This window comes from Chamaea fasciata, unplaced genomic scaffold (assembly GCF_029207755.1).
Source record: "Chamaea fasciata isolate MVZ Bird 193981 ecotype frontalis unplaced genomic scaffold, bChaFas1.0.hap1 SCAF_1, whole genome shotgun sequence".
Taxonomy (NCBI): Eukaryota; Metazoa; Chordata; class Aves; order Passeriformes; family Sylviidae; genus Chamaea; species Chamaea fasciata.
In genome coordinates this window covers 84,784,490-84,916,034 of record NW_027094086.1, presented here as the reverse complement: position 1 = coordinate 84,916,034, position 131,545 = coordinate 84,784,490, and the positions used below count along the sequence as shown (strand labels likewise).

At 43.1% G+C, this 131,545-nt stretch overlaps 6 protein-coding genes and 1 long non-coding RNA gene across 13 annotated transcripts; 3 read left to right on the top strand and 4 right to left on the bottom strand.

The window, feature by feature from the left end:
- Positions 1-13,332: 13,332 nt before the first annotated feature.
- On the top strand, positions 13,333-15,966 carry LOC136292118 (tubulin beta-2 chain). The gene is made up of 4 exons (XM_066187403.1): positions 13,333-13,461; positions 13,970-14,078; positions 14,345-14,455; positions 14,674-15,966. Exons 1-4 carry the CDS (start codon positions 13,405-13,407, stop codon positions 15,732-15,734), a joined length of 1,338 nt encoding a protein of 445 aa, XP_066043500.1. The 5' UTR covers positions 13,333-13,404; the 3' UTR covers positions 15,735-15,966.
- Positions 15,967-27,384: 11,418 nt separating this feature from the next.
- Positions 27,385-30,155, top strand: LOC136292105 (tubulin beta-1 chain). The gene is made up of 4 exons (XM_066187375.1): positions 27,385-27,499; positions 28,172-28,280; positions 28,552-28,662; positions 28,881-30,155. The coding sequence occupies exons 1-4, from the start codon at positions 27,443-27,445 to the stop codon at positions 29,939-29,941; spliced, it is 1,338 nt and encodes a 445-aa protein (XP_066043472.1). The 5' UTR covers positions 27,385-27,442; the 3' UTR covers positions 29,942-30,155.
- Positions 30,156-30,308: 153 nt separating this feature from the next.
- BPHL (biphenyl hydrolase like) lies at positions 30,309-49,542 on the bottom strand. The gene is made up of 7 exons (XM_066187387.1): positions 49,341-49,542; positions 46,312-46,415; positions 44,158-44,324; positions 39,703-39,856; positions 37,303-37,434; positions 33,575-33,698; positions 30,309-30,529 (listed from the first exon to the last, which is right to left on the bottom strand). The coding sequence occupies exons 1-7, from the start codon at positions 49,448-49,450 to the stop codon at positions 30,442-30,444; spliced, it is 879 nt and encodes a 292-aa protein (XP_066043484.1). The 5' UTR covers positions 49,451-49,542; the 3' UTR covers positions 30,309-30,441.
- A 3,536-nt stretch (positions 49,543-53,078) lies between these two features.
- LOC136292098 (uncharacterized) lies at positions 53,079-76,730 on the top strand. 2 transcript variants are annotated; one of them, XR_010721832.1, is made up of 5 exons: positions 53,079-53,136; positions 72,265-72,357; positions 73,908-73,990; positions 74,867-74,954; positions 75,043-76,730. It is a non-coding gene; the product is annotated as an uncharacterized lncRNA (long non-coding RNA). The 2 variants fall into 2 exon arrangements; XR_010721831.1 differs by lacking the exon at positions 53,079-53,136 and adding an exon at positions 70,668-70,740.
- RIPK1 (receptor interacting serine/threonine kinase 1) lies at positions 56,379-82,463 on the bottom strand. Its single transcript, XM_066187351.1, has 12 exons — positions 82,298-82,463; positions 76,718-76,929; positions 74,905-75,058; positions 73,863-74,000; positions 70,960-71,188; positions 69,983-70,132; positions 68,806-68,882; positions 65,673-65,763; positions 62,616-63,182; positions 61,020-61,091; positions 59,032-59,196; positions 56,379-58,401 (listed from the first exon to the last, which is right to left on the bottom strand). Exons 2-12 carry the CDS (start codon positions 76,867-76,869, stop codon positions 58,115-58,117), a joined length of 2,082 nt encoding a protein of 693 aa, XP_066043448.1. The 5' UTR covers positions 76,870-76,929; positions 82,298-82,463; the 3' UTR covers positions 56,379-58,114.
- Positions 82,464-87,604: 5,141 nt separating this feature from the next.
- On the bottom strand, positions 87,605-94,394 carry LOC136292071 (ribosyldihydronicotinamide dehydrogenase [quinone]-like). Of its 3 annotated transcripts, none has more exons than XM_066187329.1 (7): positions 94,296-94,394; positions 93,880-93,932; positions 92,657-92,858; positions 91,650-91,780; positions 90,023-90,136; positions 89,546-89,647; positions 87,605-88,394 (listed from the first exon to the last, which is right to left on the bottom strand). In XM_066187329.1, the coding sequence occupies exons 3-7, from the start codon at positions 92,694-92,696 to the stop codon at positions 88,221-88,223; spliced, it is 561 nt and encodes a 186-aa protein (XP_066043426.1). In that variant the 5' UTR covers positions 92,697-92,858; positions 93,880-93,932; positions 94,296-94,394; the 3' UTR covers positions 87,605-88,220. The 3 variants fall into 3 exon arrangements, with proteins under 3 accessions (XP_066043426.1, XP_066043435.1, XP_066043417.1); XM_066187338.1 differs by having other exon boundaries at positions 92,657-92,821; positions 93,880-93,939; positions 94,296-94,390; XM_066187320.1 differs by having other exon boundaries at positions 92,657-92,821; positions 94,296-94,320.
- A 3,730-nt stretch (positions 94,395-98,124) lies between these two features.
- Positions 98,125-105,199, bottom strand: LOC136292047 (ribosyldihydronicotinamide dehydrogenase [quinone]-like). Of its 4 annotated transcripts, none has more exons than XM_066187286.1 (7): positions 105,075-105,199; positions 104,659-104,718; positions 103,436-103,637; positions 102,429-102,559; positions 101,362-101,475; positions 99,919-100,011; positions 98,125-98,974 (listed from the first exon to the last, which is right to left on the bottom strand). In XM_066187286.1, exons 1-7 carry the CDS (start codon positions 105,171-105,173, stop codon positions 98,801-98,803), a joined length of 873 nt encoding a protein of 290 aa, XP_066043383.1. In that variant the 5' UTR covers positions 105,174-105,199; the 3' UTR covers positions 98,125-98,800. The 4 variants fall into 4 exon arrangements, with proteins under 4 accessions (XP_066043383.1, XP_066043390.1, XP_066043407.1 ...); XM_066187293.1 differs by having other exon boundaries at positions 103,436-103,600; positions 104,659-104,711; positions 105,075-105,162; XM_066187310.1 differs by having other exon boundaries at positions 104,659-104,711; positions 105,075-105,104.
- Between the last annotated feature and the right edge of the window lie 26,346 nt (positions 105,200-131,545).

Below are 131,545 nucleotides of genomic sequence, written 5' to 3'. Positions count from 1 at the left end.
GGATGGGGAAACCCCACTAGGTGGCAGGTGAGCCCCTGCGTGGGGACGGCGCTCCTGGCACACCGGTGGCTCCGGGGAGTCACCCGAGAGGAGCCCCGCGGTTTCAGACTAAAGGGAAAGGGACAGCGTGGTGCACTGCAGCCTCGGGTAGGGGGAGGAAGGTCACGACGACCTTGGCTTCATTCAGCTGTGGAGGTTTTCAGCATTGGGGATCTACGAAGGGAGTGATTCGGGTTCGCATAGCTCTGGATAATATGGAGCAGTGAATAATTAAAAGCCCTACTTTGAGTGTGAATTTTGTGCTCATCGCTCTTTCCACCGGAGCACAGCAAAGTCGGTCATTACTGGGGAGGATTTTCAGTAACTGTGCCGTCTGTTGCTGATAAGAATATTGTCGGCTCCCTGAGGGCCGTGGGCCCTTTACAATTTGAGACACGTATCTTCACACCACCGGCAGGGCAGTCATCGCTGCACAAAGAACAAGCACTTTAAGGGTACAGATTGGCTTTTTAATCAGCATTTCTTCTGCTTCCAGTTTCCTACACACCACTGGAAATCAAAATTTTCATTTCTAAATGGTAAGATTTCATTTTCCCACTGAAAAAATGGGTAGAGGAAATGGAGCCCTTCATCACTTTTCTTCCCTGAGCCACTCCAGTTCTCCTGGCATCTGCCGAAAGAAAATCCTCAGCCCTGCTAATTTCTGCCCATGCTGCCGCACTGACACTAAATCCCAGGACGCAGCTAAGCCCGGTTAAGCTGCCATACCCCGACATCCCATGGCACAGAATCAGCTTGGAGAGAGGGGGGGTCGCACGCCATCTTCCCTGCCCTACATTTGTCACTTGCTTCTTGTACAAAGCATTATGGGATCTATGGTGTCAGCCCTCCACTATGTCTGTCCCCTGCCTCGCTGCTGAAAAAGCATCAGACTTGTGCTGGTCCTCCCGTACCCCCCACTCTACTACCAGTCCCAGCTCTTTCCCCAGCATGGGTTGGCCTCCCACGACGTGAGGTACTGCAGAAGCTGAGTCTTGTGCTGGTGCTCAAAAATCAGCCTTTCCCTGTCCCCACAGCCTGTTGCAAACTGACGCTTTGCCTGTGGCAGCTGTGAAAACAGGCAGGCAAACAGGTGACAAAAGCCACCTTGGAAGGGAGAGAGAGTTGGCTGCACGCACCAAACACTTCCCTCTCTCTGCTTGTTGCAGCTGCAGGTTTACTCTGCAGCTGGGTAGGTAGGCCTGCCAGCTAAAACAGCCAGGAGCCAGGAGAACTGCAGGAATAAAAATCTAGGAACAGGATAAAATGTCTGCTGGGAGCCACACAGGTGGTGGTGGTGAGATTCCTGTGGTTAGACGCCTGCAGGTGATGGAGGAATTTGCACCAGGCTTGCTTGATCAATGGAGAGAAGAGGAAATATTAGGTCACAGTTCACCTGAGCTACTTTTGGTCTCTCTTTTGAGAGAGAAAGAATCACTCTTGGCTGGTTTCCATTGACTTGAAAGGAGGTGAGGGTGAACGGTAAGGCATTGCACAGCTTTGCAGACAGATTTTTTCATGCAGGCAAATCCTTGTCTAAGTGTTCAGAGCCAGTTTCTTTGCTATGGTGGGTCAGAGTTGGCTTCTGCAATGGAGTTCTAGTGGAGGATCTGTTCTAACAAAGTTCTAGCTCAGTGTGTCTTCCCACAAAGTAGAAGTTTGGGCCTTCTTGTGTGCTAAACCTCTGTTAAAGTCATCTGCTGGACTGCAGTAAGAGTCACTGGTTCACTGGTCATTCCACATCAAGTGCAAATGTCTGGTGCTGCTTCTGAGGCTGCCTCCAGGCTTGCTTCTCCCTACAGGGAACGGCCCCTATTTCATCACTCTGTGATCTGTTCCTCTTCTCACCAGGAGTCTTCTCCAAAGTAACTTCCCTTATCCTAAACCCTGCAGACCTCTAAAAGTGAGTCACGGGACTCCTCTGCACATTAGCAGCTCTGTGTATTCAATGCTTTTCTGTGAAATGCAGCTGCTCTCTGTAAATCGTGCTAAATCCTTGTTTAAGCTCAGAAAAGAAAAAACATTCATCCAGCGACTAAAATGCTGGTTAGGCATTTTTATTTGCAGTGCAGGTGTGCAAATAGAGCTGTGCAGAACCAGAACATCAAGTGTGAAATGAATTTCTTGATTTCAGCACTGCAAGGTCATGAGAATCCCTACAAAATGAGAGGGGAAAGCACTCTATATGTGTATGGATCCTCTTGTATTTCCTTTAAAATGCCCATCTTTCTGTGGCCTTGAAAGCAGCATCCATAAGTCTGCCTTGTTTGTCAGGTGTGAGTCTGGAATGAGCTGTAGTGAGACAATGGAGAGAAAAATAATGATAAAGCAAACATACCTTAGCAAAAGCACTGCGTGTTTATATGGATGTGTATGTATTGCTGCTTAGGTGAGATCCAAGCTCCAGGAGAGGTGATTTAAAGGTATGTACTTCTATCTACCTTGTTCTTCTCCAAAAGTTAGGTTCTCCATAAGAGTCAGTAGAACCTAAACCTTGATTTTTACTGATCATCATCTCCCTTCCAGCACAGTGTTAAGTGAGGAATAAATCTTCTTCCTGGTAACTGTGGAGTCAAGAACCATAAAGCACATTTATGAACTAGGATATCACTGAGAGCAGCAATTTTTTTCTGATTCCAAAATGTATTCTGTGCTTTGGCTCCTGCATGAATAATGAGTGAATTTGACGTGTGAGAAGGCAGGTAACCATTAGTGTATGTCAATGAACCACCTGTTGATGCCTAGGATGTTATAACTTTCTTGATTTATCATCCTTCTGCAGAGGAGTAAATGACTCTTGATAAAGCCAAACAAAACCTTCCAGCTGTTCTGCTCAGGCTCCATGACACCAGACTACTGCTGCAGTAGCTGTGCTGCAGTCCCAGGCTTCCAGGCATCTATTTTGTTTGAAACTTGGATGCTCATTGTATGTAAATTTCCATCAGGCTGAGGGGGCCCTTTTCTCTCCCTCTATATCAAGGCACCTGAGGATCTGGAAAAAATACTTTTTTCGTTTTCTTTTTTTCCATCATTGAATGGTTTTTCTCATCTGGATCCATCCTCTGATGTAGATTGTTGTGCCACTGCTCAAAAATTTGTGCTGGCATCATGGAGGGCAGGATCAGGTGAGCAAGAAAGGGAGAAGTGCCTCTGCTTACACTTTACAGTTACCATGGTTGTGTTGTTGTGGCTATCTAAACCAGTTTAAGGTGGGGCTGGCCCAATCCTTCTTTCTCGTGCTCATCTAATGTGATGATAAGTCAGTCTGGGGAATCAAACTGGACAAAACCTTTTCCTAGGGTCCTGGCATGGGTTTTTGGTTAGATGTGAAAGGAAGTTGCTCCTGAATCATCTAACCATGGCCATAGGGGTAACCTGAAGACTCAAAACACTTCATCAAGTGTTGATTAGCCTGAACTGTGGTCTCAGAAAAAGGGATGGAAAGAGAATCCAGGCTGGAACATCTGAAAAAGTCGTGGAGGGCTTTTGGAATGGAGGAATCAGACTTGTGAACTTGTATGAAAATCAGTTTAAGAGATCTGCAAGGGGACTGGACCATGTTCATGCTATGAATCTTGCAATCCAAAGCAATGTCAAAGCCAGCCCTCTCTGAAAAAAGAAGTCTGAAAACCACTAATAAGCAAATGCAAAATATAGATGTACAAGCAATTCCACATCTGCAGTAGCTGCTACAACAAGTGTTAGCAAAACTGCTGCGACACCTCCTCAACATACATGTTGGTACCTAGGCAGGTAGTGCTACAAGGAAATTCAGTTCCTGATTTCCAAAAGACTTAAGATGACAGGTTTTTTGTTTTGGTTGGTTGTTTTTTTTGTTTTAGTTTTTGGTTTTGTTTGGGTTTGGGTTTTTTTTAGCGGGGGGGGGGGGGGGGGGGCGGGGCGGGGGCGGGGGAGTGGGTTTTGTAACCTCAGCTGTTAGGATTTCTGTACAGGTGGGTTGAAGCCTGGAATACAGGTGGCACAACAATTCTCTGTCAGCTGTGATCCTCTGCACAGTCTGTTTAATTAGAAATCATGTCTGTTAGGTTTTGTGCCCGACTGACCCAGTGGCCTCCTGCAAATCCCTTCTACCCTGCTTTATTTCACTCCTCTGCAGACTGGAAGAATAACTGTTGCCTATCTCCTTGCAGCTGAGCACAACTCTGTGTGACACACAGCTTGTAAGGACCTTTGTGAGCCCAGCCTAAATTTCTGCTGTTATCAAATCAGACAGTTTCCTTTCATTGTCATATGAGTCATTGGAGGACCTTGTCTCAGGTCTGTTGGAGCATTTGAGACGTGTGGTTTCGTAGCTGCTGGATGAGAGGCACTAACACGGAGTGACTCATTGCTCCCCTCAGGGACAGGAGGTTTATTCAGTCAACTGGAAATCATATTTTGTATGCAGATAGATCACTTCATGGTAGAGAATCCCAAAGCATCTTACCAACACCAACTCTCCTACACAAATGTCAGGAGTGCAGTAAGATCTACAGGAGCAATGGGTTATTACACAGCTATGACCTGACAGGGAAGGGCACAGGTGTGAAAGCCTAATGGAACTGACTTTTTGAAAGGCTGAGACGGGAAGGGAAAAAACCCCATGAGATAGTATTGAAAAATGTTTTCCTTTATATTGATCAATTCAATTCCTAGATCTTATGTGACATACAACGTGCCTGGTGGACCCTGACATTTTTCTGTCCCTGGGTCACCTAGCACGGTGCAAGGCCAGGGAACTGAACATGCAGAGGATATGTGGTGTCCTTGAACCAGAGGGAACATCAGTCTGCTGCAGACTCAGGGGCTCACTTGTCTGCTCAGGCTGCAGAGAGTCACGTTCATAGCCATGGAAATTACGGATTCAACATGCAGCACTGGCAGCCACATAAACAAAGGTTTGACCAAGATTCAGGCTGCCTTTGGAGTGGAATGAAATTCCTTTTTTTGACAGATAGTTTGCTGTTGCCATGGTCATGGAACTTGCTGCACTTCTGGTCTCTTCCCCACCCCTCTGGGTACTTTTCTTCTGCTGATGCCAGGATTTCCATGAATCTTCTTTTGCTCTTTACAAAAGCAAAAGCCTTTGAGCCTTGGACTTATTAGTCTCTGTCACAAGACCCTTAACCTGCAGGTCCAACTGGACGTGCCTGCATATGGCTTGTCCCATTCTCCAGCATGCGAGCAAGGGTATGCTTCTTAGTCTGGTTCTCCAAACAGCCACTCTCTTTCATTACTTTTTAAAGTGATGCCATGGCCTTTTCATTTTTCCATTTGCAAGCAAAACTAGCCGTACAAAATCAGCTTTGATTGTTTTGCATCCTCTTCCCTGGGCAAGGAAGGAAGCTAACAAGCCTGGCATTGTCCCTTAGCAGCCTCCCAGTTTTCACTCAGAAGTTCCTCAGCTCAATCCAGTTTTTTCTCTTGGCTTTTCCTTCCAGCTCTGTTGAACACAGTGGTTTAGCAGAAAGATTGAATATCTCAAACAATAGCTGGTACATTCCTAGAGAGCAGCAAATGTCACCTGATCCATAAGGATAGGGCTTCTTTGGCCAGGATCTCCAAGTTTCTAGTACAGTTCTTGAAAAGCATGATATAGGTCTGGTGTGTATTTTATTTCCTAGCACAAGTATGTCAAGCAGCTACTGTTTGACACCTCATCAGTGTATCTGATGTTATTGGTGAATACACAGAATTTAACTTTTGCAAACATCACTTCAGTGATCTGTTTCCACATTCCTGAGTTAACATTTAAAATAAAATTCACACTAGTAGCCAAAAGTGGGGGTGTTCCCTATTTGCATGACAACAGAACAGACAGAATAGTTTTGCTGTCAGAACATACCACCCTAGGAAAATGTTACCAGTCCCTTTACTGCATTTTCAAAATATGATCCCAAGAGGCTGAAACTGCATCTTCAAAAAGTCTGTGTCCTGCCCTTGAACAGCAGCTGAAAAATATCCTTCTCTGCTCCCTCTCAGAAAGCATGAGAGATTATCCCCCTTTTCTGCTTTTGTGTTTGAAAAAGCTGGTGCCAGGCACTGTTTCTGCTATTACAGTGTCCTGGGGTGGATGATGGGCTTCCTCAGGATTGAAAGATTTGTGTGTATGAAGTTATATGTTTCTCGTGAGGCAAACACAAATCAGTGAAAAGTGTCCCTAAATCCTGTGAAGACTCATAAATGGGAAAATGGGAGGAGAGAGCAGGACAAAGGAATTCATGCCATTTGGAAGTGATATATTTTTTAATTCAAGAATTTGAGCCAGCCTCTACACAAATCAATTGAAAAAATACCTGCTCCTGTGAGCAGAAGATAACCCTTGTAATGATGAGCCTCACCTTGTCATTGTGTAAAATGCTGCGGTGTGTGCTCAGAGCTAGTGCTGGATGGATTTCTTACCTACCTGCATCCCCACCTGTGCCACGGTGAGGCCTCAGCCCATAAAACCTGAGCAAATCTGCAGGCACAGGTCGACTCTCTCCCCTGGTCCCCTACAAGCGCCTATCAATCGCCTACACTGATGTCCCCAAGTGACAGTGTCAGCGCTGGCGCAGTGGTCGTCTGCCACCACACCCCAATTTTGCTGCCTTTTCCTCATCACTGCGACTCCAGCGCGGGAATTCCTTAAAGCACAAGGGAAGGAAGGGGTGGAAATGGTGCTTTCAGCTGTGCTCTTAGTTCTGTCTTGGTGAGGATGCTTCTAGCTTTAATAAGCCAGACGATCAAAGTCTTTGTGTAAATCCTGCCATCAGGAGAACGGGTGTGCTGCTGCACTGACAGCACGGCACAGCCCTGCACAGCTCCCCCAAACCCTGCTTTTCTCAGCTGCAAGCTCCTGACACCCAAATCATCTCGCTCCAGCCCAACACGGGCCGGCAACTGGTGCCGAGGAGAGAGAAATCTCTCCGTCATTTTCTTTCCCAGTAAGACAGATATTTAATATACATCTGAGTGATCTGGGACCGGCTTTTTTCAGCCTTCAAAATCATTTTTCTTTTCTTTCCGCTCTTCTGAAAATGCGTATTAGAGGCACCTGAGAGGCCAACGCAGCTGCTTGATAAGGTCTTTACAATTAATTTGCACGATCATGCCTTTAGCAATGGGAAAAAGAAAGTGTTAAAGAGTTGACAAGCACACTCTTTCTTACAGCAAGCAGCGTTGCCAGCCGCAGTGTAACTGCAGGGAGGAAAGAGCAGGGTGGTGGCAGAAGACCTTGGAAAAAAATTCTTTGTTCAAACCGGTTACAAAGACTCCTGCCTCCCTAACATACCAAATCCGAGCTGGTCGAGGGAGGCAACGGATTCAGTAGAAATTAGATTTAGTCCTGATGCAGGGCAGCGTGTTGCTATCGGGGTTTCAAGGATGAGCCGCTGATGTGTAAAGAATTTTTTTTTAAGGAGAATCGAAACAAAAAGGGAGTATTTGCTGAGCATGTGGCTCCTGTAGCGCTGCGGTTCCAGATTCTGACCTGACGGCTGCAAATGAGGGTCTTGCCAGCGTTTCAACCCTCTGACACGGCCATTTGCAACTAGATCCTCAAACTGTGCAGATTTGTCCCATTGTACTTGCCCGAACATACACACACACACTCGTCCCCAAAAAAATCCTGCTTATGAAAGGAAAGGAGCAAGACCAGATTTCAAGAATAACTCAGACAAGCAAGTGAACATTTTCTTTCATGCCTTGCTCTTTTGCATTTACTGAATTTGTTCCACATGAATGTAGAAACAGCTGCATCAGCAACAGTACTGAGGCTGGAACCTTATTAATATTTATGCCTGGCAAGCAGAGCACACAGGAATCAAAATGCTTTCCCATCATTGGTTCAGGGACCCCAGTGTCCATTCAACGTCTTGCCACGTTTGGTGGCCAGGCAAGTGAATTTATTAGAGAGCAGATCAATTTCTCATCAACGCTCTCAGCCGGTAGTAGGCAAACTGCCCTTTGCCTCTTCTCACCCGCTCTTTGCTTCTCGTAATTTAGTAATTTCCTAATTAGAGAAACCATTTTTCATCTTTCTTTTGTGCTTCTGTGGTTTATATTCCCACGTATTATATATACTTAAAGACTTTATAGATGCTTGAACTATTATTATTATTATATGCTTATATGGGGGCATGCCCATCAGCCTTAGTGTGAACGAGATGAACCAGGAAATAACACTATCACAGATCCATTATGTGCTATGGGAAACCAAGTGCACGATGTGTGGTACTATGCACATGAAAGGGGTCATGTGGTCCTGGGTTGTCCTTTAGAGCCTCCTTTGGGGCTTCTTACTGCCGTAATTTTTGCTGACAAAGTACTGCAGTGAGAGTCCTTAAGCTGAGGGCTGAGGGTTTCCTTTCTGAGAGTACCGAGTGGGATTCTGGCTGACAGCCTTGCTCCAGCTTTTGTTTAGTGAAAGAAGTCCTTACCTTGTGTAATAAAGAGGAATTGGTGAGCAGGCAGGTGCTCTCAAAAAAGAGATAAACAGTCACAGAGTTTTAACTATTCATTAGAAACAATGACTTATAGCAGCAGTATAGGAGAAAAAAAAAATCTGTGGTCTGGCTGAAGCTCATTGTGGGGAGGATGCACCAGAAGCTCCTGGCCTAAGCAGGGATAAGGCCAGGGATGGCCCAGGATGGGCAGCACTGTCAGGGGCTACAGGGCAGCTGTCCTGGTCCTGGGCCCCGCTGGCAGGTGTGGCAGCACTGTAGGGGTGACACTGCTCCCCTGGGGTGCTGCCTGGGAGGTCGTGGGGCTGTGAATACAGCAGGTCCATGGCCCAGACCTCACCCACTGGAGCTTGTTGGGTGACCAGAGCCCGCCCAGCAGACAGGATGGTGTGGAGCCACTACTGACAGTGTAACCACCCCTCACTGCCCAGCCCTGGATCACCCTGTGCGTGTCTCATGCCATTAACCCTGGGTACTGTGGCCTGAAGGCAACTTGGCCTTCATGAGCTGTGGGGTTTAACTATTGCACTGATGGGCAGAGACAGACACTGGTGTGCTGGCCAGGCAGCTGCAGGCAGAGGGAGGAGGGCTGGATTTTGCTGCTCCCATGAACGCACCCTCAGTGCTGATGCATTGCAGTTTTCTGCTGCCTCCCTATTTTCTTCCTTTAGGACCTCACAGCTTTCCATGCTGGTGTTGATTCTACCCTGCCCTTCAGCCACTGATGATCATGTTCCTATAATCTTCTCTCTGCCTGCATTTTTTTACATATTCTCATTAGGCAGGGGGCTGTGCTGCTGGCTTTCCCACAGCTTAGTAATTTTCTCAGTAGTCTGGGTCCGGGCGGTGCAGTTGGGCTATGTTACAGCCAGGGCTTTTGTTGGGAGCAAGGGCATTGAGGATCACAGCACACAGCTGCGGCTACTACCAGCCTTGTCCTTCCCCAGCAGCTGGCACAGGTGGCTCCAGCCACTGACACAGACTGCAAGCAACCTGTATGTAAAACCATGAAGGCAGATGGAAATGGAGATACTCAACAAATTTTTGTTTGCAAAATGTTCCTTCTCCACCTGCACCACCCTGAGTTCCTCTCAAATGTACACAGGGTCCTCCCAGCCCACCCCTCACTGACCCTCTGCTGAGTTACAATGATTGACGATGAGGAGCAAAATATTGGGGGGTTTTTATTAGTTTTTTTATTGGTTTCCCCTAACTGACCTAATGAGCCACCCTGGATGTCCGGCTTGGTCTATGACCTCAATTCTTGAGGGCCCAAACTTCTTTCTAATTTTTGTATTATGCAGCGTCCTTTCTCCCAACATACAGAAGGTTTAGGTGCCTCTCTTGGGGGTTTGGGCATACCTTCAAGGTCTGTAAGGAATTTCCATCCTTCTGAGAGGAGCCACAGACAAGGAGTGGGATCTCCATGAAATGTGATGCTAAGTCATGGGATGGGTGCAAGTTTCTTTTTAGAAAAAAAACATTCTAATGACCCACAAACTATGCTGCAGTACATCCCACAAAAGCACATATTTTCTATTATAAATTAAAATGACTGAGTCTTTCCCTTGGGCTTTTGTTAGCTGGCTTTTGCAACCTTCAGCATCTAGCAAGGAAACCAGGACTTTCTTTCATCAGTGCCCACTTCAATAGCATAAGACAGAGGCTCTGACAGTGATCACACCCAACCTTGCAGTGGGAGGATGGAAACCACAAAAGCGAGTCAGATAAAACTGGGTTGATCCTCTGAGCTTCATTAAATAAACTCTTGACTGTAATTGTGCTATTCCTCCTCTGTAATATTGCGAACAACTGCGAACAACCTTGCAAGCTGGCATTTCACCCGCCCTGCCGCCGTTTCCGCAGTCCCCTACCCACAGTGCATTTACACCCTGGGAAATCAGCCTGGCGAGTGAAAACGTTGCAGGCAGGCTTTTTTTGTTGTTGTTCCTTTCTCTCTCTCTCTCCCTCTTTTTTTTTTTTTCTTTTTTTTTTTTTTTTTACTCCAGCTCGTTTCTACCGGGCGGGGGGGCGGTTGCCGGGGAGATGGGGATGGAGGAGCCCAGCCAGGGCCGGCCCCGGGGCTGGGGCAGGGGCTGCGCTGACAGACACAGCAGTGTGAGGCAGATCCAGAGAGGGGGGAGAGAGGCACGGGCAGCCAACAGCTGAACACTTCATTTCCCTGCGAGTAATTCACTACAAGCTGTGCCGAACCTTTGAGGAACCCTCTGTCCCAAACACTTACCTTCGAATTGAAATGGACTTAGTCTGAAGTCTCCTGAAGTGATTTGAACGGCTGCCATTCACCTCTAAGGAGTCTGGTCTAAGGGCTGCAGAAAAACCAAACCTGGGTTTCCTCTCTCATCCCTTTGAAAAGCAGCTGTTTGTTTTAAAAATAAACATTTCATCTATTTTATTTTTCTTACAGTCTCAACAACTTCTATACAGCAGATATACTTGAATCTCCCCAGCTTCAAAAATGTGTAATAGTTTATTTTAAGGCAAAGCAGTTAGGGTGGGCTTCTTTCTTCCACTGTTAATAATCTGTTTTCCATGAATTGGATTTTAAAATGGCTTCCTTTGAAGCCTCAAGCTGTTAGGAATGAGCTTAGCGTAGGTATGGAGGATGTGTAAAATCAGCTACTCCCCTTCACATCAAAATGTCAGTTATTCTCCTCGTAAAAAAAACGAATATGCAATGTACAACACGCAGGATACTTGGAAATAATAGTAGCAAACAGTCACAGTACCAGTATTTTGCACCAGCTCTGCTGTCACCGAGTTTTGCTGTGACAGGGTTTTCAGGGGCACACCCGCCGCAGCCATGGGAAAGACTGGCATTACTTTGAATCATTACCTGGAGCGGTCAGTGGTCCCCTGGAGCTACTAATCTGCAAGCTATTCTTGAACAAATAATTGTGGATGAGGATGTTGATTATGCAGTTAGCATGCCACAAAAAAATGTTCGCTTGGAATTACAGCAACATATTGTTTGCGAAGAGTAGTCAACCAAATAATTAAATTGCTCTTGGCTTAGGCCAGTAAAAACAGATTTCACAGGGACTGCAAATGATCGGATTAATTTTTCTCAAATTCACTACTGAAGAGACAAACGTGAGGGTGTATTCTCTAGCATGTCTTTTTGAGATGGGATGCCTTCTCACTATAAGGCAAACAAAAGAAAGGTGTGGATGCGTTGGCATATCAATCAGAGGAAACCGGGTTGTGCTGAGGATTGCCTCGGAAGAAGGCAAAATCAGTTCTGGAGTAATCCATAGGTAAGGTTATCGATCTGCATGAGCCAGGTTAGAGAGATTAGGGACATCGGCACGTGGATAGAACAAAGGAAGGAGAAAGGAGAAGAAATATATTGAAGAGATATGCGTTGAAAATGGTGATGTGCTTTAATCTGCACCTCTAGAGTAGCTGAAGTGTAGAATAGATGAAGTAGCCTTCATCTAGCGGGTCGCTAAAACGGGGTGTAGTAGAGTCCCTCCCGGCGCTGGCTACGGGGAGCCTGCCTGTGCTATGCGGGGCTCGGAGCAGCCTCCCGAGGGAGCCGCACCCTTCCTCCTCTGCACACGCACACCGAGACCGTGGTGAGAAATGGGCGATGCCGAGGAGAAGCCGCCACGGCGGGCTGACCGCACCGAAGGGCACCGGGCACGGCGGGAACCGTGCCGCCCTGCCCGTGCTCTTCCTCCCCGCGACCTCCTCCTCTTCCTCCGGCGGCGTGGGCAAGTGCCGTGCCCTGCCTGCCGCCGAGGGCCCCTCCTGCCCACCCTGCCACCGCTGAAATGCCCACGGTGACATACGGGGCTGCTCGAAAATAAAGTGGGACACCTGAAATCGTTTCTGGGGGCCACATGTTCAACCCTCTCCTGCTCCTCCCCCTCCTTTCCTTTCTTCATCCCTCAGCATCTGTAAATCCGCAACGAGGCGACGAAGAGCAAGACCGGCTTGCTGCAGAGCTGAGGGAACCACCCCCCTCAAGCCCCTGGCCCTGTGCAGCAGCACCCGCGCCATTGTCTGGTGGCTGCGGCGGGACGAGGGGACAGCGCGGAGCAGGGCTCTTGGCTGGAGAGCGGCTCCTGGCTCAGCTTTGGGGACCAAATCCGACCTTTTTAGGCATAGAAAGAGAAGCCGAGCTCGGCACCGAGGAGAGACAGGCGGGGACCGCTCGAGGGCAGGGCTGGCGGACAGGATCACCGCACAGCCCGTGCTGAAGGGAAGCCCACCCGCGTCGTGCCGGGGATAGATAAACCCGGTGCGGGCTTGTGCGGGCAGACGGGCGGCAACCACGGGCGCCTGGTGATGCCGGCGGGTGAGCGGAGCCCCCACGGGGGCGGGAGTCTCCCGCCGGCACCGTGTGAACGGAGACACCGGCGGGAGGCGGGGGCAGCCGCGGGGTTCCCCCTCCCACCCTCCCCCCCCCCGACGGCAACACCCGCTGCTGCGGCAGGGAAGGCTGCGCTTCACGAGGAACAAAAGGCTGCGGCGGCGGCGGCCGCGGGAGGGCCAAGGGTGGGCCGGCAGCCGCAGGGAGGTTCCGCGGTTCACACGTGGGCGGCCCGGCCCGGCTCGGCCGCCTCATCGCGGCTCGGCGCCTTTGTCCCCGCTGTCAGCGCCGAGCCGGGGCGGCAGCGGCGCGCCCCAACCGCTCCCGTCGGCCACGCCCTGGGACACGCCCCCCAGCGCCTGGCCACGCCCCCGCGGGACACAATGCCGCGGCTCCGCCCAACCCCCGCACGCTCATTGGCTCTTCTCCGTTCCCGCATGACGTCACCATCGGGGCGGGGCGCGGCGCTCAATTTAAGGGGTGGCGAGGGGCGCGGCCGCCGCAGCAGCGAGTGCGGGAGCGGGCGGAGCGGGAGGTGAAGGCGGCAGGAGCAGCGGGGCGGCACCTTCGGACACCGGCACCATGCGTGAAATCGTGCACATCCAAGCCGGGCAATGCGGCAACCAGATTGGCGCCAAGGTACGGACCGGAGATCCGCTTGTCTGCCCAAAACTCCGCGCGTGGGGCGGTGCCCGCTAGGCTGGGCTCCGCGTGTGCCGGGAAGAGCGGTGTGGGGGAGAGAACGATCCCGGCTTCCCGCTATGGGGCATCGTCGGGCTCGCCCGTCCCTGAGAGGGTCCGCGCGGGACGATTCCCGGCTGTCCTGTCTTAGGGGGAAATGCGGTGGGGCTTCCGCGCCGTGGGTGCGGCACGCCTTGGGGAAGAGGGGTAGGGCGGGGGCATCAGCTGCTGTCCATCAGCCCCTGGTGGGCTGCAGGGGTCCCGGGAGGGCGGGGGAAGGGGCACCGCGGTGGTGCCACACCCCTCCCGTCGGTGGGGGGGGGGGGGGTGCAGGGCGCGGCAGCGGCTCCGTCTGGCCGGGGGGCCGCACCCACGCGCCGCGAATCCCCGCGCGCCACGTGGCGGGGATTTGGCCAGGGGGCGAGAGAGGGGCGTGGCGGCACTGACCACGCTTCGGTCCCCTCAGTTCTGGGAGGTCATCAGCGATGAGCACGGCATCGACCCCACGGGCAGCTACCACGGAGACAGCGACTTGCAGCTGGAGAGGATCAACGTCTACTACAATGAAGCCACCGGTAACGCCCCTCTATAATGAGACTCCTGTGGGAGGGGGCTTGGGGTGTGCAGGCAGGGGTCCCCCAGCCCTCCCTGCAGTGGGTGACGCCCCAGCGTAGCTTAAATGGCTGCTTTGTTTTCCTATCCCTGGATCTTTCCGAATTCCCACACCCTCCATGCCCTCAGCAGCAAATCGTGGGGAAGCGGAAGGGAGCACAGCAGGGGTCCTGTGACACTGGCTGCCGACTGCCAGGGGGAGTAACGCTGCTGCTGGTTCCTCCCACAGGTAACAAGTATGTTCCCCGTGCCATCCTTGTGGACCTGGAACCCGGCACCATGGACTCCGTGCGCTCCGGCCCCTTTGGACAGATCTTTCGTCCTGACAACTTTGTCTTTGGTGAGTGACAGCGGGATGGAGGAGTTCCCAGAGTAGGAACTCTGCACACAGAAAAAACTTGGAGCAAGCATGCAAGTGGCCCTGGGGAACCTGAGTCCCCATAGCAGAGTGGGGATGGAAGAGAAGGGAGGAGCCACTAGGGAAGGGGCAGCAGCATCATCGTGTGTGTTTGTCCCTGGGGCGCTAATGTGGCACGTGGCTTGTGGTCTGCCCCGCAGGTCAGAGCGGGGCTGGCAACAACTGGGCCAAGGGGCACTACACGGAAGGCGCTGAGCTGGTGGACTCCGTGCTGGACGTGGTGAGGAAGGAGTCGGAGAGCTGCGACTGCCTCCAGGGCTTCCAGCTGACCCACTCTCTGGGCGGAGGCACGGGCTCCGGCATGGGCACCCTCCTGATCAGCAAGATCCGTGAGGAGTACCCCGACCGCATCATGAACACCTTCAGCGTCATGCCCTCGCCCAAGGTGTCGGACACGGTGGTGGAGCCCTACAATGCCACCCTCTCTGTGCACCAGCTGGTGGAGAACACGGACGAGACCTACTGCATTGACAACGAGGCCCTGTATGACATTTGCTTCCGCACCCTGAAGCTGACCACTCCCACCTACGGGGACCTCAACCACCTGGTGTCGGCCACCATGAGCGGCGTGACCACCTGCCTTCGCTTCCCCGGCCAGCTGAACGCCGACCTGCGCAAGCTGGCGGTCAACATGGTGCCTTTCCCGCGGCTGCACTTCTTCATGCCGGGCTTTGCTCCGCTGACCAGCCGCGGCAGCCAGCAGTACCGCGCCCTGACGGTGCCTGAGCTGACGCAGCAGATGTTCGACTCCAAGAACATGATGGCCGCCTGCGACCCCCGCCACGGCCGCTACCTGACGGTGGCCGCCATCTTCCGGGGCCGCATGTCCATGAAGGAGGTGGACGAGCAGATGCTCAACGTGCAGAACAAGAACAGCAGCTACTTTGTGGAGTGGATCCCCAACAACGTCAAGACGGCCGTCTGCGACATCCCCCCGCGCGGCCTCAAGATGTCGGCCACCTTCATCGGCAACAGCACGGCCATCCAGGAGCTCTTCAAGAGGATCTCGGAGCAGTTCACGGCCATGTTCCGGCGCAAGGCTTTCTTGCACTGGTACACCGGCGAGGGCATGGATGAGATGGAGTTCACCGAGGCCGAGAGCAACATGAACGACCTGGTCTCTGAATACCAGCAATACCAGGACGCCACTGCTGATGAGCAGGGCGAGTTTGAAGAGGAAGGAGAGGAGGATGAGGCGTAAAGTTGAGATGGGTAGGAGTTAAGTATAGTCTGAGCAGGCAAGTATTCATTGAGAGAAGGAATCTGTGCAGTTGTGCTGAAGCATGCATTTTTTAATTTGGTGCTCTCCACTGTTGCTTCTGTCAGCAGTTTTGTATCCTTGACTGTCCAATGTAACAGTAGTTGCAAAATACTTCAGAGTCTTCTGTTGAAATGGTTAACTTCTCAAACATAAAGGCTTTTTGTGTCCTAAACTGTCTCCTCTACTTTATTTCTCTCTAGATTAAGCAAATAATTTTTGTGTAGTTTTCTGCAGCTTCACTTCTCAGTTTATTCCTGAACCTCAGTGTAAGCTTAAGCTCAATAAAACAAGGATTTTCATGCTGTGAATTTAGCAGCATGTGGAAACTGTAGTAGCTCAGCTAAAGATGCCAGGTAATATATGGAAACCTCTGTGTTTAAGAGCTTAGCTAATTGAGGCAAAAGCTGCTTTAGCTGATAAAAACAAGACCCTGCACTTGAATCGTGCAATTGCTCTTTATGGACATACATGGTAGAGAGGTCAAAGAGAAGCTATTGAATTCCACATTATAGGCTGTCAAAATTGATTTGACAGGATAGCTGCAGGCTTCCCTACTGCTGTTCAGCCGCTTATTTAACTTGTTCCAGGGTCTATAGTACAGGCATATGGGTATTGAATGTGATTTGACTTGATGCTGAGCTCACTTATCTTCCCTTCAACTCTCCTCTCTATATGCAAAAATTCCATGCAAAGAAGCATAAGCCTGTACTGGCAGGCAATTTGAGAGTTCAGGTAAAAACCCAGCCTTTTTCTCTTCAGGAATAAAATTTATGTTTTCCAGAATTAGCCACTAACCTGCCTTTAACTGTAAAGGAACTGATTCTATGGGGCAGTCAATTCCCTTTAGGAGATATGAGGTGGTGAGCAGATTTCTAGGCTCAGAAGGCTGTCCAGAGCGTAACATACAATCTTAGTCACCTGTAGATACCCTGGCAATGGCTGTCTCCAAGATACATGTTTACAGGGCAATTGTTTGCTCCCGGTCCCTGCAGCAGGACCTGAACCTCTGCCCAGGCAGGGGAGAGCAGTGCAGCTGCACCCTGCTGTGCATCTTTGAAAAGGTAAGTGTCGTTTCTTTACAGTGAGAGAGGGGGAATTGATGTCTCTATGTTCATATAGGATGCAAGAATCCTGAATGAATCTACAATGTTGTTGACAGTAGTTAGCAAAGTTTCATACATCCTAATCCTCCTACAAAGCAAGAGTGAAATTCTTCATGGAGTTTAGCAGTTACCCAATAAGTAAGCTTAGTCCTTAGTTCATCCAAACACCCCTTAGGGGAGTGGTCCTGCACAAAAAAAAGTGTTGCTAAGAGAACTGCTACCAATGCTACAATTCCTGCAGTCCTTACTGCTCTGAAAGAGCTGGTATTCGCATGTGTGCAGCCTCTATTGTGATCCTTTACTAAAATGCTTGCAAGGCATTACTGGAATAAAGAATTAAAAGGGAGCTGCTGTGCATAACTAATATCTTGCGTGTTTTGAGTCCTCTGCCTGTGGACACTGCTTTGAATGCACGCTGTTCTCTGCTGATGGGCACAGCTGAGCTGGTTTGTGCGGGGCAACAGGCACTTGCTGAAGCTTTTCTCTCATCTGTAGGTTTGGTTTCTGGTGTGCAGAGGAGTGAGAAGCTCTTAAACTGCCTGGACTGTCAGTAAACAGATACAGCTGTGTATACCCACAACAGCACTTGTATTTCTTAACACTTGAACAGTTCTAGGATTAAACATTAGACAAATTGAGGTTGTTTTACTGAGTTAATACATGCTTCCTCAGGTCCTTTGGGGAAATAACACTGTATCTGGTTGCCAGAGTAACCTTGCCTTGAAATTAGCTTGCTGGGTTGCACTTGAAGCTGTTGATCACATAGCTTTGAGTCAGCAGACTAATCTAAACAGTTTCACTAAAAGAGGAGACCTTGGTCTTTGATAGTAAAGGTCTTCCCTTTCAGCTGTGACACTGTAGCAGGTTTCACTAGTATTCAACATGTCTAGCATCTAATTCTTAGTGTAATTACACTCTGTCTCTAGCTAATCCTTAAATATAGCCACTCAAGTGACACATTTCACTACAGCTTCCTTACTAGAAAGTAGGACACCATCCTACATATCTTGCTGTTGTTTGTAGTCTGGCTTTTTTTTTTTTTTTTGTTCTAGAGGAAGAAAACCCAGAAATAGAAATACTCTAGAAAGAAATGTGTTTCATAAATCCCACATGCTTTAATCATTATTTATTTTTAATTCAACCATATTTCAGTAGGAATTGAGAAATATAGAAAAAGGGGATACTGAAAGATTTGAAGGGAAGCTTCAAAGCTTGATAGGAACAGTAAGTCAAATATAAGGGAGGTTGAGTGTCATCCTGGGCCTGGGACTGCAGTACCTATTTTTGTCCATCTTTGATCTTCAGCTGTATTTATTGCCCAGGAGACCTTTCATTATAAAAACTGGAGCTGACTCCTATATGCCAAACAGCAAAGAGGTGTCTTCACAGGTCTTCACGATTGCAATTTTTCTGTTTTGCAAAGAAAGCAGAACCACTGGAAGGATTTCAGATTAGGTTATCTGACTTCCTTAACCTCTCCTGGGTGTAAATTTATATTTGTCCATTTGATGAATAGTACATTTAGGGCGAAAGGTCTTGCATGAGACATCCTGTTTGGAAGAAATGGGGATAGATAATACAAATTTAGTGGTCTGCAGATTAAGCCACTTAGAATGACTGATTTGTGTTGAGACATAAGTTAATGATATAAAGCGATCTATTTTCATTTCAATAGATCAGCTGTGGCCTGAAGGGAAGCATTCTCCTCTGTTGACAATTAGAGCTGATGGTGTTAGGGAAGGGAATAATCACTTTATTTATTTATTTAAATTCCCTTTGTTACATGTGTGGCATTTTTAAAGCATATTAGTAGAGTGTCTTGACCAAGGCAAACAATCAGTGCTTGACTGCTGTTAAGTGCAAGAGGGTAAAGATAAATAAGGTAAAAACAACGAGGCAGCAAGCAGGTTTAATTTAAATAGAAATGGCATGAGTCGTGGTAGCACTGGGACACCCTCTCTCCTAATTTCTCTTCCTGTTTATTTCTCAAACTTCAGTCTAAACCATTGTAGCAACAGTGTTGTGGAAATATAATCCAGCATGTGGTCTGATATTTCAAAACTCTTAATGGGACTGTAAGCTTACATCTGTTTTCCAACAGATGTTTTCCAGTCTTTCAAGTGGGAGCAATAATGATTCTTCTGTTCCCAAGATACATGAAGTACCTATATAAATCAGAAATTGGGTTGCATTCAGCATACGGTGGTCCTGGTGACATGGTATCTAAGAATCAAACCTGAGCTCCATCCTGTTGACAGGTGTATCCTTCTAGAAGGTGTGAGGTGAAGAACAGAGGAAACCAATAGGATTTATAACCTGAAGAAAGAAGATAATCCAGATGCTTGTGTCTCCTGTCCGGTGAATTCCCTAAAAAAATAGGACAAACCTCTAATCTGTGCAGGGAAATCTGCTCATGGATGATGATATCATGTGCTACATAGCTCAAAAGCGTGTGGTGTTAGTAGGTTTTTCCATATATGCAAGTTCTATGTGCTTAAAGAAACTGTGATGGACTGACAGAGTCCTTATGGGATGGTGCTGCAATGCACTACTGCAGAGCACAACTCTGGCGCCCAGAGCAACTCTGGCAAAGTGGTGCAAGAGGGACAAGTTTTCTTGCCTCACTTAAAAAAGTTGGGGCCTCTAACAATAACCCCTGCATTAGAAAGAGTTCTCCTCTTGTTTCCTTTGCCTTCCCTGTAATCCCCATAGCCAAGTTATGTGTAAGATCAGGATGAAACCCAGTAATGGCTTTCAGTAGGGCAAGTTTCATGGTTGTTCCACTGAAATCACTTTCCACACACGCCCTCTCTCCCACCCAAAAGAACCTGAATCCAACCCCCACATCTCATTTTTTATTACTTTTTTTTTTTAAATTAAGAAGGGCTGTTAATCTATGCTAGATTCTGCCTCACAGTGGGAGGTGCTTTAACTACTGCTTTCTGTTTAATGAAGCCTAATATTTTTGTTTGCTATAGCTCTGAGGAGGTAAAATCTTCTCTGGAGAAATCATGTGACTATCCCCTATTATCATACACAAGTTTTCTCCCAAAGGATGTTATTCTACTTTTCCTCTCCACATTAAAGCATAATGAACAAATCCTTTTAGGGACTGTTCAGAAATGGTAGCCTGCACATGAGTTATAAGTAACATTATTCCTCCAAGCCTGTTCATTGTAGGGAAGGCACTGTTTTCATTTCCCATTTGTTTTTTCAGCTGCTTCTACATTTCCATAGAACAAAGCTTGTGACACTTTCGATGCTTAATATGTTCCTGGGGTAATCTGAGTAAGGTTATTTTCCCCCTGCCCTCTTTCTTTGGCTAAAAATAAACCTCTATAGAGAAGGAGCTGATTTTGCATGTGACTTTAAAAAAAGGTTTTTTTTGAGAATTTTTCACCTTTCAATCTAAAATCCATTCATACTAAGCACTGCCTTTTGATAGTTCAGCAATCACCTGTCCTGGTGTGTTTGTTATTTATTAAAATGGGAAAGAACAGACTATTTGTTCTCAGATATTCCCATTTAAATGGGTCTTCTCTTTAGCTTGCCTACAAGAAAATTCAAAATGGAAGCATTTGGTCACAGGAAAGTGCCTCAGGACATGATGCATTTTGGAAAAACTCCTTTCTTGGCCCTGAGTCTCCTGGACACTTGTCCAGCTGGAGCCCTCTGAGCATTGGAAACCGAGGCAGAGGGAGGGTGTGGGGGACGCTGTGAAACCCTGCCCATCCCCAGACATTCTGCCAGCAAAGGACACAGTGCAGGCGATAACTCCTCTCCCTGGGAAGTTTAAGAAGAAGTGAACTGTTTCCTTGCTCCTAGCTTCGCTCCTATTTGAAGTATTTTATTTGTGAATCTGCCAGAAAGAAAAATTATGTCTCTTTGAAATGTGCGTATAAGAAGGCTATCTATTTACAGTATCTAGGTAAAAAAGAAATAATTTAAGAGTAGGTCATTCCTTCCTCCCCACTCAAAGTCATTTTTCCCTTACGGGCAGAATTCCACTTGTAAGGGAAGAAATCAAGTTAGCTCTGTTAAATTCTTGTTTATTAACATTTGGTTCTGGTAGTGCAGAGATTTTCCAACTGGTCTCAATTTATCGATATGTCATCCTTTATAATCAGGTTATTTTTCTCACTTACTTGGCTTCCTTAGAAATCTTAAGGCATAGGGGTTTTGGTTTTTGTTTGGTGGGGTTTTTTTGGTGGTTTTGGTTGGTTGGTTGGATTTTTTGGTGGTTGTTTTTGTGGGTTTTTTTGTTGTTGATGATGTTTTTGGTTTTGGTGGGTTTTTTCCCTTTCTGGCAAGAATGCCTCTATCATTGGAGAAAAAAAAAGAAAAGAAAAAAAAAAAGTTATTAATAGTTCCATTTAAGCAGAATGTGAAAAAAACACTCTTATTCCAGAGGATGAAGTGGCTACCCTGGCAGAGGTTGTGTAGCTTATTCAGTAAAAGGTTCTGTGTTGTTTTACAGTGAAAAATGTTTCCACATTTTCCATGAATGTCATAGAAAGATACTGCCTGCCTCCACAGTGAATAATTAAACAAGGGTTTCAAGCAGAATTCAAATGGTCTCACAACAGCCTATACACACGTTTAATGGAATTCAAGCACTGACTCACTGACTTCTTACAACATGCTTCCCTGCATCCAGCGTAATGCTTGTTTCGTAATTAATATATTAATAGTGTGGCAGTTGTGTTTTGGGTTTTTTTTTTTTATTTTATTTTTATTTCAGGGAAGAAATTTCCAGCTCCACCCTAGCAGGCAGGGATTAGAGATTTTATTGGCATTGAGAAAACTGCCAGTTCCATAGGCAGGGCTGATTGAGTATCCTCCAGCTGCTAGAAAGGGTGGTCCTATTCCCCTTGCCCCACTTCAGGTGTTACCTTTGTGTCATTTCCTCTGCCATGTCTGACTCTTTCACCAGTCTTTTCCTCTTTCTTAACTCCAAGTTAAGGACAGAAAACTGAGGGGGTGGAAGAAGGTTTTTCTTCAAATAGGTGGTGTGCCAGAGGGAGAACTTGTGCAAAGAAGGAGAGAAACGTGGGCAGCTGGAAGCAGGAGAGAGCAAAACAAGGTATTTGGCTGATTTAGCCACCCAGTGCAACATCACCCTGAACTCTCCTGCAGAGAACCCAAGCAACTTGAGAAATGTACATTGAATCCCACCAGAAACTACTGCATCTCTTAGCAGACCTTACAAGATGTAGTTCACTGTGCCCAGTATCAGTTTGAGTTACAAGTAACTATCGGATTGCAAGAAAGCAAGGAGGCTAAGGAACAAAAGAAACAGTAACTAGTAGATCAAAGTCTCTATCTGTACCTTGTTCTGGATGACGTGCAGGAAATTAACTGCCCTGGAAAACATGATATCAGCATTTCATTTATATTGATGCTGGAATCTTAACCATCTTTTGACTGGAGGACCCAGTTTTAGGATATCAGATGTGTTTCCTCTACTGAGCAAACTAAAAAGGTGGCTGCAGCCTGGATGGGGGCAGGAGCCATCTGGCTGCTACCCCATCACATCTGGTGTGCCAAGAGGAAATAATAAGAGGCTGGATTGTTTTGCTTTTCTTCTCAGTAAATCGCTGCCTGATGATGATGACCACATTTTCCCCTTTTTGGAATCATTTTGTGACATGTGATCGTGTTTATTATGGTAACTTTGGAAGCCAGAGAAGCGGGGTTCTGTTTGCTGTGTCCTGTAGAAGCATATTCACAGAAATGCATGACTCTCAGAGGTTATAATCTAAATTCACAAGAGGAACCATATGGTGTGGAAGAAACATTAGATTCATTGAGAAACAGTTCTCCCCTCTAAAGGTGCATGGGTTATTTTAGGATTGACAGTGTCCCAAATTGCCCTGTAATGTGATTTTCTCTCACATGCTTATTCTCTCTCCTCTTTTGTTCTTGGCCAAACACACAGACCCTCAGGTATAATAAGCACAAGTTCAGAGGGCTCTACAATGAAACTGCATTTGCTGATTCATAAAAATACGCTCAGCATTGTTGAATTTAAAATCTTCCAGTGCCTGCACTGAGTTGTAATATTGAAATAAAAATAGATTCCCATTTTAGGTATTCTATTACTAGCATTGAAATCACTTTCACAATTATTCCATCCTCTTGCTGGTAGAATATTCTTCTATCTTAATGCATATTGGAAATGATTAAGCATCATGTTCCAAAGGTGACCTCATAGAGTCCTCATCAGGTGGGAACGTCATAGTTACCAGGTAGAAGGTGAACAATGAGGTAACGAACAGAGCCTGCTCATTTGAGTACCAACAGAAAGACTCAAAAAGCCATGTAGTCTCTGATATACATGCCTGAGCAACACATGGTATCACCCATCACAAATGGCTGAGCATAAAGCCTTGGACAGACATTTTGTGTGCTTGAGAAGCTTTCCTATTTGTACACTTGTGATTCTTTCTCAAACAATGGGAAATCACAGACAGACATGAAAATGTTGTGGGATCCCTGTTGCCTCCCTTGTGCATCCATCGCCAGGCTCCACTGTTGCCGTGGAAACTGGGTAGGCAGGGTTTGATGCAGGCAAGGAGGAGGCTGTGGCAGAGTCTCAATTGCCGAGGGGCCCATGGGTGTTCCTGGGCACATGCCCTGCCTTTGTATGAATGGGAGAATTGTGGCTTTTCTTTGCAATTCTGACAATTTAGCATTTACAGAGCTATATTAAAAAACAACAACAACAACAACAACAACAACAACAACAAAAAACCCAAAACCAAACAATAGGGAACTCCCATATCTATTTAAGTATCCTTGATGGCTAAGATTTGTTAAAGTGTTTACCGTAATGAAAGGTTTTGAACTGACATTCAAGTAGTTGACATTTAGTTTGGTTCACTGTGTGTTCATGGATATTCAGCACTGCTGAAGATGAAGGAACTTGTACACATAAACATGTACTTCCCTTTAAGTAAGCTGAATAAAACCTGGAGCTACACCCCCACCCTGGAAAAAAAAAAAAAAAAAAAGAAAAAAAAAAAAAAAAAAAAGTGGGAATCTACAAAGAGACCAGTACTACAGTATCTAAGAATTACTTTCCTAATAAAAACTCAGAATTCTTAGTGGAGTAACTCTAAAGGAGGTCACTGTGTGCATGTGGGAAGACAACATCTCAGGTGTGCCCAGGTATCTTCAAAAGAAGAATCATAATGCTTCAAGCCAGGCCTTTGTGGATTGCCAGGAATATTCTGGCACCCGAAAAGCTTTTCAGTGTCTGTGTGGATCCCTCAGAGATGCCAGAGATGCAGTTGTGTTGCAGTTCCACCAGTGGTTAGAAAAATGTAACTGCCTGCTGCTGCCCAAAAAAGTGGGTTATGCCTAGAGCAAGTACAAATGTATATGCATAAGTGGTGTGACCAATAAAAAAGGCTGCCTGTGATTAAGTGTTGCTGAAATATGTCAAAGGAAAATACTGTCGACAGCTGGGATATAGAGAACACAAACTCCTAAAGGATTTGGTGAAAAGATCTCAGTGCCAGCACAGTCCTGGATATCTTGTGATTGCAAAAGCCACATGGAATAGCACCACACTTAATTCCCTGTGTTGCAAAGCTTAAGCCAGTCTGTGCTCATGACATTTCACAGCAGCTGAGGTTTCTGCATTAGGGAAGAAAACGAGCTACAGTTGATAAGAAAGTCAATTCACTGGAGCAAAATGAGAGCCACTTTTGAAAATACAGCCAAAGCACTTTTTCAAGGTCACAGCAGCCAGATTCCAGGCAAAGACATGGTACTTCTTTAGCCAGCAGTATTTCCTGCTGTAGATGATGAAAAAAAAAAAAAAAGTGAAACTGGTGACATTATGGATTGATTTATATAGTGTTAAGCATAGCTAACCTGAGTATTATGTAAACAATTATAATCATTCTGACTTTATTCTTGACAGTGGTAATGATTTCCCACATTAATTATTACCTCACCTTTGCAAAAATCTTCTTGTTTTGAAGGTGTTAAAATTGCAATATAATGTTATAGTGTAGTGTGAAACTGAGATGAATCAACTATCAGTCTGATGTCGCTGGTCACACAACCTCCCACTCCTTCCTTTCCCTTTCATACAACCACACAATTGTGGAGGTTGGACAGAACCTCTGGGATCACCTAGTCTAGTCCTTCACTTTACCTGACAAGGCCAGCTAGAACGGGTTAATCAGGGTCGTTCACCCTAGAGTTGTGACTGTCTCTGAGACTGGACACACCACAATCTCTCTGGGCAACCTGTACCAGAGCAAAGTGGTTTTGTTTTTTATTATGTTCAGATTTCTGTATTTCAGTCTGTGTCCATTGCCTCTCCTGTCACTGTGCACCTCTGAGAGGAGCCTGGCTTCAACCTTTTTACTGCTTCCCATCAAGTATTCATACACACTGATAAGAATCCCCTGAGCCTTCTCCAGGAAAACTGGTCCCAGCTCTCAGCCACTCCTTGTATGACAGATGCTCCACTTCCTTAACTGCCTTCATGGCCTTTTGTTGGACTCACTCCAAAATGCCCATCTCTCTCTCACATTGGGGAGCCCAGAATTGAATGTAAAACTCCAGATGCATCTCACCACATCTTGTCCCCTTCCTTGACCTGCTGGTAACAACCTTCCTTAAACAAGGATGTTGCTGGACAACCCTTGCTGTTAGGGCACACTGCTCACTCATGTTTAACTTAGTGTCCACAAGGATCTCCAGGTCATTTTTGGCCAAGCTCCTTTCCATCTGGGTGGTCCCTGCCATGTACTGGTTCAGTAGGTTGTTCCTTTCCAGGTACAGGACTTTGTACGTCCCTTTGTTAAACTGCATAAGGTTCCTGTCAGCCTGCTTCTCCAGCCTACTAAGGTCACTTTGGATTGGCAGCACAACCCCCTGGTGTATCAGTCTCTCCTCCCAGTTTTATACCATCAGCAGACATGCTGAGGGTGCACTCTCTTGCCATTTAACTCACTAACGGAGCAGTTAAATGGTGTTGGCCAAGGATCAGTCACTGGAATACAGCACCAGTGGCTGGCTTCTGAATTTCATGTTGCTGATGTCAAGCCCTTCAGCTTGGCAGTTCAGCCAGTTTTCACTCCATCTCACTGTCCATTTCTCTCAGCAACTGGCCTACAGAGATGTTACAGTTCAAAAGCCTTCAAAAAATAAAAATGTTAACTATGCTAAGACTGTTGATTCTTGGCGATATTTTAGAGCTTGCATTACCATGCTGTCCTCCTAGTGCTTTAATGTTGTGCTTAAAATGAACTCTCTCCTGTTCCATTATGCTGAACACAGGGTACATTGTTTTCTATCCTCTTTACCCGTCTGTTCCTTGCTTCACTGTGGGCTGTCATCTCCCTTCCCTGGTGCTGGTGTACAGCTGTCCTTAACAGGGTAGTCAGATGGGTGGCAAAGCTACTTTCACTTCTGAAAAAAAAAACCAAAAACCTAGAGCTGTAAATCAAGTACTTTTTTACAATCAAGTTCAATAATTTCTGCACAATCTGTTATAGACTCTGCTGAAATTTGTTTCAGATGTTCTCCTTGGCAGTAGTACAGATACAGGTGTGTGTTGCAGCTGGTTCAGTTATATTCTCCTTGTTGTCCTTCCTCCCCTTGGTCATCCACCATGTGCTTATCTCAGTTTTTTTCTATGAGAGATCAAGCAGAGAGACTACTGGCAGGATTCAAAGTTTTCCAAAATGAGGTGTGTGGCAGGTGTCTGGTAATACAGAACATATCTTCACTTACAGAAAAGAAACATATCCCATTCCTTGGTGTGTTAAACCTCTATTACTGCTGGATAACTCCCGAAAAATGCCATTCTTTAGCAACAGCATATAATCTCATGCCAGCCCTGTGTGTTCCTGAAATTAGAGCCTCACGTATACACATTTAGCAACACTACCTAAAACAGACTTTTATGCTTGAAAGCGGCTGTGAGCTTTAACATCACCACCCAATCTCTGCTTGCTTCAGATGCCTGAGCTATGGAAAAAATATGCCTGTGCTTCAAACATATTGAAACACAATTAAGCAGGCCTGAGCTAGAAACAAGGGCTTGAAGGTGCTAATAAAACATAATAAAACATAATAAAGCATGCGCTTTGCTGCTGTGACATAGTAGAGGCAAAGGAAGCAAGGGGAAGAGTTCCAACAGGTGAGCAAAGACGAGTGACATGGTTTTGTTTTCTTTTTCACCCCAAGATAAGCCATGTCGTATCCGATTCCAGCCTTTTCCCCGACGGCTGAAGGCGAAGTTCCCCCGGCGCCCCAAGACAACAGCGTTCAGCCTGCAGTGGAGCCCGCAGCCCGCCTCGACCTGACCTGACCGGACCGGGACACGGATCCCGACCGGGGCGCGGGAGACAATGCCCGGGCCCGCCCCGCCCCGCGCCAGTCCCGCCGTACGTCACCGGCGGGGCGGAGCGCGGCGCCCGATTTAAGGGGCAGCGAGGGGCGCGGCCGCCGCCGCAGCTGCGAGTGCGGGAGGCGAAGGAGGCGGCGACAGCAGCAGGGACAGCTTCGGAGACTGGCACCATGCGTGAGATTGTGCACATCCAGGCCGGGCAGTGCGGCAACCAGATCGGCGCCAAGGTATGGACGGGCGCGGAAGCGGGGCGCTCCCGTAGGTCGTACCCCGCGGGTGGAGCGCAGCCCGTCCCGAAATGAAAAGCGAAAACCCGGGGTTTGCTGAGGCGTCTGTGCGCTGTGCCCCGCGTCCCTGGCGCTCTGAGCTGCCGCGGGGCTGGGTGGGGCAGGGATATGCCCGCGCTGCCGTCCGGCGTGCCCGGCCTCCCCGCAGGCAGCCGCGGCCATCCCGCGCTGCCTCGCCCCTCTGCGGCCGCGGCGCCAGCTCCCGAGGGAGGGAGCGGGAGGTGTTTCAGTGCCACACACCGTCACCGCTGAACGTGTGCAGGTGTTGCCATCTTGTAGTGGCTACAGGGTCTTGAGATAATGCTAGACAATGGGTGGACACCAAATTGTTAGAGCCAGAGATGGTCACCCTTTGGATACAAGCTACAAAGGAATTAACTTGCACTTCAATGCTCTGGCTGTTCGTCAGCCTCCTGCTAGTTCAGCTGCTGCGGCCAGCGAAGCCCTTGTGCACTGACTCACCTTCCCACCCGGCAGCTGCTCTGCCATGCAAGGGAGTGGTCAGGGCCGCGGAATGCATGGGCTGCACTGGGGGTGTGTGATTGGCACTGGCCAGCTGTTTCCACTGGCACTGGAAACGGCTAATTGCCATTTTTCAAAAATTTCCTCTAGTTCTGGGAAGTCATCAGCGATGAGCATGGCATTGATCCCACGGGCAGCTACCATGGGGACAGTGAGCTGCAGCTGGAGAGGATCAACGTATACTACAATGAAGCTGCTGGTAAGTGCCTGCTTCCTCAGATGTCCTCAAATAAACAGGGCAGGCATAACAGTTCATTGAGGCTGGAAAAATCCCTGAACAAGAGCTGTCATATGCCAGTGACTCCTTTAAGAGACCTTTGTTCTCAGAAAGGTTCTGATAACACGGTAGTCTTGATTGTGACAGTGCCTCTCCAGAGAAATGCAGGAAGGTGGAGGGGAGCGCAGCAGGGCTCCTGTGACACTGGCTGCTGACAGCAGGACTGTAACGCTGCTGCTGGTTCCTCCCACAGGTAACAAGTATGTTCCCCGTGCCATCCTTGTGGACCTGGAACCCGGCACCATGGACTCCGTGCGCTCCGGCCCCTTTGGACAGATCTTCCGTCCTGACAACTTTGTCTTTGGTGAGTGACAGTGGGATGCAGGAGTTCCCAGAGTAGGAACTCTGCACACAGAAAAGACTTGGAGCGAGCATGCAAGTGGCCCTGGGGAACCTGAGTCCCCATAGCAGAGTGGGGATGGAAGAGAAGGGAGGAGCCAGTAGGGAAGGGGCAGCAGCATCATCGTGTGTGTTTGTCCCTGGGGCGCTAATGTGGCACGTGGCTTGTGGTCTGCCCCGCAGGTCAGAGCGGGGCCGGCAACAACTGGGCCAAGGGGCACTACACGGAAGGCGCTGAGCTGGTGGACTCCGTGCTGGACGTGGTGAGGAAGGAGTCGGAGAGCTGCGACTGCCTCCAGGGCTTCCAGCTGACCCACTCTCTGGGCGGAGGCACGGGCTCCGGCATGGGCACCCTCCTGATCAGCAAGATCCGTGAGGAGTACCCCGACCGCATCATGAACACCTTCAGCGTCATGCCCTCGCCCAAGGTGTCGGACACGGTGGTGGAGCCCTACAATGCCACCCTCTCTGTGCACCAGCTGGTGGAGAACACGGACGAGACCTACTGCATTGACAACGAGGCCCTGTATGACATTTGCTTCCGCACCCTGAAGCTGACCACTCCCACCTACGGGGACCTCAACCACCTGGTGTCGGCCACCATGAGCGGCGTGACCACCTGCCTTCGCTTCCCCGGCCAGCTGAACGCCGACCTGCGCAAGCTGGCGGTCAACATGGTGCCTTTCCCGCGGCTGCACTTCTTCATGCCGGGCTTTGCTCCGCTGACCAGCCGCGGCAGCCAGCAGTACCGCGCCCTGACGGTGCCTGAGCTGACGCAGCAGATGTTCGACTCCAAGAACATGATGGCCGCCTGCGACCCCCGCCACGGCCGCTACCTGACGGTGGCCGCCATCTTCCGGGGCCGCATGTCCATGAAGGAGGTGGACGAGCAGATGCTCAACGTGCAGAACAAGAACAGCAGCTACTTTGTGGAGTGGATCCCCAACAACGTCAAGACGGCCGTCTGCGACATCCCCCCGCGCGGCCTCAAGATGTCGGCCACCTTCATCGGCAACAGCACGGCCATCCAGGAGCTCTTCAAGAGGATCTCGGAGCAGTTCACGGCCATGTTCCGGCGCAAGGCTTTCTTGCACTGGTACACCGGCGAGGGCATGGATGAGATGGAGTTCACCGAGGCCGAGAGCAACATGAACGACCTGGTCTCTGAATACCAGCAATACCAGGACGCCACTGCTGATGAGCAGGGCGAGTTTGAAGAGGAAGGAGAGGAGGATGAGGCTTAAGCCATCTGGTATCAAAGGAACTTCTGTAAAGCAGGCATGCATCTGAATGACTTCTGATAGTGGTGGTGAAGCATGTTTTCTAGAAGCTATGTACCCAATTATCCTCTCAGCATTTGTGACTTTGCCAGATTTCTCCATGTAACAGTTCTGAATCCTAATTCTTATGATGTTTTTTGTCTTTTAATATTAAGAGCATATAAAGGCATGTATTCAAGATCATGGTTTCTGTCTTTCTTAACATCTCTGTTGGACAAAGAACAGCTGTTCAGCCTGGGTGGCAACAAGTAAGTTTCAAGGCATGTCAGAAATCTTGCACTACGTTGGTATGCTCTGATCACTGAGGCATATGTGTTCTTAAGACGTATGCTTGTCATGCAAATATGTTTAATGTTTTTCTTACAGGACTCAAACCTACTATAACTGCATTGAAAATGGAAAGCTAACCTAAATTCCTAAACAAGGCAAAGGCTAAGCACCTCTGACTTGTTTTACAGTTCATGTCAGCGTAGGAAATTTTCCACTTCTCTGTTGAAGTCCTTTGCAAAACGCAAGTGTAAGTTATGCTTTCCTTCTGGCATCAGCAGCAACCTTAAAAGAGAAAAAAAACCCCAAACACTCATTATACATTTTATTCTGTGAGTATAGGTAATTAAAATGCTTGTTGAGTTTTTCTTGCTCTTGGTTGCCCAGTAAGGAATTGTAGTGACTCTTATTTTATGTACTGTCCCTATGTATGTGGCTGGAATGGAAACCACAGCAACAGCTGGAATGAGCATACTACTTGTCCCACTCTGGGGAGGATAAAATAAGCCTAAATGAAATTTTTGTGTCCTAGACCCAGTTTCTAGAAAACCTTCTGGTGATCTTCAGAGAAGATAAGATTCCAAAACTTATGTGAGATGCATCTTTGAAAGGTATGTGAAGTATCTGAGCACTTTTGTCTCCTTCAGAGAACAGTAATTGTGCTGGGCAGTGAAATGTAGAGTTCTTGTCATTACCCAAACTTGGTTAGTATTTGTACTTTGTCTAATCTTTCTGCAAAAAGACAATCCAAAACTAAAACCATTCATTAAAATAAAAAGGGAAGTCAGAACTTCTCTGGCTATATCAAATGCCTAGAAGTAGTACCTGTGAATAAGGTTAAATCTTTATAATACAAATATGAGTTTGACATGCCTAAAATTCAACTTTTTCTTCAAAAAAAAAAATTCTTTTGCTTTCTATCTGAGACAACTTTTTACATCAGAGATGTACTCTTCTTTGTATGGGATGGAAAATTCTTTAAATTATTTTGCTCCACGATATACTAAGCAGTTTCAACAGAGCTAAAACCATTTTGACTGATACTTTGTTGCCTTCATGTCAAAGACCCACTAGAGCAAGAGGAGTCAACCTCCTCTTGGTGACAAGTGCTGTTTTGTTTTGGGAAAAGAGCAGCAGCACGTGAACATATCCAGCTTTTCTTGTGAATTATGTCTGAATTTTATTAAGTCTGTTTCTTCAAAACTACGCAGCACACAAATGCACAAACTAAAGCACTGTGCATGCTATTTCCTATTGCCATTAATGTTTCCTACTACTGTAATGCTACGAAACTCCAGCCATACCGAGCAAATGCAGAATGATGGCACACTCTTTTACCATGACAGAAACCAGCAATGTATCTGCCCTATAATCAGAAAAAGCTTTTTCTACTTTACTACTAGATAAAAATCAAGGCAAGAAAAACTGATGGTAGAAGCATGTGCTACTAAAAATGTACTGAATTTAAGCTTTTCCTTCTGCTTCGCAATGCAAAATGTAATTTCCAATGCAACCAGGGAAGAATAGGACCATGGACCCAAGCATTAATTTCTGAGAACACCATTAGTCTCAAATGTGCATATAGCAGAGCCCTTCAGCATAAAGACATGAAAAGAATCACTGTTTTACATTTTATTGGATGGCAATTTCTAAGAGTGTTTCCTCTTTGACTTGTCTTCCAAAGAGAACCTATCAGATTCTTGTCTATTTTCTTGCGATAATTTCCCTTAGTCAGCATCTGGAGTATTTTGGAGCTCAGTGAAACCAAGCAGGATGATAGGTGTTCTGAACAGGGCACGTAGGAGTGATGAACCAGCAGACATGAAATAAAACACCCGCATGTGATTGTTAGGAAGATCTCTTGTTCTCATCTTTCCTGTAGCAGAATGCATTACTACGATCAGCAGGGCTGACTTGGAGATATCATTCATTTTTCTGTTGAGGTGACAGCAGTGAAACAATTCCCCACTACTTTGCATGCATAAAAATGCTTTTTTTTTTTTTTTTTTGCTCCCCCCACTACTTCTGTTCTCCAGTGCTTATCCTCACAGACTGTTATTAAGTAGTAATAGAATGCTTTGCATTTGTGTGAAAATTCATGAAGAAAATTCGGGTGATAAAATCCCATCTTTTTATAGGAAGCACTTCCAGAATTTTCAAGTTATGCTGGTTTTGGCTGGGATAGAGTCTATTTTCTTCACAGTAGCTGTTATGGGGTTGTGTTTTAGATTTGTGCTGAAAACAGTGTTGATAATACAGATATGTTTCTGTTATTGCTAAGCAGGGCTTGCACAGCATCGAGGCCTTCTCTGCTTCTTGTACTGCTCTGCTAGGAAGGAGGCTGGGGGTACACAAGGAGTTGGGAGGGGACACAGCTGGGACAGCTGACCCCAAGTGACCAAAGGGATATTCCATACCATATTGGCATCATGCTGAGCATACAAAGCTGGGAAAAGAAGAAAGGGGGATGTTTGGAGGGATGACATTTGTCTTCCCAAGTAACTGCTATGTGTGATGGAGCCTGGCTTTCCTGGGGATGGCTGAACACCAGCCTGCTTGTGGGAGGAGTGAGTTAAGTCCTTGTTTTATTTTGCTTGCATGTGTGGCTTTTGCTTTAGCTATTAAACTGTCTTTATCTCAACACATGAGGGTTTTTTTTTCCATTTTTACTCATCTGATTCTGTCCCTGATCCCATGAGTGGGGGAGTGAGTGGTACTGAGTTGCCATCTGGGGTTAAACCACCACACACATGAAGCAGATTTTTTCTTGGTATTTTTCTTGCTTATATTGTAATGTTTCTGAGCACACCAGTACATTTTTTTTTCTCAAAAAACATTGAAAATTCATGGGACAGGTGGAAACAATCTTTGAGGTTGTTCACATCAGTAGGGCAGAGCAAACAGAAGTAAACTGTGTTTCTCTAATAACTGGGAATCTGTCTCTATTCATAGCATCTAAATTCCCTGTTTTACTGAATGGAACAGAAATGAGATCTCTTACAGCAAAAGGAATGCAATGGTCATAACAAACAACTTTGCTTGCTTTGATAAAGCTTAGGGAGTAGTGGTTCTGTTTGTGCAGTGGAAAGAGGAAAAGGAACTTACTTGGTTCCTCTCATAGGGCTTTCAGAAGGAGCTTATTAAAATACTGTATTTTTTATTCTGCAAGAAAAGTTCAGCTACCCTATTTGCATTTTAACTTGGTAGAAAAGTTTAGAATAGCCCTCTGTGTGGCAGAGACAACTTGTCCAAATACATTTTTTTAACACTGGGTTCGAGCTACTTCATTTCTCCAACAATGGTTTATAAAAATTCCATCATTTAACTTACCGAGAGCCTTTGATGTGCTTATGGATGTATTCTGCATGAGCTTGTGGGACCAAAGGGTCTTTCTCACCATGAATTATAAATGTGGGACATTTAATATCTGGCAGCAACTGTTGGCAGATATTACCTAGGGAGAAAACAGATGAAGGTCACACTTTGGTTCAAAATTGTATGAAAGATGAAACTGCTTCCGTAAAGGACTCTGAACTCCACTGGGTTCTAGCTATTGCCTCTCCTTGTGGATTGTGTGTGATTAATCTATAGAAATATGTAAGCAGGACTATAATTAACATTTCTTTCTCCAAAATCTTCACTGCAATTTGTTCCATTAATGGATACTAGCACAAAAGGATACAGAGAATGAAGAACTTTTGTTCCACATTTCCCCCAGGCTCCCTTTCACTCTTCAAAGCCAATACATGCATCTCAATGCCAGCTTTGTTCTTTTCAGCCTTAGAGTTTTATGGCCCTCACATTAAGCTGCATTTTGTTACAGCACTTGTCAGGTTACAAGATTTGCTTTTTTTGGGGAACAAATTAACTTAGGCTGTACTCATACCTGTGGCACCTCCCAGGCCTTTTGCTGTCTGCAATGTTCTAATGGATTGACCCTGGCTGGATGCCAAGCTCCTACCTAAGCCTCTCCATCACTCCCCTCCACAAGTGGACAGGGAAGAGAAAACAGAATGAAAGGTTCCTGAGTTGAGACAAGGACCAGGAGGAAGCACTCATTGAGTAACATCATAGGCAATATGGACTCAGCTCAGGGATATTAATTGAATTGATTACTAACAAAATTGGAGCAGGATAATGAGAAGTAAAATAAATCTTAGAACCTTTTTCCTGGGTTCTACTTCCTGTCCCTCTGTGGTGCAGGGAGATGGGGAGTGGGGGTTGTGGTCAGTTCATCACAGGTTGTTCCTGCTCCCGCTCAGGGAGTCCTTCCACTGCTCCAGTGTTGGGTTCCTCCCACAGGAAACAGTTCTCCATTAACTTCTCCAACATGAATCTGTCCCACAAGCAATGGTTCCCCGCAAACTGCTGCAAGGTGAGTCATCTTTCCACAGGGAGCAGTGTTTCAGGCACAGCCTGCTCCAGCATGGGCCCCCACTGGCGCACAAGTCCTACCGTGTGGGCTCCTCTCTCCATAGGTCTGCAGGTCCCAGCAGGAGCCTGCTCCAGCATGGATTTCCCACAGGCAAAAAGCCCTCTCTTGGGCATATCTGCTCTGGCATGGGCTCTTCCAAGAGCTGCAGGTAGATCTCTGCATCCCTGTGGACCTCCATGGGCTGCAGGGGCACAGCTGCCTCACCAGGACCTACACCAATGCCTGCAGGGAAATCTCAGCTCGAGCACCTGGAACACCTCCTTCCCTTCCTTTTTCACTGACCTTGGTGGTTGCATAGTTGTTTCTTTCACATATTCTCACTCTGTTCTTCTCTGGCTGCAGTAACTTTTTTTTCCTTCTTAAATATGTTTTCACAGAGGTGTTACTGCCATCACTGATTGGCTTGGCCTTGGCCAGTGGCATGTCCGTCTTGGAGCAGGCTGGCATTGGCTCTGCTGGACAAGGAGGAAGCTTCTAGGCACCCTGCAACATCTCTAGTACCAAAACCTGGCCATGCAAACCCAGTACAAATGTATAACTATTTGATAAGAATTGTACTAAAGCTATTCAAAGGTTATTTTCCCTGCTCATTCATAATTTTATGCTTACTAGTCATTAATCTCATTAGAAGTAATTTTAATGGTTTTGCTTAAAGACTTTCCTGAATTTTCTCCCCCTTTTTTCCCTCATTCCTTAGTAACCCAGTTTCCAAACTCACTGCCTAACTTCCCACATTCTTGCAAGGGAATCTTTGGGCAAAATGTCCTCAATGGGCTTTATGTTCCATTTTTCTTTGAGATAACTTTGTCTATTTGTAGTTGACACCTTGCAGCTACCAACAGCTATAAGATTAATGCTCATACATGTACACTTTCCTCAGCTCTAAAGTCAGAGGCCTTTTCACAGCTTATCCAATTGCTTGGTTATTTATGCAGCCTTTGTTTGCAGTTCTACTGGTTAAATATTTTCATTTAGAACATTTTACCCATAGTCCTCTAACACCTGCAAAAATGTTGACTGTTTTTCAGAACAAGCACCAAGTAAATTTAGGTTATCTAGGAACATAGTTGGCAGTCAAACTATTATTTCCTAGCTTTCAGTCCTAAAACTGTACTATAACCACTAAATTGTATTTTCTCTAAAAGCATGGAACAGCAAGAAGAATCCTGGATGTTGTGACTTTATGCACCTTACTCAGTTTCATTAAGTGTTGGCTCCTTCTAACAGTTCAGTTCTTATGGTATTTCACAATAAAAGCTGTCTCATTCAGGGAAGAATAGTCTAGTTTTAAAAAAGAGCTTGAGTTTTTTTGAGCCAACACTGGCTTTGCTATCCTTGTTTTATCTCCAGTGGGTTTTATTAACACCTTTTCTGTATCTGTGCCTTTGCTGCAGTGTCTTAACTTTAATTGCAAAGTGGCTGTTTGTAATCTAAGTTGGAAAACTGGCTTTCTCCTGGAAAAAACCTGCAGTCTGACAGCTGCTCGTCTCTTGCAGCAAACATTAGCTTCTCCTAATATCTGGCCCAGTTTCAGCACCTAGGTAGTTCAGCTCCTTGTTACATGTTTCTTGGTGGCTTCTTTTCCACAGTCACTTTATTTCAGTGTCTGAGGCATGTGCAGGCAGTGAAGGGATGTCACAGACACAGATTCACCAGCCTGGGCTTTGCACTTCAGAAAAAAAATAGTTTTAAGGAGATTCCAGAAAGGCTAAAATAAAATTGGAACTTAATTTGTTATATCACTTTACTGGGAGAAATCCTAGTCCTGTATTGATGCTACATTAAAATTTAGGGAAAAAATATTACATGAAGGAATATTTTCCTTGTAGGACCTGCTGCCTGTTAATGTGTTAATTTTTCATTATGAGAGCTACAGGAAAATATGTATAAGAATTAATGTTTTTTAATACATTATGTATTACTGCCTTAGGCAAATTAAAAGCAAATTCCCTCTGAATCAAAATAGAACTGCAGATTATTATTCATAATATCCTTGGCTGAAAAGGTCTATTTAGAGTAATTGCAGAAATCTTCACGGATAAATAATTATATTGTCTAGTTTAACTTGTTTTATTTTTAAACACCTGAGCTGCTTCAAGAGTGTTTTTCAAATGTGGGTTTTAATTCTGAGTTCTCAAAATCTGAAGTCCCTTCTTTTTTAAGAACAACTTTGCCCTTTCACATGCCACAAGGTTTGAAAGAGTTCTTCAGCTCTGTTTTGCAAAAAGTGGAAAGACCATGCCTTACTTTTGTTACATCTTAACTATGACACCAAGAGATAATCCTTTGACACAGAGACAGAAGAGGAGAAAAGATTCTGCCTGAGCAGGATACTTCTGTTTAATCTGCACAAAAGCAACTACTTAATAATGCAGTTTAGTGGTGGAACAAGAGGAGAGCCTCATCAGCTAATGTTTTCCATAAATGTTTTCCTCCCGTACCTTTCTGGTTCTTTGAACCATCTACAGAGTAATTGTGTTATTCCAGAGCGTGAGTCAGACCCAGCTTTTAATGGCATATGCAGAGTCTTTCCTTTACTGGCTGCTAGAAGTACTGCTAGATTTATTTTATCCAGACTGCCAGCTACTGTAATTGCCCCAGTTCAACACTGTGAAAGTCTTACCATCAGAATTTTCAGCAAAGCGAGATATTCCATCTACCCAAGCCTCACAGGTTTCTGCAAAGTACTTATGTCCATATAGCTCTTCCAGTGGTTTCTTGACCTTTTCACTCCATTTTGAAACATCTCGGATGCCTACATAAAATAATGTTGAAATATGTTATGTCCTTTCTAGCAAAAAAGTACAAACCATACCTAATATGGGGAAGTTTTCAAACCAGACTGCAAATAGGTATTTCAGAATTGAAACTGCTACCTCTGCTGTGGTCTTCTGAGTTGTAGAAGAACATCTTGGTATTATGGTCACAAGGGAAAACAGGAAAACCATAATATTCAAAGGATTTAGTCCTTTGAAACTTCTGATGGTTCTTTCTGGAAGGCTTTCACAAGAGAAGTTCAAGGGCTACCTTGTGTATGAAAATGGGACTGTTTCATACCAGTGTGCTCGACCTGGCTGTTCTTTTTTATATCCTTTAGCTTTTTGCATCGACTCTTCCATGGCTCCTACCAGCTTTCAGAGGAAGGAAGCTCTTACTAAGACATTCCACCAGGCTGATATCATGGTACGTTTGCCATAGTTTTACACAAAAAACAAGTGACTCAGTAGAGATCTGTGACTCACACCAGGCTGGCTAAAACTGTACAAATAATCTGACATTTTAGTTATTTATCAGATCTTTCTATTTTTTTTTTCCCCTCTGAAATTTTCAGTACTGCTAACAACCTAAGTATTCAAAAGGGTTATTTTCACTAAACTATATTTTAGCTTTCCAGCTTTGTACTGACAAAGTCTGAAACAAAGTTGGCACAGCAGAGACCAGGACAGTACTGAATCATCAAACTGCAATATATGCCACTAGCAAAGGTTTTAATTGGTTTCAAAAGGGAATTAAGGGAAGAAAGGAGTGAGGCATTAATTAACAAAGAGTACCTGTCAAGCCAAATAACAAAAGTAGCAGTGACTGAAAGTATTTTATAACAGCATCTGATTGGAAGTGAGTCTGCTCACCCCAGGCTAGGTGCTCCTAAACAACTGTATCCCATACAGAACCTACTGTTTTATCCTTGTGGCTGGCATTAATTTAAAAAGAGAAGGGAGAAGCCAATGTTGAAAGGACATAAATACCAAATCAACAACTTTCTCTCCTGCCAAACCCTTCACTGCAGCTGAGATGCACTGATGAGCCACTTGTAGAAGACTTGTACTGATACTTTCTGAGTTCTACCAGCCAGGGAGAGATGTTGAAAGCAACAATCCACAAAGGGCAAAGGCCAATATTGCAGCGGGTGCTCCATGTAAATAGGACTTATTTTTTGTTGTTGTTTTGGTTATTTTTTAAAATTTTTCTTTTACATTTTAGTCTGTTGTGCAAGATGATGTGCATTTCATAGTTATATAACAAAAATTTCCTAAGTATAAAAGCATGTAAAGAAATAAATCATTTTACAGCGCTAAAAAACACTTTGCTTTCTGAACTAAAAATAGATATTACTACTACCACTTTTAGTTTTAGTGTAGGTGAGGTAAATACAGATATGCAATATATACACTTGGAATTTTGCTGAAGCCAGAGAGATTTAATAGCTGGTATAAATCAAACTCCAGTCACTAAAATGAAACTATACTGGGTTACATTTGTTGAGTGCCAACATGGTTAACTCTTTTCATTTCTATGTTCAAAAGGAAATATGGCCCCTTTCTGAGTTCACCGGCCGTTTCTTCCTATTTTTCTTTATAGTAAGAATGATCTCAGATTCTATTTCATGTGAGTGAAATAACGACCAGAAATCCCATGTTTCTTTACTTTGCAAAGGTTTTCTAATGATAATTAACTCTGAAGGAATGCAAATGGTAAAGACACCTTGGGATATTTACTTGAATGATTAATTTGCTTCCTGAACTTAAAAGGTAAGTTATGAACTTGTTTTCTTACTGTCTATATTATATAGGCCCTAGAGGCAAAAGCTGTAATGAGTTAGCCCAGTCATTATCTGTGGACCTGGTTTAAAAATGTTGTGCAAGATGTGAGATAAGAAATCAAACCTGGTGTTTGATATAATTATTTGGGACTTATTTTTATGAATTTGTTGTTATAACAACAAATATTTGACTTTCTGAAAACTACTGATAAGCTACTGTGATTTCTGCTTTTCATCAGGGTAGGTTGGTAAGGGCTTGTTAAGAAATCTGTTATATTGCTCCTAGAGTAATTGTTAGAGAGTTTCTTACTATAACTTTAATCTATCCCTGTTCCTAGCAATGTAGTGAATTTTGTGTCCTGTCTCTTTAGGTTTGTTGGGTCCTCAGCTCTGTCTCCATTTAGCTGTTACGCGACTAAGATTCTTGGGTCAAGTAGAAATGAAAATAATTCATTTAGAATACAGTGTGCAGTTCGTACATACCATTGTAAATTCTCACATCCTCTTGAGTAACGCTGGCATTTGCTCCCCAGACAACCAGCTTGTGGATAAGATTTGGGTACCTTGCAGCAGCAATGAGTGCTGTAATTCCACCATCACTCCACCCCAGCAAGGAGAACTTCTTAAACTTTAGTGCCTTGATTCATACAAGAAAGTTATATGCAAATTATCAGCTGGCTTAACAGCCAAATGTCAAATATTTCTTGAAAATTAGCTCTAGGTACAACACTTTGGCTTTTATAATTAGAAAATGTAATTTTCTTGCTTGTAGTGGTTTCATGTATAGTGAAACTACACTTCTTCCTTCCCCCCCTTTGCTCTCAGAACCAGTCTTAAAGGTGTAGAACTTAATATACAGCATAAAACAGAACAGACAATGGTTGATACAATATTAAAAAGTCACCCCAGGACATTGCTATATATAAAAATGCTAAAAAAGTCAAATATTTAGAAAAAAAGAAATTATACCTGCCATTTCAATTTTCTATAACTCTTTAACAAAACAGGCAGTAGTCCTATTAGATTCTTTTTGCGTTTTAAAAAGCTCTCCAAAAAAAGAAAAGTTGATTTAAAATGGAGAGTAAAAACCTTTTCAAAGAGTCTGATGATATGAAGAATCCATGGATTCTCTTGGTGTGAGGTTGGGAAAGACTATCACAGTGTGGCTGGTAAGCAATCCAAGAGTAAGTTAAACTTAAGAAAAAGAAAAGCGATAGACTTGAAAAATGGAAGCCAGTGATCTGGTTTACTGATGCTAGCTGAGCTAGAAAAAAAGAAATCTGCTCTGTAATAACCAAAAAAATGCTTAAAGTATTTTTGAAGGATTGTATCAAATTTTAATTGCTAACTCACGTTTTCTGAAGCTTGTAATTGTGTATTTTAAACATTACTTCATGGTCAGTTGTGATTCAAAACATTAATAAGTAAATTCCTCCTTCTTCAAAAGGAAAGCTTAGGGCCAAAAATACACAACCAAGACCTTAATTCATTCTGACCAGTGACAGGACCCCAGGGAACGGCATGAAGCCGAGTTGGGGGAGGTTTAGGCTGGATATCAGGAAAAGGTTTTTCACCCAGAGGGTGGCTGGGGACTGGAACAGGATCCACAGGCCAATGGTCACAGCACCAACCCTGACAGAGTACAAGAAGCATTCGGACAATGCTCTCAGGCACATGGTGCGACTCTTCGGGTGTCCTGTACAGGACCAGGAGTTGGACTCGATGAACCTGATGGGTCACTTCCAACTCAGCATGTTCTGTGATTCTATGATAATGCTTTCTACTAGAATTTGAAACTCTTGTTTCCTCATAAATCACGGTATGTGGTAGGGAGTATTGGCAGTCACAGGAGAGAGGATTTTGTGTGTGTTATGTTCAGTGGGGAAGGTAAAGGCACTCATGAGAAAATACATCTGAAGGTTGTAGAGGGATAATATTCAATGGTTAAGCAATACTTGAAGTTTTGCATATAGGAACTGCAGTTCGTGAACTCATTCACAAGAAAATATATTTCAGTGGTTTTTTTGCTTTTGTTCTGCAGAAGTAACAGCATTTTAGATGTATTTAAGGAGGATATTGTACTTCCGGAGGAGAAAGAGCAAGTTAGTCAAATGAGTTGCTTTGGTGCTTGGTGGTGTCGGAAGTCCAGGCCTGCTTTGTTGTGACAGAAGAAAGCAAAAATGGAGGCAATGAGAGAAACAACTACAGAGGGAGAAAAAGAAGTTTCTACTTTTCTTGTAAACTTGAGGCTCAGGTGAGGCACAGCTTTACTAATCAACTATATTAGCAGATATTTAGCAGACTTCTATCCCTATAAGGCTTTTCTGGTTTTGGCTTCACCCTCAATATTCTGCTCACTGTAGTTTTGACAAATTTTAGATTTCACTCTGCAAAGCTATAATTACTAAACAGAAAAGAAATAAGGTAGGGGAAAGAAAGGGACATGTAAAGTAAGAGCTGATAGCAAGAAAGGAGAACTTTGAATTTTTGCAGATGGTCAGAAGTTGGCCCTGGTCTGATGAAGACATAGGTAATTTGTGTTCAACTTTCACTACTGTGCCGCTGAAGGGTTCCTGGTATCTTGGCAGATTTGGGGGATTGGCAGCAGTGCTTGTAAAGGTTAAGTTTTTGATGTTGCTAGTGCTCCCCTACTGCCAATAGCAGATGATGGAGCTCAAAGTTGGCTGATGGATGGAATAGCTGATTAGATTTTTTGTTCTTCATGCCAGGTTATTTGAGACCTATTTGCCTCCAGTATTTCTCATGTTTACTAGCCTTTATCTTGATGCATTCTTCAGGGTATCTCAGGATGCCTTTCCAGGAGGAGGAATTTATTTTATCCTTTGCAGCCTTCAGAAAAACAATGTGATGCAACAGATGTGCAGGATAAGGTGTGCATGTTTGCTTGCTTTAATTTTTAACTACTTACAGTACAAGTCACTAACCTGACATGGGCAATAACCTGAAAGCTGGTTGCACAGCACAGTTTTGTGGGTGATTTTGTGCTGCCTTTACTCAGTGAGCGGACAAAATTTCTTTTGAAGCCACCTCTTCCATTCAGGCCTATGTGAAATGTAATGCAAAGACCACATGTAATAGTGAGCTGCAACACAACATCACTCTGCACTGCATGTATGTTTTCACCGCATCACAAGCAAAAAAGGTTGATCTACAAAACATAGAGAAGCCGAAGTCCATCCTTTTGCTAGGACAGTGTCTCTGAAGAGTAAGGACTCCTTAAATATCAGCACTAATTATTTCCCTAATGATTGTTTTAATGCTATTGACTTTGCTATCATCAGACATTGGGGTGGAGGGCAGCAAAGTGGACTTAGGTGCATCATACTCCTTTTATTGCAAGCAAACTCCTTCACAGACCACAAACGGAGATACAGAACAGTGTCTTCTGCAAAAAGGTGGTAAATACTCTGCAGAATTTCAGCTATTGTTATTTCACAGAAACCTTACATCATTCACAGCTCCAGCAGAGACAACATAATCTGAAGGAGACTAGAACAAAGGTTCGGAAGGCTCACTCATATGGACGTGTTTTTTGGCTGATTGTAGGCTGGATGATGTATATAAAACATTATATTCTGGAAATCATAGTTGGAATGATTCATTGGGATTTATGCTATCCTTTATAACACCCTAAAATAGAAGCAAGTCACCCACGCTTGGTAACATTTTAGGAAGTTGTTATTATATGCTTATATTGAGAAACATCTTCAAAAAAACAGGATGCTATGCTTCATTTGCTTTGGCAGCTCTAGAGATTGGTAGGCTGCTGTCCTGTTTGGCTGGAAGGCATGTGGTTACATTCCCTTTGGGGAAAACTCTGTTTAATATTTTGCTTTTTTTGGTGTTTGAACAGATACAACAAAGGGGGTTACAACCATTTAGACTGCAAGTGTGTCACCTATTCATGACAGAATCTTTATTTTCTTTGCTAGTGTAGCAAAGAAATTGAAGATTTACAGTACAGAGAGAGCTTCTATGGTTAGAGGGCAAAACTGTCTTAATCTCGATTCTGCTGTCAGATTTACTTTGTTTCACTACACAGAATACACCTGGAAGGCCACATTTCCAGCTTCAGATGGGTTTTCAGCAAGGTTATTGTTTATTGCAGAAATACAGTTGGACTGACTGTCTGAATCTTGCCTCATATTTTTTGAATTTTAATGCTCTGCCAACTTTCTTAACAAGATCAAAGAGACTGTTTATCCTAATATAAAAAAGCCAGAATATTAGTTAAAGCTAAACCAGAAAATAATGTCAGCAGTTATAGGACAGAATAAAAGAGGAACACAGAAACACAGATTTGAATAAAAAATTCTGCAAGAAGAAAAAATAATAACAGCTTTAGGCCATATTCTTTATAATCACAATAGTTGTATTAATTAGTAAGATTTGGTATGGTCACAGGAAGCCTTTGATTTCCCACAAAAACTGTTTCAGTAATATGCTGTAAAGTGCAAAGCATCAAGTTAATTTTTAGAACCAAATGTTTCTTAATATGGGCTGCTCAAGGCAAAATGCCAAGATTCTATTTGATAGAAAATTTTCTAAGAGCCCTTCAGTGTGGCAATCCCTTCAATTAAATTACTTTGCACAGACTTTGTTTCATATACACATATTTAACTAAACTGATATGGTTCTTGGCTGCAAAACTCTTAGGGAAGGGTCTTAGAATAAAAGCATATTGCTTTATATTAATTCCCAATGCTGAACCTCTTTGCATCTTGCAGAAGAGGTGGAAGAAGAGAATATTTTTCTGGAATAGTGTGCATATGCTCACTTTCAAGCCTTCATTTGTGTGGTCTTTTCATAGTCTGCTGTCTGCTGGAAACAACCTTCCTCCTTATCAAAATTTAAGGAAAACAGCTTTAAAAACAAACAAACAAAAAAGGAAATAATAAAATCTCATAATAGATTTACCTGCATAAGATCCACAGCATCTTTTGCATCCCTCTCAAAGAAGTCTGGAGGAAAGTCTCGAGATGGAGGAATAGACTTTCCATATCCCCGAGGATCCCAAGCAACAACTGTGAAAAGTTGTTTATTCATCGATTTAAGCTGAGGTCCAAAATCAGTTTGACCACTCCCTGAAACATTACAATTTTTCAATTTTATTAACCACCATACTGCATACATAATATACACACTCTAAAGGGAAAATGGGGAAAACTTGTAACCTCATTCCAAATAAGAGATTATCCAAGTGAAGTACTCTTTAATTGTAACTATCCATTGCAACTCTTAGACAGGAAGTGCCACAACTAAAACCTTTAGAAGCATCTGCAGTACGTTCAGGGCATACCATTTCTGGTAGGTAAGAAAGGTTATCAAGAACAGTGCTCTCACATATGATCAAACACTGTATCTTGAACTGAGTTACCTGAGTAGGGATTTATCTTTGACAGATTTAAAGCACTAGAATGGTCATTGCTGTTTACCTGGGCAATACAGGTGAAACTGAGAGGGCAGGAATATTTTGCGAAAAATATGTAAGTGGAAAGCACTGTGCCAGGCAGTTATGATTTGATAAAGCACTTCTAAGAGAATATTGGTGCTTAAAGCTGACCTTTAAATACTTTGTTGCCTGAGGAGACTCTGGTGACACAGAAGAATAAAATAGTATGTTTTTTATTTTTCTGATATGTAAAAATAAGCCAAATACAGCCATTTTTTCTGATGCAGAACCATTTCTATTATTAATGACTGACTCAGACCTTCAAGGGATTGAAAAATGAAGTACATCCATCTATTGTGTAAGCCATCTATGAATGAAGGTAACCTAGCATGAAGGTAAGACTGCAGTTTATGTCGTCTTTGTGTAGTGGTCATGTGGTAACAGTATCAAATGCTATTTGATTTAAAATTGTTCAAATTCAATGTGTTGAAATATAAAATTTGCTATCCATTGCTGTATTTAAAAGGTCATTTAAAGGCATTCAAGAGGTTTTTTTCCTGTTTACAGATTGGAAAAATCTGTCCTTAGATGCCATCAACAGGTCTAAGTTATAAAATAGGCTTTATATAGCCTGCTATGATGATAGCGATGTATGCACAAAACCAATAATCATAAATAATCATCAATGATAATAATACTGTTCACAACTGAAGAAATAGTTATTTCAGTTAAAAGAGTTTGCATTGGCAACAGAATTGCTAGCTTAAAAAGCTGTTAAAAATCAATAGGTTGAAACATGTGACTGCTTGAAGGATGACTAGCATTAATTTTTTTCCATCCTCCCCTTGAGAATTCTTTGAAAGAAAGGATCACTTTGTGAAGACTTGAAGACACTGCTGCCAAGAACAAATGTTTCCTGCTCTTCAGTTCTTGACATTTTATCATCTCATCCAGCAATTCATTTAAGTATTTGCCCAGCTCTGAGCACAGTAACAGTCCTACTGACAGCCTGCCATGAACTGTTGGTAAGTCTGATGGATCCTTTAGAACTGCAAAAACCCAGAAAAAATAGGCTGTGTTAATTTTAAAAGGTTGTTATCAAAAACAGCAGTTTCGATGGACAGACACCACTGAGCTAACAGAACCTGTCGTCCATCTCAAAAAACCACTGAGAATCTTAATGATGTTGCCCTGAATAAACAAAATGTGAAAATACATCTTTAAGAAAAAAAAAAGTGACTTTTTTGCAATAAAAGGGTCATATTATGTTTATTAATTCTGTTGGAATTCATCCCGCTTCTAAAGAGGAATGCATAATTCAGTCTGTGTAACAAATATAACTGACCTGATTTTTCCCCCTGCTTTTTTCCACCTTGTGTAGCTATTTGCCACCTGTCCTGGACACTGCCTTTGCACAGTTAAATCCAAAAGTGCAAAGGTAAGTCAAGACATTGTATAAAAGGTGCCTAGTAAGATAAATGAAATCTTCTAAAAACTGTTAACTGACGGCAACAACTCTGCATTTTCCCTTCTGTTTTAAGTGTAGCAATTTTTTTTTAAATTACAATGCCCCATAATCAGGTGTTGAATACATTACAAAATAGTTTTGTTCATTCTTGCTTGAGACCAGATGGATAAAGGGGTGGTTGCTCTACAAAGACAAGATAAAACCTCCAAACCTAGCATTCCTGGAAGCAGAAGAACTGCATGGCTTCCTTCTCCTGTTTGCTGATAATGCAGGTGGACTCCATTCACTTGGATTTTGGCAGATGTTACTGAAGTACTAGGAATAGGGAAAGAGAAGAGAAATAGGAAAACATTCAGACAGTTAATTTTCTTTACTACCTGGTCACTCCAGGAACACAGAATAATAACATTTCCTAGATATTAATGACAGCACTGTGAGATTTTAATGGGTCATTTGCCTTTCATGGGTGCACAGAAAATTAAAAAAGCTTCTCAGGAGCAGAGAAGTATTCAGTTGTGACCACTATGTAGCATTCATACCTAGGCTAAAGGGTTGGGGGGGAAAAACAGTCTTGACGGTACAAACAGAAAAATATAGAGGCAGCTTTAAATGGCGGCAAAAACATTGAAATAAATACATTACAGAGGAGAAACCTCATTGTGTAACAGCATAACTTTTGAAACGGCTGGTGTTCACCTTGCTATTACTAAACTGAGCCTCTTCACCTGTCAGAGAAACCACAATCTATTGTTGCTGCTCCTCATGAGCCACAGGGCCTGCAGTGAAAACCACTTTGCACTGAGATGAAAGCAGAGAAGAAGAATGTGATAATATTTCTGTCAGTGTAACCTCACCAGGAGATAACGCTTAATTGGAAAATACCACACGAGCAATAAATCCACCCACTAAAAAATCACCGCAGAAACCACTGCACAGGCCATCCCTCAGCCCCAACACTTAAACCCTTACACTAATCTTCAGTACAAACACATATGTGTAAACGCAATTAAGTGACCTGAGAAACCACGTTCAGGTACAAACCCCTAGAGAGAAGGCAGAAGTAGCACAGATTCAAAGTATCTTCTTAACAGTATAAACCATTGCATCTGTTCTTCCAGACAAATTTGTGCCCTAATGGTTGCAAAACATCTTTTCAACAGCCTAACTAATTTGATTTAAGGCTAATACGATAAAAATCATGCCATTTGGTTACCTATTGATTAACCATAGTTTTACCTAGATTAAATATTCATGCCTTATGAATTCAGTCACTGTGAATTTCATATGCAAAGAGACATACGGTTTTCTAGTCTTAGATATAATAACAATCTCTATTGTATGATGTGCATGGGGCAATTCATGAACAGTTCAATTTTAATACATAAAGTCTGAACTACTTACAGTATGTATAGAGTTGAAAGTGGTGGATTACAGATAAAAACAACCTCACTAATTTAAACCCTTTTCATAAGAAAAATGAACAACAACTAACAAACTCAGGTTCCCAATACATAAGTGGCAGCAAAACCACAGAACCTCTTCAACACAAAGGCAATTTATATTTTACATAAAATCTTGAGTCTATGTAACCCATCATGCCACATGCCTGAATAAAAGCTGTGACTGTGCAGCATAGTATCAGCTCCTTATGTGCACATCCAATTTGAGAACTGGAGTACAAATGCAGATCCATGGCAAGAATACAGCTCAAAGAAATTCATTCTGTAATTATAACTATAGTGAGCTTTGCTGAATTGCTATGCTAATGTGATCCAAATGATAGTTTGATTGTAATGCTAAACCTCCTTAAAGTCCTTATATCACATTTGATGTGGTTTATACACCTCACAATTCAAATTCTGCACGTAGCACCCATATGGCTGCCTTACCCCCTTTTTGAATACTGACTTTCACCTTTTTCTTCATAAGGGGTTTTTTTTATTCTTCATATGCCATCTTTTGGTTTGTCATTAATATCAACAGGTATTTTATTGTAGTTCTCACCACAGTATATCAGCACATTGCTCTTATTGTATTTTAAGAATTATGTGATGGATGTTTTGCTTATGATTAATAATCGCCAAAACCACTTTCAGTTCCTAACAAAAGAGAAATAATCAACATCTTGTTACCTTTTTAAAAACAGGTTAGCAATGTACAGTTTAATAGACAGTTATATATTCTGCTTTCCTGACTCAGATTTTTTTTTTTTCACATAGCTCTGTGTAATTTTAGGATTAATTATTAACATCAGGGGCTTGAGAATTCTGCTGAGTCTGTGATGCTTTTCCATTCTTGGATTATGCCTCAGTGTGAAGTCCACTGAAATCCAGGAGTTTCACCCAGAGGGTACTTGCAATACATTTTGGACTAACAACAAATGAGTTGGGTTTTTTATGCACTGAGAAATTGTATTGGAACTGGCAACACCTAAGGCATACTTGGTCCTCCCAGTACCAAATTTCTGTGAGCCTGAAATCACTTCATCAGTGTGCTTGTCAGCAGGATGCCCTCACTTCCGTTAAGTTTTCATAAACAATGTTTTTTCCGTTGGTTAACAGAATTGGAAAGCCTGGTAAAACAAAAAACCCACCCTGGTATTTTGAATTAGTAATGTTAAGGTACAAAATTCCTTGAGAAGCATTGGATACCTACTGCCTGTGTTTACCAAGGCAGCACAGATGTAGAGTGGGCAGATCTTGTGCTTCACCTCGTAGTCTGTAGGAGTGCAGCTTAATCTGAGAACTACCTCTGTTCCAGCTGTGCTACAATATGACCTACTCTTTATCTGTGTAGGGGGAAAGAAATTCCGGTATTATGTCAATCTCCCTCAACAGGATCTGCGGAATAAGCAGCATGATATAGATTAGATACATGTGTTCTGTTGGCGACCTCGGCGACCTCCAAGGGAGCCCCTTACCAGCAGCGGTGGCCGAGGGGCCGGCGGTCAGCGGCACGTCCTGCCCTGCGGGGCAGGGGAGGGTGACGGGCACTGAACAGACGGGGCTCCAGAGCCTGCCTGGGACAGATCCTTGCCGCGCAGGGAAAGCAGGAGCAGGCTCCTCAGGCACTGTCCTGAGTCCCGCTTTGTCACCTCCGCCCTCCCGATCCAACGCACACCCCCTCTGCTAGCACGCTTCGTCTAACCCGCCGCCTGCCTGACAAATATCCCTTTCCCCAAGCCGCGGGAAGGGAGGAGGGAGCCGGGGAAAGGGAGAAGGAGGCGGCTGTGGATTTTACCCGTAGCAGGCAGCCGGTCCCCGGGCCGTGAGCAGCGCTGCCCGGGTGGGCGGCTGCAACTGCAGCAGCATCAGAGCCCGGAGGGCCCGGCCCGCGCCACGGCAACACATCGCACCCAGGGAGGGCGGCCCGACGGACAGGGAAAGAGACGTGAGGCCTCCCCGCCTCTCCTCCTGTGTCCTGCCGGGGCGGGAAGCAAGGCCGGCCCGCCTCCCTCTCCGTGTCCTGCCCCCGCCGGGGCGGGAAGCGGGGCCGGCCCGCCTCCCCTCCCGTGTCCTGCCCCTCCGAGAGGGATGCGAGGCCACCTCCGGGGTGCGCCGGGAGAGGGGCGGTGCGCTGTCCGCGCTCTGATTGGTGTCTGCAGCTGTCACTCAGGGCAGAACGGGAAAGGTTTGGCTTCTGGGCTGTGAGCCCGCCTCCCCACGGCGCTGATTGGTCACCCGGCGGGTCTGTCGGTCCCTCCTCCCTGGCCATTTTCCCGATTCCAGGTCCTGCCGTGGAGCCGTCGAAGGGGTAGTGCTGCCCCCGCTTGAGGGAACTAGCGAGGGTTGAGGGCTTTGCCCTGTCCAGCCGCCTCCAAGAGTAGAGCAGCGCCCAGCGCTGCGCAGGTGCTTGGCTGCACCGTCGGCCGTGGCGGGGAGCGGGGCACTGTGAGCGCCTCCTTCCTCTCCAAGAGCCGGAGACAGACTGAGGCACGGCAGCACCCGGGTGTCTGCAGGGAGCGAAGATCCCAGTCCTGGGAGATCCATGGGAACCGAAGCCATGAACTGCCCCTCCAGCAGTGCCCGTCGTGCAGAAGCTCCATGGACTGTGAGAACACAGAGGACGGGGTCATCTGTGGCTCCAGCTCTGCTTGGAGAACGGTTCCCTGGGCAGCTCTGGATAGTGCAGCCTCCCCTGTGGCAGTGCTTTCAGCGTCTTAGAGTCCTGGCATTCCCAGGCCCTTGGCAGGAATCATTAACTCTGCCTCACCAATGTTATTTGTAGGGCCTGCTTGTGGGGAGCATCTGGCCAAGGGCTTTGCCCTGGCAAGTGCCCGTACTGATCAGGGCCGGCCACCTCTGGAGCAGCCTGAGTGCTTTGGTTTAACACAACACTTGGCCTGGCTTTCCTCTGCACCTTCTCACAATTTGCACATAAAACACCAAGGAGACCAACTAGTTTCCTTGGTGTCCAGCTGTGTTCCTTGGCGTCTGTTTTCCAAGCGCGGAGGAGAATGGATGAGTGAGTCGCAGCCAGCCAAGGTGATGGTGGAGAAGGTAGTGAGGAAAATAGCAGAAAGCTACAGAGCTGGTACAAAGCTTGAAATAGACCTAGGGTTAAAGGTCTCCTGCCTTATACCTGGATGAGAGGAATTTCCTCAGGATAGGGCAGTGTTACATATTCCAGCCCAGCAGAAGCTCAGCGACTGCTGTGAGAGTGAATAGTTGTCAGCCTTCCCATCCCGTTGCCATATGTGTGCATGGGACTAAAAAGTCTTAGAGACGAATGACAGTCATAATAAATCCCAGTGCATAAAGAGATTAACTCCACTGTGTAAGCATAGTGGTTCAGTTTATCCCCTGAGCAGATCAAACCATTTAAGATTAAGGTCTTTAGTATGGATAATTGCAAGCAATCCTTCATCAGGACAAGCTGCCTTTGCTCTTGTCTGGTGACGTTTACAAGCACCTGCAATTTCCTTGGTTCTTAGGCTACTTTCAGAGGCTCGTCTTTGTTTTGAGTCTCACTGTCTTAAGTTTCTTTCTGGTGGAAGATGACTGGAGGAGATGGCTGACTATTCTGTGTTTAGGACAAAGAAGTAGCTCGGTCTACTGCTCTAAAAGTGTGATTTTTTTTTTTCTGAATTCTGCATTTTCTGTACATCAAAAGGGGCTCCGATCTCATGTACCAGTATGAGCTTTCAGAGGGAAAGGTCTCCTAATTTGTATCCAATTTCCTGCTGGTTAAAATGCCTTTCAGTCTATTCTAATTCCATATCAACTACTTACTAAGGCTGAAGAAAACATAAATACTCAGAATGTGTGCTGAAGGATGAGGTTAAAAGGATGTGTCATACAGTGTAGGGGTGGGGGAAGAGGTAAGTATAAAGGTAAATCCAAATGCCCTTCCTAGATGAGAGAAAAGGGAGATGGGAAGATTTATGTACAACCTAGATCTGGGAAAGTTTCAGGTGGGTTAACTGCATTGTCAGTGTGACTGGAACTGGGAGGTCCCTCTGTAGAAAAGGCTGTCACTTTCGAGCTGCTGCACCCTGTGTCATCTCCAGCTGCAGTCACAGCTCTGGAGCATAGGAGGCCTGTAAAGTGCCCATTCCTCTCCCAAGTGCCTGGACCATGCAACCCCTTCCACAGGCAGTGTCCTGACTCCTTTGGCCTAAAGAGAGAAAAATAGTGTGGCTGTTGGGCAGAAATGGCATTGGCAAAAGCCCCTTTTCTCTGTGTGTGTTGAATGACTGGCATTGTGATGGGAGAAACTCAAGGAGAGTTGCTGTCTGGGCCCACTGGGAAATGGCCCCAGGTACAGCTGTGAAAGCAGGACTCTGCCAAGGCTGAATGCAGGTGGTGGATGATCTGAGGACAGAGTGTAAACTTGCAGATTCAAACTGTGTTCAACCTACTCAGTTCACCAGAACATCCAGTCTTGTTAGTAAAGCAGATTTGAACATAATGGGCACCTGGGAGAATACAGTATTTCAGTTCAACTATTTCCTCAAATATGTTTTCATAAATTACTGGCTGAAAGGAGAGAAAAAGCTTTGAGCAACCCAGACACAGGCTGCGCGAAGTTTTTAGCTTTTTGGCTTGCTTTTACACACATGAAAGAGTTGAGAACAACTGGAGCACTAGTTCTTCCGACCACTCCCATAAAATACTTTTATTTGTCCGATTATTTCTGATGGTTCAGGCTGGAAACTACCTGTTTCTGGCCATTGCATAGAGAAGAAAAGAAAAAGAAAAAAAGGAAAAGGCAATGTTTAGAAGAGGTAGCACTGGTCTGCTGGTGATGTGTCCCTGAGATTAGATTTTCCTTTTAACTGTCCCTGTTATTTTTTGGCCCCCTTGGTGTTGCACTATCTCTTCCCTGTGGTCATCTACTACTGGCAGCATTTCCCTCATACCCAGGTAATGCTCTGCAGGGCATCACTGCTGCACAGTGGGACTTTGTCACATCTGACAAACCATCACAGTCCCTGCAGCCAGGCTGCACTGTTGGTGCTGCATGGATTTGTTCCTTATAGAACTGAACACCAGGGGAAATGTTTTCCAAAATTTCTTGTAAGGGGTGAAACTGCAGAACAGTGAGATTTTCAATATGCCTATTAAATTGCAAGAAGGAGTTTTCTGGCTCATGGTTGGGTAGAAAATATGTATCTACTATTTTTCTACTTCTGCAGGTTGTAGAAAATCTAGAAAAGACCTAGTCAGTTATTGACATAGTGGGTCCCTTGAGATCTGCTAGATCATCAGGCAGAAAGACTAATTCCAGTTCTCAAGAGGCATTATTTTCACCCACACATGAGATTCTTTTATCAGGAGCTTCGATCCCATACAAAACACAAGAATCATTAGCCTTAGCAGGGATTTAACTCTGGAGTTTTCAAGAAAGAACTCATTTGTCAGGTCCATTGGGGCACTATTAGGCTTTAATGGCCACAATCAGCCTCAGCTGGGATCTCCCCACACCCTGGCTAATAGAGCCTGATCTCAGCTCAGCACAGTGCCATCAGTCCTTGCCCCTGAGCCGGCTCTGTTACAGCCCTGTCTTTGACTTGTTGGCGTCTCCAGTGATCCAGGTACTGTTGTAGACATTGCTTCCTGAGTCTGTGAACACGCTGACTGATTATTTCTGCCTCATTTATTTTAGCTGCTTCTATGAGGTGAAATGTCCTGCTATTTCAGGACTCTTCTGTTGCTTGGGCTCTTGTGCCTCTTGGATATTGATTGTTATGTTTTCACCTTAGGACAAAAATTTTGTTGCTTCAGCTCCACAAAGCAGCAAGATTTAGGTAGTGGGGAATTGCCAAATTCAAAGAACAAAGATGTGAAAATACTGATATTTCTGTGATTTGGTATTGACCTTCCAAATAAGAAAGACTGAATATGGCATGACTTTTGAAGCTGTGAAGTGTGGGGAGTAGCCATATGCAGTTTTGTAGCAGGAGGCCTGTTTAGTTAGAATATTAGCCAAGCTGTGAACGCTCAGACTTACATCACAAAGGAAAGGATGCTTTGTCATAAGCAGAACAGATCGTAGAAAAAGATCCCGGATACCGTGGCTCAAAGAACATTTCAGACTGATGAAGAAACTAAAACACAGACACATATGTAATGATTTTCTTTGCTTGCCTGCAGTTTTCTTACACTAGCAAAGGATAGTGTCTGTCAACTTAAGCAGTGTCTGCGTATCTTTTGTACATTCATGAATAACTGCATTATAAATCTGACACACCTGCCCTCGGGCACTTCAATGGCAGGTGTTCTCTTAATTTTAAAGTTGAATATAATCTCCATTTTGTAAATCCAAGCATAGTCTTGGTACACTTTCTGACCATATTTAGGACATTCTAGACACAGTGATGTGAAATGACTCCAAATACTCTGGTATGAAGGAAGAAACAGCTTGTCCCTTGAAGAAGGCAAGAGTAACATTTAGAAGATGGTTCTTGATTTGTTTATGGAAGGGGTTGTGCAAATCTGTTTTGATGAACTCAGTGACCAAGACATCCTTTCCAGTGCTGCCTTTAGTTCTCTCAGCTAATGAGAGAGGGGGTGTGTGTGTGGGGGGGTGTGCAACAGGAGTTGAAACCCGTCATTCAAAATGCAGCAGTATTACTGGTTTGTTAAGGAAATTAGTGTGGGGTTTTTGTTTTAAGCAGCTCTTAACAAGCATCTCTCTGAGCTCTGTAGGCTACAATGGTTATTATCAGATCACATCTTAGTTCTGGCAGAAGTCAGTGTCTGTACCAAAAAGAAAGGAAGTGACCTACTTAATAGTTGTAGAGGAGGGGAAAGCCCAGCAGAACTCTGGTTGCCTTTGTTTCACTCATAGGCAATACTTCCTCCAGGACAAAATCACTTCTAGTCTTGACAACCTAGAGCCTGTTCTGATCCTACCTTCCCCGTTCCTTTTTCCCAGGGGCTGTATTAAGGAGCTGCACTTTCACTAGCTGCTCCTGTGTGTTGAGGAACAAATGGTCGGCTGACTCCTAGTGCTAATCGGTATGCTAGGAGGGAAACCGAGCATGCTGCAAGGAGCACTTTCTGTAGCCTGTAGGGGCTGCGATGGGGAAGGGGTAGGAAAAAATGCCTGGAGGGCACTAGGATCCAGTGAAGAAAGCTCTCCCAAGTGCTACTTAGCTCTAATGTGTCCCTGCTTGTACTGGATGATTCTGCCTACTTTGTTTCACTGTAGCTCCTTCTCACTGTGTTCATGGCTGAGCATGTTTCAAAGGCTTAGGGATTCTTACTCAATTTCCTATGTGCCTCCATGCTGAAAGATGGTGTTCATTTGTTATCAAACAGTGCTGGAAAAATCTATCAGAGAAAAGTGACATAGTTTCCTTAAAGCTCCTTGATCAGTCAGAGGCCAAGTGTTGAGTGTTGCCTCTCCTTGGAAACTGGCGTCTGAGGAAGAGGAGCTGTATGTTGCCAGCACAGTTCAGAGGTCACTTATCAAATACTTGCAATAATGTCCTCTCTGAATTTTTAATTCAGCATTATTAATTGGTATTATTTAGCAACTATTTTGGAATGAGTAAAATTTCCTCAGCTGCTTGTACGCTGTTAGTGGGGGTGTAGTAACAAAATTAAATTAATTGCTCTGAAATACACGGACTCAGTCCTATCTGCATTTAAGAGTTTCAGCACAGACTGGCTGCTGTGATGATGGCAGCTACTGGGCAGGGGTTGTACTTGAGTTGTACTTTTGATCTAAAGTCTCCAAGCACTTACTCTCTTAAAACTGGAAAACATAATGTCCTTGGGCAGAACTAGATGAGTTCACCTCCTGTTCACAAGGAAGTCTGCTGCTGCAACCCACAGCCTTTTCCTCCCTGTCTTGCACCTCACCAATCTCATGAAAAAATCTCTGTAAGGCTGCTGCATTACTGCTGCCTCTGCCCTTAAGGCTGATGTCTTGCCAGTTTGATGTGAAATTATTCTTCTGTCCTTTCTTGCCTTTGTTTTGCCATGAAAGGTATCAGATCTATGTCATAATACATCAATCTCATCCTTGCCCCCATTATTTTTCTGCATTTTTGATTTGTTATAAAAGGTTGCTTTTCAAAAATCAGCTCCTTATTTTTTTTTTTTTTGTGAGCAGGGGGAGAGAGGTATGGGGGTCGTAGATGAAATGAGCAATCTAGCAAGTTAGTATTAGCTTATCTCTCTTCCATATTTAATGTTTCTGAAAATTTTTAGGTTGGGGAGAGCACTAACTCTTTTCCTTGGACCTCTTGTACACCATTTGCTTTTACATTTCACCTAGTTAACCTTGTATTGAGACTTTTAGCTTTGATTGCAATTACAGCCATCTTAAGAAACAAGACCAGTCCTAATTAAGAGATAATAAGATGATCCATAGACTCCCTAGGTGGTTTACTCCAGTAGTTCATCATCCTTATTATTAAATATGTATTATAATTGGACATACCTAGCTGCTGCTTCCAGGCATTGTGTCCTATTATGTTGTTTTCCACGATATGCTAGAGGACTTGCAGTACTTTGGCCCTTCTACCCAGGAAGCTGAATCCTCTCTGATTGAGTTCTGTGAGGGCTGTAGTGAAGGAGTTTGTCTCTGGGTGAGTTCAGTTGTTTGTGTTCTGTACGACCTTCAGTGTCACATGAACTCTGAGCACTAGTCTAGAATTGACCTTGACAAGCACCAAAGGTAAAATTATCTTCGTCTCCCCTGTCCTGCATTAAAGATCTAGGATTGTCCCCTACCTACGTCTTGTTCTAAAATGCTTCATGTTTGTGTTCTACATCTTTGTTCTTGTTGTTTCAGAAAGTAAGGTCCAGACTTGCTTTAATAAAGAGCAAATTAAGCATTTAATGTATGTTCATTAAATGATCACCATTCATTCCGTACCAAATAAGACGAAGATCTTATGATTGAAAAATTGCATATTTTTAAAATAAAGACTGCAGATATGGAAGACTTTAAAAACCAATGGGGGCTCGGGAATTGATGTAGCAATACAGTGCAACCAGTGTTAACAGAACATAAATGGACTTTGTGATCTGTCCAGGGATCTGTTTCATGAACTAACACAGTAGCTGCTAGCTCTAGCCCTGTGAACTGACATAGAGAAGATACCACTTATCCTGTCTCTCTGTCTGCTTAAGGAATATTAGACAGATAAATCACATCATTCTATTGCACTCAAGAGTTTATAGAAGATTTAGCATGTTGCTAAGTCAAAACTGTAAGGCAATACAGTAAATTTTAGGTTGGTTTAAAGATGACAAATATGTTGATTCTTGCTTTGAGTAGTTTCATTTTGCTTCCACTGAAATGGTAGGTGCTGTATCAAGGAGCACAAATCCATTCCAACTGCACTCCATTAGTTATTAGCTTTTTTTGACAATTTAAATGAATAGTTAAGAACAATAACGAACACCTAGTGCTCTATGTACAGCTAAAAACAATTTCCCACTTCAAAACATCTGCTTGAAATATCTGTAAATCTGATGGAACAGGAGGTGTTGTCCATCATAAGAACAGTTTTGCATAATTCTTCAGTCAGAAAATTTCCAATAATTCTTCTTTTATATATATTGCACACTGAGATTATGTCAACTTTAGGAAGTCAGAGTGACAAGGAACATTTCCAGGCACTGGGATACCATCACCTACATTTACAGAGCTGTTCCAGTGTTCCTCAGAAACAACCTGAGTGCTGTGAAATAGTCTTTGCACAACATTTTGGAGGTTTAAAGAATTTGCTATTCTGGCAGCAGGCTGCAGCTTGCCAGTTTAATCTCAGCATCCAGTAATATTTCCAGGCACATTTAACCCACTAATATAAATACAGCCTAAGAGATTCAGAATGTAGTGACACTGAGCCCCCCAGAGCAAGTAGGAGAATGGGTCTTCAGTCAGGAGATAATAAGGCACCTTTCCCTTCTCAAACCTCTTGTATTCTTGAGATTTTAATTGGGATTGCATACTGATTGAACTTATTTTTTCATTATTTCCTAAAGCAGATGAGACTCTTACCCTGTAAAATCTTTTCTACCAAACAATGTAAAAATCTAATGCAACGTTATAACTAAAAGATATTACTTAGAGACTTTTAAAGCCAGAAGTAGGTTTTGCTTTTACTTATGCAGCTGTTCTGCATAATTCCAGACATCTATATTTAATAAAAATTATAAAAATATTTGAAATGTATTATTGACTTAGACCAGTCAAATACTGGCATAAGTATTGGCACTTGTGGCAAAATATAAGGGTTGATTTTGGTTTCTATGCAAGTTTTTCAAGCAGTAGGTCAATATTCGAAACTGAACACTACCAACATGTTTCAAGATTAGAATGCATAAATTTTGTGCAACACATTCTCCTTGAATTGATTATTGCCTTGTGTTTTGTTGTTGTTATCTTTGGACAATCATTTTATTTGGAAGGAAGATGCTTTTTTTTTTTTTTTAATCCTTTGGAAGACCAAATATTGTGGAGGTATTCAGTGAGAATTGCTTGGTGAAAAAAATATGTTCCAAAAAGTCTGTGCAAAAAGGACAGCTCTAGAAAGTCTGTTCTCAGTAAACTTATTCTTCTTGGATTTGCATCAAACTACTAAGGAGATCGAGTCTTTGGCAGCCAAAGAGGGCCTTGGCGAGTTTTCCAACTGTAGCACCTTTGGAGCCTTCCCTCATTTCCCACTTGAGCAGCATTTGGTAAACTTTTTCTTTTAGTCCATCTCGTTCATAGTCATGATCAATTTCATCAATCTCAGGATCACTGAAGCCCAGTTTCCGAGCACAGTGCTTCCACTGCTTGGCCAGCTTCTCTCTCACTAGATTCAAATGCTTTTCTGTCAGGACAGTAGTATTGTCTGCAAAAAGAAGAGTGTAAGAAAATTGCATCATTCAACAGTTCGTCTGCTCATGTCACTCTCTCTCTCCTGTCCTTCTCCAACTATTTATTGGTAATATCTGAAGACAGAATTTTCGTGATGCAATCAGAAGTGGATTTCATGGAGGCAGCATAACCCAGTGATGGCAGGCAAGAAGTGTCCAGACAGAATATATGTATTCATGGGTCAGTTGCTGGGCTTGCTCTTTGATCTGAAGCTATCATAGGTTGTCACTTAAATCTATGAGATTGAAAAACCCCTTTTCAGAGTTTTTAAAGAGTTGTATATATTTTATATTCTGAGACACACGTTACTTAGCAATACACAGGGAGCATTTAATTCAGTATTGACCAATGAAATTAAATTACATTTCAAAATTGTCCAACTTCTATCTGAATGAAGTTGTTGAGGCTCTTGAATATATGGTTTAATTTTTAGTTTTCCCTGTGTCAGGTCAGGCACTGGGCTCTGTGATGTGCATGGGTCCATTGAGGATCTCCAATCCTAGCCTTGCTTCTACCAGTTTGAGTGTGTTATACATTCCAAACCAAATGGTTCTCAGAATTATATGGGGTGAATACATGAAAACTAGGTAGATATTTCTCTTACCAAATATACCCCTTGCTTCATATTGTGTATAAATTTCTTCCATAGCAACAGAACAAGTGCTGACATGTGGATTCTGCTCTTCAATCTTCATGTGATTGTAGGATCCAATTTGAATTCCAGAGCTGTTATTTATGTGGTACTTGATTGAATCGTCTGTATAAGGAACTTTAACACAAATTTACAAACAACAGCATAAGGTTCACATGTCAAGAAGTAACATAAAGAGAAAGAAGCTCCACTAGTGAGGGGAGTGATATTCATTGCACTTGATGTAGAAATAGCCATTTACCGGCAAGTGTGCTGTGAGCGTATTTTCACTATGCAGGGTGACACAAACGTACTTTAGTGAAAGCCCAGTCTATTTTATGACAGAGTGCCACAACCAAGCTGATAGTTACTAGACTGTAAATAATGTTCTCTGTGCCTTGGGAATGCATAGTAGCAGTCTTGCTTTCTGCTGCCTAACAGCTTCAGGAGGTCAGCCTTGACTTGAATGCTCTTTTTGTTTAAATCTTAAAGCCTCACTTCTGCCTCTCAGCTTTACTATCATAGATGTAAGTTCAGGTTTACAGTTATGACTTCTGAGTTCTATGGGACTACAGCAAATCATTTCATGTTGCTCAGAAGATAAGATTAGTAAAACACACAATTTGATCTCTTGTTTACTGTTGTGTGATTTCCACACGCAGCATGATGCTAAGTCACTATTTGTGTTAGGTGATGTCAGTTTTCTGTTCTCTTGACTGTTTTCTGAACTGTGCTTGGGTAATCATCCACTGAACATTCTAATTCTAGCTAAAATGGCGAATCTCACAACCTGGGTCTAAAATTGAAGTACGGATACTTAAAATGATACACCAAGCCCTGTATTTAATCACTTGAAATAATAGTTACATTCTTGTTACACACTCAATTGCAATGTGAAGTGTGAAAATCTATAGTTCGGTATGAAAATCTGACTAAGTGCACTTAATATATGCTAACCTGAGACTGTGAGTCTGAAATATTAGGTGTATGCATGACTAGATTGATGAAGTTGCAAAAAAGGAATGCATTTTATCATGTCTCATAACATCATTACTTTTACTCATAACATTATCATTCCTATATCTTTTTTTTTAAGAGCCAGAGGACTCAGAAAATGCATCATATTTGTAGTTAAAAATATAAAGAAATCTCATGTTGGCTATGTTCTTATCTGGCAGCAAAATGAATTTAGCATATTAAAATGTATACAAATATTTTGTTAATGTTACACTATTAACAGTAAAAAATAGTGTGCTTATAAATCTCCTTTCCCAAGCCTTTACACTTTGCAGCTTCTCAGGTCTGGGTCATCATTTAAGGGGTGCAGAGTTAAGAAGACAGAAACCTGCTTTTTCAAGTTTTCTTTGTAGTGTAGACCACTTAGAAACTGGACAAACCTTTGAAAGAGTTAATTAAAGAATTCAGAGTGCCCCAAGCAACACAACTTGAAAGGAGCATATATTAATAACTCCTGAAGGATATTACATGATTTTAGGGGTTCAAGCCAGTAGAACTGCAGAAACCTATGCCCCAGTGAAGGCTGAGCAGCATGAAGCTTGTAGATAGAAATTTGTATTAAAATCCAGAGCAAGATAGGACAAAGTGTCCCAAATGTGTGTGTGGTTCCAGAGCTGAGCAGAGTGACAGCAACTTGAAGTTTAATCTAAGGAAGTGACTAGTTTAGGTGTACAGGAGGTCTTGCAATACTTTCATATTTTTCAAGTTCTTACACAGAAGAGTATGTTGTTATTGATTTACCAAATACACATTTAATGGTGTGTTTAGGTCCTGCTAGAGACAGGAATTAGTTTTATCTACTGATACTGAAAACTTCAGCTATGGGTAGAGGTATTAAGCAATAAGAGAAATTATTTCAAGTTCTTGAAGTTTTTTGCTTTACTGGTCAGGATGCAATGCACAGCCTCTTGGCTGCCAGGGCAGATGAAGGCCACAGCACTTACCTGGGCTTACTATAGGTGCACTAGGATAGTATCCAAATGTTCCCCTAGGGAAAGAAGTGGAATCCCTGTAACCTGTAGAAAGAGAAAAAAAAAAAAAACAAAGAAATGCCAAAAGCGTTATGTAAATAGAAAAGTAGATACACATAATGATTTCCATATTTGTAACAATGTGAGTATACAGTGCTCTTAAATACAGAGATGAGATGCTTTTTAATTAGCAGGATTGCATCTCCTTGAATAACTCTAGTTTAAGCAATGATCTTTTTGTGGTTTTGGTGAGTTGCTAATAACTTTAGCCATCCTTGGATCTCAGTGAGGACAATGGGCCTCCACGTGGGTGTAGGAATATCTGGCAGTGTGGGATCACAGCACACTGCAGTTACAGACTGAGCTGCCTTATATGAGGTATTCAAACTGACAAATTCCAAACTCCTAAGTGTGAGGTTTTGAATGCTCACAGATGAGCTCTGCAACTCATACTGGGGCAGCAAGAGCAGATAGGTTACAGTCACCCAAAAAGTCAGTGAGAAGCTGAAATGCAGCTCTTGTGCACCTCAGTCTAGTATCTGCTACACTATTTCACACAGCCTTTCTATAATAACTTTCTTTCAAACAGAAGGTTTTCCTTTATTAGTGATGTTGAAAATTCTAATGCCTGCCTTCTGACATGACAGCCCCCAGATTCATTTCAGTAAATAAACTCACATAAACAACTAATCACAGCCTCTGCATAAATAATTTAACAGAATAACACCTTTGTGGCATTCTGCTTGTAAAAACCTAGGCATTCTTCATTTTCCTGTGAGATGACCTGGAAAATAACATCATGCTAAAAATATCCAAGATTAGGAGCAGGCATCTCATGCTGTCTCTAGTTCCCTTAAGTTATATCTTGTAGGTATCCAGTTACCACTTATTTATACGTTTTGTTAATGCTCAATATTGTCTTCCTACTTTGTCTTCATACCTTTCTACTCCATGGCTTACCAGCAAACACCAACAAAAGCTTTCCTTCAGCACCAGACAGAGCTCTCTGGAGAAACCAGTTACAAGCCTTAGCTCCTTGCTGGCTCCCTAAGTTCAGGAGTCTCTCAGCTTGCAGCAAGTCAGGTTGAAAAATACCCATCTATTTTCTGAAATTCTACAAGTGTTGTTCCTGCACAAGCAGAACCTATGGTATGAATGTTATAGCTCTGAGAGTCACAGTTCTCCTCAGCTTTCCTAGAATGACTGGTAGCATCTCCTGGTTTTGGGAGCTGCTTTAGCAGTACTTGCGGTCTGCTCTTCCTTGGCTGGTAGCTGAAGAGTCAGGTGTTGGGTCTCATGCTCTTCTGTTACACTGATGCTTTAGAAATGGTTTGTTTGGAACTGGCAGCCTGACATCAGTGAAAGCAGCATAATGAAGTCAAAGCTGGAGTGTTTTAACTTTGAGTAAACAAAGAGAACTTCATGAAATAAATTCACCCTTGCTATATTACAGATCAGCCTGCAATAAGCAGGTTGTTCCATGAGCTACAAAACCCTCCTGACTACTTCACTGAATAGAGGAAAAGGGTGTTTTCAGAAACACAGGTGTCGAAGAAGGATAAATCTCACCTGTATCTGTGTCTGAATTTTTTGAATACCAGTTTACATTGGTCTGTGACTGCTGGTTTTGTCCAGATTCTGGCACAGGAGGTTTACTTAGGCTTAGGTTACCGACGGCTGAATACGCATAGGCATCCACCACTGCGTTTCCTATTGGAAGACTGTTGGGATTGGGCCCGTAAAAAACATCTACATTCCCCCATTTTGGTGTTGTTGCAGCTGGCTGTGGCCAGAAATGTGGATTAGTGTTTGATCCTGGCTTTTCAGCTCTTGGATACAGTTCACTTCGTTGAGAAGCAGGAGATGGCTTTGCAAAGGGATCGCAGGAAACTCTCCGTCTCCTTTCCTCCTCTAGCATCTCAGGGCTGTAGACTCCAGGTGGAACTGCTTTATCCATCCGGCTCCCAAATGCGTGGTAGTTGTATTCATGCTGAAGTTTTCTTTCCAGGTGATCAGGAGATGCAAATGAAGTCTCACAGCTCTCAATGGGCTGGTTCTTAAGGGAGGCAGCAAACAGGACTTCATTAACCTCGCTGGTCATGGGACCTTGGGAGCTGTGTAGAGAATTAGGCTGATCTGAAAGGGAAGAACATTAAACGTTTGAAAACATTTGAAAACTGCAAGTATTTAACTTGTTGCAATGATACTAAAATCTATTACCCTACTTTATTATTACTGCATACATAAAAAGTTTCAATAAAACATTATATATATATACACACACACACACACACACATATATATATATATATATATATAATATATATATTATATATACTTCCAGCATAAGACATTCTATAAAATAAAACACAGCTTTTACTGACAAGTAGAACAGATTTTTATCGGAGAAGTACAGGTTTGCTTTAGCTATCAATATTAAAATCTCACTGTCTCGAGGAGTGTGACAATTCACTGCATATTCTGCTTATATTGATATCAAGTTTTCAGCCATTGAAACAAACATTCCTGTGGGCATTTGAAGGGTCTGATTTCCTGGTGTGTCTCCTCTTAACTGGAGTTTGATCAGTGCAAAACTGAAGTGTAACAGGATGGAAAATAATGCCACTATAATAACTGGTGTAATTTCATACTGCACAAATAATTTGTCATTAAAATCTTACTTAAAAATTATTTAATGGGTATTTAATGACAAATACTCTGGTCCCAAAGAATACATTTTTGTGAGTAATGTCTACCACATAAAATAGTCTTTGTTATCTCCATCTTTCAAACTAATTCTCAGTATCAAAGGAAGCTCTACTTCAGAATTGAACTAGATGGAGTTATAATCAGTATGATGCTGTAGCATTCCAAGACTAGATAAGAAACACAAAAATCTGTTTGTTACTACTTGTACTTATATTTTTAAGGGTAGGACTACAGATGCTTTCTTTAAGTTCTGAAAGCTTCACACTTTTCTAGAAAATATCATACATTGCTTGAAGTAAGGGACACTTACAGAGCACTGTAAAAGTGAAATACAGTGTATGATTGTGCTTCTATTTAGCTCAGATAATGCCAGTGAACTTTTTTTCCCCCCCAAACTACATTATTTCAGGCCATATTAGGCAGGACCAAAACAAGCTCCTTTGGATGGCTGTATATTAGTACACCTTCAGTCAGACTTGCTCTGCCTGTTTTGCTGTCACTGCTAGAGAGGGAGTGGAGAAATGATTAATACAGAAATAACCCCACTCTAAGTGACAGTTCTTAGCAATTCAGTATTAGCAAAAACTATATGGCATCTGTTCTCCAGGGCAAGCTTGAGATGTATGAACAGATCCTGTGGGACGCCTTTCACTACCACTGTCTGAGTGATGCCCATTGACTAGAGAAAAACCCCTGCCTTTGGCTGACAGGCTGGCAAGATGGCATCGTTTTGCAGTGGAGATTCACAACAAAGTCTTTTGTACTTAAAACATGAGAGCATCTGCAATCTGCAGCAGTCATACATGATTCCTTCTGCTCAGGAAATGTAACTACACTGACTTAAAAATAGAGCAGTGGGACTGCCCTAAGTCCATCAGTTCTACTGAGGAACAGTTGTGGCAAACCTAGCTTTGGGGAAGATTTTTAGTTGCATGTTATAGTTTAACATTATTAACTTAATCATGTCTTAGATAAGTCAGCAGAATTTTATTTCTACTGGATTTTTTATTACTTCTTGTAAATCAGTGCTGCAAAGAAGATTCTGTGTCCCTTGACATTAAGAAGCTTTGGTAAGAGAATTCCAGATACACTACTACAAAACTCTATCATATTACATATCACAGAATGTGTAGGTTGGAAGAAACCTTCAAGATCATCGAGTCCAACCCAGCCCTAGCACCTCAACTAGACCATGGTATCAAGTGCCACATCCAGTTTCATCCATTCATTTTTTCCACAGTTAAAATGAAATGTGTTTCATTTTAAACACATCCAGGGATGGTGACTCCACCACCTCCCCGGGCAGACTATTCCAGTATCTAATCACTCTTTCAGTGAAAAACTTCTTCCTAAAATATTAGACAGCCAGCTCTATAAAATCACAAGACATGCAACTTATCCAAGATTTGATGAAAGTATCAGAGAAAAGAGAGAAAAAGCTATCTACTAGTGTAGATTCCTTAGACAGCAAGGTCCTAAACAAAGGAATACTTTACAATTATGTATCTTGGTCATATTCAGTGTTCATAAGAAAGGATGGAGGAGGAAAAAGAAAAGTCCTAATGAAATTAAAGCCTAAAAACCAAGCAGTTGGCATGACTAAAAAGATGAGAGATCAAGTATGAAAAAATAATTATCAAAGTGACCATTGCAAAGCTTAATGTTGAACAAAATTTTTGGCATGGAAGCAGAAAGCAGAAGAGTGTAAAAGGAGATGGGTTTGAACTGTAGATGATGGAAAATTTGAAATTGTAAATGTGATTTCTGGGAGCAAATAACATCTTCTCAGTGATTACAATTCTTTCTGAGGTGCTGAATAATTGAGTCTCTTAATAACCCTTAATGGTAAGGTTACTTACTTTGTACACAGCTTTATCTTTGGCAAATACACAGAATAATTATGTGCTAGTGACTTACCTATTTGACCATTGCTGGTATCTTCTGGTACAGCATCTATTTGAAGGGATTCCATGCTGTGCAGCAGTTCATTTGGCTCGGGCCACATTTCCTGATGTGAGGAAGAACAAATGATCAAATTATAGGCAAAAGCTTAAACAAAGGGAATACCTGTAGAATATGAAACAACTCAGCTTCACTGTGAAGTGACCTGGATGAACAGATTCTGTCAGTCTCTAGGAAAAGATCCCATACGCTTTCAGAGAGCACAGCCTGACAGGAAATTGCTTTGCTACAGGTGGGCAAAATCTTTTCTTCAATGAAGGGAGGGAGGTCTGCAATGCAACTGCAGTATACAATACTCTGAGTTGGCCAAACAATACCTTTGCCTGCATGAATGTGAGCTTAATCCAGAGTGGCTCTGGATTGTCTGAATTGTATTTAATAGCCAGACTTTTGGCAAGCAATCTCAGTGAGGGGATGCTGCAGAGGTAAAGGTAGCAAACATGCATCCTATTCTGTGGATCTGTATCTAATAAGTTCATTCATCAACAGGAAAGAAGAGGTGAGAAATAATTAATGTTCAGGTTTAGAAACATTAACTTTTATGAAGATGATTAGGAATGAGGAGTTTAGAGGAAATTTTTAGAAATAAGCAGTGCAATTTCCTTTCTATAACTCTCATCCTCACTTAACTGGAATGAAGGCAAAAATCTAGTCTTGTTCTACTCTTTTGATGTTCTCATTATTTAGGCTTTGCTGGAAGTAGTTTTTTTAAACCTGGAAAAATTATTTCTCAATTTTCCCAAGTGCTGCTTACTCATAAAATAATTTCCAAAAGTAGAGTTTGTGTTAGTGAGTTTTTATTTAAATTAATTAAACCCAAGAAGTACTTTCACAGATTAAAAATCAACAATTCCTACCTATCTCTTCCTAAAAAAATCGACTTCCCTCCAAAAGCAAAAGGTGACATTCTAACACACATTTCAACCAAAGGTCCTTAGATTTTGAGTAATGGAATTGTTGGAGCAGGGGGGTTGAACCAAATGACTTCTGGTCCCTTTCAGCCTCAACCATTCTGTGATTCTTTTAGGAGTCTTCCATGACTGCTGGGCAGGCAGCAGGGAGATTATGCCCAAACCCCCTAAGTCATGCTGCTACTGAAGCTGTACTAGTAATTCACATAGTGACTTACCTTGGATTCACTCTTCATAATCTGTGCCCTGATTGTAATGGATGCTTTCCTTCCTGAGAAAGTAATAAACTCAGAGCCCATTTCCTAAATAGTCATTTTGGCCCTATGATATGAGAGGTGCATCTGCACAGAGCATCTAGTAAAATTTGATAAGGACCTGATTTGGGGTTGCTGTCATAATTTAGACATATATACAGTTCACATTAGGAGTTTGATCAAATCAGTCCAAGAAATTTGTTTAATCAGTTTCATTTTGCAAAACTCTGTTGCTTTTTTGAACAGTTACTGGTGCTTCATAAACATCACATGAAATGAGTAACTTCCATTTCCACAATAGGTGAGAAGGAAGCACTTAAAAAAAAAAGGGAAAGAATGGTTTCACAAGGAAGTTTGGTTTTCTTCCTCTTAGTTAAAAATATTGTCTGTATTGTCTATGAGTGCAGTCTACATAGTCAAGTGATTAAATTAATAAAATCTGTGATAAAAAGATTCCATTATGAGCCCAGTTGTCCAAGAAGTTCTGATTCTCTTATTTTCAGTCAGAAAATGATTCGTTTAATCATAATGTTTAAACTTACAGCCAGAAAAGTAAGAGAAACAAACTTGGACACTCAGGAAACTATCTGAATTTAACTTTTATCTGTTAATATTACTGTGGTATAGCTTCCTGGTCTCAAGCAGGCTGAGACTCATTAGATACTGCCCTGAAGACAGGGCAAAAATTACCAAGAATTTATGAAGTTACTTTAAATCAGATTCTGCCACTTTTGAATTGCTAGGAATAACATTTTATTTCATAAGTGAGACTTAATGGATGTATGAGGAGCTTTTGCAAAATATTATGATAGAATCAGTGTGCCACTTAAGTGGAAACAGACCTTGGGGGCCTTAGGCCCACCTCCTGCTCAAACCAGGGTCACTTACAGGATCGGAGTTGGTAGCTCAGAGCTTTGTGCAGTCAGGTTTGAAAACCTCCAATGATGGTGACTGGACAACCTCTTTAGGTAACTTGTGCCACTGCTCTGCTCTCCTCAGAGGGAAAAGTTTTGGGGGTTTTTTTGTTGCACTCTTACATCCAGTTTGAGTCTCTCTTGTTTCTGTGTTTGTCTTTTTTCTCTAGTCCTCACACGAAGCACTGCTGTGAAGAGCTTGGCTCTACCTTCCCAAACTCCTCACAGAGGGGCAAGGTTGCTATTTCTTTGACCTCCAAAGCCATTGCATGTCTGGGCTGAAGTAGCCCCATCTCCTATTAGGACTAACAAGGTCTGAGCAGATCTGCTGCCTGTGACACTGCTGGTGCCAGACAGGCTCTGGCTGGTGCCCAGGTCACTGCTCTCCACCACCCTGAGATTCTTATCGACAATGCTGCTTCCTGGCTGGGCAGCCCTTGGTTGGCACTGAAGCCAGGGGTTATTTAATCCCAGGTGCAACACATTCCACTTGTGCTTTCTGAATTTCACAAGGTTTCTGTCACCATATTCTTCCAGCCTGCAGCTATCAGCCTCGTCCTTGTGACTGTATTGACTGGTCCTTCTAGTTTGGTGTCACCTGCATACCTTAAGTGTGCTCCATAACTTCTGTCAGGTCACTGACAGAGGAGTAAACCAGGTCAGATCCCAGACCCCTGCATTCCTGCAGCTGCTTCTGGCCTGCAGGTGAAGTAGGACCCATCACCTCCTCTCCTCTGGGACTCACCATCCAACCTGCTTTCATCTGCTCATCCAGACAGCAACATCTGAACTTGCATACAAGAGTAGTTTGGGGGACTGTTGAAAACCTTCTGAAGGTAGAGGTAAATGACATGCACTGCTCTGCCCTCATTTACAAATCCAGTCATTTCATCACAGAAGGAAATCACATCAGTCAAGCATGCTCAGTCTTGAAGTGGCAGATCTGGCCATAACTGGGGTTGGGAAGAAGGAATGTGGGAAACCTTAAAATTCTTAGAAACCTACTCACTTTTAAATTCTTCAGATCTTCTTCAATATTTTTTCCTAGATTTTGATAGTAAAATGGCTTGTATCTTTCACTGATTTCTGCAAAGATAAAAGAACTAAGTGAAAGTGGTTTTCAATGGACAGTAAAAGTGACTTATACTGTTAACAATCTTGATGGAAAAGGAATGAAGAATGAAGACTTCTATGATGCCAGAAACAAGAAAGATATGCATGCATTTATAATTTGTTCACATGGTACATTTTGTCTTGAACAGTAACAAGAACAGGATGACTTCTAGGGACTTTATGTTGTTGTATTGCTTTCTAGGGTGAAATCTGTCTATGATCAGTAGCTGAGAGCATCTTTCCTTGACTTGCATATGGGAAAATTAGAAGCTAAGACCCAATACAAGCATAAGCTAAATATATATGGTAAATATGGAGATAGTAGGTGGTTTCCTCATGGGATAAAAATTTCCTTTGTGTATTTAAGTACATACCTGCTATATATGAAGCTGTTGGTGTCCCTGTCTAAATACAAACCTCAGTTTCCTGTTATTTGTTGAGGTCTTTTTTGTGGATTGGGTTTTTTTTCCTCTTTTTGTTCTTTTGGGATTTTCTAGGTTGTTGGTATTTTTTAAATTATTTTTGGCACTATGTATTGAGGCAGAAAGAAGAGACAATGAGATATAGAATTTTGACTTATTTGCTCTTAGTCTCCTTCCCAGACCATTGAGCCAAGGCTTCTACTGACTGGAAGTGTTTTGCCATCTGACCATATGAAAGGATGATTAACTATCAAAGTCAGTCAGACTGCTTATGGAAGGATAACTAGGGCAGCTTTTGAATCTAGAGTATTTTGAACACAACGTTTTCTCAGTCATGGTCAAGATATACTATATCCCTTGATGTTAGTTTTTATGTAAATTTCGGCAATAAGATTATTTTATGCTGAAAAGAAATTATCAGGGAGAAAGTGCCTTAGTTCAGTTACTAAGATTTCTCAAACCTGTAAATGCTGGATCAGATCCCATTTTTGGTCATGGTAGAGAGAGCATGCTTACAGAACATGTGCATTGATATTTCAGTTTTCAAAAAAACCCCACCTTATTTTAAGAGGAAAATACTCAGGTTTGTTTTGCTGCATTATAAACTATTAATGGACACAAACAAATATGAATCCTAAAGTAATGCCTTACCTGCAAAGGTTGGACGTTTCTCTGAATCTTCATCCCAGCATTGCTGCATTAAGTCAATAATTTCCTCTGGACATTTATTTGTGATCTCCTTTACATCTGGTCTGTTTCCATTCATGATGCCAAAGCAAATCTGGGTTTCATTTATACCATCTGAAAAATAAAATTTCCTATTAGGTTCTGGTCATGGGTTTTGCTACCTTTCCATAGGTAAAACAAACAATGAAGTTGCTCCCTGTGTGTTTGTAGGTATGTAAAATATGATTTCAAAGAAGTCCAGGCTACAGCTACAAATCTGTTATATTAGTGAATTTGAATCCACTGCCCTGACTTCCATGAATTGGAGATTTATTTTAAGATTAATGGATTTACTTTTACGTGTAAGACACGCGCAGTGTAATGGTGATAGATGTAGCTCTCTAGAACCTGCCTCTCAGGTGCAGCAGCTTTGCACTAGATATGAACACACAGATGGCCACACAGGCAACATTTAGCCATTTAAATAGCAAAAAATCCATTCAAAATTATAAATGTGTTACTCTGGAATTTCACAGTTGGCTCCTATTGTTGTATATAAGCCCATTGGTGCATGCTAAGAAATCAGCACCACACAGCTGAGAATCGGTAACTGACTGTGAGATTATTCTCATTTCCATGTGTCCACCTCAGGAAATAGTGTCCACCGACGTTTCCATCCTGGCCCACCTGAGGTTTGCCTAATTTCTGCCACCAAGTTTGGTTTGTGCCTACACCATGTAGATGTGAGTAGATTCAGCTCATGGCTGCATTTCATTCAGATGTTCTTGTCCATGCTTAGAAGTCAGGAATGATGCACTAATTCCTCTCACTAGCCATGAGGTGCCAAACTGGTGCTCTTCTAGGCCATGGGTGATGCAATCCACTAATCTTAATTTTATAACGTTAAATGCTTAATATTTGTAACTTATTTTTCTGACAGCATCCTTTGGGAAATAACGTACTTTCATATGGCTCTTTGTTAGCAAAAATTGCCCAGATCACAATGCCAAAGCTGTAAACATCTGATTTCTCCACTGGTTTAGCATTAACAGAGCGTAAATGCTCTGGGGCCATATAGAAAAGAGTCCCAGCATGGTTCTGGTAAGTGGTCTTCATTTGCTTCTGTCGGACAGTTTCTTCTTGGGTCAGCCTACTCCAGCTCTTAAAGGAGGCAACACCGAGATCTGCAATCTGAAAAATGAGACACACCAGAGCTAGCACTGTAATGAAGAGGAAACAAACAAGTATTGCATGCAGTGCTCAGTTTTATCAAGACTTTATCTAATAACTTATCTAAAAATTAAACAGTGAAAAAATACAACTTAAGAAAGGAAAACAAATTATTTGATTTTTTTTTCTCATTTGCTGGGAAGCCTGGCAGGGTGACATGGCACCACCAATCAAGAGATGAGAAAGGCTCCACCAATGAAAGGCATGGAAGGAATGATTGACAGGCCTTGGGAGGAGCCAAGTATCCATATATGGGCAAAGCTATGGGCTGTGGGAGGGGCCAGAAGGACATATAAGGACTGCTTATGAATATTAATGAGGCTGATACAATCTCAGGGTATAAAAGGCAGAGACGCCATTTTGTGAGCTGAGCCTAGTGGGCAGAAGGACTCCCATTAAGTTCCCAGTGCTGTTCCCCCCCCCCCCCGCTTTGTAATTTTAATGGATTCAAATTATATTTTATTTACTCATTCCTGCCTGGGTTTTGAATCATTTGTAACAATCACTTAGTTTGGGTTTTGTCCTAAATAAAATATCACTGCTAATTGGGAGCTACTAGGCTGAACTTTTATTATTAATTGTGGAACACTTGCACAATGTGAGGATAGAAGAAATTTGGTTCCACTCATATTGACAATCATATTTTACGTCTGCTTGCAGCACTCATGGGACAACAGAAGATTCATAGGAGAAGATTCAAACCTAGAATCAATCTATGAGATGGGCAAATATGCCTCATCCCTCACTGCACTTTCCATTCAGATTCCATTTAACACAACCACCTTCAATCTTCCTTCAGAAAAGGGAAAGAAGGGGATCTAAAATGATGTGATATGTATGACAGAGACGTGGGAAAGAATAGCATGGAATAGGTTAAGGCAGAGATACCTGGGTACTGTGTACTTGACAATGTGGTATTACTGAAACTTTAGGGTGCAGTTCTGCAACTAGACAAATGGCTGGTGGTGAAGAAAGAAATCCTTCCCTCCTTCCCCGCAGTCTTCTATTATGTGTTCCCTCTGCTCCTCTTGTTCCAGCACTGACACTTGGCTGGGAAGACCTAGTGCAAGGCAGTCAAGCAGCTTGCTGAACCAAGTGCTCCCCAATAGAAGGACAGCACTGCCACCAAGGTAAATGGCAATCTGCTGGTTTGGCTTCCTAAATCAAGGCAGGGTGTTCAGATTAGCACCAGTGCTAACACAAGGGAATAGGAAGTCAACAGGAGAAGAAAGCGGAAAGAAAATGGGCCTGTTTCTCTTGGCCATGGGCAGCTGTCCAACAGAGTTGGGTAACTCAATTACTTCATATAAAATTGAGGTGACGCCTTGCCTCACTTTTCTCTCTTATTGCCTCTAACTAGCTTGTTGTTCCTCTTGAATTTCTGAAGCTTGGGCTACATTTAGAAGTTGTGTATTCAGAGGAAAATCTAGGTAACAGTCTGCTGAGGAAGTAGGAGTCCAGGTTCATGTCTACAAGTGGGAGGAGTTCTAGTGATAGAGAAGAATATAAATCTTTCTACAGGTACAATTCCTGGAACAACTATTTCCCTTTCTAATTACTGACAATGTTAGACACATTCAAGCAGATAGATCATACAATAGCTGCCTTAAATTGTACTTTTGATTAAGCTACTTAAGGAAGTCTTATCTGATTCTGAATTTGATCTGTGTTCCAGATCAGTTTGTCATGAAATGTGATGATAGCCTAGTTTGGTCCTGTCCATATAAGCGAGCTGAAACCCAACTCCCCATACAATTTACATTTAAAGCAGATCATGATGGGGTTTTTATTTCTGGAAAATAAATACATTTAAAATTCTTATCTGCAAGCTGCTTATACTGTACTTGCTACTATATTCACATTGTCGAAGAACTTGTCACTAATTTATGTGTGAGAAATAAAAAATTACAGTTCTCTTTCCAGAAATTTATTCTATAGTTTCAAACTGTAATGGGGTGATTATTTCAACAAATCACCTTGACCAGAGACAGGATATTTGATGAGGACTGCTGCAAATTCCCCTCAGGTTTATTCCACAGTAGCCTCTATATTTAAGTGCCTTGATCCAAAGCCGCACTAAAGTTAATAGAAGGGCTTTGGAATAGGCTTATAAACCATTCTTTGAAGTAGTGTACTGATGGGGCTTTTTGTAGCTCTTGGATGTCATTTTAGAATGATGACTAAGGGAAAAGAGTGATACAAAAGAGGAGAAGATAAAAGAAAGAAAGGAATAAAAAAAGGGAAGTGAAGACAGGAGGAGAAATTACAGCAATACAGGACAGAAGACATTATCCATAAAAATTCTATTTTGTTTCAAACTCTGTATTAACATTTGTTTCAGCTTTCCAATGTTTTTGTTATTTATAGCTTGTTAACTCTCAACAGTATTATCTTTTTAATGCCCTTAGTGATCTTTTTTTCACAGTTGGGGGAATACTGAGCAAATCTCAGACTCAGAGGTTGTATAAGACATTAGTGCAGTGGTCCAGGGCTAACACCCTCTCAGTGATTGCTCACTAAACTACAAAGGCATTCATCTACCAATTCCACCAAGTTATGAACTCTAACCAGCATGGCTGAAATGGGTTCTTCAACCCAAATCACCAGCCTTCTCCATTCACATGCTAACAAGTACCTTAATGTGGAAGTCTCTGTCTACAAGGATGTTTTCTGGTTTTAGGTCTTTGTGTACAAAGCCTTGCTCATGCAGATAAAGCATTCCTTCTGTGATCTCCAGCACGAAACGCCCTCTCACTGACAAAGGTAATGAGAGCTAAAAGAAAGAACAAGTGCAGTCTTTAAAAAATGCAACAACAACAATCAAATTAAAACTCAGTCTTTAAAAAAAGTTCCTCAGTCCCAAGAGTACCTCTGCTTAAGCTACATCACCAGCAGATTGAGGGAGGTGATTGTTGCACTGTATTCCACACTGGTATGACCTGACCTTGAATACTGTGTGCAGTTTTGGCCACAATTTAAGAAGGATGTAAAGCCATTAGAGAGCCTCCAAAGGAAGGCACAAAGGTGGTGAAAAATCTGCGGGGAAGCCATATGAGGAAGAGCTGAGGTCACTTGGTCTGTTCAGCCTGGAGGAGACTGAGGGAATGAATAGGTCTCAGCTTCCTCATGATGGGAAGCAGAGGGACTGGTACTGATCTCTTCTCCCTGGCAGTCAGCGATAGGGCCTGTCAGAATGGCATGAAGCTGGATTAAGCAAGGTTTAGGTTGGATATTAGGAGAAGATTTTTCACCCAGAGGGTGGTTGTGATTTTTGGGGTTGTCCTGTGTGAGTTGGACATGATGATCTTTCAAGGTCCCTTCCAACTAGGGATATTCCATGGATCTAAGGTCCTTCTTGGATCAGAATTTTGGCATTAAAATAATTCTAGAATCACTCCATATTTACAAATATTTGCTAAATATTTTGAAAATTTTCCACATATCTCTACAGCCACTTCTAGAACTTTTTAATCTGTAATTGGTCTGCTCCTCTGTGATGCACAGGGAAGCCATTGTCATTGTCTGCTGTCTCTAGAGAAGGCAGTGCTGCCACTGGCTTTTTAATACAAAAAAAAAGAATAAAAATTTAAAGACTTTATTCTCTGGATATGGCAGTAACATCCTGTCCCTTTCAAGCAGCTCACCACCCCTAAGGGATGAAGTAATTGACTGCTCACATCGTGCAGCACTTTCATCATGTTCCCCCGATCCACATACTCCATCACAAGTGAGTAGTTTCCATCTTCCAAAATGACACCGAGTAGCTTTACCACACGGTCATGCTGCAGTCTGCGCATAATCCTGCCTTCTTCTAGGAGGGAAACATTGTACCTGTGAAACAGAAATTACACTGAATTTAGGTGCCGGCCTAGAAAGAACAAAGGGATGAAAATCACACTGATTCATGATGAAAACCATGGCCAAAAATGTCAACCCAGAACCCAGAAGTCCTGCAAGATTAACCATAGCTTCAGCTGATTTTGAATTGATACAGATTTGTCCATGCCAGGTTATATTCTCTAAGATTCTGCTCAAATGCCTTACACAGCAACTGTCTGCTCAGTCTGATTTTAAGGCCTGCTTTTCAGAAACTGCATAAGCATTCTTGTTGGAGGTGGCTGTGGATGACCAAATCTTTAAACTGGGGTGAGATCTGGGCAGAGCTGAAAGAGCCTTGGAACAAGAAGGATCAAGATCCACTCCACTACTTCTTGTATGGGAAACTTACAGAGTTCTTGTTTCCAAAGGGCTTCAAGTTCAAAACGAATTTCTTACAAGGGAACCACACACATACTAAATGATGACAGCATTTGCTAACAATTACTGGTTTAGGATGAATTAAAACCCTAACTCTTTACCTCTGCCTCAACCCATCAACAATAAAAGGCACACTAAGGGTCTTAAAAAAGGATAGTATCAATTACATAGTGAATAGAAGGGGTGGTATTTTTATTATCGTTCCTGTTCTAGTCATCAGACAAAAGGATGTAAGAAAATCTTGAAACTATACTGCTTGCAAATGCTTTCCTACCCTCTGACTTAAAAGGAAACTGCTTCCTCCATCTGTGTTCTACCATACAACACAGAGAAGAAGAAACAGGTTGTTTTGTTTGATTAGGCTCAGTTTAAAAATTTGCTAAAGACTTTTGGTTCAATATTTTAAGAAATAACAAAATTTGAAAAAATAAAAACACAACCCCAAAAATACACTTGGCAAACTTGTCCATTTTAACTGTGGTCATCCCAAACTGTCATTGCAGGCTGTAAACTACTAGAATCTCTCAATTTGCTTTCCACAAGCAAAATAAAATCTCGGTTAATTTATTTATCATAGCCCTAAGTAGAAAAAACATGGAATTTTGTCTCTCTCTAGTGGATGACTCGTGGGAGAGTTTTAGGATTGTTATGGCTGTGGGGTAGTGGAGCTGCAATGTGACCTGAATCCACTGAAATCAACAGCTGATTCAATCTTTGAATTAAATCAGTGGGCTTGGCTCACTCTGCTCTTTCTTAAAGGAGAGGTTTACATTTGTGGTATTAACACACATGAGGTTGGAGTCCTGCTGATACTTTATATGCATTTTGTTCCTAGTAGACATCTACAGTTGGATAATTTCACTGAAAACATATCTGCAAGTTTGAAAATATCATGTGGCCACCAAGTTTCCTGCATTTCCTTAACTTCTTGCACGCTTCTGTGCAAGAGTCCTCTTGAGTCTTAACAATTCTTGATAGTGTAACAAGAACAATTCACCTTGTAACAAAAATCAGGAACTTCACTGGAAGTATGAGTTAGAACTAGAAAAGTTGTCTCGAGAAGGGAAAAAAAGAAAATCTGCGGGACAGCTGTTAGTGCTGTTTTCCCCACATAAAATATCTCCACAATCCAAAGACCTGAAATGATTACACTCCATTTAGATTTATCTTAATTGAAGTTACAGGACTTAGAACAAACTGAAATGAAAATCAGAACCGAGATCTGTAACTTACTCAGTGCGCTGTGGTCCTGTATACACCTTTTTTAACACTACATATCCATGTGTCTTGTGAAAGCATAAAGAAATTACTCCAAATCCTCCAGCATCTAATTGTTTTTTTTCAAGTAAATCCTTGGTGCTCATGTGGATGTCTTCCAGAGACATGGCTGCAGTCTTTGTGGCTTAGCAATTAAAACAAAATCAAGCACCCTCGTGCTTCTGGACCTGCAGTATAAAGGAGGAAAAAATAAGTGTAATTGAAAGTATTTAGCTGTTCCACTAAATAAGTGTACGTTTAAGGAGTAGGACAGAAACATAAACTCTCATGACCCTTACAAATGCTCAGCTGATGAATGCTCAGCTGGAAACCAAAATGCTGTGGTCCTCACAGAATCAGACCTAAAGACCACAATTATTTATCCTGTCAACCCACTAGTTATATTCAGTTGATGTAAACCCATTTCTTCACCTGAGGATTGCAAGGTGCTGTTGATAAATATTTTTTATCCATATAATATGCAGTAGATTAGTACTGTCCTTACACTTCATATGTGCAAAATCCAAACCCCAGAAAAACCAAGAGCCATGGTCCTGTCTTAGGTTGAAATATGTAACCAAAAATGTTTATTCTATTCCATCTGTTGAAGCCTGTTAGGGAGATGTTTCCTTTATCTCTTGTATAACCCACCCCTCATAACTCCAGGGAGGAGGGGGCGGGTGTCTTCTGTTAATGGGCCAGCTGTTAAAACCAGGTGGGGCAGTGTTCCTTATCTCTTCCAGGATCCATCCTCCCTCCAGGGGAACATCTTCTGTTAATGGGCCATTAAGGCTCACCAATGACATGACACATTACATCATCCCATTGTGATATGCTCCACGCAGTGGGGGGAGCCAACCGTTCCTACCTAGATAAAAACTGAGATGTAGGAACAACAGGTATTCGGTTTTCCACTGGATTCCTGGAGAAAGACCGGACCCATCTCACCATCACTGGACTCTTTGTAAAGGACCATCTCTACTCCAACAGAACCACATCTGCCACTCCAGGAGGACTTATGTTGGACTGCTTCCAACACCCTGACCAACAGGGTGTCATATTGTATTTCTGACTCTGTCAGGGTTCCTAGGATTTTTTGTTTGTTGGTTTGTTTTCTTGCACTACATTTGTATTCTTAATATTCCTACTAAAGAACTGTTATTCCTATTCCCAAATCTTTGCCTGAAAGCCCTTAATTGCAAAATTATAATAATTCAGAGGGAGTTTACATTCTCCATTCCAATGGAAATTCTAGCTTTCCCTGGCAGATACCTGTCTTCCCAAACCAAGACAGTCTCAAAGGTAAGTAGTGCCTAATGATTCTGATAGGTGTCTTGTTTTCTGAATTGCCTGAACATGGGCCTGTCAGGTGCCCATTCTTATATAACTCTATAGATTCTTCTATAACTCTAAACTACCTTTTTGGCATCTTTGCAAACCTAGATCTAAACGGTTTGCTCAAAGCTTAAACCAAACAACCAAATAAAAGGTTCCTCTGGAGGGTGAAATTAAGGACTCAGCTTCTATGGGAAACTTTTTTGCACAAGTACTTGAGACAAATGCTCGGAAGGAATATGTATGACAACTTCTCTGCCCATTAAAAAGAAGAGGAACAAAGAAATTGTGAAGGCTTGTAGTGACTCCTAAGTGCATCAAGACAAAAAGAGAGTTTGGGGGAATCCTATGAAATGGATAATTAATAGATAAGTAATAGATAAGTGAACACTAGTGGATGCCAGAATAATTTTAATCCTTTGATAAAGCTGTGGTACTCTCTTGCCTAATATGTTTCCCAGGCTAGACAGCCCCTGCCTTCAGCACGTCAGCAAGCTGCTTTGCTAGCACTGGTGCAAGGCAAAAAACTCTGCTTTTCTTCTCCTCACTAAGTTTTTAATTTAAGCACCTTACATCAGGTAAAGAAGGAGTTTGCTGAGAAAAGACAAAGTCCAAGAGACTGTAAGGGCTGTTCATTTTCCACTCATCTTGGGTAACTAAGACACAGACAGATCTGGGAGAAAGGCACCACCTCTACTAAGTGCCACTATCACCAACAGTAGATTGGCTGGTTTGGGTAACTAAGAGCTCTAAATTGTGTAGCAAAGGGACTCTCAAGTTTTTCCAGATCAACAAATGACTGCTAATTCCTGTAAACTACTGTGCACCTGTATCATCCAATCTCTAATTGAAAAGATTGCTTAATGCTGTTATGAACATCAGCTGCAGGCTAATTTTGAGTGTGCATTATCACAGCCTCTTTGAGGAGCCTGGGAACTAAGGGGTTTGTGCGTGTGGAAAGTAGGTACCTGAGGGAAGAGACATTTCAGTGCCGAGTTGGAAATGGTCTGATCAGTTCCATACTGACAAACCAAAACAGGGAAGAATAAGTTAATTTTTAAAATAATAAAGTCTGCCTGTAGAAGAGATGGAGCAAGAGCTTTCTCTTCAAAGTACATATAGAGACTCTACAGGCTGTTGTAGTACAGGTAGGGAACAACTTCCCTACACCAAGAGCAGTGTCCTCTCTTCCAAGTTTTCTGCTTTGGCTTTATGGACTTCAAAAAGATGCAGGATTTGTTTTGCTGCAGTGCTGGCCAGCATTATGAGCACAGGCCTGAGGATATGGCTGCTTTCATTTATTAAGAAGCTAAGTCCCGCTGTGCCTAATAATGATTAGAGGAAATTTTTCCTGTTTTGTTTGTTGTGGTAGGATTTGGTGGGGTTTGTTTGTTTGTTTGTTTTTGGGGGTTTTTTTTGGTGGTTGGTTGTTCTTTGGTGTGTTTTTTTGTTTTGTTTGTTTGGGGGTTTCTGGTTTGTTTGTTTGTTTTAAATTCCTTTACAGTCAATCAAATAGCCAAAATTAATCAAATTACTCATAGCAGTGCCAAGAGGGATTCATAGCAGTGCCATTGCTGCTATAATAGCTGAGCTTTAATCTCCCTCGAAGTTCCTGGTGATGGTTTTCTGGATTTGTTGGTGTGGTCATACTGTGCAGATGAGGTAGATATCACATGTACAAGGGCCTAAATTCAGTCATGAGAGTCAAACATGACATAAACTAGCATCTTGCTTCTTCATCTGGGTCTCCCAAGAATTGGTTTGAAGTCACTTATGTATGTTAATTTTTCCATGCTAACAACAATTATGCATCTAGATAGTAGTTATAAGACTTGCACATGCTTTTCTTGTGAATGCAAAGTAGATGTGTATTTTTGAATGGCGAATCTCTAAAGTTGCAATAATACCACTGATAGTTTGGCACTGACATTCAATACAATATAACCTGGCAAAAAATATCTCTGCCCAAAACTGTAATAAATAGAACCTTGTTCCTTATTATGGTGTTAATGACCTGTTCCTACTAAGCCACATGAAGTCACTATAACTAGAAGTCTTGGAAATTCAAAAGAAGTAATAACTGCTAAAATCATAATGTATCTGCTGAAGTGAGCTGGGTAACATTCAAGAGAGGGAATTTTCTTATTAGATGGGAGGGAATCTTCCCCCTTGGGCATGGTAAGATGCTACTACTTTTTTTGCTGTTCTTATTAAGTAATGAAGTACTCTGAATAGAAGCTCTCTGATCTAATGACTTATTTCAAACCCAAAGTTTAGGGTGTTTTTTTGTTTTGGTTTTTTTTTTTTTTTTTTTGGTTGTTTTGTTTTTGGGGTTTTTTTGTTTGGTTGGTTGGTTTTTGTTTGGTTTTTTTTGGTAGAACAAATATCACAGAAAAACAATGTCTAGCCAGGCTTTAATGCAACGACTACTTATTCTGGTATACTATTTAGCATGAGATATTGGCTTATGATACCTTGAAATGTCAGATGATAAAAAACCAAGGGTAGAAGCTCAAAGACTCAGGTTCATTCCAACCTTACTGTTGAGATGTATCTCTTATTGAGATACAGGGTAATTTATATGTATCGTCAGTACTTAGGACACACCAATTCATGCATTATGTCCCTGTGGTTAAGAGAAGAGAAATTTTGTAGCTTAATTTAGGCAACCCTTACAGAAGCTATGCATACTTCTAGTGGTTAATTTACCTTCTGTGAAGTAGCCCTCAACTGTATCCTTGATTAATTATATAGCAGTGTTTTCCATATCCTATTCTGAACATTTGTTGTATTCGGTTGGGTTCATATTTACCAAGTATCAACACATATTACAAAAATTTTGAATACTGGTTGCTAGAAGAGAGGAATTTCTGTCCACCAGTATGACTGGTGTTCTTTAGAAAAGGATAGAAGTGCACTAAGTGGGTTTGTGGCATTTCTCTTTTTAACACTATGGTTATGTCCCCTCCTCTAACTCCAAAAGGGCTTTTAAATTCACGAGAATTATAACTTGGACATTAGGTCATCGAGTCATATCCCTAATCACTGTTCAGAAGCGCTTTGCTCAGTTCTAACGACTTGTAACTGATCTGAGGCAGATCTGATGTGACCTGCATGGTCAAGGAGGAACCCTGAGCACATTAGCATAGTAATATGAAAAAACATTGATTGCAGCCTTTGTAGTCTAATGATTCTCCCAGCACCTAAGTTCTTAAGAGGTACTACAAACTTTAATTGGAGAAAATGAGCACATTCACAAGAAGCAAAACTCTTGGCCACTGCGTTATCAGTAACAGAAAGGAATAAAAAACAGAAGCCAAAGCTGGTATTCCCAAATGAGTAACAGGAGACAAATAGAAGGGTTGCTACAGCTGATTAAAAAAAAAATATTGCCCGTGTCAATATGATGTTTCAAAAGCTGTCAGGGTATCTCAGATCTGTTGCTGTAAATGTCATAACCCACTCCATCTAAACCTTTCCCTTCGACTCAGGTTTTTCAGCCGACACTTCTTTGCACTGAAAAATGATTTTTTTTTTCTTTTTTCCTTTTGGAAATAGCAAAGAAAATACCTGTGTTAGATTGTCAGCAGGTTACAGAAAGGATCCCGTGGGGGAGAGGATGGGGAGGAGAAACCAATTCAAGGGAAACAAAGGTGTTATGCAACACAAATTTTCACAGGAGCAGAGGCAGCGTGGGAGGAGGAAAGGATGGGGTCTGTGCAGTGGCCTGTACCTGTGCAAAGGTGTTACAGTCGGTTCTGGTCACAAAAGTGTGCATTCTGTATGGGAATGGGGAAAGGCTGTCTCGGCTGTAGCGCCGGGCCGGGCCGTAGCTGTCGGGGAGGGGCGCGCAGCCGCTGCCGGGCACTCCCGCCCAGCACCAGCGCGGCCTCGCCGCAGCCGCGGCACCCAGGGCGGGCATCGCCAGAGCCGCCCGCTGGCCGAGGGGCCGAGAACCCCTAACGCGGGGCTGCTCTGGCCTAGTTCCTCGTTGGCCGACTTGCCATATCGCCCTTCTCCCAGCGGCTTCCTGCCGCCGCGGCCGCCTCCTCTCGTACGCAGCGCTCCCCCGCCCGCCGCTTCCCCTTCCCCGTGCCCAGGAGCCTCTCCACGGTGGTGCGGGATGGGTGGGAGGTAATGCCCCATCCCGCCGGGCCATCTCGCCTCGAAGCCCGTCATCCCCCGAGCACCGCCAAAGGGGTCACGCAGCGGCGGCGATACCTTTGCACAGCGGGGTCGCCACCGGGGTTTCGGTTTCGGTGCTGCAGCACGGACCCTTCCCGCCGCTCCGGCAGCCGCGTTCCTTCCTTCCCGCGCTCTGGCCTCCGACAGTCCAAACGATGCCCCGGACGCCGCTGGCAGCGGGGTGGAACCCCAACTCCGTTTAAATAAGATCTCGGGCTCGGGGGGAGGCGCGGCGAAGGGGGAGGCGGGGCAGGCTCATAGCGGCGCGGGTCCCGCCCAGTGATTGAGTCACTGTCTCAGCTCTCTGGGCACTGCGATCGGTGCCGATTTCGGTACAGCTGCTCACGGAGCACCCCGATCGGTGCCGCCCGGAGGGCCCCGATCGGTGACTTACCCCCCGGAGACCCCCGATCTGTTACGCTCAAGGGGCTCCGTCGCTGCCTCACCTCCACAGCACCCCGATCGCTACCTGCCGGTGTGCTCCGTCGGTGCCGCCCGGGGGGCTCCATCGCTGCCTCGTCTCTCGGGGCACCCCGATCGGTGCTGCACGGGGTGCTCCATCGCTGCCTCGTCTCTCGGGGCACCCCGATCGGTGCTGCACGGGGTGCTCCATCGCTGCCTCGTCTCTCGGGGCACCCCGATCGGTGCTGCACGGGGTGCTCCATCGCTGCCTCGTCTCTCGGGGCACCCCGATCGGTGCTGCACGGGGTGCTCCATCGCTGCCTCGTCTCTCGGGGCACCCCGATCGGTGCTGCACGGGGGGCTCCATCGCTGCCTCATCTCTCGGGGTATCACGATCGCTGTGGCCCGGGGGGGGTGGGTCGGTGCCTCAGTTCCCAGGGCACCCTGATAGGTTCTGCACGGGGGGGCTCCATCGCTGCCTTACCTCCAGGGGCACCCCTATCGGTGCCTCCGGGGGCTCCATCGCTGCCGCAGCTCACGGGGCACCCCGATCTGTGCCACGCGGGGGGCTTCGTCGTTAATACCGCTTCTGGGGTGCTAAGATCGGTGCCGCCCGGTGGTCTCCATCGCTGCTTCACCTCCCGGGGCATCCCGATCAGTGCACCCAGGGGGGCTCCGTCGGTGCCTCAGCTCCCGGAGGCCCCCGATTTGTTCCGCCCAGGGGGATCCATCGCTGCCTCATCTCCTGGGGCACCCAAATCCATTACTCACGGGGGGCTCCGCCGGTGCCTCAGCTCCCTGGGCACCCCGATCGGTGCCACCCGGCGTTAATCCAGCTCCCGGGGCACTCGATCGGTGCCGCAGGATTGCTCGGTCGGTGCCTCAGCTCCAGGAGCACTCCAATCGGTGCCGCACGGAAGGGTCCCTCGGCGCCGCCCGGGGGGATTCCGTCGGTGCCTCAGCTCCAGGGGAACCACGATCAGTGCCTCAGAGGGGCTTCGTCGTTAATTCAGCTCCCTGAGCACCCCAGTCGGTGCTGCCCTGGGGGCTCCGGCGTTAATTCAGCTCCCGGGGCACCCCGATCGGTGGTGCACGGGGAGGCCATCGGTCCCACCAGGTGGGCTCCGTCGGTGCCGCTCGGGGGCCTCGATCGCTGCCTCAGCTCCCGGAGAAACCCGATCGGTACCACCAGGGGGGTTCCGTCGGTGCCTCCGCTCTAGGGGCACCCCGATCGGTGCACCGGGGGGGCCGTCGGTGCCTCAGCTCTTGGGGCACTCCGATCGGTTCCGTACTCCGTCGGCGGTGCCCGGGGGAGTTCCGTCGGTGCCTCAGCTCACGAGGAACCACGATCAGTGCCGCAGAGGGGCTCCGTCGTTAATTCAGCTCCCGGGGCACCCCGATCTGTGCCAGCCGGGGGGGGGGGGGGGGGAGGAGTCCGTCGGTGCCTCAGTTCGCGGGGCACCCCAATCGGTGCTGCATGGGGAGCACCGTCGGTGCCCCAGCTACCTGGGTACTCCGATCGGTGCCACACGGGGTTTCCATCACGACCTCAGCTCCCGGGGCACCCTGGTCGGTGCCGCCTGGGAGGTTCCGTCGGTCCCACCAGGTGGGCTCCGTCGGTGCCGTTCGGGGGGCTTGATCACTGCCTCAGCTCCTGGAGAAACCCGATCGGTACCACCTGGGGGATTCCGTCGGTATCTCAGCTCCAGGGGCACCCCGATCAGTGCACCCGGGGGGGCTCCGTTGATGCCTCTGCTCCTGGAGAACCTCAATCGGTGCCGCAGAGGGGGTCCGGCATTAATTCCGCTCCCGGGGTTCCAAGATCGGTGCTGCCCAGGGGGTTTCCGTCGGTGCTGCAGCTCCCGGGGCACCCTGATCGGTGCCTAACTCCGCCGGCGGCGCCCGGGGTGTCCATCAGTGCCTCAGGTCTCTGGGCTATATGAATCTTGAATACCTGGCGACGTTAAAGAGACTGAGAACATCTTTGTAGCTCGAGGTATGTTGGCAATGCCTTTTTCCCTGGTAGATTTAGCACTGGATATGTACAGATTATATTTATTTATTTATTTATTTATTTTTCAGGTAGGGCCGAGGCAGAACTTTCTGTTTGTCAGCAGAGGCACTGTCACAGATAACAGTACTGGGGACAGTTGCAGGGATACATAACCAAAAGGATCGCCGTAAACCACCTAGTTCATCCTCCTCCAGATGTCAGGTGTGTAGTTAATAGACCTTCTTTCCATAAGGGCCATCCCTTTGCCATTCTTCTTTGAAAAGCATGGTGACATTGAGTGGCTAATGTCTTTACCATGATCTTTCCCATTCCGGGGAACTTTTGCATTCCCTGTGGTGCTTTAATGTGGCAATAATAGAAGAGCAGCAGCAGATCAATGTGGCAGGGCAATAGCAGCCCACATATTATGTTTTTAATTTCTCCCTCTGATGGTCAGCAATGCCATATGGGAACTCCTAAACCATCCATCTACTCTTTTCTGCTCTTTCAGGGGAGGCACTGTCTGCTTTGTGCCTTGTGCTGGCCCACCCGTGCATCATCTGCCGGGAGCAGGGGCTCCTCCCTTCCAGCTTTCTGAAAGGTGTCTCATGGGAAAGACAGGTGGGATGTGGGCGGCTGTGGGTTTAGAGAGATAGGACAGTCTTGGTGATCGTTTTCAAGATGAAGTTTTCTCTCTGAGTCTCAAAACTGCCTTATGTTGGACAAACTGAATAAACAGCTCCTTTTAAAGATTTTGGGGGGGGGGAAAAAGAAAAAGAAGAAAAAGATTTTGACAGTGGAACTAGAGGAACTGATGCAGGACCAGCACATTCCTGTTTTCCACTCATTCTGGATCAGCTGGTATTGAGACAGACCAGGAGTTTAATGCTCTGACAGCTCCTGATGCCAGGCATGATCACACATACTGTAAAGAGCAGACTCAGGACCAAATGCTGAATTGCCACACTGAGCTCACTGTAGTTTGAATGCAGCAATTTTGTGTCCATCCACACTGCGAGGTATCTCAAGGAGAGCATTCTTGAACCTGCAAAGAGTCTGGGACATTTGTCAGGTAAATAAAGCAAATGCAAATACAGATGTGGTATCTCTGGTCGTTGTGCAGTTTTGGTCTTTTCCTGAAATTCCAAATATTATAGAAATCTTTTGATAACATTTGACTTCTGAGGGTTTGGTTCTTCTTTTGTTCTTTGGTCAGTTGGTTTGTATGGTTCGGTTCTTCTGCTGTTTAGCTTTGCATTGTGTATGGGAAGGTGTGGTCTAAAGGCAGGAAGAGAGATGGCTGGAATTGATAAGAATTTTTTGGTTAAAAAGGTGTCAGTCTCATTCGGTGGTGATTTGCCAAAAAGCACTAGGCAAAGAAAGAAATTGTCATTTATTTGTATGTGCTTAGAGGTCAGTGTTGCCAGTTATGACATTCCTTCCTTAAATGAATAGGGAAAATAAACAGATCCAGAACTGCAATCTGAATTTACAGAGAAATGTCTTAATTCTGATTGTGAACAAGGAAAGATTGTCTTGAAATGGGCAAAAAAATTGGTACATTTTTTAGTGCTTTTCCCATAAATGAGTTTATCTGAGCAGAAGTCTTCAATTTTAACATTAATGAGAATTTAATAAGCCTATATAGTTTTTTTTTTAAAACTTTAACTGAACCTGCATTAATCTCAACCATTCACATACTTTGTGCTAAAAATCTCAGCCATCTTATCAAAACTTAGTGCTACCATATGTATGGGAGCTGGCACGTGTATGCCAGATAGTGTCAAGCACAGTATCCTCATCATACAGGTCAGTCTGGCATTCTTCATCTAATAGTTAACCCCACTAAGCTCTGCAGTTGATCCAAAGCAGTAAGGCTGGTTTGGCAGTTGCAACTTCTGCTTTCACCTCAATTTCCTTCTTTCCTGAATAGTATGCTAATTGAACACAGCAAACAGAAGGATGATTTCTCTTCTATGCAATTATAAAATTTGTCCTCAAATTTCTCCTGGCAATTTTAGGTTGTTCTCCTCAAGTCTTTTAGGCATGAATCTGCTTTCCCACAACTTAGATGTGTTAACACTTTCCTCCTTATTCCCTTTCAATTTCCTTCTCCTGTAACAGAGCTGTTGAGCCAAAGCAAATTTCCCGCTTCTACAACCTAGACTTTGGCTCACATGCCCCACAGCAGATATCTGTGACAGCTTGGGGCAGCTCTGCTTCCTGAGAAATGTCTCTGCTGGATGCAGTCCTTCACTTCATATGGGAGCAAACAGGAACACATGACCTTTTCCCTGTGGTGGCATTTCCCAGTCTGGTGTATCAGCTTACACTGAGCCTCCAGAGTCTGGGCTCAGCATGGTGATTATCCAGTTAGTCCCTAAGGAACTGTAAGGCTGGGGTGTGACAAGACTGCCACAAAGCAGGTATGCAGATGCACAGAGGTCTAGGTGTCATTTGACAGTGACTCAAGAGATGGGTTCTTATTGAGGACACAATCTTTTAATATCAAAGTGCAAAAGCAGCAGTGAGGTGAGCTGGTCAAAGCAAGAAATTTCCCTAAGTGAGAAACCCACCCCCTGGAATATGAACAAACAGGGTTAACAAATCTAAAGCACAAAAATAATCCTGCTACAGTTCAAGGTAAAAATCCTGGCTATTAAGAGCCAGACAATTCATTTGTCCCATAGATCCTGACCCACAGACAGACAGTGCACCTGCAGGTTTTCGGGTTAGTGCTCTGCCTTACCAACTGCTGATGCTGGAGATCTCCAAGGAGGACCATCAATGCTGATGCTGGAGAGGAAGCAAATACCTTCCAGACCCAAACACCAACACTGACTGGTATGAGGAGGCAGGTGACAGACAGGATTCCTTTTTGTCTCTACTTTGAATATGGGAAGCTGCATACTTTACAAATGGGAGCTGTAGTCTACAAAGGAAGGCAATTCATGCACACACCACTCCATTCATGTTTATTTTTTCCCCTTTTCTGTTATAGTTTAACATTGCTTTATAGATATCTGAGAAGCCTAAGGCTGCCCACAAGGCTTTCCAGCTGTTTAAGACACTTTGCAATGGTACATCCTTTTGCAACACTACCCGTGATCCGGTTTTGTTGCTCCAAGGCACAAGTGTGAAGCTCTCACAACTAATGACAAGTGGCTGTTAAATGACAAGTTGGGTATGGGCACCATATTCCCTGGTAAAGGAAAAGAAGTGGCAACTGGTACAAAAAGTGTTAAACTTGGCCATGTACTTTTTTACAAGCCGCAATGGTATAATTTGCCATGAAATATCACATGTATTATCAACCACAAGGAGGCAGGATGACACTGTTTATGTGAGCAAGGAGAACTTCACAAAGAGTTTTGCACCCATCCTTGAAGGGAATCCCTTGGCAATCAGTGAAGAGAAATGCTATGTTGTCAGTTAAACTGCTAGATGTAGTATTCAAGATTCTTAAAATAGATTTGAATTAGGAGATTAGTGTTCAGCTATTTAGCTAGAACATCCAAAAGAATGGAGGAAAAAATCTTCTCTCTGTAGTCTTGCACCTGAAGACTACTTGAAATACCACTCAGGAGAGCAGTCTATGGGTTCTTCCTTCCAAAGAGTCCTCAGACGCTGGGTCCAGGCAGTCAGCATCTCCTTCCTCTTCTCCTCAGAGACATTCTCTGGAGCATAACAGATGTGAGGTTCAAGGACTTTGACACCACAGAAGTGCATGATTCCATGCTGGATGCAAAAGAAAGAAAGAAATGCCTCAGGAAATATTTACTCTTTTACTTTCATTTGAGGGACATGGAAGATTCAAATCTATTCTGTTTCTTAGACCCAATATCAGGACATAGTTCTCTAAACCTGTGCATTTATCAGGAGAAGGAAAATAAATTGTAGACATTCCCTGCCTATCCAGGCAGTCACCATTGAAGGCATTCGGCAGAATGGCATACATGATACTGAAAGATAAGGGCAACTTCATTTATTCTGTTCTGTGGGATTTGTTTTTAACTGCTGTTAATTCCACAGAACTGTCCTCTTTAGCAGCTGTACACTGTTCAGTTTGCAAGGATCACAGCTGGCCAAAAGTTCATTGTCCAGTTTGAAACTCCTTATATTGGTCTCCAACTGCAGTGACCGACATCTACATCTAAGATGGGGTTTTTTTTACCTTTTGCCTCTGGCCTAGCCAAATGTTCCTGTAAGAAGGCTAGTGCCTGTGAAATCAGCTCAACTTGCCATTTCCCTCTGTGTTTCTGAATTCAGATTTGTGTTTCATGTTTCTGGCATGTTGACCTGTGCGCTCTGCAGTTGGACAGCTCCACAGGAGCAGGCAGCTGGTAATTGCTTGGGAAGGAAACCGTGGAATTTTAGCTCATCTGTTCTATTGTATCAGGAAGAAGCTGGCAAAACTTGCCTTCCCACTTGTATTTCCCAAACCATGCTGGGTACTTCTCATAAAAGAGTAGCAATTAGAAGAGGAATGCTAACTTTTGTGTGTTGATTGTTACTTCCAGGATAACGTGTGGCTCCCCTTCTGCCCTGCATCCTACATGAAATGGGAAACTATGGGGAACAGAAATCCTGCACGACTGAGCTAAAGGAAATCCTGTAACAGCAGGGAAACTGAGAGGCTGAGAGTGTTAAGCTTTCTCTACATTCTGGTCTGGAGGAAGGGGGACAAAACAACATTAGAAGTCAGTGGACTTTTAAAGTAGTCCCAGGATTTTAGTTAATGGTTTACAACCTGCAGATCCTTGCAACTGACAACTTGATTATTAATTATTAGTTTTCATATTTTAAAAAAAATCAATAAAACAATTGTTAAGAATAGGTGGAATACTAAAAAAATATGTAAACAACAACCAAACGTTCATATATTATACCTGCATGGGCCACAGGACATAGCGAATATCACCGCCGATACCTTCCTTTGAATACATCCCTTTGCCTCCTCCCGTGGTGAAAGAAAACAAGGATAATTTGCCCTAGAATTAGGAAAGTGGTGGTTCATTAAGACATATATAAAGAGGAGTGCTTGAACAGTTCAAGAGATATTCAGGGAAACCTGGACAGCATGTATTTCTAGGGGAGAGGGTGACCTCTTCTTTCCCAGACCTTACATGAAGTGGCAGTCCTGAGGCAAAGATTGATGTCATACAATTAGACAGTAGACTGTGTGTCTTTGGGAAGAGATAGGTTAAACAAAATCAATTACAGCTCTTGTGTGAAGCAGGGCTGATACACTACTTCAACATGGTGTAAAGTGAGAGCTTTAAACAACTACAATGGAAAAGAATGAACAAGGCCCCATAGGACAAGGTGCAAGCCTTGACCTTAATAAAACAATTCCAAAAACATACCTGGAGCAAACCACCATCATAAGCCTTTGACAAATCGTAAGCAAAGCCTTGCACCAAGACTCTGTCCATCCAACCCTTCAGGATTGCAGGCATGTTGAACCAAAACAAGGGAAACTAGGCAAAGAGAAAATTACCTGGTCAGCACACAGAGTCTGGGACACCCTTAGGCCTGGCCTACGGGACAATCCTGTCCTCTGAACCTGCTCAGATCCTGTACTTGCCTTCTTGCAGCTCTCTGTCAGGAGGGGCAGTAACTATGGCTGGCAAAAGGAACTGAAGTGCTTTCTGTTTGAGGTAACCTCAAAGCCAGAGCGGAGCATCTACAGCACATCAACACCATGGTGCATGTGAGGGCTTCCATCCAGATAAAAGGTGGAATAGGATGAAATAGGAGGGTGCCATTTAATTCAGATTTAAGACTGTACAGAACCATGATTCCTATGGCTGAAATGATTGACATCTGGTGATTGGTTCTGATCTGACGGTCTGCTGACAAATGCCACAGGATCTTAGGAAAGACTTATTTTCAAAGCTTGCTGACATCATGAGCCCAAAACCCTTCACTGAGAAGAAAAAGTGAAGCCTTTAACAGTTGAACCCTTGACTTCTAGATCTTCCAGTTAGCCAATGGGACTGCATCCCAAAGCTATCACATCTTCACAGCATTATCTTGACTGCTTTATGGGATCTTATACTAAGCTGCATCACTACCCCTAAACCTTTGTACACACTGCAAACAGAGCAAGAAATTCTATAAACATGTTGCTTAATACAAGGCGAAAACAAAGTGGAAACTGGGAAATCACCACAGTCACTACCAGCGGTGAGTTTAGTCTGTAACTAAATTTTGAAATTCCTAAATTTTTCTAAAATTTTGAATTACTATATGATGTCCTTTAGAGGCTTTTTAATTTTTTTTCTGCACCAGAACACACTCAAACTCTTCAGAGCATTCTACAGTTGGAAAGGAGAAGGCAACCACTTCAGGGCATGTCTTACTGTTCTTATCTGGGAAGCGACAGTATGAAAATGATGATGACTTACAGTGAAATGTGTAAATGAGATAAAGCCCCATCCTAAATTTAATCGAACTTTGGACAGAGGAATATGTATAGAGATATCTAAGGCCAACAGGGACACAAAGAAATATAAGGCTACTACTTTCCTTCTCAGTTCTTTGGGATTTGTAGACACAGGGACAGAGCTGGCATGGTGGAGAACAGGCGTGGACCGCAAAGCTCTGTTAGCAATTCCCAGTAGTGCTTTTGCAGCTCAGCAGCAAGTGAGAACAGTCTACTTGGGAAAGCCCAACTTCCTGACTTTGCTGGCTGCCCCCAGCTCCTTGCCCAGAAAATAATCCCTGCTCTGCTTCCTGCCAGCCTGCCTGACATCCATGGTCACATATGTCTTTGTTGCATCCATCAAGGAGTTGCATCCATCAAGAAGTTTGGCCCAGTGTTGGGGGGTTCCTGGGCTTGCTGTTCCAACCTGCACCATTATGCTACTCAGTTACTGGATTGGCTGTAATAATGACCCAGGTCATTTTACTACTGATCTGTAGTTTTTACTGTACCATTACCCAGAGATAAAGTGAACATCACAACTGAATTCTGTTTAAAATAACAACCTGAAAAATCAGCAGGTCTGCTTCCTGCACCTTCTTCTGCTCTTCAACCAGGTCTTTGGACAACGCTCCTCTCTTGTAAGCTTCCCAGGTTTCCACGCCATAATTGAAGGCTTCTGAGTTGTGCAGGGAACCTGCGGGTAGAAGTGAACGGTCATTCCTTGCCTCCTGTCCAGGATCAGTGCCAGATAAGGGTTGAATGCAGGTTGCCATTCACTCAGTTCTAAACTGAGATACTGCTTTCCATTTCTCCTACTTTCCTGTCTTTGTTGGATATTCAGCATCGTCACAGCTGACGGTGATTTTAACATGGAGAGGAATGTAGGATCTCAGAGTTCTAAACCTTCACCTTACTGTAGCAACCAGGAAGTGGAATATGAGGACCTAAACTTGCCTCAGGACTCTGGGGATGCAGGTGGAAGATTTAAGAGAGTGTTGTTAATGGTTCTGCCTCTGCCTTCGGGTTTACTGAGGCCATCATGCACTTGTAAGCACTATGGAGCTGCTTTCCAGCCTCCATAACTGGGAAATTGACCAAGGGGTGGGGAACCAGTACTGGCCAGCTCTACTGATTGCACTAGCTGATCATCAGTCTCTAGCAGAAGACAGGGGCAGCTGTAGCCTCGTGAACTAAACTGTAACAAGTGCCAGAAGGGTATCTGAAGGCATTTCCTCCCCAGGAGAAATGGACTTTGGAGACTGATTATGGACATGTGCTAATGTGTTTTTCCTGTCAGTAATCTCAGTGTGATACAAAGTTCATGTTCAGGAGTGGACTTTTAGAAATGCAGATGTCTGGTCATGAATAAGTTTCTTATTAATGAAATAGGTTTCTTATTAATCTCTTGATGATCTGAGGGCTGGAGCACCTCTCCTATCTAGACAGGCTGAGGGTTTGGAGTTACTCAGCATGGGGAAGGTTTCAGGAAGACTTTTTTCAGCCTTCTGACACCAGACAGGGGGTTTACAAGTCCCTGGTTTGTGAAAAAGTACATTTTGGCTGGTCTCACCATCAATGTCATTTCTTGTTGCTCTGGGCTCAAACTGCATGGCGTATAAATCCGACACGGTGACACTGCAGCCCTGCTTGGTCAGCTCCTCCACAGCAATCTTCAACAAAGATCCATTGAAGGACTTGGGCTCTTGATGTGCATAGACTATCAGGACTTTTTTCCCTGGGGGCAGAAAGAACACCAGGAGACCATTTGGAATCTAGGAGGTAGATACAGAACAGTCTATAGAGTTGGGCCTTGTTCCTTACTCTTTCTGTAGTGTCTTTTCCCAAGGACACCAAACCAGTGGCAGCAGAGTGGCAGTGGCAGCACTTGGCTCCTGCTCAGCAGCAGTGAGTGACTCCTGAGGCACTGATTGCTGCACGTGCCCTGCCCAGCAATTCTGTGCTACACTGGCTTTCCTAGGTGGAACTCAGTGGACAGAGGGGGTGTGTTCCACAGCAGGTCACACTGCCCTACATCATCACAACCCTGCCCCTCCTCTTGAGACAACAAGGAAAGAGGAAGTATTTTGTATGAGGTAGCAGGTGTTTATAGATAATCAGAGAGCAAAATTTATTGGGATTATTGAAACAGACAAAACATGCAGTTCCTAGTTCTTGACTTCCAAGACAAAAATTTTGGCAACTCCTTAGGTCAGTTTCTCTGTGACACAAATTCAGCTCAGAGCAACACCTGTGGACTGACAGGCAAGTTTATGGTGTCAGGGAGAACTTGTAGAAGCCGAGCTGAATATTTGATGAAATAACAGCTCATTTTTAACCTAAATGGTAAGGGGAAATTATTTACCAGGGTGCACATTGTCCATGAAACAAGAGCCATGAAAAAAAGACAATTAAAACTTGTGGGTCAAATGCTCTCATAAATTCAACATGTGTACAAACTTTTTAAACCCCTGTATATACGTTATTCTGGAATAGGAGCAGCAGTTGCCTCTTTGCTGTTCCTGCCAGCTCCCAGCAAACAGGGACCTCTATGGAGTGCCTGGAGATGGACAACCTCCAAAAGGTGCTCAGTTTAACTGCAAAAACGCTGATTTGTTTCCATTTTGATGGAGCTGGGGGCACTTGGGCACAGGGTTTGGAGAGACTGGAGTTTTCCAAGGCATTTGGAAAAGCAAGACCTCAGTGTCCCAACTAAACAGGGCAGAGGGCCCCATTCCTGAGGTGCCCAGCGCCCACCCTGGAGCGAACAGCATTTTCACCCGCATTTGCTCTTACCTGCCATTGTTGGAGAGCGCTGGGGAGCTTCTCTCTTGATAATCTGGTACTGCCTGAGAACTCAAGTGAGAGATTTGCTGGTGAGAAACATCAGGAAGAGGAGCGAGTAGAATCGCTGTTTCAGTGGGCAATGTGCCGTGGGGTGGGTACGGGCACCCACGCACAGGCGGGCCCCGGCGAAGCGCGACCCGCCGGAGCGGGAGGGAAGCCTCCGGCTCCCGGCCCGGGCCCTGGAGCAGGAATTCTCGAATTCTCCTCCGGCCGCCGCACCGGCGCTTGGCGGCCGCGGCACAGCCGCCTGGGCCCGGGGCCGTGCCGGGGGCATCGCGCCGCTCCCGGTCCCGTGCCGCCCTCCGGAAAGCGGCTTCGGAAAAGCCCCCGCGCCCCGGCCCCAGCGCCAGTCGGGCTGCCCTTACCTGCTCCTCGGGGCCCGGAGCACCTCTGCGGAAGGGCAGGGATCGGCACTTCCCAGCGGCCCGCCCGTCCCGGGCCCTGGGGTAGCGCCAGCGCGGGGCGGGATCGGGATCGGCGCCGCCCGCTCGTCCGGCTCCGCTCGAAGCCGCACTCGGCCGGGGGCGCGCCCCGCCGGTGTCACAGCATGTGACATCTACATCATCTCGGGATATGTTTTTATTCTGGGTGTCTGCTCCTCTCCAAGGACAGAGCTCGTTCTTCATTTCTGCCAGCAGCGCAATATGTGAGCTCCTAAACCATCCATCTACCCTTATCTGCTCTTCCAGGGGAGGCACTGTCTGCTTTGTGCCTTGTGCTGGCCCACCCGTGCATCATCTGCCGGGAGCAGGGGCTCCTCCCTTCCAGCTTTCTGAAAGGTGTCTCATGGGAAAGACAGGTGGGATGTGGGCGGCTGTGGGTTTAGAGAGATAGGACAGTCTTGGTGATCGTTTTCAAGATGAAGTTTTCTCTCTGAGTCTCAAAACTGCCTTATGTTGGACAAACTGAATAAACAGCTCCTTTTAAAGATTTTGGGGGGGGGGAAAAAGAAAAAGAAGAAAAAGATTTTGACAGTGGAACTAGAGGAACTGATGCAGGACCAGCACATTTCTGTTTTCCACTCATTCTGGATCAGCTGGTATTGAGACAGACCAGGAGTTTAATGCTCTGACAGCTCCTGATGCTAGGCATGATCACACATACTGTAAAGAGCAGACTCAGGACCAAATGCTGAATTGCCACACTGAGCTCACTGTAGTTTGAATGCAGCAATTTTGTGTCCATCCACACTGCGAGGTATCTCAAGGAGAGCATTCTTGAACCTGCAAAGAGTCTGGGACATTTGTCAGGTAAATAAAGCAAATGCAAATACAGATGTGGTATCTCTGGTAGGCCAATTATGCAGTTTTGGTCTTCTCCTGCCATCCCAAACATTACAGGAAGCTTTTGATAACATTTGACTTCTGGTCTTTCTTTTGGTTTGGTTTTTCTAATTTTGAGATTTGCATTATTTATGGGGCTGAAATCAGGAAGAGAGATGACTAAATTTATAAGAATTGTTTGGTTTAACGGTTTGTCTCATTCAGTGTGGTTTTTCCAGCATGTACTAGGCAAAGAAAGGGAGATATTGGCATCTATTCACTTGTGCTTAGAGGTCACACCTTTGACATGTAGCTGGTTTTTTTTTTGTTGTTTTTTTTTTTTTTTTTTTTTTTTTTTTTTTTTTTTTTTCCAGATGGAAAAATCTACTGTGTGTGAAATTTGCAGGGTTCATTGCACCATTGGAAAAATTGTAGGGACAGATGAATAAAAACCATCAAGTCTCCACAGTTCTAGACCAAGGCTACCTGGAATGATTACCTCATTCCATAATTTTAATTAAAAATCCAATCACAATAATCTTGTGCTGTAATGGGAAGGTGACTTTGTATGTTTTCATGGTATTAAATTTAAAGGCTGTATTGTAGTAATAAGCTTTGCCAACAGAGGTTTGATTTTTAAGTCTCCTTCCTCTCCTCCTATAGCCAGGTATCTTTTGAGAGACTTTCCCCTCTCCATTTCTCTGATGAATTGCAATTTCTGTAGGGATCTGAGTGTAATCCTTCTCTGGATGTCCCTGGCCTAACACTCTGCCTGACCCAGCAAGGATGAGTGTTCTCTCACACAGGAGATTTTCAGCACTGGAGATGACTCAATGTTGGAATGTTAATTCTGGGCTCTACACCCTGTCCAGAACTCTGGGGAGGGGGATCATCAGTGGGCAAAACGCTAAGGAGATACTTGTCTATAATCTTAATGTAATCTACCTTTTTAATCTAAAAGTAAACCATCAGCTGGTCTGATAGATCCCCCTGCAGTCCAACAGCCATTAAAATATTGTGCTGTGGAGCTGATTTTAGAGAAAGAAGATGGGATCTTAGCTAGTTTTGCATCATCTGTGCACCAAAACTCATATTGTATTTCTCTGAGCCCCCAGAGGGCTGAGGTGGGAGAAACTGCAGCAACCAACAGAGTTGGTGCTTGTGAAGAAGGGCTGCATCCCCCTGGGCAGTGTGTGGGAGGCTCCAAGGGCCTTGGGAACCACTGTGGTTGGTGACTGACTGCAGCCACAAATTTTTGCTGCAGTTAGGTTCAAAAGACCACTACCTGACATTTCCCATAGATGCTGAGCTGTGGCCTAGCAACAGATGGCAGAAATACAAAAGAGTATATTGAGAGAATTTCTCTTGGATTCCAATTGAATTCCAGTGAAGAACCACCTTTTCCCTGCATGTCTCACTGGGGTACAACCGTATTGGCAGTTTTGGCAATCTGTTATGTGGACAAGCTGGTTAGGTCTTGGTTTATTCTCTCTGTTGGATGTCAACAAAATGCTTTTTCATTTCATCAAGGGCAATTCAGAAACAGCTATGGGGTATTTTGGCTCCACAGTCCTAGGGAAGAAGCTGGTCTTTTGTCTCCTTCCTGAGTTTTTCAAACATATCAGAATTCCCATGTATTCAAGCTGCATGAAATGAAGCATTTTAATACTCTTACAATGATTACACAATTATCCAGCACTCTCTTGAGTGTAGCAGCATCAGCTTCAATTCTCTACATCTCTTCTGTAGAATATAGCCTCTTTAGACTTTAAGGTATCTAATAATACAGTGGGATTTTTCAAGAAGAGAAAAGAAGTAGTACTTGCATTGTGTATGGTGTTAGTTACTGGCTGTTCCTCTCCTTAGCACAAACTTTTGATAAATAGTCTGTTACAAAGTATATTCCTCTGCAAGCAGGCAGCTCACCTCAGTGATGTTGTTTCAGGAACCCAATATCAAACCACAGAATGAACTACACCTGGCTTTAAATGTCAGGTTTTTTGAAACCTGGATTAAAGGCACCTTACTGCAAGACATTAGTCTTGGTTTCTCTAGGCTTTGAGGCTTCTTGGTAACATAGTTCAGATGGGTATCTGTTTGTTCTCCTCTATTTTTCTGCAGTTACAAGCATGTTTGACCTGCCATTTCAGAACATCAAATAAAAGAAATACAGCCATGATTTCTGGAAAAAAATGTCAGAGAAAAAGATCAGAGCATTGCCTAGACATCTGTGGGAGAGGAGGACCACCAGCAATAAAAAACAAATCCCCAGAATAAAAGGAAGTGAAAAGCAGGTTCCTTTATACCCTTCTCCCCAGCCTGAAGTGCAGCTACAAGTTACCTAATTCTAGTTTCATTCTCATGAAATCAGTGCTGGTTTGGCAGGGTGACATTTGACTTTTAGCATAATGTGATTTAGAAGGGCAATTATTCTTTAGTTCAAAATGGCTGTAACATTTCCAGTGCTGCTAGGGAAGTAATACTGCCACTTTTTTTCTCTCTCCTTATTAACCTCAGATCAGTCTCTGTTGGTTCTCTATATTTTCTAAAATTTTCCTGAGTTTTGGAAAGGCATGTGTCAGGACACATGTGCAGCCCAGCACAGTGCCCTGCATAGCACACACTGAAAGCACATCAGGTCAAGGACAATAACTCTTGGCTCAGCACCCACTGTCTCTGCACGGTTGATGGCTTCTAAAGCAATGTAACAGCAGCACCCTTGTGGAACCTGAAAACTTTGGCTCCCATGTCCCACAGTAGACATCTGCAACAGCTTGGAGCAGCTCGTCTTCCTGGGAAATGTCTCTGCTGGACGTGGCCCTTCACTTCATACAGGTGCAAACCTGAACACGTGACTGGTGTGAGAGGGCAGGAAAAAAAAACAGGATTCCATTTTGTCTCTACAAAGGGTAATCAAAATCGAGAAGTCCTGTTGATTTTAAGAAGCTGCATACTTTACAAATGGGAGCTGTAGTCTACAAAAGGAAGGCAATTCATGCACACACCACTCCATTCATGTTTATTTTTTTCCCTTTTCTGTTATAGTTTAACATTGCTTTATAGATATCTGAGAAGCCTAAGGCTGCCCACAAGGCTTTCCAGCTGTTTAAGACACTTTGCAATGGTACATCCTTTTGCAACACTACCCGTGATCCGGTTTTGTTGCTCCAAGGCACAAGTGTGAAGCTCTCACAACTAATGACAAGTGGCTGTTAAATGACAAGTTGGGTATGGGCACCATATTCCCTGGTAAAGGAAAAGAAGTGGCAACTGGTACAAAAAGTGTTAAACTTGGCCATGTACTTTTTTACAAGCCGCAATGGTATAATTTGCCATGAAATATCACATGTATTATCAACCACAAGGAGGCAGGATGACACTGTTTATGCGAGCAAGGAGAACTTCACAAAGAGTTTTGCACCCATCCTTGAAGGGAATCCCTTGGCAATCAGTGAAGAGAAATGCTATGTTGTCAGTTAAACTGCTAGATGTAGTATTCAAGATTCTTAAAATAGATTTGAATTAGGAGATTAGTGTTCAGCTATTTAGCTAGAACATCCAAAAGAATGGAGGAAAAAATCTTCTCTCTGTAGTCTTGCACCTGAAGACTACTTGAAATACCACTCAGGAGAGCAGTCTATGGGTTCTTCCTTCCAAAGAGTCCTCAGACGCTGGGTCCAGGCAGTCAGCATCTCCTTCCTCTTCTCCTCAGAGACATTCTCTGGAGCATAACAGATGTGAGGTTCAAGGACTTTGACACCACAGAAGTGCATGATTCCATGCTGGATGCAAAAGAAAGAAAGAAATGCCTCAGGAAATATTTACTCTTTTACTTTCATTTGAGGGACATGGAAGATTCAAATCTATTCTGTTTCTTAGACCCAATATCAGGACATAGTTCTCTAAACCTGTGCATTTATCAGGAGGAGTAAATTGCTGTTAAACACACAGAACTGTCCTCTTTGGATAGTGTACATTGTTCAATTTGCAATGATAAGGGACAGTCTAAAGTTCATTGTCCGAGTTGAACCTCAGATTGTTCCTGAACTGCAGTGTGTGCTTCACATCTACTTTCATGTTGGTTTCTTGGTGGTTTTTTTTTTTTTTTTTTTTTTTTTTTTTTTTTTTTGTTTTGTTTTTTTTTTTTTGAGTTTGGTTTTTAAGCTTTTGCCTCTGGCTTAGCCATATGTTCTTGCTTGAAGGCTAGTGCCTGTGGAAGTTCAGCCTGCCATTTTCCCTCTGTGTGTTTCTCAGTTTATAGCGGTGTTTCATGTTTTTGTCACATTTACTTGTGAGCTGCGCAGCTGGACAGCTCCTCAGGGGTAAGGAGCTGGTAACTGGGGTAAGGAGCTGCTAACTGCAGTGGGGAGGAGACCATGCATGCTACATGAATTGGGTAACCACGGGGAACAGAAATCCTGCACGCTAGAGCTAAAGGAAATCCTGTAACACCAGAGACACTGGAAAAGCTAACAGCCGAAGCTTTCCCCAGATTGCAAGCTGGAGGAAGGAGGACAAAGCAACTTTAAAACTCTATGGACTTTTGAAGTAATCTCAGGATTTTAGAGGCCAGTTTATAACCGGCAGATGCTTGGGGCAGGCAACTTAATTATTTCTTATTACTTTTTGTGTAAAATAATCAATAAAACATTTGTTTATAAATAGTTGGAATTAAAATTAAAATTAAAATTAAAGCAAACAGTAACCAAATATTCATATATTATACCTGCATGGGCCATAGGAGATAGCGAATATCACCTCTGATTGCATACTTCTCTTTGCTTCCTCCCGTGGTGAAAGAAAACAAGGATAATTTGTCCTAGAATTAGGAAAGTGGTGCTTGAGTTAGACATGTTTAAAGAGGAGTGGCTGAATGGTTCAAAAGATATTTGAGGGAACCTGGACAACACGAATTTCTAGAGGAGGGAGGTATCCTATTCCCTCCCAGATGTTCCAAGGATTGGCAGTTTTGAGGCAAGGATAGATGTCATACAATTACGTCAATGGACTGAGTGCCTGGGCTTTGGGCAGAGATGGGTTAAAAAGAAAACAAATTTTATGTCTGACACCCTTGTGTGAAGGAGGGCTAATCCTTGTTCTTCCTTATGCAACATTTGGAAAACTGTGGCTGGAAAGCACTCTGTTACTGTGAAAATCTTTATTCCTGTCCTGACTCCAGAAATTTTTTGCTCAAGTCCCCCCTTCAAACGTGGGCTTGCTTAACCACCATGTTTCTTCTGCTCCTGTGACTATGGCATTATCCATGTGCTCAGCTTCTCTCATTTCAGTTTTAGCTTCTGTAATCGAACTAACATTTTTCCAGTGCAGTATCCCAAGTATCTTCAGCCTGTACTCCATATGCAGCTGTGATCATTGGGGATTATGCCTATTTATGTCAGCAAGACAGCCATTTCTGAAATTTAAAGAGACTGAAATGTTTGAAATTGTTAAGAACATCAGAACTAACAGAGATTAAGATGCAGTGAAAGAAATATGAAACTAATATTGATTGTTTCTTGATGCGGCATTTGTTATCAAATAAGATATATCAGAGATAGTGGGCCAGAATTTTCCAGGTATATTCGCAGTACTGTGGGGATTTAAAAATGTATGAATTGACATTGAGAGGTACTGCTCATACCAAATTAAATGCAACAGAGAGGAAAGGGTTCAAAGTAGATAGTTGTGACAGAGGTTCATACTCCGAGTATTTTGGATTTCTGATTAAGTTTTATAATTCAACTCCAGCCTTTGACTTTTAATCCCAGAACGGGACTTTGACACCAAGTGTGTCAGACATGACACATAAAGAACATTTTTATAGTGGTGGGAAGACTGTAGCTGTATGAAATAGATTGATTTAAACTGTTTGCGTGCTGTATGTACCGCAGTGCACTCTGATACTCCAAATAGATGATAAAACCCACATAGTTGGCCAATAAAGATCTCTAGGAGATTGCTTAAATCTTTAGGAAATGCTGCAGTCTCCTTATTTCTTACCCTCCAGACAGTGTGAACAACCCAGAAAATCACTCAACATGTTACCAATGCATTACTTCAGAGCAGTGTAAAGTGAGATCTTTAAACAACTGCAATGGAAAAGAATGAACAAGGCCCCATAGAACAAGGTGCAAGCCTTGACCTTAATAAAACAATTCCAAAAACATACCTGGAGCAAACCACCATCATAAGCCTTTGACAAATCGTAAGCAAAGCCTTGCACCAAGACTCTGTCCATCCAAACCTTCAGGATTGCAGGCATGTTGAACCAAAACAAGGGAAACTAGGCAAAGAGAAAATTACCTGGTCAGCACACAGAGTCTGGGACACCCTTAGGCCTGGCCTATGGGACAATCCTGTCCTCTGAACCTGCTCAGATCCTGTACTTGCCTTCTTGCAGCTCTCTGTCAGGAGGGGCAGTAACTATGGCTGGCAAAAGGAACTGAAGTGCTTTCTGTTTGAGGTAACCTCAAAGCCAGAGCGGAGCATCTACAGCACATCAACACCATGGTGCATGTGAGGGCTTCCATCCAGATAAAAGGTGGAATAGGATGAAATAGGAGGGTGCCATTTAATTCAGATTTAAGACTGTACAGAACCATGATTCCTATGGCTGAAATGATTGACATCTGGTGATTGGTTCTGATCTGACAGTCTGCTGACAAATGCCACAGGATCTAAGGAAAGGCTTATTATCAAAACATGCTGACATCATGCCATCAAGCCACGGCTAAGGCCAACAGGGACACAAAGAAATATAAGGCTACTACTTTCCTTCTCAGTTCTTTGGGATTTGTAGACACAGGGACAGAGCTGGCATGGTGGAGAACAGGCGTGGACCGCAAAGCTCTGTTAGCAATTCCCAGTAGTGCTTTTGCAGCTCAGCAGCAAGTGAGAACAGTCTACTTGGGAAAGCCCAACTTCCTGACTTTGCTGGCTGCCCCCAGCTCCTTGCCCAGAAAATAATCCCTGCTCTGCTTCCTGCCAGCCTGCCTGACATCCATGGTCACATATGTCTTTGTTGCATCCATCAAGGAGTTGCATCCATCAAGAAGTTTGGCCCAGTGTTGGGGGGTTCCTGGGCTTGCTGTTCCAACCTGCACCATTATGCTACTCAGTTACTGGATTGGCTGTAATAATGACCCAGGTCATTTTACTACTGATCTGTAGTTTTTACTGTACCATTACCCAGAGATAAAGTGAACATCACAACTGAATTCTGTTTAAAATAACAACCTGAAAAATCAGCAGGTCTGCTTCCTGCACCTTCTTCTGCTCTTCAACCAGGTCTTTGGACAACGCTCCTCTCTTGTAAGCTTCCCAGGTTTCCACACCATAATTGAAGGCTTCTGAGTTGTGCAGGGAACCTGTGGGTAGAAGTGAACGGTCATTCCTTGCCTCCTGTCCAGGATCACTGCCAGATAAGGGTTGAATGCAGGTTGCCATTCACTCAGTTCTAAACTGAGATACTGCTTTCCATTTCTCCTACTTTCCTGTCTTTGTTGGATATTCAGCATCATCACAGCTGACGGTGATTTTAATGTGGAGAGGAATGTAGGATCTCAGAGTTCTAAACCTTCACCTTACTGTAGCAACCAGGAAGTGGAATATGAGGACCTAAACTTGCCTCAGGACTCTGGGGATGCAGGTGGAAGATTTAAGAGAGTGTTGTTAATGGTTCTGCCTCTGCCTTCGGGTTTACTGAGGCCATCATGCACTTGTAAGCACTATGGAGCTGCTTTCCAGCCTCCATAACTGGGAAATTGACCAAGGGGTGGGGAACCAGTACTGGCCAGCTCTACTGATTGCACTAGCTGATCATCAGTCTCTAGCAGAAGACAGGGGCAGCTGTAGCCTCGTGAACTAAACTGTAACAAGTGCCAGAAGGGTATCTGAAGGCATTTCCTCCCCAGGAGAAATGGACTTTGGAGACTGATTATGGACATGTGCTAATGTGTTTTTCCTGTCAGTAATCTCAGTGTGATACAAAGTTCATGTTCAGGAGTGGACTTTTAGAAATGCAGATGTCTGGTCATGAATAAGTTTCTTATTAATGAAATAGGTTTCTTATTAATCTCTTGATGATCTGAGGGCTGGAGCACCTCTCCTATCTAGACAGGCTGAGGGTTTGGAGTTACTCAGCATGGGGAAGGTTTCAGGAAGACTTTTTTCAGCCTTCTGACACCAGACAGGGGGTTTACAAGTCCCTGGTTTGTGAAAAAGTACATTTTGGCTGGTCTCACCATCAATGTCATTTCTTGTTGCTCTGGGCTCAAACTGCATGGCGTATAAATCCGACACGGTGACACTGCAGCCCTGCTTGGTCAGCTCCTCCACAGCAATCTTCAACAAAGATCCATTGAAGGACTTGGGCTCTTGATGTGCATAGACTATCAGGACTTTTTTCCCTGGGGGCAGAAAGAACACCAGGAGACCATTTGGAATCTAGGAGGTAGATACAGAACAGTCTATAGAGTTGGGCCTTGTTCCTTACTCTTTCTGTAGTGTCTTTTCCCAAGGACACCAAACCAGTGGCAGCAGAGTGGCAGTGGCAGCACTTGGCTCCTGCTCAGCAGCAGTGAGTGACTCCTGAGGCACTGATTGCTGCACGTGCCCTGCCCAGCAATTCTGTGCTACACTGGCTTTCCTAGGTGGAACTCAGTGGACAGAGGGGGTGTGTTCCACAGCAGGTCACACTGCCCTACATCATCACAACCCTGCCCCTCCTCTTGAGACAACAAGGAAAGAGGAAGTATTTTGTATGAGGTAGCAGGTGTTTATAGATAATCAGAGAGCAAAATTTATTGGGATTATTGAAACAGACAAAACATGCAGTTCCTAGTTCTTGACTTCCAAGACAAAAATTTTGGCAACTCCTTAGGTCAGTTTCTCTGTGACACAAATTCAGCTCAGAGCAACACCTGTGGACTGACAGGCAAGTTTATGGTGTCAGGGAGAACTGGTAGAAGCCGAGCTGAATATTTGATGAAATAACAGCTCATTTTTAACCTAAATGGTAAGGGGAAATTATTTACCAGGGTGCACATTGTCCATGAAACAAGAGCCATGAAAAAAAGACAATTAAAACTTGTGGGTCAAATGCTCTCATAAATTCAACATGTGTACAAACTTTTTAAACCCCTGTATATACGTTATTCTGGAATAGGAGCAGCAGTTGCCTCTTTGCTGTTCCTGCCAGCTCCCAGCAAACAGGGACCTCTATGGAGTGCCTGGAGATGGACAACCTCCAAAAGGTGCTCAGTTTAACTGCAAAAACGCTGATTTGTTTCCATTTTGATGGAGCTGGGGGCACTTGGGCACAGGGTTTGGAGAGACTGGAGTTTTCCAAGGCATTTGGAAAAGCAAGACCTCAGTGTCCCAACTAAACAGGGCAGAGGGCCCCATTCCTGAGGTGCCCAGCGCCCACCCTGGAGCGAACAGCATTTTCACCCGCATTTGCTCTTACCTGCCATTGTTGGAGAGCGCTGGGGAGCTTCTCTCTTGATAATCTGGTACTGCCTGAGAACTCAAGTGAGAGATTTGCTGGTGAGAAACATCAGGAAGAGGAGCGAGTAGAATCGCTGTTTCAGTGGGCAATGTGCCGTGGGGTGGGTACGGGCACCCACGCACAGGCGGGCCCCGGCGAAGCGCGACCCGCCGGAGCGGGAGGGAAGCCTCCGGCTCCCGGCCCGGGCCCTGGAGCAGGAATTCTCGAATTCTCCTCCGGCCGCCGCACCGGCGCTTGGCGGCCGCGGCACAGCCGCCTGGGCCCGGGGCCGTGCCGGGGGCATCGCGCCGCTCCCGGTCCCGTGCCGCCCTCCGGAAAGCGGCTTCGGAAAAGCCCCCGCGCCCCGGCCCCAGCGCCAGTCGGGCTGCCCTTACCTGCTCCTCGGGGCCCGGAGCACCTCTGCGGCGGGGCTGGGAGCAGCCCTTCAGAAAATCACTGCATATCCTGCGCTGGAATGGACCCATAAGGATCATCGAGTCCAACCCTTCCCGGCGGCCCGGCCGGGCCGGCCCTGGAGCAGTGCCAGCGTGGGGTGGGGTCAGGATCTGCGCCGCCCGCAGCCGCGGCTGCAGCTTTTTTCCCCTCTGCATCTGGTTTCATTTGATACTCCACAGTCGTAGCTCCTGTACTGTGAGTGGCAGCGCAGGGTCAGTCCCTGCTCTTCCCCCGTGTCCGATGGTGATTTTGTGGGCTTGCAGCGTGTACCGACTGAATCACTTCTTTCCTGCTCTGTTCTTCGGCGGCGATCTGTGTTCAGAAGATGCTCTCTTCTTTCGATTCTTCCTAGTGCTCTTTTCTGCCCCTTCCCAGATTTGCTGTATCAGTTCTTGAAGCGAAGGAACCAGCTCTATGCATAGTTTTCACACTGTGGGCACGCCTTGGATATACCCAGTAGCCTGATGATTTTCTGTTCTGTTCCTGATGTAAAATTTGTGCTTTTTTTGACTGCTGTGGAGTGTTGAGCTGATGACTGTGTGAAATTATCTGTCATAATTAGAAGATTTTACTCCTGTGTGGTGATAATCAGCTCAAAGTCTTTTATTTTAAAAGTGAGGCAAATCTGGTTGGTTTGTCTCCCATAAGCATCTCTTATGGTTCACAGAGACTAAAAATAACTTTTGCTTGTCTAACCTCCTGAGCGTCATTCAGAACACTGTGCTGGTCTTAGTTCTCATAGAGGTTTGAAACAACCCTTCTGCTCTATGAACGACTTACCTATTGGAGGAATTTGTCACAGGTTTGTAGCTTAAATACTATTCTTCAGATATATTATAGGTACACTTCCCTACTGGTATCAAAAATACTTTTACTCTTGATTTGTAGCCCTCAACCCACTAAAGAAGATGAGTAACTTTTATTCACTGAAAATCTAATCAGGAAACTTGAAGAAACTTGATTTTCTATTGATTTTCTTGGGCCAGGCATTGGACACATAGCAGAGGAGGGTAGAAGTACTTGTGGGGTTTTTTGTTCGGTTGTTTTTTTTTATTTTGTTTTGGTTTTTTGTACAGCTGCCGTATTTGCTTATTGGCCACTTATTTAGAAAGTTCATGAGCTGGATTTATTTCTTTCTTCATCTTGAGGGAAGCCAAACACCCATTCTTAAAGAATGACCCCCACATCAAACTGCAAGTTGTTTATCCTGGAGTGCGTACATCATTAGCTCTAGTTGCAGCTGTTTCATTGCAGAAAAATATTTTATGTTTTGGTGAAGGAAAAGAGAGAAAGCAGGCATCATTTTATTACTTAGGCACTGGGATGACCTTAGAACAGGAAAGCTCCAGTCTTTATGTCAAGAATTGCTGAAACTTTTAATATGCAACAGGAGTTGGGTGCTGTAGTGACCCACTGCAGAAGGTGAGGGTAACCCAGGTTCTTGTTAATAAGTTCTTTGGGGAGAATTAGAGGGAAACAACACCGAATGATCGGTAAAGAAATTCTTCCTAATGTCCAGCCTGTACCTGCCCTGGTGCAGCTTTGAACCATTCTCACTGTCATTGGATCCAGGAGGGGAGAGCTCAGCACTTCCATCCAAACCGCTCTGAAACAGCCAGGTTTGTTGCTTCAAGCCAACAATGAATTGAGTCATAAACACAATCAAAGTCATTATAGATGCCACTGTAAAGTACAAACACATGCAGTATTTAGGTTGAATGATTTCTTCAGCAATCGAATTAAATGAGTTTCTCCCTCCCACTTTATCAGATGAGACAGCACACAACGTTGTGATGCACAATAGCTGTTGTATAAATTCGTGTGGAGATGCTAATAAATGTGTTTATGCATGCATGTGTGCATTTTCTTCATACAGATCGCATACTGTGGGTTAGAGTTTAAGGGATGGTCTATCTTAGAAAAGAAATTAATTAGAATAAATGGAATACATGAGAATATAACCACGCAGGAACTACTTTAACTATTCTTACGCCTTTTCCCAGGATTGATACGAAGTTCACTGCATACATTGTTCCCCTCTCAGGAGCAGTATATCAAGGACTTAAAATACCGTGTATCTGAAGGATATTTACTGTGCCCCCTAGCGCCCAGTGCGAGGGTTTACCTCTGCAGCAGAAGTGAAGCCTCCACCGAGGAAGAGCATGTAATCCCTAAAGGGAATTCTGAACCAGACAAAATGTTTTAAGAACCTTTGTTGCCAGTGATAATAAACAGCAAGGAAAAACGATGCTACCAAACCGTTAGAGTGAGAGAAATCCTATTTAAGATTAATTTTCTGTGACGCTTCGCAGAGAACACAGCCACTGGGGTAACAGTTCTTAGCAGTGAGTACTGTGGTTCTGCACTGAAAAAGAAGAAAAAAGGAGAAACTGAGAAATAATACCAACAGAAAATAGGTCTTTACCCCCATACATGTCACAATAACACCGTAGCTATTCTTAGGCTTGTTTTGTTATGTAATAAAGAAGACAGTCACTCTTGTATTCATCTTTCTCCTCAGAGCAGAAAAGTTGAGGGGCTTGTGCAACAGGAAGGAAGGAAGGAAGGAAGCAGGAGGACTGTGTGACTAACAGCCTCTCACTGTGACCTGTTTTTTTCTCAGCCTGTCTGTATGGTAATGAGTAGCAGACATTGAAAATGGTAACCTCTGGGGTTAATAAGTCTGTAATACAGTCTCTAAATCAAAAGCAAACCAGGAACAGGGATAGTGTCCTGGAAAATATCTCTTATCAGTTGTTTTGCTTATTTTTAAACTTTATGATGTTAAATATTTAACACTATGAAAATATATAAATGAAATATATATCTAAGGCTTTTATCTGTTTGAAACTGAATTGCAGCTTCTGCTAGCAGATTTTTGCCAGGGTGCAAAAGGACTAGTCCAAGCAAATACAAATTTGTTACTTTCAAATTTTTAATCCCTTCTGTAATTTTTGTTTGAGGAGTCTGGCCTAAGATGCTCTTTTGAAGAGAGGCTGAAGTTTCAAATCTGACTATGAATTCAGTCTTTGTCTGTAAGGCACAGCATATCTAGGATTTGTCTTTGCATCTGAATAATGAAAATCTTTGCTAAATATGACTGTCTTTCTTTGCCCCATTTGTGATAGCAAAAGGCCAGAGGAAGTGTCTGCACTCTCCCTCAACTACAGAATACTTAATGTAAATATAGAGTGAAATTAGTATTAACTGGTACTTAAAAAGGCAATAAATAAGGAGTTTAATTTCAGGGCAAGGTACTTTGTGTAGTATTTGAACTGAGAATGGCAATGTGTTAGCTATGACGTTAAAATACTTGAATACATCTGAGCATAGCTTTCTGAGAAAGTACTTTAAAAGCTTCTGATATTCTACAGCTCTACCTGACTTTGAACACTAGTTCAAAACACTGTTTTAAGGATTGTGGGCTTTTTCAGGAGAGAAGTGAGGAAGGGACTAAGTAGATTTTCTATGTCAAAAATTCTTCCCTTAGATGAAACAGAAATTTGGGAGACCTGTTTCAATTTTCACTGCACTTCAAAATTGCTTTCTATCCCTAATAAAAAATTTGGATTTGTCTATTATGAAGAAAAGACCATACATCACGTTGGCATTCTGTTTTCATATTCAAGCTGACGCTTCTTTAGATTTGGAAAGTGATGCTGGAAAGGAGCTGAAGTCTGTTGTGATGGGGGACTTATACAGCTTATCTGCCCTAGAGAGGCAGCAGAACATAAAAGATGCTGCCTCTGGTGAGTCCAGTGACATGTGTGACATTATGTATTTCAGAAGCAACTAATTTTAGATAGTCTTTCCAAAGGAATTTTTGCAGGTTCTTCTCACATGCCAGAGTATTAGTCTGAAACATCTGCTGACAGGCCACTCTGTGCACCTGCAAACCCCATGGGGGGAAAAGCCAGGGAAATAAGAGGGAGCACCCACTTGCTCAGTGTGCCATGACCTCATCCTGGCACTTTGTTATGGGACATACCCATGACAGTAACTTGGTGATTGCTTTCTGCTGAGGCCTTTCATTGACTTGGAATCAAGCTATGATATGGGATCAAGTCCTGTACAGGAACACACCATCCTGTGAGCTGATCACTTGCCATCCTGGTAAAAGGGCCATCAAAGGAAAATTGTTTTAAACACACAGTGTCCTTTCTAGGCTCAAGATTAACAAGCTGGCATTGGAAATAGTGAGGAGCTGAGTGACAACTGGTTTCTAAACAAATCCAGCTACTTAGCCAGAGTCCAAAAGAATAATGCTATGCAGAGGACATAATTCTGGGGAGATGCCCCTCTAAATTTCTGCCAAAACCAGACTCTCCAAAGCTGCAATAGGAGCAAAGCAGCGTTTCATTTTCTTTAGTGCCCTGACACCAACTCATCGAGCCTGTTGTGAGCGACAGGAGTCAGGACGGCGCTTGTCCTGCCGAAGCCCAGCTGGGGGTGCTGGAGAGCCGAGAACGGCGCCGTGAAATGATTCCAACTCCTTGGGCCGTGCGGAGCAGCAGCTCCACCCCCCTACCAGTGTGTTTTCTGCCTTGTGCGGGTAGTTGCAAAACAAATAGGGAATTAATCAAAATCTTTCTTGTGTTTGCCAGGTGTGGCTCTGTTGAGCAGCTATTTTGTTACTTCCACCATCCTTTCTTGGTCTATTTTATATGTCAGATAAAGAATCTGGATACCTCGGGTTTCACCTGTACTTTTAACAGCTTACTCATAGAACAGATATTGTCATCATAGTACTTGATAGAAATGAAGAGTAACGATTTATGATTGATTGATGGGAAAACTGATGCTTAAAGACTGAGGGAGACTCGATAAAAAAAGATATAACCACCTCCAGTCTGCCTATGGACAAAACTTCAGCCCTTTCAACTCTATGTTGTCCAATCTGTTATGCTCGAAATCCAGCTGGAGAAAACTTTCTGACTTATGATTTGACCTGGAATTTTATAGGTAATGATTGTGTAACGTGAAACACAGGAAAAAAATCTCTGGAGCCAGAGTTGAGGTCCAAACTCCTCTCTGCATTACCAGGGGCAGCCAGCAGGCCACAGCCGTGCTGTGCAAGAGCTGCTGCTCTGCCTCAGCTCTTCTGCGGGTGGGAGTCTCTGCAGCACGGAGCTGCCTTGACTTCCCCCTGTCCTCACCTCCTGCTCTTCTACAGTTTCGTGGGGCTCGGTGGCTGAGGTGCCCTGACGTGTGAAACCTGTGATAAAATTCTCTCCAGGGAGACAGGGTTTCAATTCCAGTCTTAATCATTGGGCTATAACATAGAAGGGAAAAATAAAATAATCAGCACGTGCACACTTGGGGAAAAGTATGTGCCAACTTCTGTGTATGGGAGTGGAGGCCTTTTGGTAGTTGTCCCCTTGGGATGTACCAGAATGGTTGGGGAAGTTGATTCAAGACATATTCCCGTTATTACTTGCTTTTGCATTACTGTTGGCTAGCTGCAGATAATCTGTCTTTCTGTGGCCCTGTGACTCCCGTGTCCAAAGCCTCTTTTCCGGGATGTCCATGCCGGCTCCTCTCTCTCTGTCAGTGGACCCCGTGCAGGCTGCAGCCAGCAGAGGGGCTGTCCTGGGGAGCAGCTGGGGTTTGGTGGGTGGCCCTCTGGAAAATGACTGCACCCCAACCTCTTAGACCCTGGCATGTCAGCGTCTGAGCACTGCTATGGGCTGCTCATGGGCTGTGATTCTCTGGGATAAATACCAGGTTTATAACATTCATATAACATTCAATGTAAGCCTTTGCAGTGTTACTATATCTGATAGCTACTCCCGTCCTCTGGGGATCCCAGTCATCAGAGATGTGAAAGGGTAATCTTGACAGAAATGTAACCACTGCTCACTCATACATGCCTCCTCCCCATGCAGGGAGAGGAGGAAGGTGTTCCCACGTAAGGAGGTGTTCTTAGAGTACACATGAAGAACCCAGCTTTGTAAGCTGCTCTGAGGGGTAGAATGTTACAGTTTTACAGAACGACCAATAAATGGTTTTGGCAATTGACCGAGTGGAGTTTAGAGCAATGCAAAATAACATATTCATACAAGTTGTTGTTCAATTATTTGCTTGTGCTTAGTGTTTTGGGAGTTCTGGTTTGAGAAATATTAAATTTGTTGCTATAATATGAACTAAAATTCACACAACTCAGTGTGCCCCATTACTTTAGATTGCTTCTAGCTTGGTCTGCATGAAAGAATTGGCAAAGGCCTGTCCCAGGCCCTAAGGGGCATTAGTCATACAGCTATATGCATACTTCTTTTTTTTCATGTTGCTGTGGGGTATCCCCGTTTGTTCCCAGACCTCCTACGCAAAAGGCACAAGCACAAAGTTTCTTCCCTGCAGCGCCCTGACTAGTAGTGCAGATCCACCACTGCTGTCACAGAACCCTCGTATTTGAGAATTACTTCCTTGCCATACATCTGTGCTGTCCAGGCTCTTCCCCTCCCCCTTTCTTCTTTGCTACCTGCAGTATTGCAAACCCCAAGAGCAATGAGCAGGGCTCAGAAATCCCCCAATCTCAGTTATCCGTGCAGCTACTCAGCATGACTCTCACAGCACTCAACATGTGCATTGCTTCCCCCATTGGGTTTTGTGACCTTTTCTGTGGCCTGTTGTCATCTAGCATCCTGTGTTCACACCACCTCACAAGCCAAAGTAGTTTGTTTTGGGATTAATTTCTGTAGTTCAGGGGCTCAACCTGACAAGCGACGTAGCAGCAGTCAAAGCTATACAGCAAAACCCCAAGTAGAAAATTGAAAGAGAAATAAGTTCCTTTCCCTCTCCTCTCTCTGCAAACTCAAATACCCAACTTAAAGGGTTCTCCATACTTTTGTGGATAAAGAGACATCATACCTTTTTTTCCCCCTCCCTTTTAATCACTCTTTTAATCCATAACAGAATTCCTAACTACTGCAGTTTTACTTTGTGGGAAGATAGCATCTGTGTGTAATTTCTTCCCCCTCTCCAACTGCTGTGATGATAGCACAATTGTTCCTGGAAAAGTGTGCATTAGTTTTTGTGATAGCAAATGCACAAATATGAAAAATTATTGTGGTTTAGAGGTAGGACAGTCAGGGGAATATATACAAGTCTGGAAAGTAAGAACAATTCATTTCTTCCACTGACAATTTCCTTGGCCATGGGAAAGTTGCATAGACTCCTGTTTTGAACAGTCATTCACTCAAGTTCATTTATCTTGATTTTTGGATGCCTATCTTGAAACAGATGGGGTGAGAGCATCAAAGGGTCACTCAGCCCCTGTCTCAGTATATTCCTTAGAGAACCCTTGCCAACAGGCACTTGTGAGAGCAAGCTCAGGTTGAGCACTCAGAAACAAAAGGCTGCTTTTGAATGAAGGGCTTTAAGGCTAAGGTTATGAAAATGCTGGTTATCATGAATGCTTATTTCAAAAGGTCAGCCAGTGCCCAAGATGAGTGTTCCAGGAGAGTGAGGGGAAGAAGGGCAACTCCCCTGCTGCTGCTGTTTCTCTGGGGAGTCACAGTCCACAAGTGATGCAAAGGCTGACACCATTCTGCCCCTCTGCTGGAAAAGGGGCCAAGGGGGATGAAGCTTGGATGCTCTCTGCTTTGCTGTGACTGAATGTTGCTCCACAGCAGAGCTTTAAATTATGATGGTGGTTTAGAGCTGATCTTGGGAGGCCTTGCTGCCACGTAACAGGGTTATCTCTTCAACCAATGTTATTTTAATTGTAAGAAAGGAAATTAAAAAATAAACAGAAATATGAGAGAAATGGGAACAAGAACATGCACTACATGTTCCTGGGCTGTGTAAATGAGTCCTGGAATTGAGTTAAAAATATAATAAGGTGATAGAAACATCTGTGGATAACTAGTCATCTGCGTTATTAGTGATATAATAGGATTTGAACAGGAACATTTAGCCTGGGACTAACAGAAACAAATTTATTCCCTTTTTTTCCTACCAAAATCTTTAACCAGGATATGCACACACCACTCTCCTTCAAACATCTCTGTTTCTTGGCAGACTTCAAACTTTTTACTTCATCTGTTGCAGCACAGGCAGATTTGGACATCATTTAATACATAACCTGATGGTTTATGGATCACCCTTGAATTTCTCTGAGCATTTCTCTAACAATATCATAGAACAAACACTGAGCTGCTTGCATAACCTCGTAGGTATCGGTGGTTTTGCTGCAGAGGCATTTAGACAAACCATTCTCCCCAGCAATATGTTCTGAGGCACAGTGGTATTTTCAGACCTGCTGGAAACATGCCAGGGTTCTGCTGAGCCTTACATATGCTGGGGCATGACTTGGAGTAAGGCTGTGTGAATATATTGCCTGCCACGTTCACTAATTGAATTGGTTTCATCCCTTATGATGTAGTGACTAATTTCTTTATTTGCAGGGACATGGCGGGCTGTGCTCCTAGAGCTCTTCTTACAGTTTCTTGACTTTCTAATGCCCATGTCCTCTCCTCATGACACTGCTTCTGGGAAGTCTTGTTCTCAAAGACAAATTTCAATTTCATTTTCATTGCCATATCCAGCCTCCTTGCTTGACTTGCCAGCCTGGAGCAGTATAAAACCTAAAATCATTCTTTCACTATGTTGAAAGGTCTCTAGAGAAGAATGACACCGTGGTAGCTCTTTGTGTGGTATATAGCATCTATTATTTGCTTTCTCACTTCCACAACAGAATTGTATTTTGGAAAACTGCCTGCTTACAATTACATGCTGGGATTCATATAAAAGATTATGAAAATACCATTTGTTTGAAACAGATGTGACACTGCATGCTTGTGTATGGCCCCAGGACCTGTGTGTGTGAGCACCTTGCTGACAAATTTTTTTATTCATACCATCCTACTCAGCAGCTGTACTGAACAGTTGTACTGTTCATGTTCCTCTAAACCCTGCTGCAATCTCTTCTTGGGGTGGAGAATCTGTGTGATGAGAATCTGTGTGATGAGAAGGAAATGGCAGTGGTCTAGTCAGATGTCTAGACTGCATCATTTTTTCCTGGTCCCCTGCAGAATTTACAGGTGAGGGCTGTGTAGATGAATAGTTTTAGGCTGAATGTGTGTTACACAACATACTAACACCTTTGTGCCATAGGACATGTTGTGCAAAGGGTGAGATGGCTCAGAGCCAGTAGCATCTAAAAAATTCAGAAATCATGTTGCAGCAGTGCTGCCATGTGTTAGGGATGCTGCTCAGGAAGGTTTCCTCTGGCTTTCCCAAGAGTTAGAAAGACATATGCAGAGACAAGGGTTGAGCTGCAGCTTGTGCAGTTTTGGGCTTTGGGCTTTAAAGATTAACTCTGTTTTTCCCAGAGCCCAGGACTATACAGTATTATGTGCCAATTTGTAGTAATAATTTTGGTTCTTATGTGAAAAATGTGGGTGTGTGGACAGAAATGATTGTATGTAAGTGATGTCATGCAATGTGGAAGAAGAGAAAGTGAGCCTTTGTTTCCCTCTGTACATGATCTTCTAACTAAAGCAACCTTTGCTGCATTCAGAGATAGTACAGGACTAACAGGAAGACAGCTGTCAGCATGAAAACCAAGAATAAGTCTTCTGTAAGATTCAGAATCAAAACTAAATAACTTGCATGAAAATAAGACTGTGAGTCTTGGATGTAAATCTTCACTATTAAATGAAATCATTGTTTTGTCAACAGAAGGGCTCATTCTTAACTGGGTACAAGTCTTTACTAAATCTTAACATCTGTGGGGTACAAGGTTTAAGTACTTAGCTGAGTTACCTCAGTACATAATGTCAGCTTTTACTGTTTGATAGCCTGTATTGGACATATGCAGTCCAAGATGCCATTTCTGTTACCTGCATAAATATCTTAAGTTTTACTGGCAGTTTTTAATGTCAGAAGTACTTTTACAGTTTAAGAGGGCCTGGATTAGCATTAATTAGAATAGCTAACAGTTACTGCAGACAGTCTAAGTACAGCTGCAATTATAGACACCTCCTCTAAAAAGTGAAGCCAAAAGATTTAAAACCAGTTTTTAATGAAATTATATCTCCATGTCTGTATTCCAAAACTTTACCTTGGAAATGAAGCCATATTCGGAAAAAGTTGCACATATTTGTCTCACATTTGTAATCTGAAAGATGGAAGGATGAGCTGAATTTCTTGGGATTTGAACTGCTACTGTTGTTAAATCTAACAGGAACCTTGTGACAGAACTTCAGTGGATGTACCTCCCCAGTAGGTGCCTCTGTAGGAATTGATCCATGGAACACTGTAGTTAAATATTCCTAATAAATAGGATTCTTAGGATTCTTGGTAGTTGTCTCTATTGCAAAAAACCCAGACATCTCACAATCTCTGCCAGTCAACACTGTTATGGAGGAACTGTTATAGAGAAGTTGAGGTCAGGTCTGTTCCATACAGTCTTTTCATGTAACTACCAGGGGAAAAAAAAAGACACTCAGAAAAAATCTTTCCAAAGTAGCCACCTTAATATTAAACCCCATAAATGAAAATCCCATGTAGTGAATTGATTATATCCTGATTGCAGTCTGATTCTGCAGCTTCTCACTTTACAATGCTGGCTTGCAAGAGCTCTTGCAGGAAGAAGAGTTTGTGGAAAAGGAGAAGTCACTTAGAAGTCCTTCCCTTCCCTTCCCTTCCCTTCCCTTCCCTTCCCTTCCCTTCCCTTCCCTTCCCTTCCCTTCCCTTCCCTTCCCTTCCCTTCCCTTCCCTTCCCTTCCCTTCCCTTCCCTTCCCTTCCCTTCCCTTCCCTTCCCTTCCCTTCCCTTCCCTTCCCTTCCCTTCCCTTCCCTTCCCTTCCCTTCCCTTCCCTTCCCTTCCCTTCCCTTCCCTTCCCTTCCCTTCCCTTCCCTTCCCTTCCCTTCCCTTCCCTTCCCTTCCCTTCCCTTCCCTTCCCTTCCCTTCCCTTCCCTTCCCTTCCCTTCCCCTCTCTCTCTGTTGGGCTGCTGTGGAGGTATCTAAGTCCTGCTGAATTCTTTGGGATTTGTTTGATTTTGTATTTGCCTTGCTGAGGGTTATGCTGAAGGACTCTGAAGAGAATAAACTCTGAGCTCACTAAGAAAATGCAACAAAAATGGTGGAGGCTGTATGAAGGGATTAAAAAGGGCCTTTTTAATCCTGAGCAGTCTTGCAGCCATGTAGAAGCTGGTCCCAGTATAACAGTAGTGTGGTATCTTAGTACCTATATTGTACAAGCTTTTGAAAAGGAAGTTGTGAGAGAAAGCAAAGGGACCACATACATTATGAAATTACATTATGAGTAACAAAAGTACCACCACGCCTGTGGGCCTCCCTTTCTCCAGGATCTGTTTGAACCTTCATTTCCTTGTATCTGTAATCTGTGACTGGGCATTGTTTCATGTCCATGCCTGTTTAGAAAACCCTTCCCTTTTTGGTGACCCAGACTGTCTTACATGTGAGTAGTGCCTCGATGTTCCCTGTGGTGACTTACCAACATGCTGGCCAGGAACAGCCCAGTGCCAGTACTAGCCCAAGGACGTCAAGACTGGGTAGAGGTAGATAAAGATGGAAGAATTGGGAGATGAAATATGGTGGAGCTTAGGAAAACCTTCAGATACTCCTAGGGCAGCAGAAGAATGGTGGAAGCAATTGCTGCTGTTCCTCTGATGGTTGCAGCCTCTCTGAGTATACTCATCCCTCTATCAGTCTCCCAACATGCTTTCCAGGGCTTTGAACCAGACAAAATTGGCCACTTTAATATCCTTCCTGAACCTTATGCATAACATCTTTTCCTCTAATTCTTCAGAATTAGAGTGAAGCTTCTACACTTCTGATTTTACTATTCTTATATTACCTACAAGTGCTCCCTGGGCCCAGCATGGTCCCAGCAATGGAATTCTGTGTCGGTTTTTCCAGCAGGCAGTGAATTGACCACACTTGTTTTGTGATTTTAATCTAAATTCCTGAGAAGATGCCATGATCCATAATTTCACCTCAAAATCTGAACCGGTCAGTCATGCAGTCTTGTATCAGTTTTACTGCCTTCTTGTTTTTCTATTGCTTTAGAAGATCTTTGCCTGAATACAGAGGTATTTCCTGGTAACTGAGCAAATCTCAAGTTTACTGACGAGTATGAAGTCTTGCTGCCTTGAAATATGAGCCCTCTGCGTTGGGATGGCTGAGTTCTGAGAAGAGAGGGGGGAAAAGCTGAAAAGCTCCTCTTAAGAAATTGATTTGTGGTTTGAAGGAATTCTAGAAGTGTGTAGAGAGATAAACATGAGAGGAAGCCTAAACCGAAACTCCAGTAATTTATTTTGAAACTAAATTGAAAAACCAAAAAGATCCTAAAATCTCATCATGCCCCTTTAATAAAGGCTAACACTGTCTTCTAGTGAATTTTCTAAGTGTCCTTTTAAAAAATCAAACCAGAATGATTTCCTCTTGATCTTTCTTGAGTTCAACTTGTGACTGTTACTAGGAGGAAGTCTGCTGCTGATGTTTTCCATGAAGTTATACTGTATTGCTGATATGTTACAATTTATACAAATTGAACTTCTGCCAGTTACTTCTGTGCTCACCATAAGAAGCTGAATCTTGACGTCAAAGACAGATCAGATATAGGACAGTGGTATACTGATGAACTGCCTTTGGTGGGTGATTGTTTTCTTTTCGTTTTTTTTTTTTTTTTTTTTTTTTACACAAATGCAGTGTGCTAAGATATTTTTCATTGAACTTGCTGTAATTAATTCAATTTAATGTCAAGGGCTGGATTTGTAGACACTACTCTAGTCCCTTTCAGACCTGGCTGGAAAATCACAATGAGAGAGAAGCTAAGGACTTCCCCATCAAGAGAAGACCCCACTTGATGGTGAAACAAATCTAGACCCACCTCGTTTGGAGGGATGTGAAAAAATTTGCCCTCTGGCATTTTTTACCTCCAGAAAAATCATTATCCCTCCCAGTCTTCCTGTGCATTTAGGGGGCTGAGTATGTTACAGATGTTACGGAAGGCACCTCTTCTTGCCTTGTTGCTTCAGGTGTGTGGCTGGCATAGTTTATTCATATCCACATCTCCACTGAGACAGTATGTAGGATTAAACCCAGCACATCCCCAGTCACATAAAACTGGCTTAATTTTCCATGAACTATTTTGCTTTTAGTCACTACATGTATGTGTATATGCTTGTACTTACATGAAAAGTGTGTACTTTCATAGGTAATAAAAGTAAAGGACATAGTATAAAGTCTGCACAAAAGCATAGAATTATCTTCTTTTTTCCCCCCAAAGCAGAATTTTTTTGCTAAATATTTACATAGAGCAAATGCAGCAAAGATGAGATAGCCATTTTCCCTAAACTTATATCATGCATATTTCCAAAAGGCCCAAAAGCTTGATATATTGACTGCATTTAAATTTTAAAAAACTTGAACCGAAATCAATGCCTTTCTACTTGTTCGGTGACCTTGGATCTTTCCTGGATGCTTGGTGGACTCCCAAATGCTTTTTACAGAGAGGGGGTTTTCCCTCCATTAAATCTGTAATTCTTCATTTTTTTATTTGTAGAGTTTACATGGTTTCCTTTCTAAACATTTCCATTTCCTCCCTCACACTGTTAGAAAATTTTATTTCATGGAGATCACTTGGGAGACTCAATAAGCACTGCTTTTTGAGATGTTGCAAATATACAGTAAGGTCAATGAGCTATGTAAATTTTGGAGTTTCCTGGAGAAGTCGAAAGTAATCATCTCACATTTATGAAGTTCCATTCTTTAACAGGGATCTAATGGTTTGCCAAATATACAGGAAGATAATAAATGGTATTTAATGTGCTGTATGATGGTATCCAGTTGGCTAGAGAAGAAAGTTCTGAATGAAATTGCGCTTCAATTTTGTTTCAAGTTGACCTAAATGGGAATCTGTAACTAATGGCTTGAGTTCACCGCCACACTGACTTTTACAGCCAACATTTGCCCAAACTGACAGAAGATCCCTGATGTGTTTTCACTCCTTCACAGTAGAACAGTGTTTTCATCTCGTTCCTGAAGGGAGGTTGCCTCGGAGACAGGAGTGTTCCCGTGCAGGTTCCAACCTTGTGCTTGATAACTCCCATGCAAATATGAATGAGACCCAAGGCTGTGGGATGGAATTGTTCATGAACGGTTGGTTTCACTGTGAACCGTGCTCTCAAGCAAGAAGAACCTATTCTACAACATTTTCTGGTAACCCACAGCACCCACATCCTCTGCAAGTGAGAAACAATAGGTAACAAGGATGGTAAAGGCGCTGTGTATGCTCCCTGCAACTCACAGGTCACAACAAGGTTATTAATGATAGAAAACTCCTAAATGTTACCACTTGGCCCCCAGTGCAGGGCAACCCCTCTTCCCTCTTCCCATCACCTGGACTTTTTCTTTGAAGACATGTTAAAGGTTGTAAACAAAAGTTTATGTTTGTTTTATGGTATCTGAATTACTCCACTGGCACAGTATTTGACATTACTGTACTGGGAAAAAATACATTGTTCTTGCATTAGGCTTGACATGATGATGAAACAAGTTGCCTGGCACTATTCAGGGGAAGTCTATGGCAAAATAGCTTTGGATATCCTGCAAGTGCCTCAATTTTGAGATCATCTTTAATCATTTTGTGCTTTCCTCCAGGTTTTGAGTGGGAGGTAATAGAATGACAACAAAATGCAATGTTGTAAAGAGAAGTTTCTCAGGGACTGGTCAACAAACGGATGACAGAAAAGAAAATAGAAGTGGCCCTGCTGTGGAAGGTTTTGTTCTCATTCTGTGTGCTCAGAGGGATCTGCTTCCTGGTTAGTGTAGTAGAAATTGTGTGGTGTTTCTTTAAATAGCTGTCATTATCTGGTGCGTTTCTCGATCTGAAGTGATTTGAAAATCACTGTGGTCCTGCTACAAGTAGATGAATTGATATTTGTATCAATAGCAAATAGTTTGTGTGAACCCTACAGTGCTAACAGAATTTCTTTAGAAGATGTTTGGCTTGGGCATGAAGGAAAAGCAGATAGATATCTCAAAGGTTTTGGAAAATGTAAGCTGCTTAGTTACCCCCATCTGTATTCAGTAGTTGGTCATTCCCTTCAGTATTTCAGGACAAGAGACTGAATGTTCAATGATACCTTAAGTGAGGCTAATTTTGGTTGGAAAAGACTGTGACTTGCTTTTCCCATAGGCTTGTTTTCCTGATGGTAATTTCTGGGACTTTCCCTTCCTGGAAAGTTGTTCTCTGTGGCTTGCATCTCATCACAAGCTTTCTCTGCCATCTGGCATTCTCAGGAGCTAAGCCAGCTTTCTGCCTTGTCTCACTACTCCCCCTCAGAAAAGTTTTCAAGAGCAGAGTAGAGTGGCACATACAATTGCAAGGAGATCCTTTTTCCTAACCTAGGAGAGCACTGTAGAGATTTTCCACTCTTTTTGTGTGGGTACAAATGCTTTGCACAGTCTGGTTGACAGGTCCAGTGTGGCCACTTATGGAAGTGGAGAAGTGACTGTTTCTTCTGGCTTTGAGTTTGAATTCAAGTGGCAAAAAAACTGGCAGACTCTTCACTTGCCACTCAGCTACCGGTTTCCCACAGTAAGAAACAGATCGTGGCTCGTGAAAGAAAAGTTCACCTGTCTGAAAATAAATCCTTATTTGTTGGTGACAACTGGCAGATGCCTTCTGGAGGACATCATGAATGGGGAAGCAGAGGTCTCTGGGACTTTGTCCTTAGTATAGGGTAACTTTTAGAGGGGGGAACAGAGCAGCAGATGGTGGAGAAGAAGAGTCAAATCTGTTGTGGGGTTTTGGTATAGGGGCATTAGACTAGAGGCAGCTGCTGGGTCCACCCATAACTGTGCTACACATAGCAAAGTTGTTTGAAGATATAATGTAAGCATATTTGAACAAAACCTTGCAGCATTTACTCTTGCTGTGGCCTTTAGTACTCAAACTTGCTGCCTAGCAGTTTGAAATAAGTTATGTACTAAAGACTGGTACAGCAACAGTAGGCTCAGGGTGTGTGTCAGGCTAACCAAAAGGTACATTTTGTTGGCTCTTGCAGAGCTTGACTTGGGTCTTTCACTGAGGTAAACCAAGGCATGGCCATTTGTCATGATCGCCACCTGGATCTGGTGTGTTTTTTCACTGAGATTTTTTTGGTGTGTTCAAATCCACAACGGAGCACGATTCTAGGAGGAGAACTACAAACAGATCACAGTTAAAAAGGCTTGACATGAACACCTGCACATGGATCTCACTGAACTACTTGGTAGAAGAGTCCTATTTCTTTGCCATGGGTCTAAATATTCCACTAGTTCACTGCTTATTTCATCAATCTGAAGAGAAGGAGAGCATAATGTGAACCCAAATTTCTCCAGGCAAGACTGGTTGGGTAAAATAATGTTCAGTCTCTAACTGAAATGCATTATACTGCTTTATTGTATTTTATTAAAAAAAAAAAAAAAGAAGTTTTTTTGTGCAAAATAGCAAAATAATTGTTTTACTCTGACCAGGATTTTTACCTTCTAGGATTTTTGGTTTCATGATTGATTATAGTTCTTTTTTTCTTTGGTAATGAAGTTACTATTAAAATGTCTATATATGCATAAGAAGAGTATATTAAAATGGAATTATTGAGATTGATGTTCTTATTTTAAGTTTCCTTAATTTTTTGCTTTCTTCACATAAAAGTCAGTCCCTGATTTAGACTGTGACAGGATATACTGACAGACACCCACAGGAAACTATTAATATAGATTTTTTCCCCCTATGGCTCTTTCTCAGTCATGCCTTCTTAAAATAGGGGGAGAAAGTAATAACATGGATTAGTATTTGTGACATAAGGATCCAGTGGAAATTTTTCTTCTCAAGATGCAGTGTAGAGACAAGAAAGGAAGTGGGATGTCAAACTGGAAGCTTCAGTATGTGATTCAGATACAGAATATGTAAGTTATTAATTTCAATGTTTGAATCTTCATTTCATCACTGTCACAAGAGAAAAGGCAAAACTGGAATTATGGGTGAAAGAATTCATACTATGTAATGTACATCCACCGAATTGCAGCTACAAAGTTTACTGTTCAAAGCAATAATCCAAAGCATATTCGTTGCACTACTTCAGTGTAAACAAAAGATGTCACTAACAGACACAAAAAGCACTGAGGTTATTAAAGCTCATTCTGAAACTATTCAGATCTTACCATTAAGCTTTAATAATGATTATTTTTAGTTTCTTTCTTTCTACAAGGGAAACCACTGAAGACACTCTGTGAAACTACTTAATCTGAAAAAAAACCCCAAACCCCTACCCCAAATTCTGTTTTAAAAGGTTCCTTTTTTGATAGGAATGCTTATAGAAATGCTTCCAAGTTCCTGTAAATGCCCCCATGTTTCACACACCATACCATGTGAAGCTGTTCTTGACCCCCAAGAAGATGCGGCTGAATCATTAAACCAAAATGAAAGAAGAAGAATATGGAGAATAGAAAGTGTGTGAATTGTGAGGACAGAACACAGTATAAATTGGAACAAAAGGGGAAGTTTCAAAGTAGTAGATATTAGAGAAAAAATTACACCAAATGAAGAGATTTTCTTCTGCCCTCATCCATATTTCAGTGAGGTTAACCTAAACACAGTAGAACAATGTCTGGTGCAGCATGGATCTCATGGATCATTTTTATGATCCCACTGATGTCAAACTCCTGTTGACTCTTCAGAAGTAGGATGGGATTCATGTGTTGTAATCAGGCTAAGAAACAGGCAGCATTTTCACAAAAGGAACATCATTAAAACCAAAAACACACCTGCAGACACAGCCGTACCCCTTCCAAGGTCAGCTGGACTGACCTATCCTGCCCTCTTGTTCTCAGTTACTTCCTCCAGAAATATCTTGGGCTGGATATGAAAGTAGTTACATGGGCCAGCTGTCCCTGTCCCAGCTTTCCTGAGAGTTTCATCTCTCCTTTCTCCTTCTCAAGTGTGGTAGAGCAGAATGTGGTCCTCAGGTTTTCCTCAGCCTTTATTTATTGAGGTCAGGCTCCCAGAAGTGCAGACCATTTTCTCAAAATCAGCATTAGGCAGAAATGCCATATCTGCATGCATGATCCTCTTTATCCTGGCTTCCACTTCTGACTATGCATCCTCTGCTAGACTACTGAGATTCTTGTACTTTTTTTCAATCTTTGCTTTTTGTGGTGTGGTTTTTTTTTTTCCCTTCTTTCTGAAGGGTGAGCACAAGATTCAGAGAGGAGATAGTTCATGGGAACAAAATAATTGTCCCTCTGTTAGTCCCTTGGGGTATCTTTTCGATGCTCTGTACAACTGGAGACTTGCATTTATTTCCCTGAGTCCTGTCTCTTCTGGGGAACTTCCCCATTTAGGGGGAAATCCACATTCAGCCACAGCTGGGGGAGTCCCAGGCATCTGGACAAGAGGTGAGAGGGGTGTAAAGGACCTAGACATTGCTTCTGAGAAACTAAGGCAACTCTGTAGGCAATCTTCAGTGCACACAAGTAGATGCAACTGAACTTGGAAGACCTGCAGACTTGAGTCCTAACCCTACTATTTGCCTCATGGTGAAACAAGCTGGCCATCTTGGTTCCACTCCCTGGAAATAATGAGTTTGGGAAGTTGGTGAAAAAGCAAGTTGTGGAAAGTGATGGGAACTTTTGCCTCATAAAGCAGCGGGGAAAAGCTGAGTGAACATGTTGAGATTTCATCAAATGAAAGAAGAGGAAAGGAGGCCTCTGATCCTTGCAGAATTAAAAAATAAAGCTTAGGTTTACTAGTGGGGATGTAGGAATTTCATGTACCAGACTGGGTCACAGACAGGTGAGACATTATGCAGGGAAGATATCTGTGCCTGTATAGGTGTCAATAAACAGGCAGGTACAGTGTGACAGGAACCAGGGTCTGTAGCTCAGCTGCTTGTGAATATATCTAGAAATCAAACTCATTCTTTCCATAGTTATTTCCAGGTCCAATTATGACTACAGATCACTGGGCCAAGTTAACTGTGGACATTATCCTATGCTGTGTTTAAGGTGAAAATTAATATAGAAGTTTGCCTTCATTTAAGCAGTTTGTTCTGTGAGAACAACTCAGAAAAAGAAGTATTTTTCAACCTATCTCAGCCAAACAAAGTTTTTCTATTTCTTTCACAGGATCTTTAGACCAAAATATAATTTTCTAACTGAATGATAATGGAAATGCTAGTGGCTTGAACTTACTATAGATGAAGGACTAGAAAAAGCTCAGTGCTGTTTTTCTCCCATCTTATGAAAACTATAAGGTAGATGACAGCAGAAGATGTATTAAGAAATAATCAAATGTTGATAAAAATTCTGATCAATTTTGAATCCTGTAAGAATTTCCCTGAAAGGTGAAAAGCACAGGTTTCTTTTATTTTCCTTACCTTGGTACCTCCTTAAATCAGGTATGTCACTCAGCAGAGTGTAGTGTTAAATTAAATATATCATGCCACACAGCATTTAATGAAAGCAAACTCATTAAATTCAGAAAAAAAAATCTAAAAGTCAAATTACTTCTGCTTCTAAAGAAGCTTGTAGAATTTCTATTTCCTTAGGCTATTTCTACCATTGCCACCTTTTCCTAAATTTTTTACATATGTTTCTGTATAGTGAAGTGGTTACATGGTATATTTATAAATGTTCTTTAGTTACCAATTCCCATTTTTATTTTCTGGCAATTTTAGGACGTTCCTCTGTAGCAGTTTTTTCCAATTAAACTGTAATAAAATTTCATATATAGATCAAGAATCTTCACTGTTTTAATAAATCTCTATATGCAAAAAGCTTTTATTTTTCTGCTCATGCAACAGCATAGTCACTTCACTTGGCACTCATATCATATTCCAATAGTTGCATATGCAGACGTTATCCTGCAATGCACTGGATGCTGGTTTATAAAAAAGGGTATTCTAAAGTAAATCTGCTCAGGTATGAGTGTTAGGGAGCTCATCAGAGCTCTTAATTTGTATTGTATTTATTAATTGCTTATTGATTCCCAGGGTTTCCAGACTGAGCATACATGTTCTATGTAGTCATTTTACTTGATCTGGTGAAATATGGGATGCATCTGCTCTAGTAAGTAAATAAGATTAAACTAAATAACTTGATACACAATTATTTGAAATGTGCAAGCATTTATGAGTCTTGCCCAGAGCACTTTAGAAGTAAATTTTATTTGGAAAATGTGTAATTTACAGAAAGATTATAGTATTTATGAAGTCAGTAGAGAATCATAAAATAATACAAGGACAAGATATTAATTTGCATATAATTATATTAAAATTAGAATTTTTACTCAGATACCATAAACCTCTTTGATGTCAAGGTGATTCTCTCCTCTTGGAGCTTATAATCCAAGAGTAACCCAAAAACATAACAGTGGGACAGAGTCTGGTGAGGAAGATGAAACTTCAATTATCTCACTGTTAGCGTAATTAGGACCCACATTTGTTGTAATGGACCATTTTACAGGGAAACACGAAGGCACATTTAAGCAAGATAAAAGAGAAAAGCAAACGTGTAGATCTCAAAATGTGACAGGTGGCTGTGTAACAAGATATTTGAAAGGACCTCTCATACTCAGCATTTCAACAGGAAACACACAGTCAGTGTCTAGATTAGGGTCTAGACTGTGATGGGTCCTACAAACAGAAAACTGCTTAGGTTAAATTTCACATGATTTAAAAAAAAACAAGGATAAGAGGTATCTCAAAAAGTAAGATGAAATAAAAAAATCTTATTGTAGAAAGTTTGTCTTTGCTGAAATACTTGCAGGGTGCAAGACTGTGTTGCCAAAACCAGGGAAAGCAATTACTGGAGGAGAATGATTAACCACCATATTAAGCTTCCACTGATGGTTCCACATCCAGAGTGAGATGTTGGAAAGACAGGCTGAGTCGTTAGCTTGACTAAAATGATTCATGCCTAGAGTGTAAATGTGGATCTGTAAGTGATGAGTATGAGGTAGTTAAGTGAACCAGGAGAGTGATTATTCAGAGGTAAGAGGCAGAATAGAGAAGGGAACCAAACCCAGGATTTCATAGAACACCCCATCCTCCTTGAAGTGCTGGGGTGGAATGAAGATGCCTCAAAAAGAGCTTCTTGAGCTGTTATAGAGGGTGGAGGAGAATCAGGAGAGAATGGAGACCCTGAAGCCAATGAGTATGAAATTTTCAGAAATGATGTAGTTGTGCCAAGAACAACCAGCAGACCAAAAGCAGGAAGCCTGCAGTCCTAGAAGTGTAAGCTGCAGTTAAGAAGTCCCTAGAGACTATGATGAAAACTGTTTAGTTGAACTCAATTGCCAGGAACTGAACTGGTGGAGGCTTGAGATGTAATTAAAAAAGCCAGCTCTAGACAGTGTGCTTGCAGGTGCCACGTGCAACATACCTGGAGTATCCAAAATCATCAGCTAGGTGCGTTTGCTAAGTAGAGACCATGTTACAAAATAATTCTAAAAGAAAGAGCTCTTCCATGTTTCAAGTATCAAGCTGCAAGAAATAGCTGTAGTTACTTAAGGGAGAGCACTGGTACTGTAGGATTAATTAGTTGCAAGAGATGAAAATGCGATAAGGAATAAAAACTGAGTATATGGTTTGGAAAAAAACAAACCCCACCCAGCACAAAAACCTCACTGATGCAATGTAAACTAATCAAAACAAAACCAAACTAATAATGGTACATAGTGAAAAGAAAGAAAAATAACACAGATATTGGAAAGTAACAACTAGAAATAACTGGTAGAGTTCAGAAAAAAATACACCTTTAAAAGTAGCAGGAAAAGCTTTGTTTACAGTGCACTGATTTTGAAGAGAAAAATATGCTGCTCACCTTTCTGTCAATGTCCTGTATGTGAATATTTGCCATAATTTTAGTCATTTTGCCTTATTGATAAAAATTGTATTTATCTGCTACCTAATGAATCTTATTCTAACAGAGATGAGAGAAAAATCTGTAGAAGTAGCAGAATTAAGAATAGAATATAATCAAGGTTATTTGTGTTGGGAGGAGAAACAGGCAAACAAGAAAAGCTTAGAATAAGAGGAGGAGAGATGCAAGGAAGTGCAAAAAAGACCAGGAGCTGGAATAGGAAAGGATCATGATGGCAAGACAAGATGTTAAATGAGGAAAGCAGATAAAAATTTATACTTGTGAGGTGAGAAGAAGGAGAAAGTCAAAGAAAAGGCATGAGTGATTGAAGGCAGGCTGAAGCGAGGAGGAAAATCACAGTATATTTAACCAGTTATCACTGGAAAGAAGTTGATGGCTTCTGGTATGATTTAGCACGTGTTCTGTGGCATCCTGAAAGTTCTCAGTCAGGAAGGAGACTTATTATATTACACACTAATAGCTGTAAGGACTCATTTTAACAGTTTTTCCTGCTGGGCCTTTTATGTGTGAAATAAATTTCTTTTCCCAAGTATCTTCTTTCTGATCACAAATTCCAGCTCTAACTTTACATTTGCCGTTTTGTTTTATTAATACTTTTTTCAGGTGAGAAAGATGGTTAAAAGCATTTACTTTGCTCTGGAGTATTTGTTCACTCTTCAACTCTTGCTTTATGAACCTCCTCTCTTATATTAGAAGGTTCTTCTGCTGACCACTACAGCATAAGTGATATTTCTACACAGAAACATAGGAAAGCTACTGTTCATCTTTTCTTTCTAAAATGGTATCACGAAGCTGCTTTCACTATAGGTTCAGTTTTCTTCACTCCTGTTAATTCTGCCTTCATTGCCTGTGGTGGAAGATCAATTTTTTTCCTTCCTTATTCAGACTAAAAGTCTTCTGGAAGCCACCAGATTTGTATGAATGTGGTCTGTATCTCAGATACAGAGGTAACATTTTAGAGCTGGCTTCAAGACTAAAGGGATAGATCTGAATGGTGAAATGAAACTTGGGAGTACTTGGAACATCGCAAGACAACAAACCAAAGTCAAATATTTTAGGTTCTAATTGGAATGCACCCAAAACTAGCAAAATGTTTCAGTCAGGAGCAAAGGGTGAGAAAGGCTTTGGGAAGTTCCAGCAAAAGCTGAGATTTGATTAAAGCTAATCTTGAAGTTCCCCCACCCACATATGTCACCTGATATTCAAAAATACTCTCAGAAAACAGAAACTGTATGGAAGATTTTGGTTTCAGCTGCATTTCCTAGCCTAACTTACAGGACCAAGGTGAAATGACAGAAGTTCGTTTCTCTCTCTTCAGAACTTTCATTTATTTTCTTAGAAAGTAGAATCTCTTCTGAAAGGCTGCAGTATTAGAAAAGATGCATTTCTTAAAAGGCTGCCCTTTAAAAGCTGAAGCAGTACAACTTGTTGAAGGTGTTTCTTTTCTTTTCTTTCTTTTTTTTTTGGGGGGGGGGTTGTTTGTTTTATTTTGTTTTAAAATTTCTGTTTAAATCTCTCCACTCATTCAAAAGAGTGGATATCCAGTTATGCCTTGGAAACATATAATAAAATATATTTCTTGCTGGAAAGACGTCAAGATTGTCATACCCAGAAGAAGGTTAAGAGGATGGAAACAGTGTTATGCCTATTTTTCTGAGGTGCAGTTTTTAGCTTTTGGTTATGTTTACCCTTTAGACTTCAGTAGGTAAATATATACCAAAGGCAGGTTTAAATAAAGAACTCTACTTCCAAAATGTAAATTAGATGTCTCAAAGTCTTCATGTATTCCAACCGAAGCACTGCTAATTCATATTAAGCTCTGCACTGTGGACCTACTGAAATGCAGGAAACAACATCAAGTGTTATGAATCTTAAATCCACTATCTTTGCAACCACCCTTCCTGTCATCCAAAAGTAAAGATGTGACATGAGAACTAGAAGGAGAGCTAAGACCATGGTATTAATCTTAATTTTAGTTTATAGAAATTACCTTTATAAAAAATTGTCTGAGAAGATTAAGTCTTTTAACAAAAGAAAAGACTAATGGAAAGAAAAAAAAAATCTGTGAAACTGTAGAATATCTCAAGTGAGTCACCAAAAAGTGCAGAAAAAACCCAATGAAATAACCCCCACAAAATGAGGTACCAAAGTAGATGTAATACTAATATAAAGCTCACATATCTGGAACCCTATCTTAGGTCCCTCATTACTGAGAGGGAGGGATGAGTGTAAGATACTTGATGTACAAAGAAACAGCAATATTTAGATGCAGCTTGAATATGTAGTCTTAAAAAGCTGGACAAGAAAAAGATGGTACCTAACAGTGAGACTGAACTTGAGGATTTTATAAGAAAGGCTTGAAGTTCTGTCTGTGTTGTCTTTAAGCTGATGGCTAGACACCATGAGAAAATACTGAAACAGGGTATTTATTAGGAAGGCAGAGGGAAGGTCCAGGAAAAAACAACTGTGAAAGGCCAAGGCTAGCAGTGGAGTGCTACAATAGCTGCATTTTAATGTGAGATCTCCCATAGCATTGGGTGGTACATGGGAAAAAGAAGCAGAATCGTTGAGTCCAAGACTTAATTGAAGTTAGAAAGGGTCTCTGGAGGTCACATAGTCCAAGCTCCTCCCCAAAAGTGGGAGCATGTCACAGACAGATCAGGTTGCTCAGGCCTTGCCCAATTGGGTTTTGGTTGCACACAATCTCTCTGGGCACCTGTTCAAGTGCTTAACCACCCTCCCTATGACCAGGCATGAAACTCCAGAAGACCGTGTAGGATGTTGGAGAATGGTGCAATCATTAATTTTAAAGGGATGATTTCAACATTAGGACGAAGTGCCAGGAGCTGTCAGTCATTGAGGTTTCAGAAATGGCAGGTCAAAAGCTATTTTGTATAAGCCCTTGAAGTATGGCACAGAAGGAGTTGAGACTTTTCTAAAAGGCTCCTATGAGCACTAGGGATAAGAAAACTTAAATTTTATTTTGATTGGTAGACAGACAGTTAATTCTTATGTGATTTTGCAGATGTTATCCCTCTCAATGGTCAATGTGTCCACATTTCTAAACCAGGTTTTTGTCCCCATTTTCCTGATATGTTCATGGTCAGATACCTTTTCAATGTTTAAAAAGTTCTGTGGAACCAGAGACAGAATTTAAAAGAAAGATTTAATTGGCCAAATGTTTTCAAGAGGAGGTCTTCCTTTGGAGGTTCTTTTTAGCCCAATACAAGATGAAATGCTTGATAGTGCACAACCATCACCCAAACTCAAGGTCAATAAAAACACTGTCATTTTTGTTGAAAGCAAAGCTACGCTGACACTTTGTGGTTTTGAAAATTCTACCCATAGATGACAATTGAAACTACTCAGAATATAAACTGTGATGGAAAAAATGCATAAGTAATAATACTTGAGGCTGAGAGTTACATTGCACAACTAGCAAAGCTGTGTACTTGTACAGGTGCTAGATCAGCTCAGTTTTCTCACCTCCATGCCACAGGCAGTGTGACATCCAAGGCAAGGCAGAACTACTTTATTACCAAACGGGGGTCTCAGGCGGCCACAAAATAATGAAACGATAGCTTCAATGTCACAGGCACACAACAAGCATGCAAAGCATGCATCAGGCTTACAGCTAAACAGTATCCTGGATGTTTATTCAACTGCTGAGTAAAATTTCAGGTACTAGGGAGAGACGTGCACCTTGTCTGCATTTCAATTACCTACTGGAGTATACATTAGTTCCTCACAAGTTTGTGCAACTAGGCTTCTCTGCCAAAGTGCCAGTGGGTGTAGCTGTGAGGTGAGAGTCCAGTCAAGCTGATGTTTGGATGCAGATAAGGCTGGCACCTGATCTCAGGAACTGGATAGTTTTCTTCTGTTTCTTAATCTTGAAGTAGCTTCAAAACCTATCTTTCATTTCCAAGAAATATAGTGCTTCTGACTTTGCTGCTGCCCATGAAACTGTCGTCATTTCTCCTGAATTTTTGCTGAAATTGCAACCTTCTCACTTGTCAGCCACCAAACTAACATCATGAGAGGGTCACTGAAGGCTCACTAAACAGAGATCTGTGTCTAAAGCCAAGAAGAGCCAAAGGCCAGTTTAAATCTGACACTGTCCTGAAGTCACCATGGAAGAATTCCACCTTCTGTAGGAACAGCTGTCATCACCACTTGTGCTGAAGAAGGGGTTTTCCCCTGATTTTACCTCTGTGCAGCTAGATGACCAACTAAAGGAGGTGATATTTGATTCAGTTCTACATGTAAAAGTTCAGGCTTTTGCAGCAAAGACTTTCACGCCTTGACTCAATGTATACAGGACCACTCTCTTTGTATCACATTAAATTTCAGTCACTCTGAAAATGGTGAGTTTGCCTAGAAAATATTAAGGGATATAATATGATATTCTGGAGAAAAGTTTCAAGAAGGAAAGAAGCCATCACAATCTTTAGAGATCTGGCTGGATTTATGCTATCAGACTGCCGAAACAGGGTAATCTTTCTTCCACATTGGC

Excerpts from the sequence above, each read along its gene's own strand:
- RIPK1 (XM_066187351.1), bottom strand. The coding sequence starts at position 76,869 with ATGTCTCTGGAAGACATCCACATGAGCACCAAGGATTTACTTGAAAAA. Across the intron at positions 65,764-68,805 it reads AAGATCTGAAGAATTTAAAA|GAAATGTGGCCCGAGCCAAA; the intron begins GTGAGTAGGTTT and ends TCCTCACATCAG. Across the intron at positions 63,183-65,672 it reads TACCAGCAATGGTCAAATAG|ATCAGCCTAATTCTCTACAC; the intron begins GTAAGTCACTAG and ends CTTCCCTTTCAG.
- BPHL (XM_066187387.1), bottom strand. The coding sequence starts at position 49,450 with ATGTGTTGCCGTGGCGCGGGCCGGGCCCTCCGGGCTCTGATGCTGCTG. Across the intron at positions 44,325-46,311 it reads TCTGCTTCCAGGAATGCTAG|GGAGTGGTCAAACTGATTTT; the intron begins GTTTGGAGGTTT and ends GTAATGTTTCAG. Across the intron at positions 39,857-44,157 it reads ATGCTGTGGATCTTATGCAG|GCACTAAAGTTTAAGAAGTT; the intron begins GTAAATCTATTA and ends GTATGAATCAAG.
- LOC136292118 (XM_066187403.1), top strand. The coding sequence starts at position 13,405 with ATGCGTGAAATCGTGCACATCCAAGCCGGGCAATGCGGCAACCAGATT. Across the intron at positions 13,462-13,969 it reads GCAACCAGATTGGCGCCAAG|TTCTGGGAGGTCATCAGCGA; the intron begins GTACGGACCGGA and ends CGGTCCCCTCAG. Across the intron at positions 14,079-14,344 it reads CTACTACAATGAAGCCACCG|GTAACAAGTATGTTCCCCGT; the intron begins GTAACGCCCCTC and ends TTCCTCCCACAG.
- LOC136292047 (XM_066187286.1), bottom strand. The coding sequence starts at position 105,173 with ATGATCCTTATGGGTCCATTCCAGCGCAGGATATGCAGTGATTTTCTG. Across the intron at positions 103,638-104,658 it reads GCGCTCTCCAACAATGGCAG|ATTCCAAATGGTCTCCTGGT; the intron begins GTAAGAGCAAAT and ends TCTACCTCCTAG. Across the intron at positions 101,476-102,428 it reads CAGACCTGCTGATTTTTCAG|TTTCCCTTGTTTTGGTTCAA; the intron begins GTTGTTATTTTA and ends CTCTTTGCCTAG.
- LOC136292105 (XM_066187375.1), top strand. The coding sequence starts at position 27,443 with ATGCGTGAGATTGTGCACATCCAGGCCGGGCAGTGCGGCAACCAGATC. Across the intron at positions 27,500-28,171 it reads GCAACCAGATCGGCGCCAAG|TTCTGGGAAGTCATCAGCGA; the intron begins GTATGGACGGGC and ends AATTTCCTCTAG. Across the intron at positions 28,663-28,880 it reads TCCTGACAACTTTGTCTTTG|GTCAGAGCGGGGCCGGCAAC; the intron begins GTGAGTGACAGT and ends TCTGCCCCGCAG.
- LOC136292071 (XM_066187338.1), bottom strand. Across the intron at positions 90,137-91,649 it reads CAGACCTGCTGATTTTTCAG|TTTCCCTTGTTTTGGTTCAA; the intron begins GTTGTTATTTTA and ends CTCTTTGCCTAG. Across the intron at positions 88,395-89,545 it reads ATGTCCTGTGGCCCATGCAG|CATGGAATCATGCACTTCTG; the intron begins GTATAATATATG and ends TTTTGCATCCAG.